Below are 144,179 nucleotides of genomic sequence, written 5' to 3'. Positions count from 1 at the left end.
TGTAAACATTTTTTCCCATGAGTTATTTAAGTATCAGAACACACTTATGTAACAAAGCCTTTTTCTCCATGGAGCTCAGAATGCTTTTATAAATATTGACTCATGCATAACGTCTTGCCTCCCAGTGAGGTAGGTGTCTTGTAAATATTATGATAATCTGTATTGGATAGGTCCAATGAAATGATTTGGCTAACAGGCCTTTATCCAAGTAATCAATTCAATTTAAGCCAAACTGACTGTATTCAATTGGGGAAAACACTTCACTAATTTGGGCCTTAGTTTGTGTGTGTGTGTGTGTGTGTGTGTGTGTGTGTGTGTGTGTGTGTGTGTGTGTAAAATGGGGAAGGAATGAATTTAATGTTCTATAATGTTATCTCCAACTCAAAAGTTATATAATTTAATTCATTCTTATTGAGTAGATACTAGCTTTATTCTAGACCTGTGGAGATAATAAGAAAAGCATTTATTCATTATCAGGAAGTTTACTGAGAATATCTTGCATGCACCAGGAGATCATCATACACTTCAACAGCAATATTATATGAGGATCAATTCTGATGGAAGTGGCTACTTTCAACAATGAGAGGATCCAAATCAGTTCCAATTGATCAGTGATGAACAGAACCAGCTACACCCAGCAAAAGAACACTGGGAAATAAGTGTGGACCACAACATAACATTTGCACTTTTTCTGTTATTGTTTGCTTGCATTTTTGTTTTTTTCTTCTCAGGTTATATTTACCTTCTTTCTAAATCCAATTTTTTTTTGTGCAACAAGATAATTATATAAATATGTATACATCTATTGTATTTAACATATACTTTAACATGTTTAACATTTATAGGACTGCCTGCCATTTAGGAGAGGAGGTGGAGGGAAGGAGGGGAAAAGTTGAAACAGAAGTTTTTGCAAGGGTCAATGTTGAAAAATTACCCATGCATATGTTTTGTCAATAAAAAGCTATAATAAAAAAGAGAGAGAATATCTTGCATGCATATAGCACTTTAATGTTTGCAAGATATTTTGTAAATATCTCATTTAATCCTCACAAAGACCTTGTGAAATAAATGTTCTTCTTATCTCCATTTTATAGATAAGAAAACTAAGGCACAAAGAGGCTAAGTGATTTGCCCTATGTTACATAGTTGATAAGTTTCTAGGACAGAATCTGAACTCAAATTTTTGGATTCCAAGTCCAAAATTCTAACTACGTCACCTGGGTCCAAATAACAAATGGTCTGGGTGATACAATTTACCAAGAGGTCTATGTGAGCTGGAATAGTCAAAGAAGGTTTTGTGGCAGAGGTAGGTCTTAATTTCAACAGATGGTCAGGATTTGTCTAGGCAGGGATGAAGGAGAACGTATTCCAAATTGGGAGAGAAAGTGATATTTAATGTATGCAAGTGGCAAGGATGTGGTATTTTATCTTTATTCATAGGATTTGCATACATGCATTATCCATCCACTTATACATGCACTCCCAGTATCTCTCTTGAGCTCCACCCAATGCCTATCTGATATTTTATATAGGACTTCCAAGTATTGTCTCAAACCCAAGAAGTCCTAAACAAAACTCATTAACTTTTCCTCTATACCAGGCATGGGGAACATTTTATTTATTTATTTATTTTGCCAAAAGCCATTGGGGGGCCAGACAAAATTATCAGCCTATGGAACTGAAGAAGTGGGAGGTTGTTGTACCCTCATCATTGTATATGCTTGCCTTAGCAAATGATGTTTCCCATCCCTGCTGTAGAACATCTATCAAACTTTCTTATTTCTTTTGAGGCCATCAACATTTTTCATGTCTGCCAGATTCATATCTCAGCATTACATTAATTCTTCACTCACCTTTACCCCAGGGTAAAAAACTGGTTGAAAAATAAATGTTCCCACAACACACTTGTAAATTTAATCTGCATTACTAACATTTTTCCTTATTTCCTTAAGTCTAGACAGCCAACAAAACATTAAATAAAGGCCTGATTTATAGCCTTTCCTGATTTCTGAGATGTAAATGCACATACTAAATATTTAATAATTGGTTCTTCCAGTCTGAGCTGGTTCCAGCATACCCCTACCTTGAGCCTACCCATACAAATCCAATTGCCAAATCTTGCTCTTCCTACCTCACTTGAGATTTTCTTTTCAAGCAAGACTTAATTCATCTACTCCCCCTGAATTAGTAAGATTAGATTTTTTTTTTTGCAATAGTCTTTTAATTGGCCTCTGGTCCTTGAGGCTCTTCCTTTTCTACTCCAACCTCTACATAGAGACCAAAGTGATTTCCCTAAACACAAATCCAATCTTATCACTTTTCTATTCTATAAACTTAAATGACTCCCTGTTGCCTCTACGATAAAAATCTGAAGTCCTCTGTTTAACTTTAAAAACCTTTTACAACCAGGCCCCAGTGTATCTTTAGTCTTCATTTTTCATTATTCCCTTTCCCTCCTTTTGTATCCAGCCAAAATGGATTTTTCTTTCTTCTCCCACACTCATTCTCCCAACCTTTGTACCTTTGTATGGTCTTTCCTCCACACTCCCTCTTTACTTTTTTTCTTCATAGAAACTCTCAAATCCTTTAAAATGTAATTCAAACTACCTTTTTTTACACAAAGTTTTTCATCTTCCCAAACTCTTAGCAATCATCCCTCCCTAATTATCTTATATTTAGATTTATTTATATAAGTATATTTGTATACTTTTCATTTCTTCTATATATGCTGACATATGTGAACACTGGTTCCTCTGAATAAGATTATATATATATATATATATATATATATATATATATATATATATATATATATATATATATATATATATATATAATCTATAAGAATAATAGATAAGCTTCTTGAGAGTAAGAAATGAAATAATCTTTTTTTTTGGTCTTTGTAACTCTATTGCCTAGTGCAGTACCTGGCTATAGTAAGTGCTTAATAAATGCTTGTTGGTAGATTGGTTGATTTATTTTTGATTATGGGAATAATGAAAAGTAGAGGGAGGAATGGAAAATAAAATAAAAAATGTAAAGTGTTTCCAAATGGAGTTAGTAGGATTTTATGGAGATTTTCTAAGGTACAAAAAGAAGAGAAGATTAAGAACCATAATGGTTCTTCAGTGGGGGAGGGACCTTTGATCTCTTTTGAGCCTCTACAAATAGGAGTATAGAAGTATAGTGTAATAGTAAGAGAGCAGGGTTACATGTTAAATGTCTTTGTAACTCTTCAGTTCAACAAGCCTATTTTGCTAAGTTAGTCAGTCAATAAGCCTTCTTTAAGTATTAACTATATATTAAGCATTTGTAGCACTGAATTTGTGCTAGTCCCTGACAAAAATGTCTTTACCCTCAATGAACTTATATTCTAATGAAGGATATATATACACAAATAAATTTACATATGTATACTCACACACACATACATATATATATGTAAATTTACTTATATACACAGAAGTGTGTTATACACTTATAATAAATAAATACAAATAATGGCATCTGTGAAAAAAAAAAAAGATAACAATTAGTGATATGAAGAAAAGTCTCTTGTAGGAGGTATTTGAGTTAAGCCTTGAAAGGAGTCAGGACTTTTTTAAGAGTCAAAGAAAGTCTCTGAAAAAGCAAGGAAGGGCAGCTAGTTGATAACAGTGGGTAGCATCCAATCTGGAGTTAGAAGGACCAATGAATTCAAATCTGGCTTCAGACACTTAGTTGTTGTATGATCCTGGGCAAGTCTCATTTGCCCCTCCCCAAAAAGAAAAAGGCATAGAGACAAGGAGATGTAGGGAAATGTGGGAAAGAGATAGAGAACAAACTGGCTAAAACATAGAGTATGTTCTGGAAAAGGGGAGTAATATGATAGGATCATATCCTTATATATTTAAACCAATTATGATTGGAGTTGGAGTAGTAGACCATTAAGTTAACCCCCACCTTTAGTGTGTGGGTTCAGCCACTTTTTTCCAACTGCTGGAAGTGGGGGAAGGGATGGTTCTCTTAGTGAATGCCTTTATTTTGCCTCTCACTGAGGAGCAGACCAGCTTTCAAAAAGATGATTGAGTGGGATGTAATTAAAATTGCCTGAAGTATTGCCTCTTATTCAATGAACTTTTCCCCACTAACAAAGATGTAAAACTCTAGCTCTTTTTTCCAATTGTGCTTCAGCTTGAAGGCAGGGGACGTACATACATACATACATATACACACACATACATATTAGAAAGAGCTATGCTTTGCTTCAAATATTCATTAATAAAAACCTTAAGATTCTCTCACATTTTGATCTCACTTCCATCCAGGATAAACTTTTGAAATCTTGGCCCTTACACACACACACACACACACACACACACACACACACACACACACATACACACACGCGTGCGTGTATGTATGCGTGTGTGTGTGTATATAGATAGATAGATACATATATACATATATAATATGTACACAATTTAAAAAACAGTTATGACTAATCATAATTTTATATAGAGTGAGGCAACATTAAAGTAGTAATTGGAAATTATGAATAGACTTAAAAAGTAGAGATATTCTGCTAAGGGGCAAGAGTGGGATGGAGAATTAAAGTTTGTCATCATCCTTTTTCCCAGGAGAAATTGTTTAGTAAAGCTTCAGTCTATTCCAGGCACACCTTTTATCAAAGGCCTAACTGAGAGAGACAGCTGATGAAACCAAGCAGCACCCATCCAACTTCCCTTTCCTCACTAAGCTAAAAGGACTTTCTTTACCCTTGTGCCCATCTTTCAGTTGAAATTCAAACTCCTAGGCTGCAGGCCTCTTCAGTTCTCTGAAACTGAGTTCCCCGAGTCTCTCTCTGCTTAATTGAAAAAAAAAATCTTGCCAGTTCAAAATTCCTACCACTTGCAGTTCTCAGAGCTTGAGATGCTTTTCAGTGTCTCGTAAGATGGAAGGAAATAATTCTCCATTTCCAAAGGAACCAGTATCCAAGCTCTGAAAGATTCCTTTCTCTGCCTGCAAAGCAATGTCCCCAAAAACCTACTACAATACTACTAGGAAAATGAACTTAACACTAACCTTCATGCCATGATCAAGTTATAGAATGTAGTTAGTAACAAGGAAAGGACTTTAGAAATTCAGCACTCTTCATTTTATACACCAGTAAGTTGAAGCCAGAGAAATAAGGTGATAAATAAAATCATATAACAAGTTGGCAGAAGCTGAAATTAAACTTTGTAGACTTCAAAGTTAACGTATTTTTTATTTTGAGTACACCACATTTTCCATCTTTACCAGAAGCTATGATGTGCAGTGTGACTGGCTATAGTGAGGTACAGATTCATTTGTTCACATGGCCTGGATCTACTCATGAATTTATATTATTGTCATTTATGGATTTTTTTAAGCAAAGAAATTAATTTATCCACATTGATGTATATTTTTGCCTCAGTCTACTAGTGCAAAAGTATAAAATATTTATTGAAATTAGATAAAATTTAATACAACTTATTACATATTTAAAAAGGATTAGTCCTTGTGGGAAAACAAGAATATTAATGCACTGCTGATGGAATTGTGAAGTGTTCCAGCTATTCTGAAGAGCAATTTGGAAATTTTCCCAAAAAGCTATTAAATTGTGCATACCCTTTAATCCAAAAATACCAATACTAGGTTTATATTCTAAAAAAATCAAAGGAAAAGGAAAAGAACCCATATGTACAAAATATAATATTTCTTTCTGTAGTGGCAAAAATTGGAAACTAAGGGAATATTTATCAGTTAGGGTACACTTGAAGAAGTTACGGTATATGAATATGATGGAATACTATTGTAATATAAGAATTGATTAAGGAGATGGCTTTAGAAAAACCTGAGGCTTTTCATACCAGTTTTTCATACCAGTCTCACCCTTGTATGAATTGATACAGAATGAAGTGTGCAGAAGTAGGAGAACTATTTATAGAAAAATAGTAATATTTTAAGATAAACAAGTTTGAAAAACTTGAGCACATTGATCAACACAATCATCAACCACAGTTCCATAATATTCAAGATGAAACATGCTACTCACCTCCTGACTGATGAATTCAGAGTACAGATTGAAGTGTGTCTGTGTGTGAACATAGCTATTGCAGGGATTTGTTTTGCCTGACTATGCACATTTGTAGCATGGATTTTGTTTTTCTAGCTTTCTCATCTGGGGGGGAGGAGAAGAGATGAGAAGGTAGACATGAAAATAAAATAAAATTTAACTTAAAAAATAATCAGTTCTAACTTGTTTCCTGTAAAGGAAGGATGCATCTAATAAGAAGACACATCTAATTCTTCAATACTTTTTCAGAGATTTTAGAATAGATAAGAATAATTTGTCTTATCAGTTTATGTTTTACATCTAATTTCCCAACTCAGATCTTATAAAATTAAAATATGCTTGTATCAAGGTTGAGAAAAAGATGGGGGAACATGAAGAAATACTCATAATAGACAATAACTTCACTTTAATAGGTGATTGAACCACACTATCAATTATAAAAGGTGATTGAACAACTCTATCAGATATTTATTCTCCTGAGTTTTTCTGTGCCTGCTAACTCAATTTCTCAAAAGCCAAAACTTCGAGGAAGATTTATATAAATTGATGAAAGTGAAGAAAGCATTACGTATAGTAGCAAAACTATGTAACTAGAAACAGCATCAAAGCACAATTAAGATTGCTATGTATTTTCCTCCATCTTATTTGCCCTGCCTCATTTTCCCTCTTTTTTCCTCTCCTTACACCTTATCCCTCCTTAAAAGGGTTTTGCTTCTGACCACTATTTTTCTCAATTCATCTTCTTTTCTATTAGTTCTCCCTTCTTTCATCCCTCTCCTCTCCTGCAGGGCAGGGTAAGATAGATTTCTGTACCCAAATGAGGGTATATGTATTCCCTCTCTGAACAATTCCAATGAGAGTAAGGTTATAGCAATGTCTGACCATCATTACCATCTTCCCTTCCCCTGTAAAAGCCCTTTTGTATCTATTTTATGTGATATAATTTATCCCAATCTAACTTTCCCTTTTCCCTTCTCCCAGTGCATTACTTTTTCTTACCGCTTAATTTTTTTAATATTATCTCATCGTAATCACCTCACACCAGCATGCTCCATCAATGTGAACTCCTTTTAACTGCCTTAGTAATTATAGGAGTTACAAGTATCTTCCCATGTAGGAATATAAACAGTTTAACCTCATTGAATTTCTTCTGTTAACTTTTTTGTGCTTTTCTTGAGGTTTGTATCTAAAAATCTAAAATTTTCTTTTCAATTCTAGTGTTTTCACCAAGAATATTTGGAAAGCATCAATTTCATTAAATATCTAGTTTTTTTCTCCCTGAAGGATTATACTCAGTTTCACTAGATAAGTATTGCTTGATTTAGCTTTTTTGCCCTTTAGCATATCATATTCTAAGCCTTTTAATCCTTTAATGTAGAAGCTGCTATATCCTTTGTTATCCTGACTGTAGCTCCACTGTACTTGAATTGTTTCTTTCTAGTTATTTGCACTATTTTCTCCTTGACAGAGCTCTGGAATTTGACTATAATATTTCTGAGAATTTTCATTTGGGGAACCTTTTTAGGAGGTTATTTGTAAATTCTTTCAATTTCTTGAATTTTTTTTTTAAAAGGCTTTTAGGTAGTCCTCATAGTAATTTCTTATAGTTAGGGTTTTTTTATTTGTTGTTTACTTATTTTTCCAACATATTTCTAGACTTTTAACTTTATGTTAAAGTTGGGTTCTTCTGGAGTTGAAGGAGCACTGTCCCAAGCTTCAGGTTTTTTGTACTACTGTTTTCAAAACTACTTCTGAATTTCTAAAAATTTTCATTGCTTCCAAGGTAGTATGATCTAAGGAGTGTGTAAGGAGATAGATCACTGTTATTCAGGCCTGTTCTCTAGTCTTTATGCGGCCACAAATGCTTTTTTCTGCCCTGGAACTGTGGACAGGCTCCTGATCCTAGCTCTGATCCCTTACAAGCCTGTGACCTAATTATATTCACCGTTAGGAACGTGTTTCTTATAATTTTCTTCTGACCAGTTCTCTAACCTCCTTTACTATCTGTGAGCTGTGTGGTCAAGAAGTTGCCTTCAAGACCTATGCTGGCTTGCTGGGTGCCACCTGTGCTGGTACCATTCTCACCACATTGAAATAGACCTTTTCTGTTGTCCTTATAAATTGTCTTGAGCTGGAAAATTGTTTCAGCACATTATTATATAAAATACATGTGTGTATGGTATGCAATATGTAATTATTACATATCTTTATATTTCCATGTAATATATATGTAGATCTATCTTTACAGGTAATATGTGCACATACATGATATCTCAATATCTTAATATGTATTATATACACATAAATATATATGTAAACTTATACATTTTCTAAACCAAACTGTTCATATTAGAGATTTTTTTGCATCATTTACAATTTTCCTTTCCCTCCCCCATTCTGCTATCTCTATGGGAATTCTAATTTTATTTTATTTTTGTTAAGTTCAAAATTTTAGCAATTGAAATTTATTTTTAAAAATCAGTAAAAATAATACTAGCTATTGGGACCATTATTATGAAATTTGTGATTAGATTGTGAGCTTCTTGAGAGCAGAGACTGTTTGCTCATAGCAAACTCTTATTAAATTCATATTGACTGACTAATTTTGACAGGATAGAAAGAACACTGAGCTTGGAACCAAAAAACATATGTTTGAGTTCTAGCTGTTATATTTATTAGTTGCATGACTACAGGCATGTCCAGTGGTATGCTAGTAAATATTTCCTAACCAGCTCTCAGAAAATCATGATACACATTTTAGTTTAATCTCCATTATTAATATTTTCTCCATCACTTTTTTAGGTCTAGTCAACAAAGCAATAAATCAAGACTTGTTTTATAACATTTGTCAATTTCTCAATGTGTAAATGCTGATATTGAAAATTTAATGACTGGCTCTCAGAATTCAAAGAGTTCTGACTGCACACCCCCGCATGTCACCTAACCAGTCTGGTCCTCAGTTTTTTTATGTGTAAAGCAAAAATCATTATACTTGTACTATTTCACATGGCAACTGAATGGAAAAAATTTTTATTAACATGAATATATTGTATAAATGTGAATCATTTTCTTTATGTGTTTTATATACTTGCTGTGAGAAAAGTATTTTGTAAAACTGAAAGCATTATAGAAATAGAAGATATTATTAATTCCTTCTTCCTCATCTTAATAGCAATGATTTTGTAACTCAGGGCAATTTAGGCACAAAAAAAAGATTTTTCTTTTTTATGCATACATAGAGTCGATCTGGCATCAATCCAAAATGAAAAACAATATATACGATTGGGTGTATGCTGAGAAAAAAAGAGAAGAATTTTGGTTATGCTCTTTACATATTTCTAAGAGTACTGGTTGTTCTGAGTAACTCAGGAACTAATTATAGGTTGGGAAAGCAGGGGAGAAAGGAAGGGGCAGCATTAAGTTTATCTTTCAGCCAAAGTTTAGATTTATTACTTTTCTTTCTTAGTTGACTTCAGTCTCTTTCCTATGTAGAAGGCATTGTCCATAACTAATTAATAAGGTAATGCTTCCAGTAATTATACATATGAAAGGCAGCAAGGGGTACTGAATAGAAGGCTAGCTGTAGAGTTAAAAATACCTGGCTTCAAGGCTTACCTCTGACATATATCAAGCTATAACTATGAACAAATCCATTAACTTCTCAGAGTCTCCAAACAACTAAGATTCTAAGGTGTGGATGATTTTCCTTTTTTCAATGATAGAGGAATTTTCCACTCTAGAAGTCTACTGACTCCTTGAAATCATAGGTCCTGCCCTATCCCCCCCTCCCCCAGTCCTTCTTCTCCCCTTGTAATCATTGTTAAAATAGCACAAAGAACAAATCAGGGAAAGGTCCCTGGCATGGTTCCTTGAAATGCACAGGAGTGATCTGTCTAGCCAGAAACTTGCTATAGAACTGGAAGTGATCGTATGGATACATTTTAATGCATTCCCCTCTCTAAAGTAAGGGAAAAAAGGAAATAAGCATTTATCCAGCACCTATTTTGTTCCAGGCACTGTGCTGAGCACTTTACAAATATTATCTCTTTTGACCTTGATAATAAACTTTAGAGGTAGGTGCTATTACACCATTTTACAGATGAGGACACTGAGATGGATAGAATGATTTGCCCAAGATCACATAGCTAGTAAGTATCTAAGGTAAGATTTAATTGAACTCAGATCTTCCTAACTCCAGGCCTAGTAGAAGATGTCTCTGATAATCTAACACTATTTTTGAAGAAGGAAAATGAAATTGAGGCAACAACATATTAAATAAAAGTCAGGTAGCAACACGTTTTTGACAAGATAGAATGTGCAGAGCTATTGATTTCACATTCTAGGGAAGCAAATATAAAGTCTAAAACACTAGAATTATTGAGAAATGCCCACCACATGTGGCAATCTCCAAAGGGACCTGGCTGCTACTTATATTAGGATTCCATACATAGCACAGAATAATCCTCACTTGGTTTATTCTTCCAAAGGAATTAATCACCATTTTAAAGTCAAGTTTAGAGCTCCATTCATTGCTTTTCACAGCCTATTTCTGGGTCACAAAGTAAAGGATGTTTTCTTTTAATAAGAATATGATATTGGATTAGGATTTAGGATTTCATCAGGACAAGGAAACGGTAGTCTCTTAGTCATATATAGAACATTATATATCTCATGATATTGGGCCATTGGACAAAGCTGTCATAGATAGTTAAGTGCTACCATTTTTCTACCCAATATGTGTAATTTCAAAAACCATACAGTCTCTTAAGCAATTACCTGATTTTTTCTGTAGGATTCCAACTCTTCAAATTAAGGCATTTATATGGCAGTTACTTATAGTACTTAGGATTTAGAACTGTAAGAGATCTTTGATCCCATAACCCAATTTCTAGGAAAATAAATGCATTAACCCTTTCAGTCTGTCATAATCTCTTCTAGCTTCTTCTCTTTGATTCTAAAGACTTCCAGCTCTTAAAATAATTTTGTGCAATTTATAACTTTCAAATAGAGATGTAAGATTTTTAAATCTATAAAACAAAATAAATTAGTGGAAAAAAAAGAAATATATAAATAACTTTTTCTTTTAAAAAATTCTTTACATATTCACAGTCACTTTAGTTAAACAGCATGTAAACACCATGTATAATATGTGTTTGGATCATAGGATTATTTATCTAAAGCAGTAAGGGTCCCTAGAAATCATTTGGTCCCCTTAGAAATCATCTCAATTTTACAGATGAAGAAATTGAGGTCCAGTTAGACTAAGTGTCTTGCCCATGACACTAATTGGCAAAGTCAGGACTCTTTCCACTATGCCATATTGTTTTATGTATAACATTAGATCCAATTTATTTATGAATGTGAAAAATTAGGGGAAAAAGCTTGGAAAAATTTATAAAAATCATCTTTTGGAAAAGGTTATGTTTTGTTTTTCTTTTTCTAATTAAAACAGAAGAAATTCCTCTCTCAAGGTTGTTTTGGTTATTCCGGGGCCACTATTTTATTTTATTTCATTTATTTGTATATTTAAAAATACTTTATTAATGTATTTTGGTTTTTATATGATCATTTCCTAATAATCTCCCCTTTCCATAATTATAGTAACAACAGAACAATAAAGCAAAACTGATATAATTGTAATAGAATGGTAACATTCCATAACTGTAGTCATCACCTTTCTATGGAAAAGAAAGAGTTGTGTTTCAGTTTTAGCTGTCTGGAACCAAAAATGATTATTGCCTGATTTGAACTCTTTGTGGTTTGAGTGGTACAGCACTACATTTACAAATTAGGCAGCTAGGTAGCCTATTAGATAACTGCTAGCATTAGCGTTAATATGACCTTAGACTCTAACTTTGCTGTGGGACCTGGGACAAATCATTTAACACTTTCTAAACACCATGAAGAAAAGCAAAAGTCACACCTGATAATTTTTGTATATTGGCACAGTCTCTTTGAGGTTTATAGATTCTTCCACTGACTTTGGATTAGAATTTGAAGTCTTTGAAGCTTCCTAAATTCTAGGGCCATATTGAATGGATTAACTTTTCCTCTGACTATGTGCAAAAGTGGCTGCTACTACTTCTAAAAGAAGTTTAATATAATGGAGCACGGAGCTGAGAGTTTGGAAATCTGTATTTGAGTTTAAATCTGTCATTATCTAGTTGTTATGGAAACCGAGGCTCTGTGAGGTTATTTGTAAAATAAAGCTTTTTGGCCTGGATACTCTCTAAGGTCTCTTCAACTCTAACAGTTTATGAAACTATAAACCCTGAGAAGCTGGAGTTTAGAGTTAGAGTTAGAGGCCTGATTAGAAGCAGAGGTTTTTTTAATGCAGTTTTTATACAGTTTATACAGTTTCTTATACATTTGTTTATGGTTTTAAATAATTATACAGTTTTAAATAGTTTTATACAGTTGATTATCCTTTCCTATTTTGCTATGATATTTTTGATTTTCTTGCCAAACAAATTATCTATCATTGTGAGGAAATAGTTCATAGGATCCGTACTCTAGAAAGCTGAATGTATCTACAGCAATGCTTTTAATTTCCATTAAAATAACTGAGTTGGGGGCTCATAGCAGCACCTGTAGTTTCTTTCAAACCCATTTCTGAAAGGCTTTTTGTGCATCAAGGATAGGAGTCTCTAAGTTTTACAGCATAACTTTTGGTAAAATCATTTGTAAGAACTCAATAAGGAACAAGAGGCATATCTAATGATGTCATCAGCATAAATATCAAGATATTTTACAGATAACTTTGTTGGTTCTCAGTGTTACTTGTCCTTTAGCAAGAAGCCAGAGAACAACTCATACAATTTCTTGGGTAAGCAGACTCATGCCCAGCTCCATGGAATGTGCTTCAGTCTATCTCCAAATGCACTTAATTTTAGCCATCTTATGAATAAAACAGTCTCTACAACGAGTTTTTAATAAGAACTGTGCTAGGTTATTGAGAATTTTTAAAAGTAGTGTCATCCAATTCCAAAAAACTTGTGATGGAAAGTGCCATCTGCATTCAGAGAGAGAACTATGGAGACTGAATGTAGATTAAAACATAATATTTTCACCTTTTTTTTGTTTTTTGTTTGTTTGCTTATTTTTTCTGTGTCATTTTTTCTCCTTGATTTGATTTTTCTTGTGCAACATGCACATATGGAAATATGTTTAGAAGAATTGCACATGTTTAATACGTATCAAATTGCTTACTGTCTTGGGGAGGGAGACAGGAGAGAGAGGGAGAACAATTTGGAACAAAAGGTTTTGCAGAGGTGAATGTTGAAAACTATCTTTGCATGTATTTGGAAAAACAAAATATCATTAATTGAAAAACAAACAAACTAGAGAGTCTTTCAAAGTTTTTTGTTTTTTTTTCTTTATGATGTTATTCTAGAAATAATTCTGTTCTTCTGGTTCTGCTTACTTCACTTAGCATCTATATATACTTCTTCCTAGGATTCTCTGAAACCATCCATTTTATGACTTTTATATTGTAATAATATTCCATTATTTTCATCTATTTTATTTAGGTATTTCCCAATAGATGGACACCCTCTCATTTTACATTTGTTTCTACTACAAAATGAACTTTCATAAATATTTTTGAACATCTGAATTTTTTCCTTCTTTAAAGATTTTTTTTTAAAGGATAGCTCACTTAAATCTACTTGAGACCCTTAGGGAAGTCAGCTCAGGTCAGACTCTGGAGCCTTCTTTGACTTAGGAACATAACACCAGTTGGATGCTGATGTGAGCATGAGCTATTCCTCCGGTATGCAGCAAGCTGGTACACTGATCCAAAATATGCTGCAAAAGCTTTGGCTCTCCTCCTGAATGTCATATAGTTAATTCTCAATTATTTACAAAAAGACTATCTATTTCCTGGATTATCTACTACGATCTTTTCATTCCAGGTCATCTTCAAGTCATCTTTCTTCTACTATGAAATTTCCTTCTGGATTTCTTCCTTTGACCTTAAGGATTTGTGTTCAGAGAATTAAAATTCAAACAGCTTCACACAAACATTGCTAGGAGAAAGGATGAAAACATTTATGAAGTGCCTACTATGTAATAGGCATTGTGCTAAGTGCTTTATAAATATATCTTATTTGATCCTTGAGAGTAAAGGCCATTTAATTTTCATGTTTATATGCCCAATATTTAGCATGGTTCCTCACACATAGTAGGCATTTAGTAAATATTTATTGAAAAGAATCAAATTGGACTCTACACTTAGCCTTTCTGTGGCTTTGTGTGATGGAAATTGTCATCCTAACATAAAGGTGATGTTGGCAAAATGGTCATTTCTATTATATAATAAAGACCAGAAAGAAAGAACCACCTGAATTCTATTAATAGATAAGGATTCTTACCAAACCATTCTCCAATTGATAAATGGTCAAAGGATATGAACAGACAATTCTCAGATGATGAAATTGAAATTATATCCACTCATATGAAAGAGTGTTCCAAATCACTACTGATCAGAGAAATGCAAATTAAGACAACTCTGAGATACCACTACACACCTGTCAGATTGGCTAAGATGACAGGAACAAATAATGATGAATGTTGGAGGGGATGTGGGAAAACTGGGACACTAATACATTGCTGGTGGAGTTGTGAAAGAATCCAACCATTCTGGAGAGCAATTTGGAACTATGCCCAAAAAGTTATCAAACTGTGCATACCCTTTGACCCAGCATTGCTGCTATTGGGCTTATATCCCAAAGAAATACTAAAGAGCGGAAAGGGACCTGTATGTGCCAAAATGTTTGTGGCAGCCCTTTTTGTAGTGGCTAGAAACTGGAAGGTGAATGGATGTCCATCAGTTGGAGAATAGTTGGGTAAATTATGGTATATGAAGGTTATGGAATATTATTGCTCTGTAAGAAATGACCAGCAGGAGGAATACAGAGAGGCTTGGAGAGACTTAAATCAACTGATGCTGAGTGAAATGAGCAGAACCAGAAGATCACTATACACTTCAACAACAATACTGTATGAGGATGTATTCTGATGGAAGTGGAATTCTTCAACATAAAGAAGATCCAACTCACTTCCAGTTGATCAATGATAGACAGAAATAACTACACCCATAGAAGGAACACTGGGAAGTGAATGTAAATTGTTAGCACTACTGTTTGTCTGCCCAGGTTACTTGTACCTTCGGAATCTAATACTTAATGTGCAACAAGAAAATGGTATTTACACACATATATTGTATCTAGGTTATATTGTAACACATGCAAAATGTATGGGATTGCCTGTCATCGGGGGGAGGGAGTAGAGGGGGGGATAATTTGGAAAAATGAATACAAGGGATAATATTATAAAAAAAACTCTAATAAAAAAATAAAATAACTGCAGTGAAAAAAAATAGATAAGGATTCTTAATATTTATTTTTGGCTCCCCTTTTGCCCAAGGAACTGATTACAGCTGAGATGGAAAAGCTCCTAGACAGGAAAAAAATAATCAATGTGTTCTGATCCAAGCACCAACAGGGACTTATCCTAAGACAGTCTTTCCAATAATTTTGAAATATGTGGAGAATACAAATCTTTCAAGTGGTGAGAGGTGAGCAATAAAGATGTGATGAATCTTTTCTATGAATGAGAAAGAGGGAATAAAGTCAAGCAGCAACCTCTCATAACCTCAGCCAATCAACTACTTTACTCTGGCTTCACTGATGGTTAACTTTCAGGGAAGATCCAGCTGTGGCAAAAAAGAAGAGAAAATAGTGTAATTGGATTTGTAGTATTTCTCTCTTTAAGCCTCCTTTCCATTTCTTTTTAAAGTTTTTATCTAGCTTTTTGTTGTGATAAAATGTTCTGTAAAATAAACCAGATCCTTTAAGATGCTCAATCTGTTTGCCTTTGTCTCTGTCTCTCAGTCCCTTTCCCTTTCTGTATCTGTCTTTTTCTTTGTCTATCTTTCTGGCTCTGGCTCTTTCTCTCGGAGTCCTTTCAGGAGATTAAAAAACTGTAGTAGAATGAATATTTACATTCACCCTCAGGGTGCACAGAGAGAAAGGAACTCACTTTCCAAAGCACTGGGTGGGGTTCTCTAGTCTGAGGATTAAAAAAAAAAGAACCACAGAGATCTCTGAATCCTACTTATTTAGCTCCCCCAAAGTAGAGAAGTTCAGGCAAATCTGAATCTAAACAATGAATGAATGAAGCATTGGTGTGGGTGGATGAGGGAGCAGGATGTAGAAGCTTTTTCTCTAGGCCTTTCTGAGGTCAATTACTTTAAGCAAATCTTTTGACCATTGTTTCATTTCCTGGGCAGGTTCACTGAAAGCCCTTTCCAGAAGGGCTGAATGAAGGCATTAGCTGGGGAAAAGTGGAGCCATGAAGGGAAGAACTAGAAAAGAGTAGCTCCACTCATAGAAGGATGGGGGCCATCCAAAATATAGTAGTTAGCTTTCTGCTCAACCAAACAAGTTCAACTCCAGCCACTGTTAGACTTGTATGAAAGGAAAAGCAAAATTATTCAGTCAAAATTTTTGGCTTACATCTTTTTCTCCAAGCAGTTTTTTAAAGTCCTGACCTTCCTGCCTGAGAGAGGTCATGCTAATTCCTTTTTCTTGGAGTTGGTCATTCTTTTTGGATTTTACCTCTAGGTAATTATAATAGTTTGCAGTTTCTAATACGTTGAAAGTCTGTATATTAAAATCTCAGATATCTAGAGGCTTCAAAGGTAAAAGGGATGGGTAAAAAAGTAAAAATTGGATGAGTCAGTGGGGTCAAACTCAGAAATAAGGGCCACCCATCAGGATCCCTACAACAGCATAGTGACTTAGAAAACCACATATCAACACCATTTATATTCTAATTCATTTTAAAAATGTTGTTAATTATTTCCCAATTACATTTTAATCTGGTCCCAATGTGTTTGATTCCTCAGGTCCTAAAGTTATTCCTACAAGTCCTGAAAATTTTGGTTTAAAACATTGAACTATTTCCCAAATTTATTAGAAGAAGTATGGAGGAATAGATTGACAATAGACAGTTAAGCTTAGAATTAAGAAGACTGAGTTTCATTTCCAAGTTCTAATACAGTGTAACTTCAATACATTAATTTCCAGGTGCTTCAGGAAACTTGCTAGGATTTATTAAGTCAGAATTGTAATCTGAGGCTCTTGGAGTGAGTTTTTAGGCCAAGAGTTCCCTATGATGAATATATTCAGCATACACTTCCCTTCCTTCTGAAACAGTATATATAGGATATAATTTCACCTTTTCTTATTATTTCAGGGTCTTTATGAACATCAATTCTTGTAATAGACCAGAAATATAGATGCAACTATAGATAATGATGTTGTGGTATGTAGAACTGAATAGTTACTGATCCCAGAAAATACTTTGGAGTTTGTTTTCTTTTAAAAGTTTCCTGTTGTATCATTATGAAGACAATTTTGGTATATATATAAATTACTTCTTTGCTCATTACCATTATCCCAGTGATGCAGCCTATAGATCAAGGTATTACTCAGAGTGAAACATCTCTATAGGGCAATTTTGTGAGAAAGCCAATCAAAAAAGAAAACTGAGAAAGTTAGAACCATATGGTACTTGAAATCTCATTTTAATAACTGTTAAATATCAAATATTTAGGAGAAGTTGAAGCATATTCTAATTTAGTGATAAAGAAAAATCTATAAGCCTTCCTCCAAAGTACCTTAACCCAAATTCAAGAAATAGTAAAAGTAGAAATATTACAAACATATTTCTTTCTCAGAGTAAGCACTAAAGTGGTTTAGCAGTAGAATAGTTTTCCTATACTCAGGAAAACCTAAGGCTTGAAGTGATTTCTCACTGAAAGTCCAAGTAGATGAAAAAAAGTCGGAAAGGAGGTGGGAAGTGAAGAAAGTGAAAGGCAACAATTGGTGATAGAAAGAAGACGGCCCGGGATTCTGAGGACTGGGTTAGAATACTAAATCTGTCACTTTCTATATGCATGACCTGGGGCAAGTCACTTAACATTAAATCAGGAACTATTTTTGCCTTTCTTTCTATCCTTGTCATTTAAGTGGTACCTGATCTAGTAAGTGCTTAGTAAAATCCTTATTACTAGACTTCTTATTAATCTCCTTGAATTTTATCTCCTTCATCTGTAAAAATTAGGAGATTTAGAGTTTAGAGGTCCCTTCATTCTCAAAAACTATAGTCCTATTCAATTACTGTTAAGTGATAGTTAAATATGTGACATCTTAGAAAGCTGGCATGATGACTTGTTTCCATCTCTAAAGGGCCTAATACTATTTAGTATTATATTAGTAGGGGCCTGAAACATTGGCACATGCAAGAACAGTCCTAATTCTGCTTAAGCTCATAAGGCATTTGAATTGCAGGCACCTGCTAGAGTAGGCGTTGGCAAGGACCATAAAAATAGACTGGTTTCATCTTCACTATAAAACTATTCACTGACTATATCTCAAATGTCTGACACACTCATTCAGTTTGAAACATCCCAGATCAGGTGAATAAGCCTTAATCAACTGCAATACTCAGAAAAATCTTTTTCCTTTTTAATAATGATTAGATTAGAAATAACATCATTTTTAGGCATCTAAGAAAACTCATAAAGAGCATGAGTTGAAGCTCCAGCTGGTAGAGTCATAATAAGGAAATGTTCCATGATTTGAGGTGACTCAGAATCTGAAAAAAAAAAAAAAAATAGATTAGCTGGCCTATCTGAGCTGTGATATCACAGTGGTAGTGGAATGGATTTCTTACTGAGTATGTTATAATACTTAGAAATGTTTGTTGCTTGAATGAGTAAATCCAATTGAATCTAGTTTAAATTCAACACATTTATTAAGTGCCTACTATATGCAAAGTGCTAGGTGCTAGTGATACAGTGGTGAAAATACACCCCTCTCTCCCTTACCCTCATGGAATATATTACATTCTACTGGAGGTGGAAGAGATAAGATATACACACACATATTATTATACCACAAAGGAAGGGGTGATGGAGCAAAAGAAAAAAGAACATCAGACAAAGTGTTCTAGGAATATTTGAGAAGGGAGAAAACATTATTGTCTTATAAAATCAAGATTTACTAAATAAAGAAGTTGACATCTGAGTTGAATTTTGAAGGGAAATGAGGATTCTGAAAGGCAAAAAGAGAAGGAAGGTGTTCCAGACATGAGGAAGGGGGATAACTTACACAAATGTACAGAGATAAGAGATGTTATATCAAGTTAAGGGATTAGTTAGTGGTCCAATGCTGGTTGAGTAGTAATATCAAATATGAATAGAAATGTAGATTGTCTCAACTACTAAGAATGTCAAGTGAAGGAATTTGTATTTTATGCTAGAGGTAATAGAGTATCTTTGAAGGTTTTTCACCAGAACAGTAACATAGTATTCCTAAGGCATGGATATAACTATTTCGGTAGCTATAAAAAGGATGTATTCAAGAGAAAAGAGACAGATAAACTGATTAGTAGGATATTATAATAATCCAGGTAAATAGTGATGATACCTTTATTAGAGTGATGCCCATGTGATTGGAAAAGGGGATGTACATGTGATTGGAAAAGGGAAATATTGGAGAGGTAAAAATTGACAGGATTTGTCAGCTAAATGGATAGGAAAGATGAGAGAATAGGAAGAAACAAAGCTGAGTAAGATTTTGAAACTTGGTGACTAAGGGGAGGATAATGCTAGAAAAAGTTTGAAAGATTGAGGGAGGGGCAGTTTTTTGGAACTTTTAATTAAGGGTTCTATTTTATATGCATATCCTTTGATCCTGCAGGGTTATCCCAAAGAGATTTTAAAGGAGGGAAAGGGACCCACATATGCAAAAATGTTTGTGGCATTCCTTTTTCTAGTAGCAAGAAACTGGAATCTCAGTGGATGCCCATCAGTTGGAGAATGGCTGAATAAATTATGGTATATGAATGCTATGGAATATTATTGTTCTATAAGAAACAATCATCAGGATGATTTCAGAGAGGCTTGGAAAGACTTAGATGAGCCTGATGCTAAGTAAAATGAGAAGAACCAGGAATCATTGTACATGGCAACAAATTATATGAGAGATTATACAGATTACACGAAGATTATATGATGATCAATTTTGATGGATGTGGCTCTTTTCAACAAGGAGATAATTCAGGCCAGTTCCAATGATTTTATAAAGAAAGCCATCTACACCCAAAGAGAGGATTGTGGAAACTGAGTGTGGATTACAACATAGCATTTTCACTCTTTTAGTTGTTTAATTACATTTTTTCTCATTTTTTTCCTTTTTGATTTGATTTTTCTTGTTCAGCATATATATTTTTTGTGTATGCATATATTGGATTTTAAATATATTTTTAACATGTTTAACATATATTGGATTACTTATCATCTGGGGAGAGAGGATGGGAAAAAAGGGAGGAAAATTGGAACACAAAGTTTTGCAAGGATTAATGTTGAAACATTATTCATGCATATGTTTTAAAAATAAAAAGCTTTGATAAAAATTAAAAATTAAAAAAAGAGTTCCATTTTAGAAATGTTAAGTTTAAGATATATTTAGAGTATCTCTATGTAGAAATCATAAGACTATAACTATGATACTTGGGTTTTCTTGCCTTTGTTTTCTATTAAATAAATGCAGTGTTTGATTTTGATTTTGCCTTATCATTTAGTAAATGTTTTATTTTTAGTTAATGGCATCAAAATATTTATAAAAGCACATTTATGACAGCAAAGAACTAGAAAGAGTTGAGTAATACCCATTGAGTAATAGTTTAACAATTTATGGTTCATGAGTATAAAGGAATATTACTCTGCTATAAGAAATGACTGATGTGATAAATATAGAGAAGCAAGGAAAGACTAATAAGAGCCAAAGTAAAATAAAGTAAACAGTCAAGAAAATAATATACACAATCACTCCAACAATTTAAGTAGAAAAATTAACACTCATAAAACAGCAACAACAAAAAAAAAAAAAAAGAAAAAAGAAAAAGAAAGGAAGAATGGTTCAAAATTACAAAGGACACCTTAGAAGGGATGAGAAAAATACCTTCTTCCTACTCTTTTGTAGATATGGAACATTGCATTTGTTGTCAGATTTTTTTCTCCCAATGCATTGATAGCTTTTACTGATTTTCTTCTCTTCTTTCTGTTTTTCCATATAAAAATATTTTTAATAGTGAATAGTTCATTAGGAAAGGGAAGAGGGAAAAGAAAGAAAAGGAAATTAGGAGATATAAAAGAACAAGTGATATTAAAATGCATTTTAAAAAAAGAATTAATGTTATCATTATAACTGTATTTGTGTTGTTGGGAAAATTAAATGCTTATTTCATTAAGCACTTGCCATGACCACACATTGTGCTAGGTGCTTTATAAATATCATCTCATTAAGGACTTGGTATCTGAAATATTAAACAATTATCGTTTATATAGCCAATAACTATTCTCCAGCAGATAAGTGGACAAAGGTTATGTGTAACGTGCTCTCCTGGCAGTTACAATTACTAGTCTGTCCTAGACCCCCCAGAGTACCTTTGACCACTGTCCTTTGCAGTGTGAGCTCTACCCGGCTCGCCTCCTCTGAGGCCTTCTAAGGTCTCTGGCCACAATCTCTTGAATCTATAGCTTAGTAACCGGTAGCGCACTCAAGAACAACCACATGTAATCTTAAAAGCCTTTATTATACCTACTCACATAATGCCCTGACTGATGCCCTGACTTGTTGGTTCCCGAGTGAACACCTGGTCAGAAGACCCATGTGTTCACTACCAAAATCCTTACCTCTTTCGGCTACCCATCTTGGCTTGGCCACCCAGCTAGGGAGCCAGGGTGAACAGCAGGAGGTTAAAGAGGGCGGTTGCTGCCTGCAGTGGGCTTATATAGGGCCTGTGAGGTCACACACACAGCCAATCAGCGAGAGAGTCACCCATTACAAAAGTATCTCAATATGGCCAGGATCCCGCCCAAGGGCAGTCCTAATATCCACAGAAATTACTTCTGGGACTCAATCCCGATGCACTGTGTCCGCCCATTTAAAGGGCCCTTACAGTTATGAACAAATACTTTGCAAAAGAAGAATTGCAAAGTGTTGACAATTATATGAAAAAATGGTCCAAATAACTATTAATAAAAAATATAAATCAAAATGACCTAAAATGTTAATAATTTTGGAGGAATTGTGGGAAGATAGGTACAATGATGGATTACAATAATTGATACGTCATTTTGGAAAGCTCTTTGGAATTATTCAAATAAAGTGACTAAAATGTCAAAAAAAATATCTCATTTGACCCTTTTAACAACACTGAGAGGCTATTGCCTCTATTTCATATTTGAAGAAACAGAGGTTAAGGATTACATGTTCCCTAAGACATAGAATGAAATTGAGTTGAGGCCTTATGACATCCCTTCCTCCTTCCCTGCTGAGAACTCCAAACCTGCCAACTTGGGTTCAGGTTCTGTTGATTAAATCAGTTCAGAGAGCAAGAATGAGGCATCTGCCACACCCATATGACAGATATGATTTACTGGTCTTGCTAAAAAAAATTCCATTGGTAAGAGAGCTATCTATACCCAGAGAGAGGACTATGGGATCAAAGTGTGGATCACAACATAGAATTTTTCACTCTTTTTGTTGTTTGCTTGCATTTTATTTCTCATTTTTTATCTGATGTTTATTGTGCAGCAAGATAATTGTATAAATGTGTATGCATATATTGTATTTAACATATATATTTTTTTACCATGTTTAACATATATTGGATTATTTGCTACCTAGGGGAGAGGGTAGAAGGAAGGGGGGAAATTGGAATACAAGGTTTTGCAAGGATTAATTTTGAAAAATTATCCATGCATATCTTTTGAAGATTAAAAACCTTTAATAAAAATAAAATTTAAAAAATTCATTAGCACCAGCATATAGCACTATCAAATTAAGAGATTTCCTTCCCCATTCTTATTATTTTCTGGGTAGCAGGAAGGTCATGCCAAGAATACCTACTTCACAGATGTGAAGAACAAATGGGATAGTAAAAGACATTGTAGAAATCATAAAGTGCTGTGTAAATACCAATTACCACTACTGCAACTCTTCAGTTAACCTCGACCTTTTTTGGCACAGGTGTTTTAAGCAGAAATAGGACATCATTTTAATTTTTAGCTATTCTTCCCTAATCATCTTTTTTCTAATGTTATGATTATTATCAACAGGAAACAACTCTTTTTTCAACCTTTGCAATTTTTTTTTTTTTTTTTTGCATTTTGTTTTTAGATCATTGTAATTTTAAATATCTCCCTTCCCCACCCCTGCTCTGAGAGTCATAAAGATTGCCTCGGCCCTCAGGGAGCAGATGAATAAGGAAAATAAGTTTCAATCAACTATGTACTTCTATGTGTAATGGGTTGGAAAACAACCTTTACAATTGACACCAGAAGTTGGGGGATGGGTAGAAGGAACTCAGAGAGATTTCTTGCCTAAGGTGGACTTTGAGCTGAATCTTAAGGAAGCCAACAGTAAATAGGCAGAAGTGAGAAGGGAAGAGTATAACAGGCATGGGGGACATACAGTATCATGGATATATGTAGTCAATTTAAAGATTTCCTTTTCCCACTCCTATCATTTTTTGGGTGTCAGGCAGATTATACCAAGAGCCCCTACCTCACAGATGTGAAGAACAGATGAGATAACATATGGAAAACATTTTATAAATCTTAAAGTAAATGTCAATTACTACTGCTGCAGTTTTATGTTATATATGTATGTATGTACTTTTTTTTTTTTTTTTTTTTTTTTAAAGAAAAGGTAGAAAGGGACCAGGTTTAAAGGACTTTAAAAGCCAAACAGAAGAGTTTATATTTGATTTTAGAGGAGTTAGGAGACAAGTGGATTTATTGAGTCTGTGGTAGTGGGATAATTTGGTTAAACATGCACTTTGGCAGCTGAGTAGAAAGTACCCTGGAGAGGGGAGATACTTGACCAAAAAGGCTACTTAAGGTGTCTAGACAAGAGGTAATGAAGGAATGAATCAGGGCAGAAGTCACGTGATGAATAAGAGTGATATCTAAGGAATATCAGATAAGTAGAATGGAAAAGACTTAGCTATATAGGGAAACTAAGGAATCTAAGTTGACATTGAAGATGTGAGCTTGGATCATTAGGAGGTCAGCAAAAACAAAAAACAACAACAACAAAAAAAAAAAAACAGAGAAGGGGGGGGGGAAAGAAGGATCAGGGAGGAAAGATATTGAATTCAAATTTTGGCTGTTGAGGGAACATCCAATTAGAGATGACCTATAGGCAGTTGGTGATTGAGATCAGAGGTCAGATAAGAGATAAGATTTGGGTATGTCTGAGATATTGTAGCTTTAGCTTTATAACCAGAGAAAATATTCACTTGTCTAGAGATAGCCACAGAGCTGAGAACTATCATTAATATTTCACAAAGAGGCTCTACTTTACTCCTTCAGCAAGCCTACAAAGAAGTTGTCCTTCCTATCTGGAAGCATCAATTTGGCAGTAGCTTGTGCATGAATATTTTTCTGCTCTGGATATGAAGGCCTTCGCTGCCTTTCTAGTTCCCAATAAAGACTATATGGTCCCAAATTTGTGTGCATGTTTCTCCAGTTGAAATCCTCCATGGATTTTACCACAGTCTACTTCCAGCTGTTGTTGTCTGTGCCTAGAAGCTCCCTTTGATGTTGGCAGCTTTAAGTGGTCAGCTTCTCCATAGTTTTCAGTTTGCAATGCTTTGCTGCTCTCCTTATTGCTCTCTGCTGCTCCCCACTGGTAGATTCCTGGTATTTCTCTTTGCAGGATTCTCCTATGGAGAATTGCATTTTCTCAGCCATTAAGAAATTAAGTGATGGTAGGATTAAGAGTCGAAAGAAACCTTAGAGATCATCTAGTTCCACCTCCTCATTTTATAGATGAGGAAACAGTGCCCCAGAGAAGTAATACTGCTTGCTCAAGGTCACAAAGCTAATAAGCCAGGTTGTTAAGCATAGCCAGTGTACTCAAGTGCCTCCGTGAAAACAGGGCAGCAGCAAGATAATCTGGGGCCCTGTATTTAACCTAGCAAAACTATGTTAAATTTACCATGGTAAGAGAAAAATAAGGGAGGTCTAGGAATATAAGGGCAAGGAATGAAACAGTTCTCAAGGAATAGCAGAAGGAATAGATTGGTAATTTTGGAATAGCAAAAGAGGTAAAGGTTTGGTATCATAGAGTCAATCATTCTATTTACAGGAATTTATTAAATGTCTACAATAATAATAGCTGCCATTTGTACAAAGTTTTAAGGTTTGGAAAGAAATACATCTCCTCTCCCCCTTTTCATTTTCCCAGCAAATTGGCAAAGATTACAAGGGATGGTAATAATAAATGTTGGAGGGGTTACAGAAAAGCCCTTCACAACCATTCTGGAAAGCTTTTTGGAATTAGACAATTATATACATACATATGTGTCTGTGTATATATACACACACACATATATATGTGTATATATAAAATAAAAAATATAAGGATGCAGAGATCCTGTGCCAGATATGTACCCCAAAGGAAGTCACGGACAAAAAAAAAAGCCTTCACATCCATAAAAATATCTATAACAGCACTTTTTTGATAACAGAAATGAAGACAAAGTAGATTGCCATTGCTTGGGAAATGATTAGACAAATTATATTATATAATGAAATATTACTGTGGCATAGCAAATGATCAATATGATAAATTCATAGAAGCATGGAAAGACTTATTTGATGCAAAGAAGTGAAGGAAGCAGAACCGTGTTCAATCATGCCTACTCTTTGTGACCCCATTTGGGGTTTCCTTGGCAAAGATATTAGAGTGATTTATCATTCATTCTTCAGCAACTTTTAGAGATGAAGAAGCTGAGGCAAATAGGGTTAAGTGACTTGCCAGGGTGACACAGCAAATAAATATCTGTGGTTAGATTTATTTTATTTTATTTTATATTTAATTTTTTATTGTAGTTTTTTATTTACAAGATATATGCATGGGTAATTTTTCAGCCTTGACAGTTGCAATACCTTTTATTCCAATTTCCCCCCTCCTTCCCCTCCTCCCCAGATGGCAGGTAGACCAATACATGTTAAATATGTTAAAGTACATGTTAAATACAATATATATATATATATATATTTATATATATATATATACACATATATATATATATATATATACATATACATATAGTTATTTTGCTGCACAAAAAAAAAATCAGACTTTGAAATAGTGTACAATTAACCTGTGAAGGAAATCAAAAATGCAGGCGGACAAAAATAGAGGGATTGGGAATTCTATGTAGTAGTTCATACTCATTTCCCATAGTTCTTTCTCTGGGTGTAGCTGGTTCTGTTTATTACAGATCAATTGGAACTGATTTGGATCTTCTCATTGTTGAAGAGGGCCATGTCCATCAGAATTTTTTTTTTTTTTTTTTTAATTTTTTTTTTATTTTATTTTTTATTTATTTATTTATTTTTTTTAATTTATTTTTATTTTATTTTATAATTATAACATTTTTTGACAGTACATATGCATGGGTAATTTTTTTATAACATTATCCCTTGCACTTACTTCTATTCAGATTTTTTCCCTTCCTCCCCCAAACCCCTCCCCCAGATGGCAAGCAGTCTTATATATGTTAAATATATTACAGTATAATTTAGATACAATATATGTGTGTAGAACCGAATTTTTTGTTGCACAGGAAGAATTGGATTCAGAAGGTAAAAATAACAGTTTACATTCATTTCCCATTGTTCCTTTTCTGGATGTAGCTGGTTCTTTCCATCATTAATCAATTGGAATTGGATTAGCTCTTCTCTATGTTGAAGAAATCCACTTCCATCAGCATACATCCTCGTACAGTATCATTGTTGAAGTGTATAATGATCTTCTGGTTCTGCTCGTTTCACTCACCATCAGTTGATGTAAGTCTCTCCAAGCCTCTCTATATTTCTCCTGTTGGTCATTTCTTATAGAACAATAATATTCCATAACATTCATATACCATAGTTTACCCAACCATTCTCCAATTGATGGACATCCATTCATCTTCCAGCTTCTAGCCACTATGAAAAGGGCTGCCACAAACATTTTGGCACATACAGGACCCTTTCCCTTCTCTAGTAGTTCCTTGGGGTATAAGCCCAGTAGTAGTATGGCTGGGTCAAAGGGTATGCACATTTTGATAACTTTTTGGGCATAATTCCAGATTGCTCTCCAGAATGGTTGGATTCTTTCACAACTCCACCAACAATGCATCAGTGTCCCAGTTTTCCCACAGCCCCTCCAACATTCATCGTTATTTGTTCCTGTCATCTTAGCCAATCTGACAGGTGTGTAATGATACCTCAGAGTTGTCTTAATTTGCATTTCTCTGATCAATGGTGATTTGGAACACTCTTTCATATGAGTGGAAATAGTTTTAATTTCATCATCTGAAAATTGTCTGTTCATATCCTTTGACCATTTATCAATTGGAGAATGGCTTGATTTCTTATAGATTAAAGTCAATTCTCTGTATATTTTGGAGATGAGGCCTTTATCAGAACCTTTAACTGTAAAAATTTTTTCCCAATTTGTTACTTCCCTTCTAATCTTGTTTGCATTAGTTTTGTTTGTGCAGAAACTTTTTAATTTGGTGTAATCAAAATGTTCTATTTTGTGATCAATAATGGTCTCTAGTTCTCCCTTGGACACAAACTCCTTCCTCCTCCACAAGTCTGAGAGGTGAACCATCCCATGTTCCTCCAATTTATTTATGATTTCGTTCTTTATGCCTAAATCTTGGACCCATTTTGATCTAATCTTAGTATGTGGTGTTAAATGTGGGTCCATGCCTAGTTTCTGCCATACTAATTTCCAGTTTTCCCAGCAGTTTTTGTCAAATAATGAATTTTTATCCCAAAATTTGGGATCTTTGGGTTTGTCAAAGATTAGATTGCTATTTTTATTCACTATCTTGTCCTGTGAACCTAACCTATGCCACTGATCAACTAGTCTATTTCTTAGCCAATACCAAATGGTTTTGGTGACTGTTGCTTTATAATATAGCTTTAAATCAGGTACACTTAGACCACCTTCCTCTGACTTTTTTTTCATTAGTTCCCTTGCAATTCTCGACCTTTTATTCTTCCATATGAATTTTGTTGTTATTTTTTCTAGGTCATTAAAATAGTTTCTTGGGAGTCTGATTGGTATAGCACTAAATAAATAGATTAGTTTGGGGAGTATTGTCATCTTTATTATATTCGCTCGGCCTATCCAAGAACATTGAATGTCTTTCCAATTATTTAAATCTGACTTTATTTTTGTGGCAAGTGTTTTGTAATTTTGCTCATATAATTCCTGACTCTCCTTTGGTAGATATATTCCCAAATATTTGATACTATCGCATGTCCATCAGAATTGATCATCATATAGTATTGTTGAAGTATATAATGATCTCCTGGTCCTGCTTATTTCACTCAACATCAGTTCATGTAAAAGACATCAGGTTTTTTTTTTAAATAATCTTGCTGGTCATTTCTTACCGAATAGTAATATTCCATAACATTCATATGCCACAATTTATTCCGCCATTCTCCAATTGAGGAGCATCCACTCAGTTTCCAGTTTCTGGCCACTACAAAGAGGGCTACCACAAACATTTTTGCACATACAGATTCCTTTCCCTTCTTTTGTGGTTAGATTTAAACTCAGGAAAATGATCTTCTAAGTCCAGGCCCAGTGCTCTACCCCACTAGTTTCCCATTACATCTTGACTACAAAAATGTAAGTGTAAAGAAAACCATAAACAACTGAAAAATTAATTTCGTGAGATTGTAATGAACAAACTTAGTACCAAACAAGATATATGAGAAGATACTTCTCCCCACTTCTTTGCAGTTATGGGTAGAGAGTGGGAAGGAAGTAATCTATAAGAATAGAAAGTTGTATGTAACATTAATTTTTTTCAATGGATTTATTTGTTTTGCTATTTTTTTTTCTCTTTTACTTTTTCTTTAAAAAAATATTTGTTATAAAGGGTGACTTTTTGGAATGGGAAGAAAATATTTAGATACAAAAAAAATCAATAAATCAATTTTAAAGTAGAAAAGATATTTTCTCTTTTGCCTTGCAAGTTTTCAATTGCAGTTTATTCACTAATCTTTAATCCATATTCCACACAGCTTCCAAGCTAATTTTCCTAAAACACAACTCTGACCATGTTACTCCCCTGTTCAAAAAAGTTTAAGACTCCCTCTAGGATAAAAAGTAAACTCTTCAATTTGTATTTATTACAAAATAGTTTCCAAACCACCTTCCTAGGCTTATTTCATATTACTTCCTTTCACAAATCTGGTTTTAGGCAGACTAGAGACAATAAGCATCTAATAAGTATTTCCTCTATTCCAGGCACTGTGCTAAACCCTGGGAATACAAATGCAAGATGGGGGAACGAATTAGGGAAGAACCATGTTGTATGGTGCAGAGGACCATCCTGGTGAAGTTTAGAAGGTCAGAAATACACTGAGGAGGAGGAATAAAGCATGTCCTGCCTGGGCTTCTCCCTAAAATGGAGGCTGCAGAAGGAATTCACCAGTGGTAGCCAGCATGAAAAAGGAGGCTGCTGAGTCATGGTGCAAAGTCTAAGAAGGAGAGGCTGGCCTAGATCCATATACAAAAAAGGAAATCAGGAAAAGAAGTTCCCACCAAAGGATTATATAGTTGCTTTTCCCTAAAATTAGCACTCTGTCTTCAATCTCTTTCCCTTTGTTGGTATTATTCTTCTTGCATAGAATGGATATCTTCTTCATCTCCATCAATTTGACTTCCTAAGCATGAGTTGAATCAAGCCTGATGTTAAATTTTTAATACAAATAGTTATATCTAGGAAATCGCTACAAATCAGAGTTGATATAGTTGTTTGTCTAAGCTAAAGCAAGTGATGGAGAAATTGTTAATAATGCAGATAAAATATAAAAGTGAGTCCTGAATTTTTTTTTTGAAGTTTTTGTTAAAATTTTCCAACACATTCCTGCCTTGCTTCCTTCAAGAATCGGTTCCTGCCATCTCCTATAGAAGTCTTTCTTGATTTCTTTAGTAATTTATATTTACTTAGTCCATAAATTATCATGCATATATTTATCTGTTTACATGTTATATCTCCCTAGTATCATATCAGCTTTTTGGGGACAGATAATTGGTTCCCCTTTGCCCCCCTACCCTTTTCTTTGTATTTTCATTGCTAAGACAAGTATCGTGAAGTTTCTTTGCATTAGAGCTACAATTACTTTGGAGTAAGGACCTTTCCCAGGAAATTTCTTTTTACCAAAGAAAAACAGCAACTTTTCCTGTCTAGTCCTAGAGATCTTTGAGGGTTGCTTAGGGTGTTGGAAGGGTGACTTGCCCAGTTGTCACCTGTTTAATCATTACTATTTTTAGAGATTTAAAAAATTTGTTAATGTATTGATTGGTTTTGCTGAAAATTTTTTTCTTCTTCCTCTTTTTTTATTTAAGAAAATTCTTTGAGAAAGGGATGACTCTTTGGAATGGGAATGGAATGATGAAGATAGGGGTTATCTAGGCAAGGTAAAAAAAAAAAACAAAAAACCCAGATTGAAGTAGTACTTTCTGATTCCAAGGCCAGCTTTGTCCTTAGGCCTCTTTACCTGACATCTTGAGGTTTCTTAATAATTACCCATATAATCATTAAATATATCAATTGCAAATCAATAGCTTACATAATATGGAATTAATTATGTAATCTATTAATAAATATAAATAATATTTTTCATAGAATTATTTGGACATTAAATGTGTGCATATTTATATATGTTGTTGTGTGTATATATATGAATATACATGAATTAGATGACTATATATAATGTAATATATTAACATATAAGTAAACATTACATTATATACATTATATTTATCTATATTATATATAGATGAATGAGATAGATGCTTAATAACTACTTGTTGAATTGGATTGGATTTATACCTATTTGGGAGCCCAAAGATCTTTCGCTTTTTACAGTTTTCTTGATATAACACTTGTTTCATTAAATTCTCTCACAAAGATTATAGATACTGTTATTCTATTTCTAAGAGCCAAATGTAATGTTGTACAAAAGGAGGTCTACCAGCCCAGCCGATGGGGAGTTACAGTTACAAAACATCTTGCTCTGAGGTCAAACTGTGTATATATGTGTGTTAGTAAGATTTTTTTTTTGCACCAGAGTTGTACTTTGAATTAAAGAAGTTTCCAAGAAAATTTCTTTTGCTAATGTAAATCAGTCTCTTCTTGCAAATTGATGACTTCCTTATTTAGTGCTTAAGTTCAAAATATGATTTTTTTAAGAGGGGAAAAAAGAAAGACAACTTCTACCTGATAATAGGACCTCAAAATGTTGGAAAAAGGTCAACCCGTCTTTCCCTAATGTAATGGTGGCCCAGAACTGTTACTTGGGGGAAAAAAGATAATAGCGCTAGAAAAATTAAAAAGCCTTTTTATCTTTATTGGAGAGAAGCTGAAGAAGACTGGGAAAAAGAAGATAGAAAGATTTGTTTTTTGATCAAGCTCTTTTCATTTTTATCTCGTGAAAAGATTATTTGGAAAGAGACTTTATTTGAGAGAAATGATATGAATGATATAGGTCTTTTCACAAGTCATCTGAAAAGTCATCTGCTATTAGCAGTATATTAGTAATATATTTCTCATAGCCAAAACATTAGTAATTATTATCTATTTATTTTTACTTATTTCATTCATTAATGCATTATATATTTAAAGATTTAAAGCATAGAATATATTAACAATAGCATATTATCATATTTTAATAATTTAATTAATTATATAATCATAAAAATAAGTAATTGCTTAGGGAAAGGAGGTTTCTCTAGATTATTAAATGAATAATATTTAATAAACTGGTAGGGGGCTTAAGCTAATTAATGGAGAGGTTGCAATTTTGTTAATTAGAAAGAAAATAAATAGCATTGGATTTATGTAGAGCTCTAGATGATAAAAATTAAATGTAGAAATGAGTACCCTAGTGCACTGAGGGAAGGTCACCTACAAATGAGTGATAATATTCTCTTATAACCTGCTTTTTTATACTCTGGAGGTATTTGAATTAGTCTTTCTTTCCAGAATCCCTTCTCATCTTTCCAAAGGTTTACATGGGAAATATAGGGTCTTCTGGTCAGCAATCCTGTTACTAATATGTGGTTAGATACCAAAAGAAAACTCTTTTCCACATGAGAGTCATGAGTTATTTCAGAAGAAATGAGTCACATACACATAGTTGAACTAGATAAGCCTCTTTACAAGGACATGAAATTGTTGTTAAGGATTATACTGACACCATTGTAAAGCTGGGAGCAAACATAGAGGTTGCATCCACTACCCACCTCATTTTAAAGATGAGAAAACAGGTCCTGAATAGTGAGGTGACTGCTCCAGATCACATGATTGGTCAATGGCACCATTGAAACCATAATCTAGATGTAAATCAGAGCATTTTAGCAATTGGAAGGACTTCAGAGACCTAACTCTGCCTAAGTAGGAATCTTCTCTATAACACACAAAAGCATCTGTCCAGACTTTGATTAAAGTTCTCAGGTAAGGAATAATAGATTATTTCAGGAGATACTGATTTAATTTTTGGAGAGTTCTAATTATTGTGAAGCTTTCCCTAGGCCCCCCAGTTGTCCATGGTCAATTTGTCCTTAAAATAAATTGTATTTATTTATGAAATAGTGACCACCCTCACTTTCATGGTCTGAAGGTTAAGTATGTTTCATTTTGCCATCTCCAAAGGGTCCCTCAGCACCCTTAAGGAGGTCTGAAGATGACTAGGCCCTCTGCCATTAGCTCCTGGCAAACCACTCCAGCATCTTTGCCTTGAAAATCCCATGGAAAAAGTTGATGGGGTTACATAGAATCAGATATGAGTAAACAAACAACAGTGAGAACAAACATACAAATATCCTCTTGACACTTGAAAGCCTCCTAGCTGCCTATATCTTTTCTCATTTATTCCATAAACACACTCTGAAGTTATTATTAATATTCTCATTTTACAAAGAACTGAAGTTCAGAGGGTTAAATGTCTTACCCATGGTCATGTGGCTATTGTCAAAATTAGAATTTGAAACCAAATCTTCATGATTCCAGAGCTAGTTTTACATACACATGTGTGTATATCTACTATATTTACATATATTGTATATTTATATCCTATATCTACATATATAATATCCAAATTATATATTTAACATATCTATCTATCTACCATATCATGCTACTTCCTGAAAACATAAATACAGCCATCTGTTATGATTCTTACAAGGAACTAAGACAGTGGAATTGATAGAGACAATAATTATCTAATTTAGCATGATTTAGTATGATTGATCTGATCCTAGAAGGAGATGTTATGGGCCAGAACTTGAAACAAGGTACTAAGTAGAATGAGGAGACAATGGTTAAATCTAATTTAGCATTGATTTAATTCTACAACAAATGATGGTTTCCTAGTGATGTAACGATTGGAGTATACTCAGTGCACAGCATATAAGCAGGAAGTTCTCAAGGTCAGACACAGAAACTCTCGGAGGCGGAGTCAGATTCATTCCATTTTCCACCTTTATGCTGGCTGGTGGCTTTGGATTCAGAGACAGCTAGAAGCAGAAGCAGGAAGAGACAAAGGACTGGCACTCAGAGCTGAATATGATATTTCACACAGATCTGACCAAGGCAGAATACAACAGTGCTCTAGTTTTCCTTCATCTTAGACAATATGACTCTCTTATTATAGCAAAAATTATATCACTATCCAGTAATCATTTTATGACACAGCACTGCCTTCCGTTAAGAAGGAAAAAGATAACTATTGTAAAAAATGTCTGGCAATTGTAAATGAATAGGGAATAAGCAAAGGGAAATGAAAAAGATACTTCAAAGATGCAAAGATATATTGTCATTATTAAAGAAAATGCTTGATATGTCATTTTCAGTGCTACTAGACTTTGAGGGAATAAAATTCACAGAAACTTAGATTCTCAGAGATAGAAGTGACTATATCAGCTGGGTAAATCAAAGCATACATTAAAGGGAATCCCTTCTGCAACATACTCTTCAAATAATCATTCAACCCCTGGTTTTGAAGACTTGTAGTGAAGAGACACCCACTGCATCCTATTTTGGACTAGTTTTGGTTGTTAAGATGAGAAAATAATAGTTAATTTGCTAGTCAAGAAATTGGGGTTTTAAATGTCTAACTTATAAGCAATCATCAAGAAGCAACCATCAAGGGATGGAGAACCAACGTTAGAATCAGGAAGATTAGGATTCAAGAGCTGACACAAACTGGCCATATAAAACTGAGTTATTTAATATCTCAGTATCCCCACACAACTCTCTTAAAACAAAGTTGCAGCACAATTGCTGATCTGTATTGGTAATGATAATAGAAGTCAGCATTTATATATCATAAGTTTGCAAAGTATTGATTTGGATTGAGCTCACATCCTCCTGACGTCCTCCTGACTCCAAATGAAATATTCTCAGCTACTGCTGTTCCATCTTGCTGTAAGAAAAAGTTTCTCTATCAGGTGTTTCCTACACCAATGAAATCAGAGATCCATTTTTAAAAAACGACCAACACCATTAAATCTTAAACACTAGTCCCTCCATTGGGTTAAGACACTTAAAACCCTAAAATACAAATATGTCACCTGGGAAAGATTAAGCCATTAATACTATTTTTAAAACTAATTTAGGGGGCAGCTAATTGGTATAGTGGATAGAGCAACAGTCCTGAAGTCAGAAGAACCTGAGTTCAAATTTGGCTTCAGACAAGCCCTAGCTGTTTGACGGCATGTCACTTAACCCCAATTGCCTCAGCAAAAAACAAACAAAAAAAAGCCCACAACAAAAAACTCACAACCCCACCCCGAACTCTCCCCCAATTTAGCAGATGAACATAGGTAATCTAGTGTAATAACTTAATGCAAAGTGATTTTTTTTTTTTAATGAGGCTGGGGTTAAGTGACTTGCCTAAGGTCACACAGCTAGGAAGTGTTAAGTGTCTGAGACCACATTTGAACTCGGGTCCTCCTGAATTCAGGGCTGGTGCTCTATCCACTGCACCACCTAGTTGCCCCCAATGCAAAGCGATTTTGAAGTTAGAAAGTTTGGGTTCAAATATTGACTGATTTAATTGAGTCTCGATTTCATCATCTATTTAAAAAAAAAAAAAAAAGCATGCTAGAACTTATATCTCAGAGTAGATTCCTTACACAATAGATAAGGACCAGAACTTGTGATTTCATTGGCATATGTGGAATACTTAGTGAGAGGAGATGTACTAAAACAGATCAACACCTGCTCTACAACATAGATTCTTGAAGGAATTGCCTTGGGCATTGAGAAATTAAGGGATTATGTCACTGTGGAATTTAAATCCCCAGCTTCCATACTCTGAGGCCGATTTTCTATCCCATACTAAAAATACTCTATTTACTCTACTCTACATAAGCATTCTTCCATTAACCATTAAATTTAGAGGACCAAGACTATTTCCTATCAATACTTGTTGAGTTGAAGTGTGTAAACAAAGTCAGTTACAAAGCACTATATTTAATGCTCTGAAGGAATTTTTGGTGTAGAGAAGAAAAGGAAAACTATGAAAAATAGAAAGCTGCTGGGAAAGATAGGCCTTGGCTAAGACTTCAGAGAAGGCATCAGTTCCTAGTGGAGTCTTAAGATCCTTCTTTGTGTGCTTGGGTGGCAGAATGAATTGAGAGGATTGTAAAGAAGAGAAAAGGGTAGTGGAACTATAAGGGAAAAAACCTTCTGCTCCTAAAATAATTGTGAATGGAAAGAAGGACAACTGCAGAGAGAGTTAGAGGTATAGTGGTATTTGAATTATTTGGGACAATAGTAATTTTAATGTAGTTTCACTTTGTGACAGCAGTAATCAGACCTGTGTGCTTCTGCTGAAGCTTGGTTGTCTCAGACCGCCTAACCTTGATTAGATGAAATTAAAGAGAGTGACATGAACAAATTAATGGACTAGACTTTTTTTCTCTCATCCCTATAATCTCTCAGTTATCCCCAAAATAGAAATTATGCACCAAGATAAAGCAATTTTAGATGTCTTCATAGTCTAGAATAACCAAAATTAAAAAAAAAAAAAACTTAACAAGAATTGATGTTTACTGACCCCATCCCCTCTTTCCACACTACTGGTAGCAAGGTTACACTAGTAGACCCAAAGATACAATACAGGCTTATACCAAAGCCCATTCTTGCACCTAATTTCCAACCTACTCTCCTTGCAGATATTGATTCTAAACTGTGGAGATTTTCTTGCCTTCAAAAACCAACTTAATCAGAGTCCTTCAGAAGCAAAAGCCTGACAGGGGCAGCAATTTCAAAATACCAGCAGTGCAAAGTTCTGAACTGCTGGTGTCAGGAGTAAATAAACTCTAAATTGTTCAAGCTGGACCAGAGAACTGAGAAGTAGAGGGAAGAGTGGGATAGGTTACCAGGACAGAACCTCACATATGTAGGGTATTGTGCAGTAGTTTACTCAGAGGGAGAATTTAGCATCCAGCTAGGACCAGTTCTGATTATCCAAATGTCAGTTGGGTCAGAGATCTGGTTGATGAATCATTAATTGCTCAGAATGAGAGGAAACTGAGATATTTTTCGATTTATCTACTAAGTAATCCACAGAGGGGTGGAAGTCAGGAAGTGAGTGATAAGGAAAATAAGGAGGGATGGGGTGCAAGTTGGGGTAGAAGACTGAAAGTACCAAAGATTTTAAGAAGAAAATTCTTGTACATAGAGAAATCAATAAGAAAAATAACATTAACAGAAAGAAATATAGTCTCCAGATCTAGTAAATGAGTTCAGATATCTGCGAATACTGCATAATAAACAAAAATGATTCAACAATTAAAGAGATAGAGTCCCTGTGTAATTTGAAGAGAATATGAAACCACAGCAGAATATATCTGAGTGGTTTAAAAGAAAAATAATTATGAAAGCAGAATTTATGTTCTACACAACAAAAATAATGAACAGAAAACATTGAATCTGCCATGACAATTCTCATCAAAGGAAGAAAGGAGAGAACAATTAGGAATGCAAAGGACAACTTAAAAGAAAAGAAGCAGAAAGCAAGAACTTTAACCAGCGATAAGGTCAATATACAAGCAAAATAACTTAAAGATAAGCTGCACAGAGATGACCTATAGACTAGAAGAATACCATAGGACAAGAAAGAAAAAACCTCTCAACATCATAATAAATGAAATAATAGAAGAGAACCACTCAGAATGTAGTAAACATAGAAAATTAAATTCCAGTGGAAAGAATTTACAGATAACTTCCAGAAAAAAAAAAATCGAAGGCTGCAAATTTCAATGCATATAGTGGTTAAATTTAACAATTCATCTCAGAAACAATTAGTTTTTTAAGCTATCAGGAGAAAAATCTTCAAATATGAAGAAAAACATTAAAATAATGCAAGATTGTTTCCATATCCATTAGAAAAAGAAGGGAATGGAATAATGTCTTCTCCAGAGCAATGGAGCTGTGGATGAAATCCATGGTGAACTGTAAATCTGAGCTTAATCTTATCAGACAAAATATAGACGTTCAATAATAAAGAAGAGTTTGAAACAGTTTTAGAAAAAAAACCAGAACTGAAGAGATTATTTGCTTCTCAAATACTCTAAATAGAAATGAAAGAGGAGTAAATAAGTAAGTGCAGCAGGTAAGTAGAGTAGCAACAATAGAGTAACAACAGAGAGATCAATAACAGACTTCTTACCAAATGGACACAAGGAGATAGAGACAAAATCTGATAGAAGTAAGAGTAAAGAGGTGCTCCAGGAGCCTTATGGATAGAATCTGGTGAAATCCTGTTAACAGGTGAAGGCTATTTTGTGGGACTAACTTACAATATGGAAGAGTACATAAATAGGGAGAGTGAAGCAAGGGGATAATAAGAGTAAGAGAAACATTGGAGTCAAATCAAAGGTTGTGATGAGATGACCTCTGTGGTCACAGAAAGAGAAAAGCCTATTGGAAAGAGGGTAAGAAGGAGGAGAAGGGAAAAATTTGAAAAAGGGTGGAAGAAAGGAGATCTTACTTTGGAGATGGATGAAGGTTCCACTGATGAATGAAGAGACTTTAATGAAGAGAGGTAAATTCAGGGGTATTTTGTCCTTGAAAAGTCTACTTCTGGGAAGGAAAAAGTTGGAACCCTTGGGGGCAAATGACACTCAGAGAAGTGGGAGAGCTTGGACACCGAGAGGAAATTCTCAGGCAAATCTACAAAATAAAGGTCAGTAAGAGAGCTGATATGGAGATTTGCTGGAGGGAGGGCCTAACCATGGGGCAGTGTCTCCTTTGATACCTGCAATAACTGACATTGTTCTAGAAGTAACAAACAATGGAAAAAGGGAATCTGTAGGACAAGTCCTACCAGACAGTGGCAGAAAACATTTAGAAAGGAATCTGGAAAGGATACCCTGGAAGCCCTAATTACTTGAAGAATACAGAGAAAAAAGACAGGCTAAATAGTTATGAGTCATGAATCAGTGAATGAAGGTCTAAAGTAAACAGAAGAGAGGAATAATAATAAAGAGAATGAGAGAAATCCTTTTTTTGGAAAGGGGTACACAAAAAAAGAAATTTTAAAATGAAGGGGCAGGACTAGCTGAAAGGAAGGAAAGAAAAAGAGAATCTATTTGACTGAGAAAAAAGAAGAGGAAAAATATATAACTAGGTAATGCAAGTAAGAAAAAGGAACTAATAAACAGTACTCTAAGAAGAAAAAGGTATCAAAAGAGAAGTGGGAACAGGACTACTTTAAAAAAAGATTAAAATAAAGTAACTGAAGGAACATCACACTGAGAAATAGGAGGAACTTGCAAACTGAAAATTTCCTGCACAGACAACATTTATACATTTAGGATAAGAAGAGAAATGGTTGAATGGGAAAAATATTTGTAGCAAATTTTTCTGATAAAGATTTAGTATCCCAGATACAAACAAATAATAAATTTGCATAAGATTAATAGACTTTCTTCAGTAGCTAAGTGGTCAAAAGAATATGAATAAATAGTTCTCAAAATATAAGTATTCACAGCCAAATGGAAAAAATGCTTCAAATAATTAAGAAAAACTAAAATTAAAGAAATCCTGAGGTTTCTCCTCATGCCCTATAAATTGGCAAAAATGACAAAAATTAGCCACAGTTAAGATTGGAGTGACTAGGAAAGATAGGCACAGCAATACATTGCTGATGGAGCTGGGAAATGGCACAACCATTTTGGAAAGCAAAATTATGCAAACAAAGTGACCAAAATGTTCATGCCATTTTAACCAGAAATTCCATTACTGAGCTAATTCCAAGGAAGCCAATGTTGGAGGAGGGGAGAGGGAGAAGTCTCTATATATTAAAAAAATATTTATTAAAGCATTTTTTGAAATGCCAAAGAATTTGAAACAAAGTAAATGCATACAATTTGGAGATTGGCTAAATAAATTGTAGTACATGAATGTAATGGGATATTTCTGTTATGTAAGAAATTATATATAGAATGAATACAGAGAAACATGAATTTATGCAGCAAAGCCAAGAAAACAAGATGTTCAATAATTACAACTTACATGAAAAGAACAAACAGAAATCAAAAAATTGAAAGTAAATGTAACAATTTATAAAAATCAAGTGGGACTAAAATGAAGAGATATGAGAAGACATTCCTAACCTATCACTTTGTGGAAGCAGGTCCACAGATGTTAGTTACACTGTACATGTTTTTGGACTTTTTCAATGTATCGGTTAATTTAATTTTTTTTCCTTTCCAAAAACTTCTATTTATCATATGGAATGGGAAGCAGAGAGAGAAAGTGATATATAAAATGTGGTAAGCACAAATATTAAGAAAAATTTAAAAATAAACTTTAACCATTGCTAGTAAATTGTAAATTGATGTGTTTGGTGTCATGACATTTCAGTTTCATTGACTTTTTATTGTCTCTTTAATTCTATGACTTTAAAAATGATTATTACTTCAAGGAAATATGCAGCAGTTGCTGCTCTTAAAGAACATCCTTCAATGACTATTAGATTGCAGTAACTGTGGGTGTGAGGTGGACAAGCACTTCAATGATAATCCAAGTTTACAATTAAACAGGATCATCTCTACTTGATCACAAAAGTAGCTTTGAAAACCAACACCAAGAACTGACAAGAATTGTGTTGACTCAACACAGCCTCCTCAGACAACTCTCAAAGTTGCTACTGATTCCTCTATGTCTACAATGTGGTGTTAGCTTCTTGAAGTAAGAAGTTAAGAAATAAGATGACCTTTTTAAAAAAAGCCTACTAGTAATTGTTATGGGGGAGGGGAATGCTTGTAATGGACAAAGCACTGCAAAGATAGGATTACTGAAGATTAGAAAAAGGTAATTTTTTGCCAATGAAATTCACTTTTTCTTTCAGGCTATACCAGAAACTGCTGCCAGAATGAGTCTGTGTTAGCTTACAAGTTTTGAAGCTTACAAGACTGTAAAACAAACACCCCTAAAATGTTTTGGGATTTTAAAACTTTTAGTAGGGCTGAAAATCTTATTCCTATTGAGGGACTGGATGAACTTGGATAAACATTTAGAAGCAGAATTTTCCAGATATGTGCCCAAATAGGAATTGAATATTTTGATAAAGTGTTACATCTTGTCACATGTCACAAAAGGTAAAGAAACTTATCCTAGAGATAAACATAAAATGCACCAGTACTTTGGGTATAAACATGAACAGTTGTCTGAATCAATCAAAAGGCATTTATTAAGTGCTTATTACATGTCAGACACCATACTAAAAGCTAGGAATGTAAAAGCAAAAATGAAAATAGTTCCTGGCCTTTAGAAGAGTTTTGCATAATTTTATGCAAATTAAAATAATTTTGAGGTACCACATTACACCTATTAGATTGACTAAGATGACAGAAAAAGATAATGGTAAATGTTGGAGGGAATGTGAGAAGACTAGGACACTCATGCATTGTTAGTTGTGAACTGATCCAGCCATTCTGGAGAGCTTTTTGGAACTATTCTCTAAGGGCTATAAAAATGTACATACCCTTTGATTCAGTAGTGCCACTATTGGATCTATATCTCAAAGGGATCATATATGTGGGAAAAGAACCACATGTGTAAAAATACTTGTAGACGCTCTTTTTGTGGTGACAAGAAATTGGAAATTGAGCGAAGCCAGTCAATTAGGGAATGACTGAATAAATTATGATACATGAATGTAATAAAATATTATTGTTCTATAAGAAATGATAGGCAGACTAATTTCAGAAAAGCCTAGAAAGATTGATTTGAGTGAAGTGAGCAAAAGTAAAAGAACATTGTACATAGTAACTGTAAGATTATGTGATGATCAACTGATGGACTTAGCGACTGAATGCAGATTCAAAGCACACTATTTTAATCTTTTTTTTTTTTTTGGTTTGCTTTTTTTTCCTCATAATTTTTCCCATTTGTTCTGATTTTTCTTTCACAACATGACAAATAAGGAAATATGTTTAAAATGATTGTACATGTATAACCTATATCATATTACTTACTCTTTTGGGGAAGGGGGTGATGAGGGAGGGAAGGAGAAAAAATTGGAACTCAAAATCTTACAAAAATGAATGTTGAAAATTATCTTTACATGTAATTGAAAAAATAAAATATTATTGAGAAAAAAGAATTTACATGTTAATGGGAGAAAAACAAGTACATATCTAAGTATATATCTAACTATATATAGTTAGATATAGACAGTTATATATAACTATATATATATATACATATATATATAAGTAGATAACAGTAATCTTAGAAGGGTCTAACTTAATAAGTGGAATTTTTTAAAAGTTGGATGGATGCTTTGACAAATAGTTTGCCATCATTGGAGGTTTTCAAACATGATCTTGATCAGATAGCTAGGAAGAAGCCATTGAGAGAGATTGAGGCACTGTGCTAAGTACTGATGCTACAAATATAAGCAAATGAGACAGATTTTTTGCCTTCAAGGATTTTACAATTTAATGAGGAAAATAAACATAAAAAGGAGATCTGTAAAACTAGGTTATGGTGGTATGTGATTGGAACAGTTCAGAGATCATGATTAGGTAATGAGGTAAAAGCCTGATTGCCTCCAAGACAATCTAACAGAGTCCAATGTTTCTTTGGAGAGGAGATGGGCATGGTGACCAGAGTGGAGGTGGGATGATTTGGAAGCCTGAACGTAAGAGAAATCTGGGTGAGAACAAGATAAAGTGAGAGTTAGCATGTAGTTGTATAGAGTTTCTTCATTGGTATGATTAGATGATTTTTAAGATCTTTTTCAAGTGACGTTTCCAGGAGTTTATGGATTTATCATGTTGTAAGGGAAGACTAGTTGAAACTTTCCAAAGCAAGATGTCTGTCATATGCTGTTATAATGAATGACTGATTCCTCAGGAAAGAAAAATGGCAAGACATGTAAGCTGCAATGGATTCATATCTTTTCCAGGTAGGTTGATGACCAGGGCAGAGTTGTAAATAACTAAGGGGACATTTGTATGAAACGGTGATGATAATGAAGGGTCCTTAAATGGTGACTGCAAAAAAGTTTATCAAATAGTCATAAAGAGTCAGGATGGAAACACATTCAGTTTTGGGGTAGCTTATTGGACTTGAAGGGAATACCCTTTTTCAGACCCTGAGCAAGTCATATATAAATCTTTCTCATTTTCATTTTATTTACCCTTCAAGTAAAGGGGGAGAACTCAATGGGTATTAAGATCCCTTTTAGCTCTAAATCTATTGTCCTGTGGTTGTAGTTTTGCCTAAGACATTCCTTTGGTGGGCTGAAGGTCATGTTTTGTAACTTGTTTTTTAGTTTATCTATAAGAGTAAAAAATCTCATAATAAACTCACTATAATATTTATTCATTTCATTTTTCCTTTTAACTTTTACTTCCTTTTAACCTATTATTCCCTTATGCTCCATTTAAAGCACAAAAATCTAGTTTGATCTAGTTCTCTCTACCACTTATCTGTGTGATAGGAAATACTTGAAGGAAGGATGAAAAACCAATAAGAACTTCAAATAATACAAACATCCTAAGCCATCTGAATGGATTACAGATATGTATAATGAAAAGTTTAAATAGGAATTTTGCCATGCTGTCTGATAACTCTTTGTGATTTGTCTTTCAAAGCCCTAATAAGAGTTATTCCTTCAATAAGACAGCTCATCAACAGATCTGAATTTTAATCCCAGTTCTATAAAGCCTAGAACTCATTCCAAGTGCCTAATTTGTTAGCTTCTAAAATTACAAATTTTTGTGGTATATGAATGTTATGGAATATTATTGTTCTGTAAGAAATGACCAGCAGAATGATTTCAGAGAAGCATGGAGAGACTTACATGAACTGATGCTAAGTGAAATGAGCAGAACCAGGAGATCATTACATACTTTAACGACAATACTTTATGATTATCAATTCTGATGGATGTGGCTCTTTTCAATAATGAGATGATTCAAATCAGTTCCAATTGTTCAGTAATAAAGAGAATCAGCTATATCCCGTGAAAGAACTATGGGAAATGAGTGTGGACCAGAACATAGCATTTAGACTCTTTCTGTTATTGTCTGCTTGCATTTTTGTTTTCCTTCTCAGGCTATTTTTACCTTCTTTCTAAATCCAGTTTTTCTTGTGCAGCAAGATAACTGTATAAATATGTATACATATATTGTATTTAACATATACTTTAACATATTTAACATGTATTGGACTACCTGCCATTTAGGGAAGGGGGTGAGAGGAAGGAGGGGAAAAGTTGGAACAGAAGGTTTTGTGAGGGTCAGTCTTGAAAAACTACCCATGCATATGTTTTGTAAATAAAAAACTATAACAATAAATAAAATTATAAATTTTATCATCTTTGTGTGAGATGTTTAGAGGAACACACTAAATAGAAATTAATAATATTTAGCATTTATATCAGTTTAAGGTTGCAAAATATTTTACATAAGTTAACTCATTTGATCTTCACAACTAACATGTGAGGTGGTTGCTATTATCACCTCCCTTTTTTATAATAAAATTAATAAAATATAATAAATAAATAAATATATATATATAATAAAATATAATAAATAAAAGATAATAAAATAAGGAGAAAGAAAAGTTAAGTATCTGAAACAGGATTTATACTCTGGTCTTCCAGACTCTAGGTTCAATACTCTTTTCACAATACACTTAAATTCCAGTCATTCTTTTCCAATTGCCAGAATGTAATAAGGAGACTTTTAGTAAGAAAAGCAAGCATTAATATTCATATCATGTAGGCAATTTCTTCAAAATTCCATTGTTGGCTTGAAAATTCAGTGTATGGGAATTTTTTGATTTAATGTAAAATACCTGGGAAAGAGAATGGTCCTTATCAATAAATGGATTTAGTCCCCCTTTTTTAGTCACTTTGCAAAACCTTTCACCAAAGCAAAAGAGATTTTTTATTAAGTCATTCACATGACTTTGCACTTCTGGTCAGATGGAAAGAACATTCTTTCCAACAGTTATTGAGTTCTGTATTTTGGTGTGTCCAGAAGAAGGAAGTGAAACAATACACAAGAATCTCAGATAGTACAAATGAAAAAGGACAAATATATAAATCAAACTGCATGCCAATTTGCAAGAGCTAAAGCATTAAATGTCTGAATCATTCTGCTAAAGTTTCAGAAAACTTTGTTTTAGGACATTATATTTGGAGGATTTCTGGGAGGAGTAAAGAATTGGTTTTGATGCTTTTCTCTCAAACTATGACATTTTTCTTCCAACTAATAAAGCAGCTGTCTGACTTTTATCACATGCACCAAGAAGCAGCAAAATTTATAACTATGTATTTGCAAATGGAAAGTTCTCTAAGGTCAATTGCATTTCATGGTTCTTGGTAAACTTTGATATGGACAAATAGAGTACCTGGCAATCCTGTAGGTACACTGTGGAACATTATGGATGTTATTTGGTATTCCTGGTTTGTTTTCCCTATCTGACATTTGGCTTGTAGGTTGTAATAGTCAGAACCAGGAGTTATTGCACTGTTTTTTTCTGCAGGCTTTTCTAAAACTTGTCCAAAAATTGTAGCCTTTGTTCTAATATAACTAGCCCCAGGAAACTAAGAAGACTTAAAACCTCTTTCAAAAATTGTTAGGTTAAATACTATATGATGATCAATTCTGATGGACATGGCCCTCTTCAACAATGAGATGAACCAAATCAGTTCTAATAGAGCAGTAATGAACTGAACCAACTACACCCAGAGAAAGAACTGTGGGAGATGACTATGAACCACTACATAGAATTCCCAATCCCTCTAATTTTGTCTGCCTGCATTTTGGATTTCCTTCACAGACTAATTGTGCACTATTTCAAAGTCCAATTCTTTTTGTACAGCAAAACAACTGTTTGGACATGTGTGTATGTATGTGTGTGTATGTATATGTGTATATATATATATATATATATATATATATATATATATATATATATAGTATTTAACTTATACTTTAACATATTTAACATGTATTGGTCAACCTGCCATCTGGGGGAAGGGGTGGGGGTAAGGAGGAGAAAAGTTGGAACAAAAGGTTTTGCAATTGTCAATGCTGAAAAATCATCCATGCATATATCTTGTAAATAAAAATCTATAATTAAAAAAAAGATAAAAAAGTTGTTAGGTTATCTAAGGTATGAATGACAGTTTTGGAGATGAAATGACATGATATGGAAAATAAATGCCTATACTTCAAGGAGGTCAAAGAAAGATCCAATATATTTAAAAATCTTCTTAGTAGCAGTTTTGTATATGTGATAATATAGAACTGAAACAAAATGGGGATCTATCTTTTGGAGAATGATTAAACAAATTGTGGTCTAGGAATGAAATAACATTATTTCACCATAAGAATGTGGGGCATATAGGAAAACATGGGAAGATTTATATGAAATCACAATAAGAGTGAAAGAGAACTAGCAAAATTATATGCTTATAATTATAGTAATGTAATGAAAATAACAATAAAACAAAGTCTAGTACTATTATTTTTAATGACTATTCTTAAGGAAATAGACCTCCCTCATTTGTTGGAGAGGTAAAAGACAGTGATCATAGAATATTGTTTGCATTGTCATGCACAATTGCTACATCAGTTGGTTTTGATTATCTGGTTTTTGTTTTGTCACTGTTGAGGTAGAAGTAGAACTGGAGAAAGAATATTTTTGGAAATGACTGCAATGTAAAAACAAAATGAATCAATACTATTATTTTTAGAAAGTGGTTAACCAATATGAATATGGTAGTATAGTTTTCAAGACAGGCAGATCAGTTATGAAATTCTTTCTTAAATGTTACATGACTGTGAGGGAATGCTTAGAGGCATTAGGAGTGTCATTGTCCCCAGTGGGGTCTCTGTCCTTTTGTACTAGTTGCAGTTATGATTTTAATATTGGACTCCTGAAGCCCAGTCTGGTCAGAGTGGTATAATGGGTAGAGTGCTAGATCTGTACTCTAGGAACACCTGGTTTTTCCCAAAACTTATTAGTTGTGAGATTTTCACTTAATCTTTTTAAGCTTCAGTTTTGTTATTTATAAGTTAAAGACAATAATATCACTAGTATATTCCATATTATATTGTCATGAGGCTCAAATTGGATGCTGAATATAAGGCATTTTTCAAGCTGTAAAGTAAAATATAAATATCAGCTATTAGTATTTTTATTAACCAGTTTGGAAAACCCATTCAGAAAGGCTTTGTGCTATGCTTAGAAACTTGACTATGTACTATAAAAGCAATGTGTCCTTAATAGTAAATAGTTAAGAGTTTACTTAGTTCTATCCCCATGACCATCTATATCTGGGATGAAAACATTGCTACTTTCTCATTTACATCCTTGGCTTCTTAGTCTGTGAAACAAATTGCCCACTACTGTGTTCTAGGTCTTAAGTAGAAAGAAAAAGGAGTGAGTAAGCAGTGTCCACTGCATATGACAACCTCATGGGATACAGGTCTTTTTATAATATAAGGGATTCTAGTGACTCATTTGACTAATCTAGTAATGTGTACTTCAAAGTAATATTGCTAGGTCTCTAAGATGGCCTTAACAGATGCCCTCTACTCTACAGCAGTATAGTTTCTATTAACATCAGCTAAGGATAATAGTACATCCCCTGTGGGTAGAGTTTCAGACCTAAGCCCTTTTCTCCTCCTGGAAGGTTTTTGCATAGTCACATAGTCTCTAAGTGAAACCACTATTGATCTCAATATTATAGAACAGAGCTTTCTCTCTCTCTCCCCTATACCTCTATCTATGATAGCTATGAAGAGGATAGTGTTTTTTATGTCAAATATGCCCTTGAGCTATGGAACAGCAGGATCTTTAAGGAGTTGTTTTAGATTCATGGTGAATATAATTATTATACTCTTTAAACAACAAAGGGAAAAGGAACACTTAAGTTATCTCTGAAATTCAACATTAAACATTATAACATAACCATGGATGTCTAGGAAACAAGAGTAGCTGTCAAGCATGATGTGTGTAGATGATGAGAAATGGAACTCTTCCTTTTAAGCCAAGATGTTTAGTTCCTTATAAGTACAGTGACGTGGCCATGAGTGGCAGCAAGGTCTTTCATTCAACAGGTATTTGTTGACTAATTATGTACAAGACACTGTGAAGAATACAAAGAATAAGGTTCAATTTAATAAATGTTCATGGATTGTTTGTGGAAGGTACTGTTCTTAACACTGAGAAAATTACAAAGGACAAGTAAGATACAGTTCCCACACTTGAGCTTACAATATAGTACAGGAAGCTGTACAAATAAAACAAAATAGTATTTGAAAAGTGATAGAAGGGAGGCATAAATTGTTATAGGAGGTAGATGCAGGAAATAACTCTTCTGGCCCAAGTCATCAAAGAAGCTTTACAGATAGCAAGACATTCCATCTATATCTTAAGGAATGAGTAGGTTTTCAGTGGAAATAGAAGGAATAGGAATCTTTGGTAGAGGAAATGGCTAAAGCATGTTTACAAAATTTGGAAAGACTAAGATAAAGTATAAGGTAAACCCTTATCCTCAAGAGCTTATAAACTGATTGGAGAAATAAACTACCCAAACAAGTGCAATACAAAGCTGGTATGAGTGCCATATAAACAGCCCAAATATGAGCCAGAAGTAGGAAAACATTATTTGGTTAGTGTGATCATAGAAGTTTACAAGGATTTCAGTTAGATAGTAAAGGATTTACATGATTGGAGATGGAAGAAGAAGAAATCACAGGCCAAAGATAAGAATAATAAGGGGAGATTTCATTAGGAAAGGCCCAGAAGCAGCAAAATTGAAGATGTGTTTAGGAGATGGGAATTAGAAAAGAACAACTGTGACACAGAACATACAAGTGGGAAAGCTAGAAGTTTAAGATTGTAAAGGTTTTTTGGTATCCACATTGGTACTAGCCTTAGTGTGGACAAATGATTGGCTTTGTCCCTACTGCAATGCAGAATAGCTGACATCAAGTAATCCACAGACTCAGTCAAAGGAGTAGCAAGGATTACAGACATGTGCCATCATGACCACCAAGGTCCTGAAGAAATTACAAAGACAAGTAAGATATAGTTCTCACACTTGAGCTTATAATATAGTATAAGAAGCTGTACAAATAAAACAAAATGGTATTTTAAAAATGCTAGAATTGATATACAAATTGTTATAGGAGGTAGATAGATGTAGGAAATAACTCTTTTGACCCTAGTCATCAAGAAAGCTTTACAGATACCAAGTCGTTAGAAAAGTAGGTTGCAGATAATCTATGAAAGTGTCTTGAATGTCAATCTTTATGGTTTAGATTTTATCCTTTAGGTAGTGAGAAGCTGCTAAAAATTCTACTCCCTCACTTTACATATAAAGATATTGAGATACATGATTTGCCCAGGGTCATAATTTGAGCATAGGTCTTCCTGTCTCAAAGTCTAATCCCCCTAAACATTACATAGTGCTGTCTCTCTAGAAATGCTTGTGATAGCAATAAGATAAGATAAAGAAATTAAAGGTATAAATTATTGGCAAAGTACAAAAAAAATATCTCTTTGTTGATTACAGAGGATGGTTTACTTAGAGAAGAATCACAAAAAAAAAAAAAAAACTACACATAATTCAGAAAAATAGATTCGAAAATAAACCACAAAAATTGTCCACAATTTTATATAGCAATAACAAAATCTGGGAGAAAATAAAAAAGAAAATACAGAATAGCAACAAAATTCATAAACTATTTAATAATATAGACTTCCACAGCACAGAAGGCTGTTATATCAGTGGTTGTCTGGATGCAGTTGCTCCAGCAAACTTTTGCTTCCAGTGCTGGAATGCTGGCTGTTGTGACCTAAACTGATCCCAGCTTGGACCCCAGGTATTGGATATAGGATTTTATGACAGGATCATGTATTTGGTTCTTGGGTTAAAGTACCCTGCTAGTAGCATACGAGGGTGGAGAGCGATGATGAGTGAGCTCAGGGTGGGTATTAGTTCATTTTAAAAAATCTTTTGAATTCCACTTGTCTTAGATAAGAGTTATATACACTAGTATCATTGCTGCTTGCAATAGGGTAACACTTCCTGGAAGGAACCAGATTAACATGTAATTAAAAAGTATTTTACAAAGTAAATAAAAATCCAATTTGCTTTTTAGTCACTTTTCAGTTGGGTCCAACTTTTTCTGACTTCTTTTTAACTTTTCCTGGCAAAGATCCTGAAGTGGTTTGCCATTTTCTTCTCCAGCTCATTTTATAAAAGAGGAATTGAGGCAAACAGGTAAGATTATTTGCCTAGGGTCATACAACTAGCAAGTATTTAAGGTTAGATTTGAACTCAAGTCTTCCTGACTCCAGGCCCTGCCTTATATCTACTATTCCACTTACCTGTCCCCTTAAACATGTACAATAGAACATAGATGATGTTAATATGTCCAATAACGTTAATGTGTATAAGTTAAAGACAATCTCGGATAAAGAAATTGAAACTATTTCTAGTCATATGAAAAGATGCTCCAAATCATTAATAATCAGAGAAATGCAAATTAAGACAACTCTGAGATACCACTACACACCTGTCAGATTGGCTAGAATGACAGGGAAAGGTAATGCAGAATGTTGGAGGGGATGTGGGAAAACAGGGACACTGATACATTGTTGGTGGAACTGCGAATACATCCAGCCATTCTGGAGAGCAATTTGGAACTATGCTCAAAAAGTTATCAAACTATGCATACCCTTTGATCCAGCAGCATTGCTACTGTTGTATCCCAAAGAGATCTTAAAAAAGGGAAAGGGACCTGTATGTGCAAGAATGTTTTGGCAGCCCTCTTTGTGGTGGCCAGAAACTGGAAACTACGTGGATGGCCATCAATTGGAGAATGGCTGAATAAATTGTGGTATATGAATATTATGGAATATTATTGTTCTGTAAGAAATGACAAACAGGATGATTTCAGAATGGCCTGGAGAGACTTACATGAAGTGATGCTGAGTGAAATGAGCAGGACCAGAAGATCATTATATACTTCAACAACAATACCGTATGATGATCAATTCTGATGGATGTGCCCCTCTCCAACAATGAGATGAACCAAATCAATTCCAATAGAGCAGTATTGAACTGAACCAGCTACACCCAGCGAAAGAACTCTGGAAGATGACTATGAACCACTACATCGAATTTCCAATCCCTTTAATTTTGTCCACCTGCATTTTGGATTTCCTTCACAGGCTAAATGTACACTATTTCAAAGTCCTATTCTTTTTGTTCAGCAAAACAACTGTTTGGTCATGTATACATATATTGTATTTAATTTATACTCTAACATATTTAACATGTATTGGTCGACCTGCCATCTGGGGGAAGGGGAAAAATTGGAACAAATGGTTTGGCAATTGTCAATGTTGTAAAATCACCCATGCAAATTATCTGGTAAATAAAAATTATTTAAAAAATGTGTATAAGTTAATATAGAACCCACAGGAGTCCTTACCTATAATTTAAGTTAGTATAGTCCCTCTCTTTTCTATTTGAGTTTGATACTCCTGTCCTAGATCATGAAGACTATTATAGTTGATTTATTTTTGACACATAATTTCTGTTTTGGAGAAATTTGAGATATTATATGGATCAAAGAAAATGTCTAATCTTCCATATTAGCATGTGTATGACCCCAATGACTGGCTTGATTATTAAAAGCCATACGTTATCAAAAAAATTAGAAGAGAATTAATCAGAATGTCAGCATTATGATTAGGAGCCATAGGCTTTCACAAAGCATGGACTGGGTGGGTCAACACATCTAACCCATGCTTATGCACAGTTATGTCAAGGAAAAAGTCTTTAACCATATAAGGAAGAGAGAAGATCAGAAATGAAAAAAAATGGATAATTTTGATGATGTGAAATTCAAGTTTCAGTTCTAACAAAATCTATACAACTAGGATAAGAAAGGAAATTGGGGGAAAATTTTTGTATCAGATATTTTTGAAGAGTGGCCTGATGGCCAATATATAGAAGAACCTACAATATCAATTCTGAAGTTTCATCTCATAATCAGCAAGATGGTGAAGATGACAAATTGTCATTAGTCTAATTAATGTCTGAGGGACTTTTGAAACACAGACTTGCTAAAACAAACAAACCAACAAAAAATTGTTCCTTGCTTTGTGGATCAGTCTAACCATTTTGGAAAGGAATTTGGAATTGTGTTTAAAAAAGTAACTAAAAGTTACTAAAATAAAAAGTTATTAAAAGTAACTAACCAGAGATTATACTGATAGGTGTATTCTCTAAGGAAGAATAAAATAGAAAAATCAAATGTACACCAAAATACTCATATTGGTAGCAAAACATTGAGAATAGATACCTGTTAGGAATGGTTAAGGAAATTCCTACATGAATGTAGTGGAATATTACTGCATCATAATCAGTAATAAATACAAAGAATTCAAAGTCACATAGGAAGACAAACTGATACAGAGTAAAGTAAGCAGAAGGAGGAAAATGATATATTCAATGATTGCAACAATGTAAATGGGGAAAAAATTACCAAAAAACTCACTTTTAACTAAATTTGTCCCTGTAGAAGAAATATTCTTTGCAAAAGTGAGAAACTATGGGCATGGAAAATAGCATAAATGGTCAAACTCAGTTTGTATCCTGGTTAATTTTTTATGAACTGCCTTCCTTCTTTTCTTCTATACTTTACTACAAAAAAATGACTCAATTGATAGTCATGGTTTTTTGAAAGGAAAATAATGTCTCAACAAAAAGGCTATTCTGGCAATAAGATACAGGATGAATTGGAGTAGAATGATACTGAAGGGGAAGAGAATCAAGAAACTACTGTATTTATTTCTAACATAGAAAACTGACAAAAATGATAAAATATGGGAATAGTTAATATTGGAGAGGACTGTGGTAAAGACAGCTGTTAACATACTAGTGGTGAAGCTATGGACTAGCATAATCATTCTGGAAGCAATTAAGAATTAGGTAAAGGAACAAAGTATTGTATTCTTTAATCAGTAATTCTACTTTGGCAAATAGCTCAGGTAGGTCACTTATAAAAAGAAACCTCCATATACATCTACCTACCATAGTTGTTGTATTAAAGGACATACTTGTAAAGCGCTTAGCACAGTGCCTGGAACATAGTAGGTGCTTAATGAATGCTTATTTTCTTCCCTCCTTCACAATTCTCTATTCAAGTAAAACTGGTCTGCTAACTGTTTTCTGTAAATAACATTCCATCTCTTGCCGTCATACTTTGATACAGTGGTTCCACATTTTTGGAATATACTCTTTCTTTATCTCTACTTTGTAGAATTCCAACTTCCTTCAAAACATAGGTCAGGTGGCACTTCCTTAATAAGACTTTTCCTCATCCTCCCTGTTTTTAGTGTTCACTTCTTGAAATTATCCAGTGTATTTACTTTTGTAATTCTCTAGAACAAGCCCCCAAACCTGAAAAAAATTTTAGAAAGAAATTTATTTCATCACTAGCAAGGGAGAACCAGTAAATCAGGAAGAGAAACTCTCTCCTACAGGCCCTGAAAGGTTTACATTTTATAGGATTTAGATAAGAGTACTGGCACATGAACCACACATGGTTAAAATTTTTTGCAGAGAGAGAAACTTGAAAGCAAAGTTGATTGAGATAAACATCGGTAGGTATAAACATTCAATAAATTGGGTGATGCAAAGAGGGTCCAAAACATAAGTTTGGATAGACTCAAAACAAGACCTGGGTGAGGAGAACCCAAAAACATAAGTGTTTTTGGAGAATCCAGAACTTGGAGTCAAAATTCCTTGTAGTCTTTTTCATCATTCTTGGAGAGTTCCTGGGGTCAAGGTGACATTCTGGCTTTAAACAATTGCTAGTCACATAGATTTAAATGGTATAATAATTCATTTTTTCCCACCATGTAATAAAACATTTCCCATAATTTGCACAAACTTTGAATTCATTTATGTAACATTTGATTACTTTTAATTTTATAGCTGTTTTTATTTCCTATTAAAATGTGAATCCTTGAAGGCAAGTTTATTTTTTTCTTTTATTTATGATGCCTTTTAATTGGTTGCTCCTTTCCAGTTATGAAAAACAATTTATCATTTGGAGGTTTTTTGTAAGCTTTTCATCATCACACAATTCTCAAGCAGGAAACAGTCAGAGGATATCTCTATGTATTCTGAAGAAAGGAGAAAAAATGGTCCCTCAAACCCATATTTCTATAAAAATATTTACCCACCCTCCAGGTGTATTAGAATGAGGCAGAGAAGTCACCAAAACCATTTGGTATTGGCTAAGAAATAGACCGGTCGATCAGTGGAACAGATTAGATACAAAGGACAAAAAAGGGTACATCTATAGCAATCTAGTCTTTGACAAACCCAAAGATACCAACATTAGGGATAAAAATTCATTATTTGGAAAAAACTGTTGGGAAAACTGGAAATTAGTATGGCAGAAATTAGATATGGATCCACACAACACCATATACCAAGATAAGATCAAAATGGGTCCATGACTTAGGCATAAAGAATGAGATAATAAATAGATTAGAGGAACATAGGATAGTTTACCTCTCAGACCTGTGGAGGAGGAAGGAATTTATGACCAGAGGAGAACTAGAGATCATTATTGATCACAAAATAGAAGATTTTGATTACATCAAACTAAAAAGTTTCTGTACAAACAATACTAATGCAAACAAGATTAGAAGGGAAGTAACAAATTGGGAAAATATTTTTACAAGTAAAGGTTCTGATAAAGGTCTCATTTCCAAAATATATAGAGAATTGATCCTAATTTATAAGAAATCAAACCATTCTCCAATTGATAAATGGTCAAAGGATATGAACAGATAATTCTCAGATAATGAAATTGAAACTATATCCACTCATATGAAAGAGTGTTCCAAATCACTACTGATCAGAGAAATGCAAATTAAGACAACTCTGAGATACCACTACACACCTGTCAGATTGGCGAAGATGACAGGAACAAATAATGATGAATGTTGGAGGGGATGTGGGAAAACTGGGACACTGATACATTGTTGGTAGAGTTGTTAAAGAATCCAACCATTCTGGAGAGCAATTTGGAACTATGCCCAAAAAAGTTATCAAACTGTGCATACCCTTTGACCCAGCATTGCTGTTATTGGGCTTATATCCCAAAGAAATACTAAAGAGCGGAAAGGGACCTGTATGTGCCAAAATGTTTGTGGCAGCCCTTTTTGTAGTGGCTAGAAACTGGAAGGTGAATGGATGTCCATCAATTGGAGAATGGTTGGGTAAATTATGGTATATGAATGTTATGGAATATTATTGCTCTGTAAGAAATGACCAGTAAGAGGAATACAGAGAGACTTGGAGAGACTTACATCAACTGATGCTGAGTGAAATGAATAGAACCAGAAGATCGCTGTACACTTCAATGTTGTATGAAGATGTATTCTGATGGAAGTGGATATCTTCAACATAAAGAAAATCCAATTCACTTCCAGTTGATCAATGATGGACAGAAATAACTACACCCCGAGAAGGAACACTGGGAAGTGAATGTAAATTGTTAGCACTACTGTCTATCTACCCAGGTTACTTATACCTTCGGAATCTAATATTTAATGTGCAACAAGAAAATGGTATTTACACACACACATATTGTATCTAGGTTATATTGTAACACATATAAAATGTATGGGATTGCCTGTCATCAAGGGGAGGGAGTAGAGGGAGGGAGGGGATAATTTGGAAAAATGAATACAAGGGATAATATTATTTAAAAAATTACTCATGCATATATACTGTGAAAAAAATTATATATATATAAAAAAAGAATGAGGCAGAGAATAATATTGAGCATGCCCAGAAGACTGAGCCCTTGTTGGACAGTCCTTTCATTAAAAACATATATAGCAAATGCTTAGCAAATTTGTTAAATTCAAATGAATTTTTTTAAATTAGAGGAATAATATTGTGTCCTGCTTTCTAGAACCCCCAAAGTGAGGTGATTAAAGTATTGAGTCCTACTTTCTAGAGCTCCCACACCAGGGTGATTAAACTATACTTTCCTAGTGGAGAAGTGATGAGTCAGGACTCCTGAGGATAGTGGAAAAATGGAGTCCATTTATTTCAAGGATTTTACCCTTTATATAATGTAACAAAAACACTGTGCACATAGGAACCACATAAACAACTTGCTATTGTAGGTAGTTTGCCATCTGGTATCACTCTTCCACCTGATATTACTCTGGCTCAATCACAACACAGATTGTCTCCGCCCCCTGACTTCTCAGGAAGGCCACGAGCCCTTAGGGAAGATGGGGAGCTGAACCAGACATTGTTAGCAGGTGTCTTCTGAGCTGAAAGGTCTTATACTTTACCCAGAGTTTCCCCACTGACTGTGACCCTCTATAGAATAAGGACAGGAATTTAATAATTTAATAAGGACAGGGAACATTAAGTATACTAGTTTGATTCTATGAAGTAATAAGTGGGAGTAAGACAGATGAAACAGAGCAATGAAAATTAAGATGTCATAGTCAACAAGGAGTACAAGTGGTAAAAGGATGAAGTTATTTAGGGAGGCTAGGAAGTCATTATTTCCCCTCCTCCTCTTCAGTTTACTTGGTAAATAAATGTGGTTATGTTCTAGTAAGGATAGATGAGTAATTATCTAGATTAGTCCAGAGAAGAGAGGAAGGAAAAAAAGATAATGAAAAATAATTATAGCTACTATTAATAATAAAGAACAAAAGCACCTAGATATGTACCCAAAGATGCTTAAAGCTAACTCTTTGCCAGAGACAGGTCATGCATTATAACAATATATTTTGATGAATGTACACTGTAAGCAACACTCTTCTGAGTATTAATATCAAATGAGCCACATGTTCATCAGGTAGAAGATATGTGAGAGGCAACTCAGAGCTGGTGAGGGTGGAAGAGGAGGGAGGGAGTTCTGGATTCTTCAGGGCTTTTCAGGCTCTGTAGTTACTTCAGGAACTTCTGGTTTCCAGCTTTAAGAGAGAAGTTGAATGAGTCAATACCACTTCAAGTTGTTGAGGGGAGAATAGAATTCTGGGAAGAAGCCAACATGACAGTAGTTGACAGTTTCCAGTATTTCTCTGCTGCAGCTTACTTCATTAGAGACTTCAGAGAATTTTGCCTTCTATGAGATCTGTGATTCTCTCTGTCTTGGTTGGGCTGAGTTACCTTGCTCTCAGTGGGAGAACTCCTTCACTTTGTATTGTCTGATATATATTCTCATATGTATATTCTCTAATTTCAGTTTCCCTATCATTTTAGATAAATGAATTTCTTTGTTACCTCCTCTGTGTTTTCATTTTGGAATTGGTATTAGTAGATAGGAAGTGAAATCTTGGATATAAAGCTTGGGATCCTCCTGTCCTCCAATTAATGAATGATGATCAGATATTTATCTTGAAACTGAAAATCACATCCCTTAGAATAATATATAAGGGAGAAGATAGATACAATTCTAGCCTGGTATTTCCTCTTTTTGAAAAGAGCACAGTGGCTAAGCTTCTTGACCCAACCTCCTGATTCTCCTGTTAGTAATAATTCCAGTCTTCCTTGGAGGAAGAAGAGGAGAGACTACAGATTCTATTCTACTTACCTTAAAACTATACAATAATACTCCCATGCTACATGCATAGGACAGTCTTTACTACATACAAAATAAATATAAAACTGTCAGGGAGGATGTCAATAACTAAGGATATCATTTGTTTAGGAAATGGCATTTGTGTTGAGCCTTGAATGATAGTATGGATTCTGATTGGTGACCATTTCAAGAATAGGAAACATTCTACACAAATGAGGGACAGCCTATATAAAAATACAGAGGTGAGAGGGAGAGTATGGATGTTGGACAGTGAGAGTTATAGAGACATATGAGAGTAGTTGAAGGTCCTTCTTAGGGAGAATGTTTTGGAAGCAGGGCTTGGGGTGGGAGATGAGGAGTGTTCATGATAGATGTCTTCAGAAGGATTATATCTGCTACATGATAAAGGAATTACACTAATTCTCTGTTCCCCGAAGGCAGATATTTTAGCAATGAAGGGGAAATGAGTTTAAGAAAAGCAAAAGGGACTTTATAAAAGTTAGAGGCAACCTATGTAAAATATTTTGCATAAGTCTAAGATTCTAAGTTACGAAGAAGGTATAATTTGCATTAGTGAAGGAATGTCCTTATGAAGGGCTCCTTATACCAATCAGGAATAACATAAAAAAAAATGTGCAAAGCCCTTGGGACACAAAGATAATTAAAATAGTACTTGACTTCAAGTAGCTTGTATTTTTAAAGGGAGAGGTATATACACATATGTGTGTAAGAGGAGATTCGTCACTGAGCCCAGTCCTTAATACTGTGTATAAAAAGCTTGTCACTGAGGCAATTCCTCTTATAAAAGAGACTGGGGACCCTGCTTCTAGTAGAGTTATTATAATATGTATTAGAAATACCACAGAGACTTTTTGGAGTATGCATAGATCTTTTGTGACTAATCTGCTAACATTCTGAGAAGTTAGCTTTTTGATCGCCTAATTTAAAAGACACTAATCAAACAAAACCTTTTGATTTTTTTCCTGCTTGATAGTGTTTGAGTTAAAGAAACAATGCTATAAGTGGAGAGGCCTGAGTGCCTTTGCATTGAGGTAGATATATGGCCCAGCATTAACTCTTCAAAGCAACCTTTGGAACTTTGGGTATGCTGGTAAATATTCCACTAACTTGGAATGAGAGGACAATGACTGCATGCAGAATATACTTTTAAATTATTATCTGTATTATGAATATTTTCTCCATCATTGTTTTTTAAGTATAGACAATCAAGAAAACAACAAATCCCTGATTTGTAGCTTTTGCCAATTTCCAAAATGCTTATACTAAAAATTTAACAACTGGCTCTCTTCATCTGCAGGTATGACAGCACATCTCTATTGGGGCACAGGCCAGTGGTAACTGAGACAAGGACTTATCTAGCAGCAATGCTGCATTAAGTCTTGAACTTGGTGGGACAAATGCTATGTAAAAACTGTCTTAAAATCAAGTCCATTTTCACCCCAAAAGACTGAAATGATATAGGGGAGACTGTCTCCCTTGCGGTATTAAGGGACATTTTTGCACTTCTGTTCTTGCAATATCTTTGAAGTAAATATTCTTTTGTAAAAGCTAATTGATGTTGTTTGAATGGAATGTTTAAATGGGACACTGGTTGCCAACTGGAATAGAAGGCTGAACCCATGGTTTACCAAAGATACCCAAACTCCTCAGGGAGACTCCCTAGAATACAGAGGAGTAGATGGAGCTGGGCTGGCTCTGGATGAGGAAGGCCAGAGAACACTTGTTACAGGTAGAACCTCATCTGGGATAAAAATGTGCATTTTCAGACATTTTGAAGATATTCTCTACCCAAATTTTTCATTATAATATATCCTAGTTTGCTATCCACAAGAATTAGCAATCCCCCCCCTCCATTTTAGGCTGTAGTCATTTTAGGGGTACAGGTTTCCCTTACAAGTCAGCTACTTGAAATGATATTTCTAGACTTTTTTGTTTGGTTGACTTGATCTTAAATGTGTATATACTGGTATTTGTTGTATTATTGAATCCCACATTAGTAGTGAAACTGTGGCAAATATGAGGAGTATATAACTTGGATTACTCAAAATGATGGTATATAGTTGAGAAATGTTTCTTCTATGTTTAAAGAGAGCTAAATTATTTATTGTGAGATCCTTACAATTTTATAATTAGGTTTGCCTACTCAGCTTCACTCTAGTTATCAATTCTTTGTGCTTAATTCCTTTTTCTTGTTTGCTATTTTTTTCTGAACCTACTTGACCTGTTATTAAGTTTGGAATTCTAGTAGGAGTGCCTTTTTAGTGACAGAGAATCATAGGGAGAAATTTGGGGTGTTTTTTGAAAAGTTCCTGAACCTCTTAAGGGGATTTTTATCATCATAGGGAAAGAAATTTCAAATTTCAGTTCAATCCTGCATAGAAAAAGACACTCAGTAAATTTTGTCCAGAGGCCAGATGGAGGGTTCTCTGTGTTGAGAGAATCATGGAAGAATTTTTGCCCGTGGCAGTTGGTTTCTTGCCAAAGGGGGAGGGGCTGACTTCTAGTCAACCCCTAGGTCCCTAATCACAGTGTTCACACTTGCTCTGGAATTTTTGTTGGGCTTATCTTTCTTTTCTGAAATGAAAAGCTTTTCTTTTCTGTTGGAATTAATGGCTATAAGAACTCTATGAATGTGGATTCAGAGCAGGGGGTGCATTAATGGAAAAAGGAATGTCTCAAACCTCCCCCCACCCAGGACTCCAGGGGCAAGCACTAAGACAAAAGATTTATCTTTGTCATCTGAGAGTAAGACCTGAGTCCTAAATCCTGAGAGCTCCACATGGTCTGAGCAGCTGTATAAAAATTCTAAGATAAAAAGCTGATTTTATCTTTTTTTCTCTTCTTTTGTTGATTGAGGAAGGCTGTTTTGAGCAACAAGAAAGGCACTTATTGAGTACTAAATAAGCTACAACTTTTCATAAGTTTTGTGTAACATTCTTTGTTGAATCTGCATAACCCTGTATTTGGGGACAGTTGTAATTTTTATCTGTTTTGAGACTCTTGTAAGGCACTGGGAGAGCAGTGCCATATCACCTTTCGCTGAAAGGACAATGCTTATGCTTTCTAGGGAATCCCAGGATTATTCTTAACTGGGGACAATGACAATATGTTCAAAATATATCCGGCTGATTTGATTAAAACAGCAAAATATTCAAACAAGGGGCAGAGTGAAAAAGCTGGCTACTAAGCCTTGTCTCTGTGAGCATGTAGTGTGCCACCAAAGCAGCTGTGCAGAAAGAAGCCAGAGTCTCCTTCCTAGGGTGTATTGAAAACATAATGGAAGTTTCTTCAAGAGTCACCCAATCCCTCAGGACTGTCCCTAGAATGCTAGGGGGAGATGTAGAACAGCCCAGAGATGATTAATTTTATAAGTATATAGAAAATATAATACAATTTAACTGGGGGACGGGTAGAGAAGCGACATTTTAGCAGGAGGTGGGGCAGAAACAGCTTCACAAGGAGTAAAATTTGAGCTAAACCTTGAAACTAGAGATTTTTTGATGTGGAAGTGGGGAACTGTAAAGTAAAAATAATTACTCTTTTTTTAAAAAGGAATCGCCCATTCTAAGTCATGATCGGTTACACCACATCATTGAAAACAGAAACATTTACTAAAAGTCTGCAGTGTAACACACTGGGATTATTTCAAGACTGCTGCGCATACTTTTACAGTGAGGCTCCAGTCCCACCCTGACTAGAATGAGTGAATTCTCTTAAGAGGCCTTTATCAAATGTGCATTAACTAGTTCACATATAAAGTATTACTCCCAAATAGCACAAACCCACAAATTCGAATACTTGCCACTTCAGGGGATTCGTTATTTATATCCCTTGGGTCCTAGCTGTATAAAGTAAGAATTTATAATACGTAAGTAAAAAAGGGTCGGAGGGGGCTCGGCCAATGCAACCAAGCCAAGTGTGGGTCAATTCAATAAGCATGTTTAAATTGTCTACTATGTGTCAGGCACTGCTCCTGTGTGTTCAATGTGTATATTTGTGGTATTAATATACCGTGGAGCAAAATACACATTGTTGCGGAGGGGATGGATTGACTGGCTACTAATTTAAATCCAACCTCGTTTTAAGGTACTAACACAGCTCTTGGCATCTGGCAGGCAGTTAATGGTTGCTGACTAAATACCTAAGTATAATAAAGATAAGCAACATGATGGTATGGATAGTGGGATTGAGAACCCAGGGACTTCATACTGCCATTCACAACTAATCCTGTGACTAAGCCCTGAGCTCCGTGCCTCAGTTTCTCCATCGGTTAAAAAAAAAAAAAAAAAGCCTTTGGGCCAGACGATCTCTCCACGCAGAACGCCCTCGCTGCCTCCCAATGGGAGCACGAGCTCAGGTGTGGGCAGAGAAGGGGAAGAGCGCGCTGCTTCGCCTCCGCAGGTACCAGGGCTCCTGCAGGGCGGTCAGCTACGCCACTGGGCAGGCGCAAGCCCCGACGCCACGCTCGTTCCCGAGGGGCTCTGGGAAGACCGGTGCACAGCCAGGACTTGGGCCGGAAGGGGAGCAAGAACAGAAGGGAGCAGAAAAGTCACTCTTACTGTGGCCCTCTGGGTGAACGAGACGTACACAGAATTGACAGGCAGAGTTAGACTCCGCCGCTCTTCCTTTCTCTTTAGTCCCTTAGCCCCGCCCCGTCTCCCCTTCCTCAACTTTTTCCTCGCTCCCTCGCTCCCTCCCACCCATTCCCGCCCCCTCGCGGTCCACCAAACCCCGCCCCTCGCTCCACCGCAGGCGCGGCTCTGTGAAGCGCGCGGGCGGGGCGGTGGCGTCGGCGGGCGCGGAGGGGTCAGCTGACTTGCTCGGATTTGGCACGTGACTCGCGTCGGTCGGTGCTAGGGCTGAGGGAGCCCGAGAGCTAGGAGATGGAGAGCTGAGCTGCCAAAGTCTTCCCGGGTCTCCCGCCTCCGCCGTCTCTTTTTTTCTTGCCAGCGCCTCCGGTGAGTGACTGGAACCCTGGCAGACGAGAGGGGCCGGAGTGGGGTCGTGGGAGAGCGGGTCGGGGAGGCTTTTCTTGGGCTGTCGGGCCGGGACGATGCAGCGGCGACACTGGTCACTCTGCTCTTCCTCGCTCGCAGGAGCAACCGCCCGGGGCCGTGTGTCGTCTCTTGTCTGCTTGCCCCGGCTGCATCTTGCGAGCGGGCGTGTTTCAGACCTGGAGCCGATCTTCCCGTTTCTGTCATCCGCCGCTTGCGTGTGTCCAAGACGGGCCGGGGGTCGGGGGAGACTGGAAGGCAGGCCTTGGATCCGGTCCCCGGGGCCCTGGGCCCTTCACTGCGCATTCGGGGGGAGGGCAGAGGTCACTGGGTCCTCGGGCGCCTAATTTGCCCGGGATTACAAGGTCATGGTTCGGTCACTGCAGACTCCAAGCCCCTCATTTTGTGGGGAGTGCGGGCGGGCTCCCGGGGCTGCCCTGGGTAACTGGAAGTCAGAGGCACAGAACGCCCATCCGGGGCTCCTTCGTTGGACCAAGGCCGGGCCATTTTGTTCCGTAACATCTCTTCGTGCTTCCTCCAAAATGTTTCTCCAATCAGTCTCGTCCATGTCCTTGCTTTTTCTTTACTTCTTTCCCTGAACCTGGAATCTTCTGCACCTGTACCCTTTCACGGCCGCTTTCTTCAGGATTCAGCTCAAATCCCACTTTCTGTAGCAAGTCTTTTTCAGTGTCCTTCCCTCCCCCCTTTCCTCTGTGATTACGTTCCTTTACATTACACGTTATCTTATTCCGACGGTTTTCTTTTTATGGCGCTTTTCCTATTAAGATGCAATTCCTTAAAGATGCCGGGAGGAGCGGTTTGCTTTTCTTTGTACCCCGGCCCTTGGGACCTAGTGAATGCTTAATAAATGACTGTCCATGGACAGGTTGAGATCCTTTTTACTTATGCTCAGAGTGGGGGAGTAGAGTAACATTTTAACTCTCTCCCTGACTCCAGCCTTTCTGGTGGAAGGACACTGGCGGAATGATTCTTGTCAAGCTCTAATCTTTATTCAGAAAGCATCTGTTAAGTAATGGGCCAGTTGCTGATGATAAAAACAAAATAAAACAAAATCTCCCTGACCTCAGGAGGCTTATATATTTTTGCTGAAAAAAATCTAGTAGCTCTCAGTTGTTTATCAAATAAAGTCCAGATGATAATTTGGAGGCAACTAGGTGATGCAGTAAATAAAGAGGACTTTGGGCTTGGAGTCAGGAAGGTCTCAATTCAAATCCAGCCTCAGAAGCTATAGCTGTGTGATCCTAGGCAAGTTACTTCTGTTTGCCTTAGTTTCCTCAACTGTAAAATGGATCCCCATTTTACAATTTTACAAATTACAATTAAGAATAGTTCCTATCTCAGAGAACTATTGTGAGAATCAAATGAGTTAATATTTGTTAAGTGCTTACGAGACACAGGATTTGGCACATAGACGGCCATAAAAATTTGTGTTCCCTTCTCTTCCCCTAATTAAAGGCATCCAACAATCTGACCTGAATCAGCTTTATCTTTCATTACCTCCATTCACGTAATCTATGTTCTTCTTAGATTAACATAGTAAACTATTTTCTGATCCCGTGTCCAAGTCAGATTTTTCATGTGTTTAAGGGCCTACTAAGTACAGGTTAACTGTGTTCATATACTGTAACTACAAAGATGGAAATTAAAAATAATTCCTTATAAGGTTTAAATAGAACAGAAAGAATGATGAATTTGGAATTAGAAGGATGATTTGGAGTTAGAGGACTGGTTTTAATCCTGATGGTGTAACTGGGTAGTTTAGAATCTTTTCCAACTCTAAATCCTAGTGCTACAAAATGTGACTAAATGGCTTCTTTTGGAGATATTCTGTGTTAAAAGCTCCTGAACCTAGAGAACAAATTCTATTGTCTTTTGTTTCAATTTAAGTCAACTGGTATTTTGCTTCCAGCTTTGCCTGAAGCCCAGTCCTATGCTTGACCTTTTACCGAGCAAATTACCTTTTATGGATCTTGGTTCTTAAATGTCTTGATTTGAGAAGCTGTGAGCTTGTGTCCTGTGTTGGCTTGTAAAGGGGAGAGAATTTTAGGCTGAATTTTCATTTAGGGGTATAGGAAAATAGTGATCTTAGTGACTTTAGCTCTCTTTTTAATTCATTCAGGTAGCCCTTAAATTCTGAGGATGGTGGGTTTCCAGAGGTTCATGGTAAAAATGTTAAGAGAGGGAGAATTAGTTGAAAGACACTTCTTCAAAGGTTTGCTTTGCAAGTCTTAACTTAATGTTTTGTTTTGTTTTTATCATAGGGATTATTTTAAAAGTTGTGGAAATAATTAAAGGGCCAGAAAATAAGTTTTTCCAGGCATCTGATAAAAATAATACTTCTTGTGGTCAGAGTTGTTATGAGAGAATGATAATTATCCAGAACATTTTTCCTTCCTGAGTGTTGATAGAGAGGCAGGAAAGAAAATAGGAAAAAAAAAATTATTGATACAGATACTGGGTTTCTAGACATTTCATATGCTTTTCACATCTGTTATTTCATTTGTATAGAATTACAAATTTCCATGTGCTGATGCAATTTAGTTTATAGATGGGAAAATTGTTTTATTTAAGGATGGGATTAGAATTTATAACTCTTCCCACTGTCCCTTATTGTCCACATTGTCTCCTATGAAGAGCAGGGGTTCTTAACTGTGTGTGTGTGTGTGTGTGTGTGTGTGTGTGTGTGTGTGTGTGACTGTGAGTGTGAGAGAGAGAGAGAGGAATCCCTTTGGCAGTCTAATGAACCTTAGGAATCTTTTCTCAAAATAATGTTTGTAGCCTACTTCTTAATTCAAGGAAATGCTAAATTTCATTTAGAGGTTAGTGAAAATAAAGATGTAATTTTTTTTTTTTTCCTCCATCTAAATTCATGGACTCCCTCAAAAGTCTTATTTGGAACTTTGAAGGTTTATGGACCTAAGGTTGAAAATCCTTGCTGTACAATACACTGTTGTATTGTGTGTGTTTTCATCAGTATTGTGCATTCATCTGCACTAAGACCCAAATAATCTTTGTCTTATGGGAAATAGCATAGTAGAAGAAAAAAAAATCCATGAAATTTATAGTTAGGAGACATGGTTTTGAGTTCTATTTCTTCTTTGTATTCTGGGACTTTGGACAAACTAGTTCTCTGAGCATCAGTTTCTTTATTTAAAAAAAAAATTCGTACAATAATACTTGTACTGTGTATCTCTCCATAGAGGATAGTGTTTTCTATATTTTTTAGCAGCGCTATGTACATGTTGTGTGGGTATAAAATTTGATTCTGGGCTTCAAAAGGAGGCAAGTGAACATCTTTAGCTGGATAGCACTTTGGAGTTGGCAAAAGACTGCATTAAAAGACATCTTTTCTAGGCATAGCTAAAGTGAATCCAATATCTGGGACATCTGGAGCAAGTGCTAAAAAACAAGATGATATAGGAAAATAGCTGTTCACCACAGACCTTAGGCATGTAGGGTATCTGAGATTATAGTGAGGAGTGGGTTTAAGGTTGTGTATCAAAGATATTTTTCTCTAGGTATATCTTGCACAATCTAGATAAAATCAACAGCAAAAATAATAAGAATCTAACTAATATTGCTATAAATTCTGTGTGAGATAGATGGTTAGTGTAATACTGTACTTCCAAACACTGAGTGGAAAACTGACTTTTGTGAATTTTACAGAATATTGGGAATATATATATATTTATTTTTAGTAATGCCTTTTGAAATCCTGCAGCTAAATATTAGATTTTTATTAATATGCAATATAATGCTAGCTCTATTTAGATTTAGAATTTTTCCCTTGTCTTTTTATAGACTTGAGTAAGCATCAGCAAACATTTTTAGGCTAAACCCTGGCCATTGTAAAACTTGTTCATCATTAGTGTTTTCAAGATTTCCAAGAAATATGTATTATTTATTATATTGTAGGCAAGCTAGTAATGACTTTCAGCAGGACTAATTTGAAATTTCTGATTGGCAAAAGTGAACTGGGAACTGAAAATTCCAAGTTTTGCTTTATAAAATTAAACATACTTTTTAAAAATTGGGCTTCTCCTTTAGAGAATCCTTTGAGTATTATTTGTTCTATCAGTATGATTAGCTGTTGAAACTAATCCTTGTATCTCTGTTTAAAATAAGATAAGATGTGAAGGGCATTGGAAATAAAAATGTTAGAAAGGTAAAAACAATGCTCTGTCTTCAGATATATTTATGTCTCACAAGTGATTTGAAAAATACAGACTTGTATATATGCAAATATACTTCTTCAGATGGTACAGCTGGCAATTAAGAGCGATTTTTTTGCCATGGGTTTTGTAAAAAAAGAAAAAAAAAGTTTGACTTTGCAGGATTTGAAACCCTGTTCAGGTTCTCAATTTTGTATCTATTTTTTAAAAATATGAATTCATAAAATCTTTTATTAAAGAATCTTTGATCACATATTGCAATGATTGGCAAATATAATTAATTTCTGAAACAGGAGCGCCCCTCAATATAAATCAGATTGATTTGTAGAATTTTAGACTTAACCAAGTGATAAAGTAGGGAATAAATTCATTTTTCATAAGCTTAAAATTTTTTTAAATTTAGTCATTTTTGTTTTTACATAATCCTTATTTCCAAGTAGGTCCTTTTCCTTTTTTCTACTCAAAGAGCCATCTGTTATAACAGAATAAAAAGAAAGAAGAAGAAAAAAAAGCAGTTCAGCCGAACTAAGTAGGATATCAACTAAGCTTTTAACTTGGAAGAATTTTGATCCAGAATATCCTGTGATGATGATAGCACTTACTAGCAAAGAGTGTTTTTGCAGTGCTATTCTACTAGACATTATAAATTCCCAAAGATAAAAGGAAAAGGGAGTAGTAATCAAAGAGCAGCAGATATAGGTTAAGAGACTTTCTAGGCAAGGGAAAAGTTAGATCTAGGAATATTCATTGGCAGAGGGGAAATCCAGAATTTAGCATAGTGCTGACTGTAGGAAAGGAAAGAAAATTAGGCTGCTGGATTAATTTAAACTGTGCACTTCAATGAAAATTCTCATTTAAAACAAAATGTTAGGAATTTTTTTCCTTTGTAAGAGCACATGTACCTTCCTTTTCATAATGGAAGCCAAAGCAGAATTATGTTTCAGAGATTCACATTAGAACTACTCTGGGGAGAAAGGAGGTTGAAAATATATGAGTAAATAAAGTATACTTGCCAAGGATGGAATACAGTTTTTTAAATATTAAATACAGTTAGCTGTTAAGAAATGAAAATCAGTAAGTCTTTAATAAACTTAGATAACATTTAAAATATTTCCTTTGGAATCAAGAGAAATGCATAAGATGCATTTGTAAAATGAATATATTTTGATGTGTAACATGAAAATTTTCATAATGTAAATTCCTGAAATTTTTACTTGACAGTGTATATAAAGTTATTATCTGAGTCATCAGAAGTGTAAAAACAAATTTATGAGCAAGAATTAAAAGATTAAGAGATTTCTTGTTCAGGGTATCATTTAAAAAGAATCAAATAAAAAAAAACATATTTGATCTTCATTACATTTACATGTTTTGTAGCAATCACTCTAGTAGCATGTCTTCTGCATGCTTTAGTTATGATAAATGATTCATAATATGCTATACTGTTACAATTATACCTTGTGCCACAACTAGAAAGCAGTGTGTTATTATTCATTTGCATTTTGAGGTCATTCAGCTTCTACTTCATTTTGAATTGTTTTGATAAGATTTTAATAATCTGTTTGCTAAATTGGTTATTAGAAAAACCAAAAGGAAGTTATTTGTACACAGCCAATTTTTAAAAACTGTAGACATTATCTTCACCATACCTTTCCTGCTCCAGTTTTTTAAGCTGAAAATTAACTTGCATTTCAGAGTGAAAAGCATCAAAATAAGTGATATTTTGGATTACTGGTTTCAGGAAGGATTACTTGAAACCTTTGTGGATGTTCTAGGGAAGGGGTCAGTAAACTAAAGATGTATAAGATATTTTTTTGTATAACTTTTGAATAAAAATATTTTTTACATCTTAAGATAGTTATGTAATTATGCAAAAACATTTTAAAACAAAATTTTAGATTTTAAAATGTAAAAATCATTCTTAGTTCATGGGTCATACAAAGACCAGTGGAGAGTCAGAGTTTTGCTGTTCAACAGTCTCTTTCCTTGAAATTACTTTGTATTTACATATACTCACATATGTATATATTGTTTCCCCTTAGTATGTAAACTCTTTGAGGAGACAGGAGTTATTTCAATTTTTTTTTTTTCAATTTTTTTTTTTTTTTTTTTTTTTTTAGACCCAGGTCAATGTCTGGCATTTGGTAAGCATTTAATAAATACTCTGGTAGAGATGTTAAACAATTATAAATGCATATAATAATTAGCTTTATAAGGTGTTTTATGCACATCCGTGAAAAATAGCATAGAGAAAGTGGAGAAAACACTGAATTTGGAAGTAGAGAAGGTTTAGATTTCAGTCTTGTCTCTGATATTCTGTGTGCCCTTAGGTAAACCATTTAATTTCTCTGAACTTCAGTTTTCTTATGTCTGAAACGGGAATAATATATAAGAACTATTCCCACAGCAGTTGTTATAAAAATCAAATGCAATGTGTATCAGGTACTTTGTAAACATTAAAATACCATGCAAATATGAGCCATTGTTATTCTCTTTTGAATCTCAACAGTTCTATTTGGTAGGTAGTGCAGATATTTTTATCCTTATTTTATAGAAGGCTCAGAGAGAGTGATGTATTCAAGGTCATACAGTGGCTGCAGTGGGACCCAAATTCAGCTAACCAGGTAACTAACAGTGCTATTTTTACCATATCATATTGCTGTTTGCAATACTTAGAAGAATGTGTTAGCTTTTAGCATTTAACTAGTGAAATGGGGCACTGTACTCCTTTTCAGTTAACTTATTAATTCTTAGAGAGGAAAAAAAAACAGTTTTTTGGGATTCTCATATGTGAAACCTGGAAAGCCACTTGGGAGCACTTCCTTTGATTTTAATAATCTTATGTTTGTGATCAGAGGGAAATAGAGGAGTTGGGAAAGTTCTAAAGGCATTTTGGCTAAGGAGTCACTAATGAAGAATGAGTAATATTAATCAAGGAAAGCTTTTTGGAGGAGTGATACATGAGTTAATTTTTTAAAATAGAAGGGAGCTTTTTTCTTACTTATGAGAGTAACTAAGTAAAATATTAGTTATAGGAGAGACTGGAGATCCATGACTATCACTATAAGGAAATATTGACTAAAACAGTTTAGAAAGGAAGTTACAAAGTAAACAGACCTGAGCAAGAGATTGAATAATAGAGGCAATAGGAATTGATAGGTTTATTTTGTTCTGCTCTAGGCCCCTCATTATATAGATTTGAAAACAGGGGCTCAGGGAAATGACATAACTTGTTCTAAGACACACAGATGATAAAGTTAAGATTTGTATCCATATCTTCTAACTGAAGAGGCCTCTTCCTACTGTAACATTCAGCCTCTCAGCCAGAAGAAAGCAAAACTTATAATCATGACTGACATTTATATAGCATTCACAAAATTGCATAAGATGTCTCATTCAATCCTTCCAATAGCCCTCTTGAGAATACATGCATTCTTTCCATTTTATAGATGAGGAAACTGAAGTTTAGAATACTTGTGATTGAGTGTGATTGCATGCTAAAAGGCTTGCAAGCTTTCAAAGGAATTAGGCTTGTGGAGCAATGCACGTATGTGGTTTCTAACTTCCACTCCTACAATTCCTCTTTTGGAAAGAAATAGTTAATATCTATGAGAAAGAACAGCAATTATCTGAGTAAATAAAGCATATTTGTTTGAGATTGAATAGAATCTTTTGGCCTCCAAACTAATTTTGGCAGACTGCTTTCATAAATTCACCTGACATTCTTGTTTGGCATCTGTGATTTACTGTTCTGTTTTCCCAGAAATCTTGTAGTTACAGTGTGTTCATTTCCTGGGAAAAGCAAAATTATTAATCTTCACCTCATAGTTTCTTTATTCTATCTTTTATCTTACCAGAATTGGTTAATTTGCTAGCTGATGAAAGTAAAACTATTTTTGAGGATTTACAAACATATGTGGAAGACATGAAAATGAAGGAATGGCTAAGTTTGGGAAAACACTTCACTCAGCATCAGTTCATATGTGTGTGTGTGTATGTGTGTATATATATATGTATTTATATATATATGTGTGTGTGTGTGTGTATATATATATATATATATATATATATATATATATATATTTTAGCTTTCTATTTTCAAAATAATATGCATAGTTTTCAGCATTCACCCTTATAAAATCTTGTTTCAAATATTTTCTGCCCCCTTTCCCCCGCCTCCTCCCTTAGATGGCAAGTAATCCAATATATGTTAAATATGTGCAATTCTTTTATACATTTTTTCCCACAATTATCATGCTGCACAAGAAAAATCAGATCAAAATGGAAAAAGAAAGAGAAAGAAAACAAAAAGCAAGTAAATGACAACAAAAAAGATGAAAATACTATGTTGTGATCCCCATTAAGTTTCTATAGTCCTATTTCTGGATGCAGAAATAGCTTTCTCCATCACATCTATTGGAATTGGCTTGAATCACCTCACTGTAGAAAAGATCATGTCCTTCACAGTTGATCATCACATAATCTTGTTCCTGCATACAACGTTCTTTTGGTTCGCCTTACTTCACTTAGCATCAGTTCATGTAAAACACTTTAGGCCTTTCTGAAATCATCCTGCTGATCATTTCTTAATAATGTTCCATAACATTAATATACCATGACTTGTTCAGCCATTTCCCAACTGATGGGTATCCACTCAGTTTCCAGTTCCTTGCCATTACAAAAAATCCTGGAGATAATTGTAGTCCATTGAGCTGATTGAATTGTGTGTATGTGGGAAAGGGAGGTGATGTTCAGAACTGCACTTATTAAGAAGGTCAATTTTACAATTAAGTAGAGAATGGACTGGATTGGGGGAGGAGGGAGGAGACACTAATTGGGGAGGCCAAACAGAAGACTATTGCAATAGTCCAGATCTGAGATGATAATGATTTTGACCCATGATGGCAGTATCAGAGGAGATAAGTGGTAAATACTTTGTTGTTTTTCCTTCGCTTTTGAAGAAGACCATGACATTGGCAAGATAGTGCCATAACGTGCAAGTGAATTGGGTTTAAGCGAGGGAGGGCTGTGTAAAGTCATCAGCCTCTTTTTTTTTTTTCCCCCCCCTTGAGAACCATCTGAGTCCAGTGGCAAGATATAGATTAGGACAACTGGAGATGACCTGGATGCCGGGTGTATAGGAGAGATGTTCCAAAAGTAGACTAAACCATACTTTGCAACAGATTGGATATTAAGGGTAAGAGTATGTGGAATTGAGGATGATCCCCAATTTGCAGGCCTGGGTGACTAGAAAGATGGTAGTACTGTTGACAATAGAGAGGAATTTAGAAGAGCGTTTGAGAGGAAAGATATTGAGTTTCATTTTGGGCTTGTTGAGTTTAAAATGTCAGTGGGACAATTAGTTCCAGATATCTCTTAGACAGTTGGAGATGTGAGATTGGAGGTTAGAGAGTTTAGGATTGGATGAATAGACTTGAATATCATCTGCCTGGATATTATGATTGAATCCATGGGAGCTGACAAAATTACCAAATTAAATAGTATAATGGAGGGGAAAAAGAAGACTTTGGATTAGTTAGTATGATCTAATTGAAGATGTAGCAAAGGATACTAAGAAGGAACAAGAGAAAGACCAGGAGAGAGCAATGTTATGAAAACCTAGTGAGAAAATAATGTCAAGGAGGAGAGTATGATCATGGAGAAGAAGTGATTGACAGAAAAATTTGAAAACTTACCTTTTCTAAGCAGATATCACTTTTTGATCTTAATTCCCAATACTTTAATAATCTGTAGGCAGACATTCTCTGATCTGAAATCCAAACCTAATCTCTTGTCTAACTCACCAACTGCCTTTTGGACATTTCAAATTGACTGTTCCATAGACATCTCAAACTTGGCATTTTCAAAACACAATTGATCTATTTTTTTTCCCCCTCAAGCCCTCCCTTCTTTACTGCTTTTCTTCTCTTGAGGTGCTTAATCCCTTTCAAACTTTCTTGTCTCTTCCAAAGACCTTGCTTAAGCAATAATCTCTCTTTTCTTATATATCTTCCCTGTCTTCTTTTAGTCTGTTTATGAATATGTTCAGATTTATTACATCCATTTAAAAAAAAAAAACAACAAACTTTAAAAGGATCGTAGGTCTTGAATTGGCCTGAAGGCCACTTAATGCAATTCCTTAATTTTTAATGGTGAGGGAAACAGATCCAGGAAGCTTAGGTGATTTGAGTATGGTAACACAAATAATCACCAAAATTGCTATAAATATTTTTTGTGCATATAAGTCCTTTTCCTTTTTGTTTTTTATTTCATTTGTGATACCAATGTAGTAGTGATATTGCTAGATCAAAGAGTATTCATGATTTGTAGCCCTTTGCCCATGGTTCCAAATTGCTTTATATAATGATTAAATCAGTTCATAACTACACTTACAGTGCTTTTGTGTCTCATTTCCTTCAGATTCCCTCCAACATTTGTCATTTTCCTTTTCTGCTTTATTAGCCAATCTACCAATCTAATGAGTATGAGAAAGTATCTCAGTTGTTTTAAATACGCATTTCTTTAATCCACACCGAGAGCATTTTTTTCATATTGCAATAGATGGCTGATTACTTCATCTGAAAACAGTTGACATCTTTTATTAATGAGAGAATGGCTCTTATTTTTTTTTATAAATTTGACTCATTTCTCTATATTTTTGAAAAGTGAGGCTTTTATTAGAGAACTTGTTTCAGCTTTTTCCTATCACCCTGCCTACCTTGTTTTATATCCTCCTCCTACTACTTTCCTGTAGGGTAAGATAGTTTTCTATATCCAATTGATGAGAAAAATTCTGATGAGAATAAGATTCGAACCAATTCTCATGAGAATAAGATTCACTCCCTCTCTTTTACCTTCCCCCTCTTTCCCTCTACTATAAAAGCTTTTCATTGCCTCTTTTTATGTGAGATAACCCCACTCTACCATCTCTCTTTGCATTCCTCTTTTATCCCTTAATTTTATTTTTTAAATAAACTTTCACATTCAATTCACACCTATGCCTTCTATATGTTCTTATTCTAACTATCCTAAAATAAGAAAGTTCTTATCTTCCCATGTAGAAATGTAAACAGTTTAACCTTACTACGTCCCTTAAGATTTATCTTTCATGATTACCTTTTTATCCTGCTCTTGAGTCTTGTATTTGAAAATAAGCTTTTATTCAACTCTGATCTTTTGTTTGAGAATGTTTGAGCATCTTCTATTTCATTTAATATCCATTTTTCCCTCTGAAGGATTATACTAACTTTTCCTGAATACATGATTCTTCATTGTAATACTAGCTGCTTTGCTCTCCTGAATATCATATTCCAAGCCCTCAGGTCCTTTAATGTGGAAGCTGCTAAATCTTTTGTTATTCTGACTATGGCTTCACTATACTTGAATTTTTTTTTCTGGTTCCTTGCAATATTTTCTTCTTGACCTGAGAGCTCTGGAATTTAGCTACAATATTCCTGCAAGTTTTCATTTTGGGATTTCTTTCAGGAGGTTTTTGGTGAATTCTTTTCAATTTCTATTTTACTCTCTGATACTAGAACATCAAAGCAGTTTTCTTTGATAATTTCTTGAAAAATGATGTCTAGGCTCGTGGCTTTTAGGTAGTCTAATAATGTTCAAATTATCTTTTCTGTATCTATTTTCCAAGTCAGTTGTTTTTCTAATGAGATAGTTCACATTATCTTTTTCTATTTGTTTGGTTTTGTTTTATTGCTTCTTTTTTTTTTGATTTATCATAAAGTCCTTAGCACACATTTGCTCAATTCTAATTTTTAAGGAATTATTCTTTTAAGTGAGCTTTTGTATCTCTTTTTTCATTCAACTTTCGTTGAACTTTTTATGGAGTGTTTGTCTTCAAGTCAATTTTTGTGCCTCTTTCCATTTGACCAATACTGCTTTTTAAGTTGATATTCTTATGGCTCTTTGTACTTCCTTTACCATTTGGCTTAGTCTGTTTTTTAAGGTGTTATTTTCTTCAGTGGTATGAGAGTGTGTGTATATATACGTGTCTCTTGTTGATTTGTTTTTCATGATTTTCTTGTATCACTCATTTCTCTTCCCAATGTTTCTTCTACCTCTCTTGTTTTCAGAATCCTTTTTGAGCTCATTTGTGGCCTGAGACCAATTCATATTTTCTTGGAAGCTTTAGTTGTAAGAGCTGTAAGAGTTGTTTTCTTCTCAATGTGTGTTTTGATCTTCCTTGTCTATCTGTGGTAAGAATTTTTTCCCCTGCTGTTTGCTCGTTTTTCCTGCCTATTAAATGACTTTCAACTCTTTGTTAAAGTAGGATTCTACTCCCACGGTGGAGGATGCGCTGTCCCAGGCTTCAGTTGTTTTGTGCAGCTGTTTTTAGAGATCCTTCTAGGAATTAAGTTTTCATTTCTTCCAAAGTGGTATCATCTAAGGAGAGATGTTTACCACTCTCCTGACCTGTGCTTTGATCTATGAGTCACCCCAAGTCCTCTTTTCTGCCCTGCAACTATGAGGAGGATCCCTGCTCCACTATGGTTGCAAGCTCTGGTGTGCTAGTGTCCCTCCTCATCTGGGACTGTGACCCTGGTTTAAGTATGGGCAAAGACTGGTTGTTCTACCACCATATTGTCTGTGAGCTGAGAGCTTTGGAAAGTCACCACTGCTGCTCCTGATTCAGTGACTTCCAAGGCCTACTCCTGGGTGCTTGTGGCCAAGGCTGTGCTGGTGTGGTCTGCATTGTACTATTCTCTCTTCTCACCCAAATGTGACAGATCTCTCTTGCCAGCCTTCTCAGTTGTCTTTGGAGTATGTGGGTTGAGAAGTCTGGAAACCTCAATCACTCTAAAAGCCTATTGCTACTGCCAGGGCTCTTGTGCTGACTGTACTTCATTCTTATACTATTATAACTCACCATTCTTCCTGGCCTTCTAAGTTGTCTTGGGTTGGAAAATTGTTTCATTTCATCTTTATGTGGATTCTGCTGTTTTAGAATTTATTTAGAGTCATCTTAAAAAGATATTTGGGGGAGAGTCCAGGCAAATCCCTGCCTTCACTCTATCATCTTAGCTCTCCTCAGCAAATAGCTTTTAGGTCTTCCTTCCTCCTTTCTTTTCCCTCTCTCTCTTTCCTTCTCCCTTGCTCTCTTTCCTTCTCCCCTCTCTTTTCCCTCCCCTTTCCTTGAAACATCTTCCTTGGTGTTATTCCCTGATATCCCTTCATTATGAGGTTCAGTCAGCAGAAAAATGGAAGATTTATATTTATAATAAGTGATTTATTTTGGTTCACATACCTCCAACTAGCAATTACGGAAAGCAGGCTTGCAACTTGCAGTTTAACTAATATTCTTTGCTTCTTCAAGAAAACTGTAGCACTCATTTTTTTGGATTTCCTAGTTATATAAGAAAATAAACATTTTATTTTTCAGGGGCATAGAGGAATCCTCAAAATTATTGTGGTTTGGACCAATGTGGCAGGTATTCCAAAATAATTTGGAAGCTTAAATAATTTGTAAGTCAAAAGGCAAATTTTGTTATAATTGCGATGCTAACTAAAATGAGCTAAATTCCAAGAGAGGAAGATGGCAAAGAACAGAGCTCAAACAAATTAATAGGGATTGAAAAATCTAATTTAGACTTCTGGCCAAGATGGCAGTGTGGAGGCAGACAGCTGCTTGAGCTCCGCGTTTTCTCTCAGGACTTACTTCATGAGAAACCTTGGAATTAATGCTTGACTGGAAAAGAAACCCACAAATAATCACCAACAAAAGACATTCCCCAGAGAAGGGCTGTGTTTGCTGGGGGGGGAGGGGGAGGGTCGAACAGACTGGGTGCAGACTGAGGGCAGGCAGGTAGAGCGAGACAGGCAGCTCACACAGCTTAGAACAGAGGGGGGAGGGGTGCGATCTCTTCCCTTTCTGCCAAAAGACTTTTACCCTGTTGATGTTCCAATTTGGCAGCAAACCAGGAGCAACAGAGAGGGTATAAACACTGGAGGTGAAGAATAAATCCCCTTAAAAGCTAGCGTCTCCTCTCTCGGGACCAGCCACCTCTACCCCCACCTGAAGTGACTCGGGGTGTTCTTAGAGCCTCAGAGTGCAGATGCAGCGCAGCCATCGCTGTCCTGTTAGTGCCTCACTGCTGTCTCTTGCAGTCTGTAGAGGAAGCCCAGTAACAGAATCCAGTCCTATTCCTCCCTCCCCCTCCCAAACAGACCAGTTGTTTCTCTTGTCAATTTGTTTTCTTCGATTTCCACTCTGATAAAATGAACAAAAAATTTAAAAGGGCTCTAACCATTGACAGCTTCTGTATGGAGAGAGATCAGACTTCAAACACTGAGAAGACTAAAAGCAGATTGTCACCAGAGGAATCCTCTAAGGGGGATATGATCTGCTCCTCAATACATAAGACTCTTATAGAGGAAATCAAAAAGGCTCTCAAAAGAGAGTTAGAAGAGAAATGGGAAAAGGAAAGGGAAGCTTGACAAGAGAGTCTGGAGAAGTCATCCCACTCATTTAAAGATAGAGAGGATAAAGAAGTCAAATCATTGAAAAACAAAATTAGTGAATTAGAAAAGGTAAACAACTTCAAGGAAAACAGGATTAGTGAGCTGGAAAAAGAAAACAGTTCTCTAAAAAATAAAATGGATGAAATGGAAAAAATTCTATAGAAGAAAAAAACTCACTTAAAAACTCAGGACAATTATAAAAAGATATAAAAAAGTGAGTGAAGAAAATACATCATTAAAATTAGACTCGAACAAGTAGAAATGAATGACTCAAGGAGAAACCAAGAAGTAGTTAAGCAAAACCAGAAAAACAAAACAATTGAAAAAAATGTCAAGTACCTTATTGGAAATACAACAGACCTGGAAAACAGATCCAGGAGAGACAATTTTAGAATAATCGGACTCCCTGAAAAATGTGAGGAAAAAAAGAGCCTGGACACTATTTTCCAGGAAATTATCAGAGAACTGCCCAGACGTTTTGGAAACAGAGGGTAAAATAGAGATTGAAAAAATTCATTGATCACCTACTGAAAGGGATCCTAAAATCAAAACGCCAAGAAATATAGTGGCCAAATTCAAGAACCATCAGATGAAGGAAAAAATATTGGAAGCTGCTAGAAAAAAGCAGTTCAAATATGGAGGAGCCACAATAAAGATAACCCAGGATCTAGCAGCGTCCACATTAAAAGAACGAGGGGCCTGGAATATGATATTCCGAAAGGCTAAGGAACTTGGTATGCAGCCAAGAATAACTTACCCAGCAAAAATGAACATCGTTTTCCAGGGAAGAAGATGGACATTTAACGAAATAAAATGAATTCCATCTATTCTTGATGAAAAAACCAGATCTACACAAAATGTTTGATCTTCAAATACAGAACTCGAGATTTCTAAAAAGGTAAAAAAAATCTTGAGAACTATATTTCTGCCATAAAGATATGTAAAGAACACATGTATAATTTGTTCGAGAAACTAGAGGTGGAAAGGAAATTATATCATAGAAAAGGGTAAAGTGGTGGTACTACATCTCATGAAGAGGCAAAGGTAACTTATTATATCTGAGAGAAAGAAAGGAGGGGGATGAACATAGTGTGTATCAATAGACATATTCGATTTATGGTGAAACTTCTTCCATTTCATTGAAAAGTGAGAGAGAAGGAGTAAGCTAAGGGGAAGGGAATACAGAAATTGTGAGAAAAAGGGGTAAAATAGGAAGAGGAATTTTAAGGTGGAGGGATACTAAAAAGGGAGGGCTGTGAAAAGCAAGTGGTGTTCACAAGTTTAATACTGGGTGGGGGGGGTTAAGAGGGAAGGAAAGGAGAAAAGCATAAGTAGGGGTTAACAAGATGGCAAGCAATATAGAATTAGTCATTCTAACCATAAATGTGAATGGGGTAAATTCCCTCATAAAGAGGAAGCAGTTAGCAGACTGGATTAAAAACAAGAATCCTACTATATGTTGTTTAAGGAAACACACCTGAAACAGGGTGATACATTCAAAATAAAAGTAAAAGGGTGGAGCAGAATCTACTATGTTTCAGGTGAAGCCAAAAAAGCAGGGGTAGCCATCCTCATCTCAGATCAAGCAAAAACAAAAATTGATGTAATTAAAAGAGATAAAGAAGGGCATTATATCCTGCTAAAGGGTAGCATCAATAATGAAGCAGTATCAATATTAAACATATATGCACCAAGTGGTGCAGCATCTAAATTCTTAAAAGAGAAATTAAGAGAACTGCAAGAAGAAATAAGACAGCAAAACTATAATAGTGGGAGATCTCAAACCTTGCACTCTCAGAATTAGATAAATCAAACCACAAAATAAATAAGAAAGAAGTCAAAGAGGTAAATAGAATACTAGAAAAGTTTGATATGATAGATCTTTTGTGAAAGCTAAATGGAGACAGAAAGGAATATGCTTTCTTCTCAGCAGTTCATGGAACCTATACAAAAATTGATCATATACTAGGACATAAAAACCTCAAAATCAAATGCAGTAAGGCAGAAATAGTAAATGCATCCTTTTCAGACCACAATGCAATTAAAATTACATTTAATAAAAAGCCAGGGGAAAATAGACCAAAAAATAATTGGAAACTAAATAATCTTATACTAAAGAATGATTGGGTAAAACAGCAAATCATAGACATAATTAATAACTACACCCAAGAAAATGACAATAATGAGACATCATACTAAAATGTGTGGGATACAGCCAAAGCAGTAATAAGGGGAAGTTTTATATCTCTAGAGGCCTACTTGCATAAAATAGAGAAAGAGAGGGTCAACGAATTGGGCTTACAACTAAAATTGCTAGAAAAGAACAAATTAAAAACCCCCAAACAAACACAAAACTTGAATTCTAAAAATAAAAGGTGAGATTAATAAAATTGAAAGTAAAGAAAACCGATTGAATTAATTAATAAAACTTAAGAGTTGGTTCTATGAAAAAACCAACAAAATAGACAAACCTTTACTAAACCTGATTAAAAAAAGGAAAGAGAAAAAGCAAATTGTTAGTCTTGAAAATGAAAAGGGAGAACTCACCACTAATGAAGAGGAAATTAGGAGCTACTTTGCTCAACTTTATGCCAATAAATTCGATAATTTAAATGAAGTGGAAGAATACCTTCAAAAATATAGCTTGCCCAGATTAACAGAGGAAGAAGTAAATAGTCTAAATAGGCCCATTTCAGAAAAAGAAATAGAACAAGCTATTAACCAACTCCCTAAGAAAAAATTCCCAGAACCAAATGGATTTACATGTGAATTCTACTAAACATTTAAAGAACAACTAATTACAATGCTATATAAACTATTTGAAAAAATAGGGATTGAAGGAGTCCTACCAAATTCCTTTTATGACACAGACATGGTACTGATACCTAAACCAGGTAGGCTGAAAACTGAGAAAGAAAATTATAGACCAATCTCCCTAATGAACATTGATGCTAAAATCTTAAATAAAATATTAGCAAAAAGACTACAGAAAATCATCCCCAGGATAATACACTATGACTAAGTGGGATTTATACCAGGAATGCAGGGCTAGTTCAATATTAGGAAAAGCCATATGCTCATCTCAATAGATGCAGAAAAAGCATTTGGTACATCCATTCCTACTAAAAACATTTGAGAGTATAGGAATACATCGACTATTCCTTAAAATAATAAGGAGCATATATTTAAAACCATCAGTAAACATCATATGTAATGGCGATAAACTGGAACCTTTCCCAGTAAGATCAGGAGTGAAACAAGGTTGCCCACTATCACCATTACTAGTCAACATTATACTAGAAACTCTAGCCTCAGCAATAAGAGCCAAGAAAGAGATTGAAGGAATTAGAATAGGTAATGAGGAAATCAAACTATCACTCTTTGCAGAGGACATGATGGTATACTTAGAGAACCCCAAAGACTCTGCTAAAAAGCTATTAGAAATAATTCAGAATTTTAGCAAAGTGGCAGGATACAAAATAAATCCACATAAATCCTCAGCATTTTTATATATCACCAACAAAATGCAACAGCAAGAGATACAAAGAGAAATTCCATTCCAAACAAATGTTGAGAGTATAAAGTATTTGGGAATCCATCTACCAAAGAAAAGTCAGGAACTATATGAGAAAAATTACAAAACACTTGCCACAAAAATAAAGTCAGATTTAAATAATTGGAAAGACATTCAGTGCTCTTGGATAGGCCGAGCGAATATAATAAAGATGACAGTACTCCCCAAACTAATCTATTTATTTAGTGCTATACCAATCAGACTCCCAAGAAACTATTTTAATGACCTAGAAAAAATAACAAAATTCATATGGAAGAATAAAAGGTTGAGAATTGCAAGGGAACTAATGAAAAAAAAACTCAGAGGAAGGTGGTCTAAGTGTACCTGATCTAAAGCTATATTATATAGCAGCAGTCACCAAAACCATTTGGTATTGGCTAAGAAATAGACCGGTAGATCAGTGGAACAGATTAGATACAAAGGACAAAAAAGGGTACATCTACAGCAATCTAATCTTTGACAAACCCAAAGATACCAACATTAGGGATAAAAATTCATTATTTGGAAAAAACTGTTGGGAAAACTGGAAATTAGTATGGCAGAAATTAGATATGGATCCACACAACACCATATACCAAGATAAGATCAAAATGGGTCCATGATTTAGGCATAAAGAATGAGATAATAAATAGATTAGAGAAACAGAAAATAGTCTACCTCTCAGACCTGTGGAGGAGGAAGGAATTTATGACCAGAGGAGAACTAGAGATCATTATTGATCACAAAATAGAAGATTTTGATTACATCAAACTAAAAAGTTTCTGTACAAACAATACTAATGCAAACAAGATTAGAAGGGAAGTAACAAATTGGGAAAATATTTTTTAAATTAAAGGTTCTGACAAAGGTCTCATTTCCAAAATATATAGAGAATTGATCCTAATTTATAAGAAATCAAACCATTCTCCAATTGATAAATGGTCAAAGGATATGAACAGACAATTCTCAGATGATGACATTGAAACTATATCCACTCATATGAAAGAGTGTTCCAAATCACTACTGATCAGAGAAATGCAAATTAAGACAACTCTGAGATACTACTACACACCTGTCAGATTGGCTAAGATGACAGGAAAAGATAATGATGAATGTTGGAGGGGATGTGGGAAAACTGGGACACTGATACATTGTTGGTAGAGTTGTTAAAAAATCCAGCCATTCTGGAGAGCAATTTGGAACTATGCCCAAAAAAGTTATCATACTGTGCATACTCTTTGACCCAGCATTGCTGTTATTGGGCTTATATCCCAAAGAAACACTAAAGAGCGGAAAGGGACCTGTATGTGCCAAAATGTTTGTGGCAGCCCTTTTTGTAGTGGCTAGAAACTGGAAGATGAATGGATGTCCATCAATTGGAGAATGGTTGGGTAAATTATGGTATATGCATGTTATGGAATATTATTGTTCTGTAAGAAATGACCAGCAAGAGGAATACAGAGAGACTTGGAGAGACTTACATCAACTGATGCTGAGTGAAATGAATAGAACCAGAAGATCGCTGTACACTTCAATGTTGTATGAAGATGTATTCTGATGGAAGTGGATATCTTCAACATAAAGAAGATCCAACTCACTTCCAGTTGATCAATGATGAACAGAAATAACTACACCCAGAGAAAGAACACTGGGAAGTGAATGTAAATTGTTAGCACTACTGTCTATCTATCCAGGTTACTTATACCTTTGGAATCTAATACTTAATGTGCAACAAGAAAATGGTATTTACACACATATATTGTATCTGGGTTATATTGTAACATATGTAAAATGTATGGGATTGCCTGTCATCGGGGGGAGGGAGTGAAGGGAGGGAGGGGATAATTTGGAAAAATGAATACAAGGGATAATATTATAAAAAAAATTATTCATGTATATATACTGTGGAAAAAAATTCTAAATAAAAAAAAAAGCTATTAGAAATAATTCAGAACTTTAGCAAAGTTGCAGGATACAAAATAAATCCACATAAATCCTCAGCATTTTTATACATTACCAACACAATCCAACAGCAAGAGACACAAAGAGAAATTCCATTCAAAATAACGGTCGATAATATCAAATATTTGGGAATATATCTACCAAAGAAAAGTCAGGAATTATATGAGCAAAATTACAAAACTTTTGCCACAAAAATAAAGTCAGATTTAAATAATTGGAAAGACATTAAGTGCTCTTGGATAGGCCAACCAAATATAATTAAGATGACAATATTCCCCAAACTAATCTATTTATTTAGTACTATACCAATCAGACTCCCAAGAAACTATTTTAATGACCTAGAAAAAATAACAACAGAATTCATTTGGAATAACAAAAGGTCGAGAATTTCAAGGGAAGTAATGAAAAAAAAATCAAATGAAGGTGGTCTAGCTGTACCTGATCTAGAACTATATTATAAAGCAGCAGTCACCAAAACCATTTGCTATTGGCTAAGAAATAGACCAGTCGATCAGTGGGGTAGGTTAGGTTCACAGGGCAAGATAGTGAATAAAAATAGCAATCTAGTGTTTGACAAACCCAGAGATCCCAACTTTTGGGATAAAAATTCATCATTTGACAAAAACTGCTGGGAAAACTGAAAATTAGTATGGCAGCAACTAGGCATGGACCCACATTTAACACTACATCCTAAGATAAGATCAAAATGGATCCAAGATTTAGGCATAAAGAACGAGCTCTTAAATAAATTAGAGGAACATAGGATAATTTACCTCTCAGACCTGTGGAGAAGGAAGGAATTTATGACTAGAGAAGAACTAGAGATCATTATTGATCACAAAATAGAAGATTTTGATTACATCAAACTAAAAAGTTTCTGTTCAAACAATACTAATGCAAACAAGATTAGAAGGGAAGTAACAAATTGGGAAAATATTTTTAAAATTAAAGGTTCTGACAAAGGTCTCATTTCCAAAATATATAGAGAATTGATCCTAATTTATAAGAAATCAAACCATTCTCCAGTTGATAAATGGTCAAAGGATATGAACAGACAATTTTCAGATGATGAAATTCAAACTATTTCCACTCATATGAAAGAGTGTTGCAAATCACTTCTGATCAGAGAAATGCATATTAAGACAACTCTGAGATACCAGTACACACCTGTCAGATTGGCTAAGATGACAGAAACAAATAATAATGAATGTTAGAGGGGATGTGGAAAAACTGGGACACTGATGCATTGTTGGTGGAGTTGTGAAAGAATCCAACCATTCTGGAGAGCAATCTGGAATTATTCCCAAAAAGTTATCAAACTGTGCATACCCTTTGATCCAGCAGTGCTACTACTGGGCTTATATCCCAAGGAAATACTAAAGAAGGGAAAGGGACCTGTTTGTGTCAAAATGTTTGTGGAAGCCTTTTTTGTAGTGGCTAGAAACTGGAAAATGAATGGATGCCCATCAATTGGAGAATGGTTGGGTAAACTATGGTATATGCATGTTATGGAATATTATTGTTCTGTAAGAAATGACCAACAGGAGGAATACAGAGAGGCTTGGAGAGACATCAGTTGATGCTGAGTGAAACGAGCAGAACTAGGAAATCATTATATACTTCAACAATGATACTGTATGAGGATGTATTCTGATAGAAGTGGATGTCTTCAACATAGAGAAGAGCTAATCCAATTCCAATTGATCAGTGATGGACAGAATCAGTTATACCCAGAAAAGGAAGACTGGGAAATGAGTGTAAACTGTTAGCATTTTTTGTTTTTCTCCTCAGATTGTTTTTACCTTCCGAATACAATTCTTCCTTTGCAACAACAACAACAACAAAATTCGGTTCTGCACATACATATTGTACCTAGGATATACTATAAGATATTTAATATATATGGATAGGGGAGGGAGTGGAGGGAAGGAGGGGAAAAATTCGGAACAGAAGGGGAGTACAAGGGATAATGTTGTAAAAAATTACCTATGCATATGTACTGTCAAAAAAAAGTTATAATTTTAAAAGTAATTTTAAAAAAAGTAAAAAAAAAAAAAAGAAAGAAAAATCTAATTTATACGTTCTTTGTATAGAACAAAGAACAAACATGTAAATGACATTATAGAATTGAGGGTCAACATGATTGGTTGGAAGTATGGTAATGGGGGTTAGCAATTCCCCCCCTCCCCTTTTTTTTTTCCATGAAACTAAGAAGTGCTTGTTGTATAAATCCGGGTGTGAGGGAAAAAAAATTATAATTATAAAATAAAAAAAAAATAATTAAAAAAAAAAAAAGAAAAAAATAAATCCGGGTGTGAGATTGCAGCTTAGACTTTTGGATGACAAGCCAGATATCCTTGAAGAATAGCTTATTGGAATAAAGATATGAAGCCCAACTTCCTTTCTTTCACATACTTTCTCAAGGTTGTGCCACATCATTCCTAGTAGTTAAATTCCTAAGGTGAGATAGTTTGAGAACAGGGCTACATCATTCCCAAGGTTAGGTGACCTGGGGGGTTTCTTGAAAAGAATTGGAATGTCTACAACTATTGAGTTTCTACTATAACAGAAATATATACTTATCTGATTAAGTCATGTCTTGTATAAGTCTGCTAAACATCCTCCTTAGTCTTTTGTTCCCTCCCCCCCCCAAAAAAAAGAAAAGAATTAACTTTTCCAAAACTGATCCCTTCCCTTCCCTTCCTCCCCCTTCCCCTCTCTTCCCAACCCCACTTCCACTTCTGTTCGGTGACAAGAGACATTTCTACAGTCGCTGACTGGGACAAATAGCTTCCATTTTGTGCATTTTTGACATTTTAGTTCTTTTTTGTATAAATCTGAAAATCACAGATTTAAGAAATGTCACTACCAACTGGATAATAAGCCTTAGAATCACAGAAGCTGGGAAGTATATTAGAGATTATTTATTCCAATCAGCATGTACTTCCTTTACAGCATTTCTGACAAAACAGTCACCTCTCCTCTTTTTGAAGCCCGACTTTAATTGGTAGGCAGATCACCCGGCTCAATACTTCTTCCCAGACAAAGCCTTAATGGCTCAGTACTACCATGGGTTTTGCGTCCTGGGGTCTGCTGTTCATTCTACATTGTCCAGTTTGTGCCCTTTTCCATTCAGCACTTCCTGTGCCTGAAGTCTTAATTTGGTTTTACTTCTCTCTCTTTTGTATGGAACTGACATTCTCCCTTATGGGAGAAACTTATTTCCTAGCACGTTTTTCTGGGACCAATGAACATATGAGGGTACATTAGGATATTGTTGCTGATATATGAGTTCAGTGAAATACATTGACTAAATTTAATATTTTCCAAGTGAAAAACTGAAGTCTGTTTATCTTAGTGTTTCCAGCACTGTTAGTGAAACTGTTCTGGACCAAAAGTCAAGGAATTCTTTCTGCTTTTAGAACTAAATAAGTGACCTTGGATAAGTTACTTTTTAAATCTGAGCTTATTTCCTCATCTATAGGTTGAAAGTATTAGAGTAATTGGCTTTTGAGGCCTTTTCTAGCTCTCTTGGTCTATGATTCTAATATCCCAAATCTGTAGACTATTACTAGATTACTAGTATGAATACTTTATTCTAACATAATTTTATGTGTTGCTCTCATATAGGAAATTTTGCTGTTTTATAAATTTGGTACCCCAAGTATTTTCATCTTTTTTTTAATCTTATACTTAATCTGTATTCTTTTTTTAAAAATCCCTTTCCTGGGGAATTAATTTAATCAGCATTTATTATTTGGAGACATTGACATTTTGTATGTATTCAGACTGTAAAATTGTTATATTAAGAATCTGATATAATTTGGAAGTAAATTATATGTAACTGTGTCCTTTTTTATTTCAGTATTAATATTATTTTTGGAAAAATTCTTTGATAAGAATGAGTGAGTTCTGGCTTATATCAGCTCCTGGGGAGAAAACCTGCCAACAAACATGGGAGAAACTACACGCAGCAACAACCAAAAGTAATAATCTCTCTGTTAATTCAAAGTTCAACATTCCTGACTTAAAGGTAATTGAATGAATGCATGCATGCATGCATGAACTAAATGCATTAATTTAAAATCTCTTTTAAAAAGTTAATTTTGAGCCAGATATAGGGGATTCAAACAGAAAAGACACATCCTACGATCATGGAGCTAATATTCTAATGGAGGAGGGAGAGGGAAGAGGTAACAGCTTATGCGGTATCAGCTTCAGAACAGATGGAGAGGCCCATAAGATGGAGTACACAGGTAGTAAGGTTTAATATTCCTCAATATGCAATGCCAAGTGCTTCATTTTCTGAAATATCCAGTATAGACATTTCAGTATTTTATTTCCTCATTATTAGCAAATCAGGAAAAGGCTAATAGTATTCAGTAGAGCTTTTCATAGAGAAAATATAGTTGCATTTTGGGGAATTAAAGCATACACCAGAATTTAATTCTCTGTTCAAACAGTTCTTGAAAGAATTTTCCTACTTTTTGGGGACATTATTAATATATATTTTACTTTTTAAAAAACACATTTCAATGGTGTTTAAGTAGGCATCATTGCTGCAAAATAACTGAAGCATTCTGAACTTATTTTTCTACTTGACATTTCATACTCTGACTTAAGTTCAGTTTTATATATAGTTGTCTGGGATCTAATTTCTCTGCTACAACTAATGTGCTTATGGATATGTGTTATAGTGTGCACATATATATAATTACTTATAACTACTATTCCTAGGAAGAAACCAGAAAGATATAGCTTTTGAAATCAAGCAGTATTTTTATTATTAACATCTTTCTTTAAAATTGAAGTGTAGAAGGATGAGATACTAGTGAAAACATTTGATTTATTTATAATTCTTTGATGTTTTGAAGTGAAAAATTGCATAGAATCATAGACTTAGAGTTAGCAGGCTCTCCAAGGCCCTTTAATTTATTCCCTAATTTAACATGTGAGGCAGTGAGGTCCATGGAAATTAAGTGATTTCTGTTGGATAACACGGGTTGTAAGCAACAAAGTTAAGACTTGAACCCAGCTCCTTTAAATTTAAATCTAGCAAACTTTTCACTGTCCATGATGCTCTTTCAAATTGCTGAGGAATACTTTCGAATATCATAGTACATTTAAAAATAGAACAACTTAAATAAATATGTTTTTGTTTTATGAAATAGAATATGTTTTGCTAAAATTGTGTTTTAGGACTTCATCTGTGTAATTATACCTTAATATTAAGTGGTAAAAACTGTTGTTAAATTGTAGCTAAATACAAAATTTCAGTTTTTCAAACATTGCTATAATTTGAGGTTCCAAATTTTTGTGCAATTTTATGATATCCACTGCTGATGTTTTTCATACATCTATGTTTTTCAATATTGCTCTCGGGAGACAATAATTAAGTGACTTTCAACAACAAACACTCCCCCATCTCCCATCTTCCCCTCCCCCCTACAGCGTAAGTGAGACAACTTTGATGAGAAGTAGAGGTCCTGGGATACAGATTCCATTTATCGTTTTGAAGTAATGTTTGCAGTATGCATTTAAGAAGAATGTAAAATGGTTTGACAGAGAATTGTCAGCTAAAATACAATGAACATGAGCAAGACTTTGGAATTGCTGTGAATCAGATATTTTCTAGTAAAGCAGTTTAGCTATAGATAGCTAGGAAACAACAAGCATTTAGTTAAATATTTACATGAATGAATGTTCAGGCACTGTGCTAAACCCTGGAGTTACAACAAAAAGGGTGACTATAGTTCCTGCCCTCAAGGATCTCTCATTCTAATGAGGGAGGCAACATTTACATGAGCAGAGATGTCCAAAGTAAGTCAGTTAGCATTTATGAAATACCAACTGTGTACCAGGCGCCACTGTGCCAAGTTCCAGAGCTGCAAAAGGCAATCGTTTCTGTCAGGCAGCTCAGTCTATCAAGGGAGGCAACATTCACATGACTCTGTACCCATAAGATATATACATGATTAATAAGAGATAATCAAAAAAAGAAAGTCATTGGCCTAAGAGACAAGGCATGAGCATTAAGGAGGATTGAGAAAACAGCCTTATACAAATTAGAAATTTAAATGAGATTTGACTGGAGACATGAAGCAAAGGAGAGAAGTGAGAGAGCTACTCAAGAAGGTCAGGTAATGAAGTACATCAATCCAGAAGAAGGAGCCAAGATCAAAGGAGTTAGTGTTGTAGGGTATCCCCAGTACTTAGCACAGTTCCTGTCACATAATAATTGCTGGATGTATATTTGTTGATTGGTTAATAGAAGTAGAATGAGACTCAAAATACTGCTTTTTTGTCTTTGTCTTTTAGGTTGGCACACTGGATGTTTTAGTGGGATTATCAGATGAATTGGCCAAACTGGATTCATTTGTGGAGGGGTATTTTTTTTTTTTTTTTAATATTATGGAATAGTGCTTATTTACAACTTTTAGCCATTTAAGTTTAACAGTAGTTAATGCTCATCTAGATCATTTTGGAAAATGGTTATTTTTTTAATGCTCAAATTAAAACAAAAGGCTTTATTTCACATGCATTTCTTTTAATTCTGAACTTCAGAATTATACTGCAACTTTAGGTAAACTAGGAATTATATAATAGTCTATTAACCTTACACACCTATTCTTTTATGAATTAACAGAAGAATTGTCTACAACTGCTGTGATTTTTGTCTTTCAGGATTAGCTATTCTTACAAGATATTGGGGGGGGGGAGTTAGTTTGATAGGCATTATTTAAAAATTCACATTATATACTGGTCTTAAACATAGTTATAGCCGCCAGTCAAGCAGCTTTTGTTTCCTAAGACAATGGCTAATCCTGTCATTCTGTTAACTTTCTGTGGTTATCCCTTTTTGAATGAGTAGAGTTAATGGGGTATCTTTTTCCAACTGCCATGACTTCTTCATCTAAAGAAAATATTCCCTTGTGGCACTAGGCTTCAAAAGATTTATCAACTAAGGCTCTTAATGATAAAATAAATAGTCCAGTAGCATATCTTATTCTTAAAGGCAAAAAAAAAAAAAAAAAAAAATCACCTAACAGGCCAGGTAGTAATGAAAATAACATTGATTTTTCCACTGATTTTCAGTTCTTACACTAATATCTTAAGAGCTATAAAATCTGAGGGATATTAATTCCTTTACCTGATTTATAGATCGTCTAGAGCAGGGCTTCTTAAAGTTTTTCCACTCACAACCCTGTTTTGCTTGAGAAATTCTTATGTGACTCCAGGAAAAAAATAGGTATACAAATCAGACATTTACAGATAATAAATCATTATTTTGCTACCCATTCAGTTAAGAGACTTCATATGGGGTCGCAAACCACAGTTTAAGGAGCTGGGCTCTAGATTAAGTACCATGCCTTACATAACTTTGCATGACACAGAACCTAAGAAGCAGTTTCTTATACCTGAATTCAATTCAGCTCACATTAAGTGATCAATAAAGTATTTCTGGAATTAATGGCTCACTTAATAACTTTTCTTCATTCTTCATGTTTAAAAACATTTCTTATTTTATTTTTAATTTATGGAATACAACATGCATTTCCAAAACATAGTAAAATGAAAAAAAGATGATTGCACATGAAATTTTGAATTTATTTTATACAACTTAATTTCCTTTAAAATCTATCATGAATTTGTTTTTAGGTTGTTTTTTTTTTTTTTTTTTTTTTTTTTAGCAATTGGAGTCAAGTGACTTGCTATACAGGGTTACACAATCAGGAAGTGTTAAGTATCTGAGGCTAGATTTGAACTTAGGGCTTGACTTCAGGGCTGGTGCTCTATCTACTACACCAATTAGCTGCCCCACTTTTTTCACTTTTAATCTATCATATCTTGCTGAAGCTATTTCCAGTGTATGCCTGGATTCATTCTTCATCTTAGTTCTTGTGATTATGTACTTTATTCAGTCTTGTGATCATTTAATATATGCAATGTTGATCTGTTTTATGGAGTTACAGAATTTTAGAGAAAGAAGAAATCTCAGAGATCACCTACTCCAACTTTTTTATTTATAGATAAGAGGAAATATCCTAAATTCATTTAAATTTTGCTTTATGATTCTTATTGACCATTGGTCTCAGTAGCTTTTGATGGATTAATCATTCAAAGAGGTTACGTAATTTATTGAAGACAGAACCAGAATTGGAAGTTTCTTCTGCTCAACAGTTCAGTATTCTTTCTACGAAATATATCTCTCCTATTAATTTCTACCTTCTTTACTTTTCAACTAATATCAGACATTGTTGCTAAAGTCAATTTTATTGACTTTATTGTTCAATTTTATGTACTTTTTTTTTTTTTTTGCTGAGGCAATTGGGGGTTAAGTGACTTGCCCAGGGTCACACAGCCAGGAAGTGTTAAGTGTCTGAGATCAGATTTGAACTCGGGTCCTCCTGACTTCAGGGATGGTGCTGTATCCATTGTACTACCTATCTACTTCATCTTTATGTATTCTTACAACTTTAGTTGAGGATTGCATTAGATCCAGCAATTTAATATTAAGAAAAATCAAAGCAAAAATCTTATGGTCCATAGAGTTTGTAGAAGGTAAGAACTAGATTACATATTATGTTGTCCATTATGGGCATTGCCATATTAAAAGAAGACATAATTATTCATGATTATATATTTTTATTATACAAGTTTATCATTTTAGGTCTTATTTATTTGTACTATCTCTATTTCTCTAAAATAATTTTTGCCTTATTTGTTTTTTCCTCACCAAGAGTTGTTAAGAAAGTGGCTCAATATATGGCTGATGTGCTAGAAGATAGCAGAGATAAAGTACAAGAAAATCTGTTGGCCAATGGAGGTAAGCCAAGTATTTTACACAGTCTTACTATTTCATAAATTAGATATGATTCATTACACTTAAAAAGTAAATGACAAAGTTAGCATGTAACATTTTGTACATACACCTTTGTGATGGGGCAGAATTGATTGTGAAAAGAATTTGGATGAATGGGCTCAATTATACACTTTGAAATATCGCAGAAAATGTTCTATATGAGTACTTTGCTTTTTTCCACAGTTCTATTTACTTACAACTTATTTAAAAGTAAAACTCAAATTGTGTTTGAAAGAGCAGAAAGACCTCTCACATGTTAAAAGTTACAGTAAGTCATCTGAGTCTACTGTAACTTTTAATTCAAAAAATGCAATACTACCTGTGTCTAAAAGTGTAAAAACCTTTCTTAGTCTGAGAGGACTTGCTTGCCACACTTTTAAGTTATACCAGGGAATCAGTTATATAACATAGGTAGACCATATTTGTCTCCATTGTATTTTAATATGTTAAACTCTTTTTTTTGGCTAGCAATAAGCCAGATTTACTCATTGAGCTGGAGTTTGCTGACCCCTGTGCCAGGTCATGGTGATACAAAAATGAAATATATCCTGCCCTCAGGATTTTGCAGTATAATAGGTGTTCTAATGCATTAAGATAAGGAATTATACTTAAAATCTGATATTCTCTAACTTTGTTCTTCATTGGTTGGATATTTAATGTATTAACAGATACTTTGACTAACTTGTCAGCTACTCTTAGGGATAGATGCATTTGTTAACAGAGAGGAAGTGAATAGATTTGGGAGGTGTATGGGGCAGGATGAATAACTCTGAAAGCTTATGGGAGTGGAATAGAGTGGACTGTCTACAGCTATTCTGGTTGATTAAGATAATTTGGTAGAAAGGCCACTTGTTAATCAGAGCCTATTTTTTAAAGATTATGTGATCAAGTATCTTGCTTACGATTCTACTTCATCTGTCTAGGGCTTATCCTAAAAAAGACTCATCATCAGATTAAAAAGGTTTTTTTGGGTTATTAATAAATAATTAATAGGGCCTTACGTAAATTGTAGAGGGCATATAATTAGTTTGTTCAAGGTTGGCATTCTGATTCCTACTTTTTTTTAAGTGTAGCCCTTAAACTTATATAGTAATTTATGCTAATGAACTTATGGTTTATGTTATAAGGCCCCTTTTCTCATTAAGATAATAAATATTAAGCTTAAAATTTCATTGTTGAATCTTTAGTAACTAAATTTAACTTATTCCTATATTTCAGTTGATTTGATTACATATATAACAAGGTTCCAATGGGATATGGCCAAATATCCAATCAAGCAGTCCTTGAAAAATATTTCTGAAATAATTGCCAAGGTAAGATCAGAGTTAAGATAGGACTTTAAAATTTTTTTTTTATTAGATAAATGACTAATTTTGATTCCATTTTGCAAAATTAATTTGCTCAGGCCACTGATTGAACTACTAAATAACATTACTTCATCACTTGAAAGTACATAAAAATATACTTTTCTTGTGTTTATTCAGGATATGTGATGTGTTCATTAAATATAATTTTTATTTTTATTGTAAATTAGTCAAATCATAAGAAAAAATGTTTAAAATACATGAACCTTTAAAGACTCCTGAAATTGTCTGAAGAACAAATGATTTCCCCAGAAATTTCAATGAGCAAGGTAGTTAAGTGCCAGTTCATTGTTTATCAAGTTGTAATGACCTGAACATTTTGACTTCAGTTAGGACCTAAAGTGCCTTATTATAATTGCCCTTCCTCCAATTAAATTCTGTTGTATGGGATACTGTTCAATTAAATGTTAATGAAAACAGAAATCAAGAAGAATTTTAACTCAAGGTCCTTTTTAGTATTTTAGTAAAAATGAACAGTTTGATGTTGTCTCTAAAATCTAGTTTCTTAAACTGTGGGCTGTGACTTTATATGGGCTCTTGTAACTGAATGTGGAGATTGTGAAATTATGATTTATTATCAGTAAACATTTGATTTGCAGGTCATATAAAAATTTTTGGTGAAAAGAGTTCATGAGTGGAAAAAGTTTAACTCCTGCTCTAAAATAGGTTGCTTACATGTTAATAATAGTAGCTAGCATTTCTTTAGTGCCTTTAGATTTGTCAGTACTTCATTGTAATTTATTTGATCTCACAACAACTCTGTGAAGCAGGTGCTGTTATTTTTTCCCATTGGGAAAGTTGAGGCTGGAAGGAGCTAAGTGTGCTTTCGAGACCCATATAGTTTCTGAAGCAGCTATTGAAATCAAGTTTTCTAATTCCAAGTTTGACATACTGTGACACACATTTATTTTTGTTGGATGTATATGATAAGCATTTTTCCAGTGCTGGTTTTTCAAATTATTGAAATGAAAGAATGGAATAAAACTGAATTTAAAATTTTTCATTTAAAAATGAAATTTTCATTAAATCGGAGGTAGAGGTGGAGCCGGTTTAGAGTAAGAATTTTTCTTTACACGAGACCACACTTGGCTTGAGGAAGCACTTTATAATACTGAAAGTAGATTCTTTCCTCTATAGTCAACTCTTTTTCTGTGTGAATTGTCTACTTTGTGAAATATTCATGTCAAAGTTGTCTCTGCCAAGCTGGCTTCTCCTTATCTTCTGTTTTGTCTCCCTTTTAACAAATTCCTGACTCCTGTTGCTATATATCTGGGTATGAAACAGATTTTATTGTCAGCTTGAGAAACAGTTAATTCAGGAGGTAAATAAATAAGCCATGCCAGAGAAAAATCTATAGAATGAATTTGAAAATGAAATAGAAAATGGAATGGGAGGGATTTTTTTTTTTTAATGGGCCAAATTTCTCTTTGGTTATCATACTATAGTATTTTCTTAAGATGGGAAAATTTGTTTAATTGAAAAAATAAAAAAGAAATAGTAATAACAAGGAGAATAATACTTTATGAAGCAAATTTTGGTAGACTTGAACCAACTTTTGGGATTAGGATCAGTTTTATCTTAGTGCTTTTGAAGCATTAAATCTATTTACAACTTATAGTGGTATTGAACATTTTTCTTTTTCTTACATAGAAAGTCATAGAGACATATCCTTTCTATGAATGCTGAACCCAGTGGGTCATTGGAAGCAAAAGCATAACCTTTCTGTGTTGGAGCCAAGACATTTAGGCATTTCAGAAGCCAGCAGTTACTGACAAAAAGAAAAAAGATGACTCACAATTCACTTAGTCTTAATAACTTGTCATAATTGACAGGTTTATGTCTGATAAGGATAGAATGATTCTAATATTGCCTACCTCATTTTACAGATAGGAAAGTGAGACATATAGATATGTAATTTATTTTATAATGTATCTCTTACTGACTAGTTTTGAAAATGCGGTTCTATTGTTTGATTCCCCCCCCCCCCCCCCCTTCTATCTGGTTTAAGTGACTAAAGCACATTTAGTCCTTTGCTAAAATTGTATTATGGAATGATGTCACATGATCAGTGAGTCAGATCTTTGGTGGTCAGATGAATTGTCTGCTTATGTTATTTTTCCTCCCATGATTTTGGATTCGGTCTGGGACAAATTTATCATTTCTGTGACATTTGGAAATGGCACTTAACTATATATCCTCAATTTCATTGAGCCTATGTTCTAACATAATTTGATGCAGTACTAATATAGAATTATGACCGAATTTTTCTAATAATTTATTTTGGAAACATGTAGCCTTTTACTAATTTTCAGTTAACTAATGTTCAAAATATCATGAAATAAAATGTGTTTTTTGTTGATGGAATAAAAGCATCACAGTATTTTGGTTTAATAGGAAATGGAATGTCTGGCTTCAAATTCTTTAATGGTATGTAAGTGTAGAAATAAGAAATTTGCTGATATAATTTCAACTTTTTTTTTTTTTTTTTTTTTTGCTTTTTTCTTTTTGAAAGGGAGTAAATCAAATTGATAATGACTTGAAAGCCCGAGCATCTGCATATAATAATCTGAAAGGCAGTCTTCAGAATTTGGAAAGAAAAAATGCGTAAGCCTCCCTATTCTTTATTTGAATATAAACAGTTGGTGGAGTATTATAGAGAGTTTTGAAATAGACATGGTCACTCGCTAGTAAGCTCAGTTTTCATATTTCCGTGAGCAAAATGGCCTTATTTTAACTAATATAGAAAACTCATTAAGAAAATTTTATAGAATTCAGAAAAGCTAAAAGATATGAGAATAAGATTTATGGTGCTTGTTTAATAAATAATATCATTAAAGTCAGGAATGCAAAGATTTTATAGGCAAACTTTGTGCAGTTATTCTGAAATCTTAATGTCCCTACTGAATTTTAATAAATAACATATTTTAAATATATAAAGCATATTATTTGCTGCTTAAATGACTTCTGCAGAATGATTTCTTGTAAAATGAGAAATTGCTGGATGCAGTATTTCATGTCAATAATACTTGTCACTTTCAATCAGTTCAGGCATTTTGAGCTTCAATGGGCTAAGGAGGTCTGTCTCTGCCTTAAGTTCAGCATTGACATGGTGATCCCCCAAGAAAAGGGGGTCACCAGGTTGCCTTTTTTTGGTGGTGTTCAATCATTTCAGTCAAGTCTGATTCTTTGGAACCCTCTTTTAGAGTTTTCTTGGCAAAGATATTGGAATGGTTTGTCATTTCCTTCTCTAGCTCATTTTACAGATGAGGAAACTGAGGTAAACAGGGTAAAGTTATTTGTCCAGTGTCAATTATAAGTTTCTGAGACCAGATTTCAACTCAGGAAGATAAGTTTTCCTAATTTCAAATCCCGTGCTCTATCTACTTCACCATGTAGCTGTTCACCAGGTTTCCTAAGGGAGGACAAATTAGCCTTGATTAGAAATGAAATCCATCAAAACTCCATGCTGATGGAAGGAGATAAGCTTTCTAGTAGCTCATGTGTTTTCAGACCCAATCTTTAAAAAAAAAATAATAAAGTAAGAAATTTTTACAAATGAAGATTTTTGCAGTGAAATAAGTTTGTATTTTTAACCTTTGTTTATTTGTGTGTGCTATGTAATTATTATCTTTGAGACTTGGTAGACTTAAGTTACATGAATAAGTATAGCAAATAATGTGGTTAATATTAAGATAAGGAAAGCTCAGGAAATCTTTTATAGTGAAAAGCCATAACTGAAAGATGTGAATTCAAGAATAATTTGAAAAGGGACATGATTGTTTATTACATTGAAAGGCTAAGATACAATAGTAGATATTATTAGATTTACTTTAGAGCAAGTATTCCTAGCTTGGGATTTGTAAACTTGTAAAAAATATTACATGGTGGTGCAATGGACAGGACATCTGCTCTAGCTTCATATACTTAATACTTAACTATCTGGCTGATGCTGGGCATGTCACTTAACCCCAATTACCTTACCAAAGGAAAAAAAAAAGGGAAAAATGACAATAACTGCAATTAAGTATACTTGGTTTCTGCTGTAGTACTATATATACATTTTATTTTATGCATTTAGAAACCTTATTCTGAGAAGTCCATAGGCTTTACAGACCACCTAAAGGTCTGTGAACCTTTACTTTAGAAGGAGAAAAATGTTGTAAATATTTGCTTTGGGTATGTATTATATGATTTGGTGGAATGAAGTATTGTAAAAATAAATTGAAGTTACTGATGTTTTAATTTGAAGCACCTTGTCAATCAAGAAAGAGAATACCTTGTATTAACATAGAGGAAAGGGTAAAATAATGAAGGATAAAATTGAGGAATGTTGAATAAGAAAAGTTTCAGTCTTGGTTGTCACTAAGTGTTCTTTATTAAAATAGTATTTATGACATTCATAGAATGATATTATTATCCATAATATCAGTAAATGATATAAACAATGTTCTTTTCTGATTTCTGTTCATTTTATATGTTCATGTTTCCAAATTTAATGGGTCATTTCTTCTTCCCTCCCTTTTTCCATCTTCCCTTTCTTCTACAGCGGAAGTTTATTAACGAGAAGCCTTGCAGAAATTGTAAAGAAAGATGACTTTGTTCTTGATTCAGAGTATCTCATCACGTTGTTGGTGGTAGTTCCAAAGTATGTGCTCATAATTCTTAAAATGCAAGAAAAAAAATTCCATTTTTTCCTGTATTTTAGTTTGAAATTGTTGGATTGCTTAGTCTCTGAAACTAAATTTAAAATTTTTGATTCTTCCATATTATCCACTACAGGAGGATTTATGATGGAAACACCAGTTATAAATTGAAATAGTCTATTTATATACATAACTTTAAATGTATATTTTTAGAATTATTGAAGAATTTGTTTAGATTTTTAAATTCTCATCACATTTTCAAGGAAAGTAATTTTATTGTTTTCTAAGAAATCTTGAAATTAGGCTGTTTTGGGAATCTAAAATTAAGGTCTTAAGAAGTTTCCTTTCAGCCTGTGATACCTGTTAAACTAATGTTTAGTTGAAGTCTAAATGATCCTGCCTTCAACACTTAGTTGTTTTCTCAAGAAAAGCTGTATTTTATCCTATGGTCTTCCAAAAATGAGATCCTTAGTGTTCAGAAGAAGGGACTGCCAAGTAGTAAGTTTCCTGTCTTTCTGCCTCATATTATATCTAGTGAGGGGGAACTTCCCAGCAATACAGCTGATTGAGAAGGAATGTAGAGTGATGGTAACCTCAATGAGCTCACTTGCCCTTTCTGCTGCTTGGATTGGAAGTAGTTTTATTTTTATTCAGGGAAATTAGCTACAGAATTCAGCATCAATTTATGGAAATAAAATTTTGATTTTTTTGAAATTGGAAGATCAGACTTGTTAATTTTTTTTTTTTTTAATCAGAGCCACACTAGTGCTAGTTAAGGTCTTATATATGTTTATCTGCATATGTATCATATGTGTATAATAGAGTTAAAGGTGGTATCTGTGATTTCATCTGAAAAGGTGCCCTCTAATGTGGGTAAATACCTTCTCTGTAATTGAGAGCCCAAGAGAGTTTCCCAGACAACTGAGAAGTTCAGTGACTTGTCCATGGTCTCACAGCCAGGATGTGATGGGACTTGAACCCAGGTGTTTCTGCTGTGAGGTCATGGCTATCCAGAGTGCCATACTGCTTCTTATATATGGTGTGTAATGTATAAAAATAACTATGTTTTATGGCAAAAGCATTTGTACCTTAATTTTGCTTTATAAATAAATGATTTGTTTAGCTGAATTATTAAATCATTCAATTTTGCCATTAAACATGTTTGAAGGCTAGGAGACATGTTTGGCTTTTTGATAGATAGCTTGTTAGAGTCTTTAATTAAAAACAGACTTCAAAGGCACCTTGCTTGGAAATTTAGTTTATACTTATAACTCTCTTGAGGGTCAGAAATACAGTCAGTCTCTATGACCTATGGAGAAAATTGAACAATATTCTATGGGGTTAAGTCTTTTTTTCCACTTAATCTATGTAACTTTGATGTTCCTTGCTTTAAATAGCTATAGTTTTTTCTAGTCCTCCAAAAGACAATTGAAAGAAAATGATATTATAGACATATAGTTACTTTACTTTAAATGAAGCACAGTTAGAAATAAGATTAATAATCAAAAAATATACTTTCCATCATATTTTATAAACTTAGATTTATGATCTGCTTTTGAAACATGAAATAAAGGAGTGCAGTCTCATCCTATAGGCTTTTGAAGTTCACTTTTGCTAGAAAAGTTGAAGACTTTAATTAGTAAAGTAGGTTTTGGATATTGGGGAACACAAATGTTCTTTAAATCTCTGAGAATCTTTTAGACATTCATAATTAGTTACTTTATAGATTTATTTTAAAATAAAAATTTTTACTCTTTTCCCAACACTTGTTGCATGCTTTTTTTTTTTTTTTTTTTTTTTTTTTTTAATAGGTTAAACCATAATGACTGGGTTAAACAATATGAAACACTGGCTGAGATGGTAGTTCCAAGGTCTAGCAAGTAAGTTCTTATTGCATTGCTTTTTAAGGATTCTTGATTTTGTGAGTATAATTATAATCTAGCTCTCAGCTGATGGATTTAGAGAAATATGAAAAGACTTGGATTTATGAAGGAAGATACTATCCACCTTCAAATACTATTCACAACAGAGTACAACTGGAAATAAACATAGTACTATTTTATATATACCTATATGAATGTATATGTATATATGATTGTAGATATTTATGTATAGGTATATATATATGAATGAAAGAGTGTGTGGGTATAGGTATGGGTGTGTGGGTATGTTGGTGTTGTTGTTTCTTCCAATATTTTCTCCTTAACCTGGGAGTTTTGAAACTTGGATATGACATTTCTGTAAGAAATGTCCTCCTGGGGAAAAATTATATTGAATTTTTTCTGTTTCAACTTTGCCTTATTTTAAAATTTCAGGGTAGTTTTCCTTGATAATTTTTTGTAATATTGTATGAAGAATCTTTTTTTTTTAAATCATAATTTTCAGGCAGCCTTGACTATTCTCATATTATTTCTCCTCAGTCTGTTCTCCAGATCAGATGAGATGTTTCTATTTTTTCATTCTTTTGATATTGTTTCATTATTTCTTTATATCTTAGAATGTTATTAGCTTCCCTTTGTCCAATTCTAGTTTTCAGGTTTTTGGTTCCCTATTTTAAGTTGGTTGACTTCTTTTCATTGTATTCTTGATTCTTGGATTGTTTTCATTTTTTTATCCTGATTGTTTCTCAATCTCTCTAATTTGATTTTAAAATCCTTTTTAAATTCTTAGAAATCTTTAGTACCATTTGACATTTCTCATTGAAAAAAGGAGAGACTTTTTTTTTTTTTAAACTCCATTATCTTCTTTTGAATATGAACTGTGATCTCTCTCCCTGTAGTAGCCATCTGTGGTTGGGTTTTACATAATAAAATGACTTGGACTAAATTACCTCCACTGTTCCTTTCACTTCTATTTCCAAAAGCTAAGCCTTATAAACAAAAGGGGCAGCACAGTAAAAACAAATGTGATTTCTCTGTTGTAAGCTGGAGTCCTGAGCTCATAACTGAAATTCATTGTCTTAGCTGATTTTTTTTCTCCTTTTAGAGTTCTTTCAGAGGACCAAGATAGTTACCTGTGCAATGTTACCTTGTTTAGAAAGGCAGTGGATGACTTCAGACACAAAGCCAGAGAGAACAAGTAAGAACATTTCTTTCAGTACTATTTAATCTGTTACAGTATTTCTGCACATCATGGATTGTTCTTTTCTTTTTCCAATTTCAGATTCATTGTCCGTGATTTTCAGTATAATGAAGAAGAAATGAAAGCAGACAAAGAGGAGATGACCAGACTCTCTACTGATAAGAAAAAGCAGTTTGTATGTGAATTTTATGATTAAGCATGAGGAAAACTTATATTATGATGTTATGATTTGACCTAAAGAGAAACCAAAACTTATTTTTTTTTGGCTTAAGATGTTCTTTGTGCATTTTTTTTAGCATATGATTTACTGAAAAGATTAACCAAAATGAAGTATATTTAGACATTTAGTATAGAATAGAGGAAAAAAATAGTAAATTTGAAGGTCAAGCAAGATAGGCTTAGATCCTACCTTGATATATTGCATGCCACTGTGGAGAAGTCAATTAACATTTTCTCATTTGTAAAATGAGAGTAATACATTTGGACTTGCCTCACAGAATAGTTTATGAGGAACAATGAGATAATGAATTTTAAACCATTTTGTAAATCTTAAAATAGTGCTGTATTTACTTAAAAAAAATATTCTCATTTTTTCAGTGGGGTTCAACTAGAATTTGGGTACAACTCTCTTGCTTTTACTTTTTATATTTAATGTTTTATTATGTATTGTCATAAAATGGAGAAAATAACTGTAGTAATAAGCAAGTTAGGAAGAAAAGAAGAATTGGTAGGAAAGACAGTGAATTCAGTTTTATACATGCTAAGTTTAAGTCTTTAAGATATCCAGTTTGAGATTTCCAGTAAGCTGTTGGAGATGTGTAACTGGAGGTCAAGAAAGATATTAGGATTGAATAAATAGGTGAGTATCTTCTGTGTAGAGATGATGTTTGAACCCATGAGATCTGGCAAGATCACCAAGTAAAAAGTGTGGAGGAAGATAGGACAGAGCTTTAGGACAGACACTATCCAAGGATAGTGATTGCAGCCTGGCTCAAGATCTAGCAGTGGAAGACTGAGAAAGGAGTGTTCAAACAGGTAGGAAGAAATCTAAGAGAGAGCAGTATCATGAAAACTGAGAGGGAAGAGAAACTCAAGGAGAAAGGGGTGTTTTAAAGTGATGGAGGCTGCAGAGGGGTCAAGTCAGTAAGGATTTATTAAGCACCCTACTGCATTCTAGGTGCTGTGCCAAGTTCTGGAAACACAAATAAAGCAGAAAAAAAGACAATTCATGTTCTCAAAGATCTTATATTCTACTAGAAATAACACACAATAAATGAAGGACTTCAGAATTGGAACTGGGAGAAGAATGAAGACGTGGATAACCTTAAAACAAAGGTTTTGGGTGGAGTTGTTGGATTAAAAGAGGCAGCAAGAGTGGAGTGTGCTTCCAGTGTGGGAAAGCTGTAGGATTATAGAGAAAGAATTTCCATGTTGACCCTAGAAGTAATCAGGAAGGATGACAATTGAGAAAAGGTACTAAAGTTGGTGATTAAGAGATTATTAGTAACTTTAAAAAGAACACTTTTAATTGAATGATGAGATTAGAAGCCAGACTGTAGAGAATTGAGAGTAAGAGGAAAGTGGAGGTACCAGTTATGTAGTTGGCATCCTCATTGTATTTATTCATGAAAGGAAAGAGATCTTAGCCAGTAATCAGCAGAGATTGGATGGAGATTTTTTTTTAAAGATGAAGAAAGCATTAGCTTATTTGTAAGTAGCAGAGAAACAGCCAGTAGATAGGGAAACATTAAAGATTAGTGAGGAATGATAAGAGGAGCAATCTGTTGGACAAATTGAAATGGAATAAGATCTCTTGGGTATGTACAAGTGTTTGCCCATTTGCATAGAGAATGGATGGGTATTGGATGGGTGAAGGAGGAGATAATGGAAGTCATCCTAGTGATGTGAAATGAGTAAGGGAATAAAATGATGCTCCTATTAAATGGTCTTATTTTAAATTTTTTCAATAAAATATGAGGGAAGATTCTCTGCTGATGGGAGTGATGGGAGTGGAGGCCGTAGGAAGTTTGAGGTGTGCAAAAGCTGCTGTGGTGACTAGAGAGTTGTGACTAGATTGCTTTGCTGCAGCGAGAGTCTAGTTGAGATGTTTGTATCATAAAATTTGTAGTGTCAATACATAAATAGAAGCAAAGATTGTAAACAGTTTTCCATGTAGATATAGTAGTTATAAATGTTGAATGGTTACAGAAGACATTTGACAGAATAGCAGTCTGATACTCAGTAAAGGTATGTAGGAAGAGATGAAAATACAATTAATATTCTTTAATCTTTCCTCTCAACATTAAATGCTCCAAAATTTTCTAGGGACCACATCCTTACATCCCTCATAACTCTTTTTCCTCTTTCCTTTTCCTTTTCACAAAGGCATACTTGGCATACATATCAAATAAAACTTTTCCAGGTGAGACTTAGCTTTATTAGTTAATGGTACTATAGCTCAACACATACAGAAGCCACCGCCAGGAACCCCAGTGGAAAGCTGGTAATTTAGATCTTCCTTGAATCTGATTGGACATGAGTTCACACTGAGTAAATGGAGAACTTCTGCTTTAATTTGTTCTTTCAGCAGAGTGATTGAAATTAGAGCTAGTTCTACCTCCTAAATGGTGGAAAATAAAGAAGTGTTGACAGCCTGTGCCCTGATCATTAAGCTTCCAAATTCTGTACAGGGCCAGATTGATGATATCCTTTCTGATAAAGTAGTGCCTCTGGGTATAGTTATTGGCAGCATCTTCCATGTTCAAGGTGGTGATAGGTTTCAGCATGAAATTCATTAATGGCAGTTGGTTCCTGATCTGCTGACATGGTCCTGGGGACATGCTTGTCAGTGCGCATTTCACTGAAGGGTTTGAAGGAAGTGCCCTGGTCTGTCCAAAGCAGTCAGAGATGCATTCATGCATTATGAAGGGACACTAGGGTTTGCTGGGTTAAGAAGCAGCTTGGCAACATTATTGCATAATAAATGGTGAAAAGGATAGTTTCAGCCAGGCATGGGTGGCACACACCTGTAATCCTAGCTCCTGGTGAAGCTGAGGCTGGCAGATCAGTAGGCTGGGCCAACCAGGTGTTTAGCCAGGCTATAGAATGGTGAGCCCTAAAGAGGGGGGTACACACTAGGTTTCCTGAGGAACTAACTGGATTAGTTTGGAAATTTGAACAGGTCAGAATTCATGTGCCAATACCATAGTAGTATTAGGTCCATGAGTAGACCCTCTATTTCCAGCCTGAGTGACATGAGAAAGCCCAACTTTTTTAAAGGGTAGTTTTAGACAACTCTAGAAAGATTTGTTTAAATTAATGCAGAGCGAAGTGAGCAGAACTAGAACAATTTATATGGTATGTTCCAAAAGTCTTAGTAAAGCTTTAAGCAATTTGAGTTTCAGCTGATTAAAGCTGCACTAAGACTGGCACATTCTGCATAGATCAACTTTGCAAAGAAGCACAGTTTTGAGAGAGTTAAGAAAAACCCTGATCTATGGACTGGCCAACTACAATTCTAGAGGATAGAAGACATAATAGTTACTCCCTGACAGAGAAGTGACAGATTTGAGCAGAATGAGATGACATTTTGGAGCATGATAAAGATACAAATTTCTTGTGCTTGCTTATGCTTATTTATTACAAAGATCGTTTTTTTTTTTTCCATTGGGGAGAATTTGGGAAAGGGAGGTGTTGGCGAGAGGGAAGCTAATGATAAGAGTTGCCCAAAAAAAGGGCCATTGAAGCAATTTTTAAAATTCACAAAAGGGACCAGAAAGAAGTTCAGAAAGAAATAGATGAGTAAGAAAGCTTTGTAACATGTTCAGTAGAGAAGAGTGACGGATAATGAAGAAAGAGAGAAGAGGGGCTCTTGGTAGTTGGCTATACTTTTTCCATTGACAGGTGAGAGAAGGTACTCAGTTTGGCAAGATAGGAGAAGGGGCTATCATGGGAAACTTGAAAGGTTTGGAATAGTTATCTTTGTGACTGGGATAGTAAATTGATTAGAGGGATATAATAGCAAATGAGACTGAAACAATCATTGGTGGTGGACCTCATCACCACAGTTGTGTAATTTTTCTCTGGCTCTATTCAGTATCACATGCATAGAAGCCAAAGCAGGAAATGGGGGGAATAATCCATGGTTGAGGCTGATTTGGGCATGACCCATGATAGAATAAAGAGAAAAGGGCCTAACTGAAGTGTAAAGAGCCTTAGTGTGACTGAGTGAACTATTTACCAAGTGCAGAAGGTGATAATTATTAGTGTACACTTAAAATGTTTTAAAGTCTGCAAAGCATTTTCCTAATATTAATTAAATAAATATATTACTTGTGTTTGGTTCGACTATTAGGTAGATTATTTAAAGTGTATCTCAAAATATCTCTTAATCAGAATTTATAATATATTATGATAATTATGGTTTTATTACCTGAATTTACATGAAAAAATTTTATATTTTCATTTCATCTAGAAAGGGACTTTAGATATCTACTTTCTCCCATTAATTTTTCAGATGAAGACCTCATTTTATTTGTCTTCTTCAAACTTACACAATTAGCTCCTTCCCACTATTCCAAAGAACTTGTATGTAACGTGAATTCATTTTTTAAATGTATTAGGGAAGCTCAATATTTAGAGGAACCATAAAGTTTTTCTTTTCCAATTTTAACAAATATCTCATATTACCTACCTACTTAGTACACTTTGATTTTTGTCCTTTGGGTCTTAAGGTATGACACCTGTACTCAATATCATATTTAGATGTTAATTCAATAAGCATTTATTAAATACCTGATATTATCAAACATTATAGTAGGTATGCAAAGAAACAAATACAAAAGACATGATTCCTATCCTCAAGACTTAGTTACCTTTTATATAATTGTAATATAAATTACATAATGGGGACAGCTAGGTGGTGCAGTGTATAAAGCACCAGCCTTGAAGTTAGGAGGACCTGAGTTCAAATCTGGCCTCTGTCACTTAATATTTATTAATTGTGTGACCCTGAGCAAGTCAGTTAACCCCAATTGCCTCAGCAAAAAAAAAAAAATACATAGTAACATTAACAAAGTAAAAAGTGCTGTGAAAGTTTAGTGGAATAAAAATATTAAATTATAATCCTTTCTCATTATGAATCAATTTCCATATGTTAATGTCTATTTTCAAGTTATAGAGTGGTGGCTAACATTTTAGTCTTTGCTTTAGATCAGAATGTCAGATAGTGATAATACTTTTACAAATCTTGCTAAATAGGAAATTTGCAAGTTATTGTGGATTCTAGATAAGTAATCTTTATTTTATAAATGTTTGGTCTTATTATTGTTTTCAAAAGCAAATGACTGGTTGTTCTTTCTTTCTATAGGGACCACTAGTTCGGTGGCTGAAAGTGAATTTCAGTGAAGCTTTTATAGCATGGATTCATGTGAAAGCATTAAGAGTTTTTGTTGAGTCTGTTTTAAGGTAAAATATCTTAGTTATTTTTACTGAGTCTAGCTCATGCTTTGGAATTGTAAAGTTGGGGGAAGGCAGATATAGCACTGTGTAAATAAGCGTTTGAGGAGACTTAAATATTATATAATGGATTTGGATATGTCAAAAGTCATGATGGAATTGAAATATACCTCAAAGAAAAAGTCTCATACTCTAATATAGTTCCTGATACAATGGAGATATTCATTCTCTGACACCCTACTAGATAGGAGCCTAAATGTACTTGATTATTTGTTTCTCTTGTGATCTTTCATTTCGAAAGGTCAAAAAGGTGTTTCATTTTTGTGGAATAAAAGACTTAAGTTCTAAATATTTTTTAAGATAAAACTAAACCATAATATACTAAATGTTTGCTGATTCTGAGGAAAATAGACAATGAAATCACAGTCCATTTTCTTGTGCTACATGTTTGTGATGTAAGTACAAGTAAATCAAAGACTTAATCATTTCATATTACTTCAGTGACAATAGTTTTTCTATACCTCAGGCTTGAGGCCTGTATTAGTGTTGCTAATATTAGAAGCATTTTAATTGATTTATTGCCTGAGTGCTCTCACTCTTCTTATTTGTAATTATTCAAAACATCATAATAGATGCAATCTCATGATCATTGTCAAAAAAGTATTTATTAAACAGCAGCTAAGTGTCCAAAATGGTTAAAATTTTGGAGCTGGAGTCAGGAGCAATAAATCCAAGTCTGGACTCAGAAATTTATAATCTCTGGTGACCCTGGCCAAGTCATCAAAAGAACCAAATCAAACCTTCAGTTTTCTCATCTGTAAAGTGAGGATAATAGTAGCACACCTACCTTCCAAAGTTGTTTTTGAGGATAAAATAAAATATTTATTAAAAACATTAAACAAATACTAAATTTCCAAGAAAGCACACAGTTTATTTAAAACATTGAATTATGCTTTAAGTAATATGAAGATAAGCTTCATCTTCAAGAGAGAGAATGTGATTTCTAAAGGGCAATGAGAGCCAAATTCAGTATATTCATAAGCATTTGTTGCTTATTTGAAAATGCCTGTTTTAATGAAATATATTTATTCACTCTCAGAGGTAAAGATGCATTGGGGTCCGAGGGCCTGCATTTTCTTAATGGTATTAGCTGTTTGTAAAATTTATCTTTTTTTTTTTTTTCCCCTCCAATAATTCAGATACGGATTACCAGTGAACTTCCAGGCAATGCTACTTCAACCTAATAGGAAAACCATGAAGAAACTGAGAGAAGTATTGTATGATTTATACAAACATCTGGACAGTAGTGCAGCAGCTATTATTGATGTAAGTATATTTATGTCTATCATATTAAGAATGCGTTTTCTCGAAATCATTGCATGATTCTCAAATAAATTCAACATGGATCTTAAAGAATGATTGAAAAATAGTAGAAAATGTAGCCAGTCCTTTAAGAGCCCTTAATTGGTTCTCTTACTGAAATTATACATATGTGCAATTTAATTTTGTTCATTGTTATAAATTTAAAGTTCCTTGAAGTTAATATTAAGCTTTGTTTTTTAAACTCCTTTAAAATTATTTTGTCCTGAGCCAATAGTACAATAAAATAATTATTTTGGTCTTCTTATAAATTTAATGCATTGTACATCTAGGCGTCATAGAACTTCAGAGTCCACTTAAAAGTTAGCCTTCTTTAGGTCTGTGTGTTAAAGTCATGCAGACATTATATTCTGAAACTTCTTTTTTATTTTTATTTTTTATTACTGTCTTAAATTATTCTACATTAAACTGTTTTTTTGTGTGTGTGGTTTTTTTTTTTTTTTTTTTTTTTTTACAATTAAGTTCCCTTGCCTGCCTTAGGACACATTGTTCCCTGGGCCTTAAAACCACTCCTACATTTCTATTTCTTCGAATCTTTAGTTTCCTTCAGAACTCATTCAGTTATCAACCTCCTATAGGAAAGCTTTTTCTGATCTCCCTCATGTTGTCTTCTCAAATTATCTTGTTTTACTTAGCTGTTTAGTTGTATCATCCGATAACATCAGTATTTCTCAGGATCACACAATTAGTAAATATCTAAAGGAAAGGATTCTTAAAAAGGTTTTCTGATTCTAAAAATTATACATTTGATATCTTGCCTTTCAAATGGATGTTTTATACAAACAGTAGTTTCTCATTTTCTGAAGTGTTAGAGAACCTTCAAGGATGCTTGTAAATTTAAATAATATTATCTGACTCTAGTACACATTTGAGTAAAGCATCTTTCTTGAAAAAGTGTCTTTGTGTTATAAAAAAGTTTAAATGTCAGATAAAAGACATTTTCCTGAGATTTCCACTTGAAGTAAAAGTTTGGGTTTCTTTTGACTATCTCAAAAGAAAGAATTCAGAACTTGCAGTCCTTGAACTACACTCTGAGGTTTAATGTTTGTTGCTAAATTGATGTTTAGTCAAAAATCGCACAAAGCCTAAAGTAACCTGGAATAGTATTTTACTTTTTTTAAAATAATATTTTTGAGCACTAGCTCTGAAGTCAGGAAGATTTGAGTTCAAATATGGCCTCAGACATTTAACACTTCCTGAGTGATCCTGGGCAAGTCACTTAACCCCAATTGCCTCAGCAAAAATCAAAACAAAAAAAGGAAAAAAAAAAGAATGTTTTCACTTTATGTTTTCTCAATTACATGTAAAAACAATTTTAAACATTCACATTTTTAATATTTTTTAGTTCTAAGTTTTCTCCCTCTCCTTGAAAAAGCAAGCATTTTAATATAAGATTATACATGTGAAATCATGCAAAACATTTACATATTAGCCATGTTGTAAAAGAGAACACAGACAAAAAAACAAACAAAAAAATAAAGTTAAAAAAAAGAATGTAATTAGAGTCCATCAGCTTTCTCTGCAATTGGATATATTTTTCATCATTAAGTCCTTCAGAATTATCTTGTATCATTATATTGATCAGAGTAATTAAGTTGTTTACAGTTAATCAATGATACAATATTGCAGTTACTGTCTACAGTGATGTCCTGACTCTGCTCTTTTCACTTTGTATCAATTCATATAAACTTCCCATATTTTTCTAAAACTGTCCTGCTCATAATTTCTTATAAAAGTGTATTCCATCACAGTCATATACTACAACTTGTTCAGCCATTCCTCAATTGATGGACATCCCTACAATTTTTAATTCTGTGCCTCTAGAGTTGCTGTAATATTTTTATACATGTAGGACCTTTTCCTTTTTCTTTTTTTTAAAGAGTATTTTAAAATTTCCCCCAATTACATGTAAAAACAATTTTCAGCATTTGTTTTTAAAACGTGAGTTCCAAATTCTTTCCTTTCTTCCCTATCCCCTAATGAGAAGGCAAGCAGTTTAATATAGGTTATATATGTGTAGTCACTTAAAACATTTTTATATTAGTCATGTTGTAAAAGAAAACATAACCAAAATAAAAACCCAAGAAAATTAAAGAAAGTTAAAATGCTTTGATCTATTTTCATACTCTCTATCATTTCTTTCTCTGAGGATGATTAGCATTTTTCATCATAAGTCCTTCAGAGGTGCTACAGATCATTGTGTATTGGCGACTATCTTAAAAATATTGCTCTTATTGTGTGCAGTGTTCTTCTGATTGTATTCATTTCACTTTGCCCTCAATTCATACAAGTCTTTGCAAGTTTTTCTGAGCATCTAGTTCATCAATTCTTTTAGCACAATAATGTTCCATTGAAATCATATACTACATCTTGTTTAGCCATTCCCCAAAGATAGGCATCCTCTCACTTTCTAATTCTTTGCCGTCAGAAAAGAGCTATAAATATTTTTTGCACGTATAGATCCTTTTTTGTTGTTGTTGTTGGTGTTTTGTTTTGTTTTCTATCTGTTTTGGGATACAAACCCAATAATGCTATTGGTAAGTCAAAGGGTATGAAGGATTTTATAGGCCTCTATGCATTGTTCCAAATTGCCGTACATAGTGATTGAATCAGTTCCAAACTACACCAGCAGTTAATTTGTGTCTCAGTTTTCCCACACCCCCTCAATATTTATCACGTTAATTTTTGGTCCTATTAGCCAATTTAGCCAATTTAATGGTGGTGAGATAGTGCCTCAGAATTGTTTTAATTTGCATTTCTCTATTCAGGAGTGTTTTTTGTTTTTGTTTTTTTTGTTTGTTTGTTTTTTTTTTTTTTGTTTTTGAGGCTGGGGTTAAGTGACTTGCCCAGGGTCACACAGCTAGGAAGTATTAAGTGTCTGAGACCAGATTTGAACTCAGGTCCTCCTGAATTCAAGGCTGGTGCTCTATCCACTGCGCCACCTCACTGCCCCTATTCAGTAGTGTTTTAAAACATTTTTTTCATGTGGCTATAGGTAATTTTGATTAGTTCATCTGAAAACTGTTTATATATTTATTAATTGGGGAATGTCTCTTATTTTGGATAAATTTAACTCATTTCTATATTGAAGAAATGAGGCCTTTATCAGAGAAGTTTGCTATAAAATTGTTCCCCAATGTTCTACTTTCCTTCTAATCTTGACTGCATTGGTTTTGTTTGTATAAAACTTTTGAATTTAATATAATTAAAATGATCAATTTTACATCCTGTAATGTTGTCTGTCTTTGGTTATACATTCTTCTCTTTTCTATAGGTCTGACAGATGTAGTATTCCATGTGCCCTTAATTTGCTTTATGTTATCACCCTTTATTTCTAAGTCATGTGCCCATTTTGATCTTAACTTGATATATAGTGTGAGATGTTCGTCAGTACTTAGTTTCTGCCAAATTGCTTTTCATTTTTTCCAGCAATTTTTGTCAGGTAGTCAAATTTTTTCCCCAAATGATTGGTTCTTTGGCTTTATCAAAAACTAAATTATTATGAACATTTACTACTGGGTATTGTGGATCTAATCTATTCCACTGATCTACCACTCTATTTTCTTAGCCAGTACCAGATTATTTTTTGATTATTACTTTTTCTCCCCCAGTTATATGTAAAACAACATTTTTGGGGGGGTTATGCATATACATTCATTTTTTTTAACTCAAAAATTTTTTTCTTTTCTTTTAAATTATAGCTTTTTATTTACCAGATATATATGGCTTTTCAGCATTGACAGTTGCAAAACCTTTTGTTCCAGTTTTTTCCCTTCTTCCCTCCACCCCCTCCCCCAGATGGCAGGTAGACCAATACATGTTAAATATGTTAAAGTATATTTAAATACAATATATGTATACATGTTCATACATTTATTTTGCTGCACAAAAAGAATTGGACTTTGAAATAGTTGTACATTCGTTTTTATATATTTCCATATGATTCATGTTGGGAGAGAGAAATCAGAAAAAAGGGGAAAATGATTTGGGAAAAAAACAGAAGAGAAAAGTGAACATAGCATGTGCTGATTTATATTCAATCTCTATAGCTCTATCTCTAGATGTAGATGATGTTTTCCATCCAAAGTTTATTGGGACTAACTTGGATCATTGAACCACTGAGACGAACTAATTCTATCATAGTTGATCATTGCACAGTTTTGCTGTTGCTATGTATAATGTTTTCCTGGTCTGCTTGCTTCATTCAGCATCAGTTCATGTAAATCTTTACAAGTCTTTATAAAATCAACCTATTCATCATTTTTTATAGAACAGTAATAATTCCATTACTTTCATATACCATAATTTATTCAGCCATTCCTCAATTGATGATTATCACTTTCTAATACAAGTTGAGATATAGTTTTGCTAGGCTGTCCTCCCTCATATTTTTTTTAAAAATTGATTTCCTTTGATAGTCTTGATATTTTTGATATTTTCTTCATTTTTGAAAAATTTTAATGATTTGAACTTAAATACAAAAAAAGATCAAAAAAAGAAAACATTTCTTTTATTTTTTTCTCTTCCTTCCCTCCATACTCTGTCCTAGAGAAGGCTACCTTTAGATACTATCCTTTAGATACTATCCATACTATGTACCTTCTTTCATAGGTCCTTTGTAGTTTAGTATTTATAATATTCAAAATGAATTAATCATTCATAGTTGTTCTTGGGACAATTCCTATTACTATGTACAATATTCTCTTAATTCTGCTCATTTCACTCTTCATTATTTCATGCAAGTCTTAAATCAGCCCAGTTTTTTGTTATTTATAGTACAGTGGATCTTTTGTTTTTCAAGATGAATTTTATTTTTTATAACTCTCTAAAGTGATTTTTTGGATAGTTTTATATGGCACTAAATGTATAGCTTAGGTAGAATTATAATTTTTATTATATAGTCTTGAACTATCCATGAACAATTAATATTTCTCAAATTGTTTAAATCTGACTATATTTGTATGAAAAGTGTTTTGTAATTGTTATATTGTTCCCGAATTTGCCTTGGCAGGTAGACTCCCAAGCATTTTGCATTGAGTGCAAGTTATTTTAACTGGAATTTATCTTTCTATCTGTTCCCATATTGTTGACAATGTATAGAAATGCTTGTGATTTATGTGGATTTATTTTATATTCTGCAACTTTGCTGAAGATTTTAATTGATTCTGCTAGTTTTTAATTGATTGTCTGGGATTCTCTAAGTATACCATCATATCATCTGCCAAGAGTGATAGTTTTGTGTCCTCATTGCCTTTTTTTTTTTTTTTCTCATTGCCTATTTTAAAACTTGGAATTTCTTTTTCTTTTCATTGTCATAACTAGCTTTTAAAATATAGGAATAGTATTTTTCTTTGAATAAAACTGTTACTAGTCCCTAAAGATAGAAATTAAGAACCCACTTCTCCAAAGATTTTTCCCAAAAGTAGCCTATCCTTGATTTCCACAGAAGTTGTACACTGATAAAAGAGTACTTTTATAGTATCATCTCTATAGTAAGTAGTATAATAATATAATTATATTACTTTTCAAACAGATCCTGATTGTTGATTAAGATCTAGTTAACAAATAAAATTATGATTACTATTAATAACAAGTTTACTCTGTAAGATTCACTTTGTCTATTTAAAGCTCTCAGAAGGAAATGAAGTCTTTAAGGAGGAGAGTGATTTTACTTTATAAAATTGCCCCAAATATGCCATTTAAGTTTCTTATGCTACTTAATCATTTCAGCAATGAATATCTTATGTCATTTATAGTGGGTAAAGTTTTTATTAATATATCACAGTTCTGAACCAGAAGCTTCATTTGATTGTCATATTGAGAAAGTAGATAGTTATCTTCAAAATTCATTTTGCTACTAGAATGTTAAAATTGAAAGTAAAAATTCTTTTTAAAGAAATTGTAGAGAATATTTGTTCTATTTCTAATTTTAAAAGTGTTAACTCAAATTTTTTTTTTAATTTTTCAATAGGCTCCCATGGATATTCCAGGCTTAAATCTCACTCAACAGGAATATTATCCCTATGTGTACTACAAGATTGATTGCAATCTATTGGAATTCAAGTAAAAATGGTCCCCAATACTGACAATCTATCCTAGTGTTGGTGTATATGAACAGAATTGAGGTTGAAGTATGCCTATACTTTTAATTCTCTATTAATCCAGTGCTTGCTTCTTATTCCCATTCCTTAGGTGAATTTTCCTATAGTGGTCCATCTCTTGGTATTTTCTTTTCAAAGAAGAGTATATGTATTGTTGCTTTTTATTGATCAGGTCTGTAAATGTGTACTGAAAAAAATCAGAGTTTATTTATAAACAGATTAGTATATTTAAAAAAAAAGGTTTTCTTCATTGATGTAGTGGTATGCATTCAATAAACTTGTTACTGTTGTTCACAAACACCTTGTTTATTGAGGAAAAATATAAACATTTGTACCATTTTGTTCCTTGTATGTAGCTATAATTGTTAAATGGTTATTGAATTGTGATGTAAAAAAAGTGACAATATTCAGGTATGTGTTTTCTGAATATTTCCAACAACAATCTGTGAGCACTGTCAACACCCACAGGCGAGAATAAAATTACCTGTGCAAAGGTGTGTGGTGGTTTGCATAACTTCTCTAAACGTTGGTGGAAGTGTTCCCTAGCTAAGATCATTGCTGACTAGCTGCTGCTATATCATTTTGAGGTATTTGTTACATGCTGTAAGGGGGCAAGTTGTCTTCTATTCAAGTTGGTTTTTATTTTCCACAGGTTATCTTATTGTGCCAAATTTGCTTCATATAATACACAGTGTGATGTTGGAGTTCATTTTTCAAAACATGGATATTTATTCCAGATATAAATTTTGGTATTCTTAAATGATTGAGAACTAGGTCTAATTTTGAATAAAGTCCAGCAAAACTATATATTTCCAGTCAATTGAGTTATTTTCAAGTTATTAAAAAGCCTTTGCAGCCTTTTATTAGTTTTATTAGTTACAAAGGGATCCCTTCCATTTTTTTTTTCAAAAACCTGATGACTATATTAAACTAGTATATAGCAGTAAGAAAAAAACCTGACAGCACTCAGAAGAAACTCTTTCCCCCCCCCCCCCTTTTTTGAGGCTGGGGTTAAGTGACTTGCCCAAGGTCATACAGCTAGGAAGTGTTAAGTGTCTGAGATCAGATTTGAACTCGGGTCCTCCTGAATTCAAGACTGGTGGTCTATCCACTGTGCCACCTAGCTGCCCCCCAGAAGAAACTCTTAAAAGATTTAATAATGGACTTTTTGTAAAGGAAAATCCCTTCAAACTTAAACATTGAAAAGATGATTTTCTTTGGGAGGAAATATGAGGTGGTTTTTAGTCCCACTGTAGCTCATCATTTTAGCCTCTTATTACTAGTGAGATACTAGCTTTTCACCTGTTTTTTTCCCCTGTGGTTTTATGTTTTACTTATTTTATTTAACCACTAGCACTTTCCATCATTTTTTGTCTTTACCACTGTGACCTATTTATTTTTAATGAAGTTCATTACAAGATCATTCAAAGAGCAACAGAAATAATAACCCTACAAACTTCTCATGGAAACCATTGTTTTGAATATTTCATTAGGCTGGTTTGATGTTGAAAAATTCAGCAAATGAGTTTTGAGAACCTGCTGCATACAAAGACCACTTAAATACCTGATTGGGTGTCATGTATACATGTTATATAATCTAACAAGGGCTGATTACAACACTCCCATCCTCTTCTTCCACAACTTCCACATCTTGGGGGGTGTGCAGGCTAAGCAGCAGCTCCAGCCGGCCACAAAGGTGACCACCAGCTGCCATTTTTATTAGGTCCCTGTCTTTTATGTGTTGCTCCAAAGTTTTTGAAAATCGGGCCTTTAAAATAGGCCATTTACTTCATAAGCTTTGTATGATTTTGCATAGCAATGTTTTGGGGAACTCTCATTTTAGGGCAGAGCAGATTACCTCTTTTTTTTTTCTGATTATTTATGTAGGAAGGGTCTGGCAATGAGCTGTTAAAATAGAGAAATATGCTGTCAGTTCTGATCCTCATACCTTTTGGTTTTTTCAGCATTTCTGAAAATTTTCCCAGCTACTACCATATAAGGTTTTTGAAGGCTTGCAAAGTGTTTTTCTCACAATCATCTTGTGATTCAGTATGAGGATTCAGATATCCCCATTTTATAGAAAAGGAAACAGAAGAATTTCAGAGGGGTCAAATGACTTTCATAGAGTAATATAATCAGTTTTAGTATTTGAGCAGAATGGGAAGCCACCTGACAGTGGTTTTTTCCATTACATATTCTGTCTTCTCTCTCTTCGCCCTCCCCCATCCCAGGTAAGTGCATAACAAATATTTTAATGACAAAAGTAATTCTGAGTTTAATATTTTCCCCATATCAGTTTGTTTTTTGCATCTTTTTGCTTTCAACATTTATTTGAACATTCTTTAGATTTCTCAAAACAATGCTAAATTGATTAGAATTTTTGTATTTTCTAATATAAAAAATGACATTCAGGTTTGAATCTAAGCTGTTACTTTGATACTGATAATAATAAGCTTGTGACCTTAACGAGTAGCTTAAATTCTCTAAACATGGGAACAATCTCTGTACCTCAAGGATAGTTGTAAGAATCACATCAATCAATGAATCAATAAAGTACCTACTATGTGCCAGGCATTATGCTAAGTAAGAACAGTCCTTAAAGAGACCTAATGGGTAAGACAGCAAATATGTACAAAGTATGTATAAGATAAATAGGAAGACATTAGAATTAGAGGATGTGTAGAAGACTTTTTTTTAGCTGGGACTTAAAGCTGGTAGGTATAAAGGAGGAGGGGGAGCATTTTAGGCCTGGGAGGCAACCAGAGTCACTACATGGTGTATGTGGTGGGGGGAGGGGTGTAAGAAGTCTTAAAGGTGGGAGGGCCTAGGTAATGAAGAACTGAGTACCCAAAAGAGCATTTTGATCCTGGTAGTGAAAGGAAGCCATTAAGATTTGTTGACCTGGAGCTGAAGGGGTAGGAGCTGGGCTTTTGGACAATCAGTGACTGATTGGGTTGCAGGAGGGGGAGACTCTGGGCAAGCAAGCCCCACCCAGCTGGGTACTGCAGGAATCCAGGGCATGAGGTGATGGTCGGTCAGCATCAGCATTGGGAGTGTCGGGGTGGGGGTGGGGCGTATTCTAGAGATGTGCAAAGCATATGACAACATAAGGATGGTGTTCATCGATGTGAAATGTTAAAAAAAAAAATCTGTGAGCTCCCATGTTAAAATATTTTTGACCACAAGAGGGTGCTCCAGTTCCATTAAAAACATACATACTAGTTACTTGAAGGAGATTGCTTTTATCTAGTGATATTGGTTTTAAAATGTAAAACCAACTGGAAGAGAATATGTTTATTATGTTTAAACTTTGGGCATTTTGTTACAAAGAGATATTAAAGGGAACCTCTCAGGGAAAGTGCATTGCACATCTTCAGTATTTAAGAAACTAATAAGGGCCCATACTCTTCACTTGGGCCAAGGATCATTGAGTTTCCTCAGCTGTAGAATGCCAGGCCTGATGAACCTCACACTTCCTTCTGGCTCTGACTTAAGAACTAGTGCTCTATCCACTGTGCCACCTAGCTGCCCCCAAGGAAAGAAGATTTGAAACCTCTTTGGAGAAAAATGAAACTGAAAAGAGATGATGAAGAAAACACCAAAAAAAAAATAGGTTCTTCTCTCTCAATTCCATTTTATTAGGTACCCTTGACAAAAATGACAGCTAAAGTCTTAAAAGTTTTGCTATAAATTACCCTGTACCATTTTTCTCTAGGCCTAAATCTGAAGCATCTACCTGTGAAGGACTAAAATTAATGAGTTGAGTTTGGTGACCAACGGAACTCCCCAGGCCTATACTTTTTCTGCTGAGTCCCATTCCTGTCATCCATTAAGCAGCTGTGGCATCTGTGTTACAGCAAATAATTTGCCCTTGATAATATTGTGTAATAAACCTGATATTAAGACTATACTGGCCTTTAATTGAAGGCTCCTTGAGATGTTTTCATTACATGACATTGCTCAAATGTGATAGGTTTTAAAAAGAAACTTTTGGTGGGCTCACCCAAAAAGTGTTTTACTAGTCTGTTTGACATTGTTTGCAGCCAAACATGTATATATGTAAAATACATATTAGTTCATTTTATCCTTTCTATATTCATCCTATCATACTTGATAAACACAAATATTAGCAGATTTCAGATATATTCATGTTTTCTTGAGCAGATATACTTATGAATATTCAGTCAGATTTCATTAAGAAATATTTATGTTCTCCACATGATTTCCCTGGGTCTGGCCAGGTGTATTTTAGATCCGGGACATCCTGAGTTACATGACCAAAACTGTTTGAATTGGTACATCAAGATGAATTATATGATAATCCTTTAGTTCCATTACCCTGTCTTTTGGAGAAAATTTTGTTTCCGCTTTTACTATTCTCTATTGTTATCTGATTTCTTTTCTCCTTCCCTATTATCCCCCCACCTTCTATTACTCCATATTAATAGATGAGGAATGTTTTATAGTTCTACCTTGTTAGAACTTCCCCTCAGGAAACATTGAGGCATCAATTTCCATATAGTTAGTAGAATCACTAAAGTAAATTCCAATCCAGGAACAGATTGCTGCAACTCAAATGTCAGTCTCAATTTAGCTTGTTAGGGTTGCATTTAAGATATTTGGAATAAATTTCAGGATAAGTAAATTGTGGCCCTTTCTCCAGAATTGATTTGAGAGAGAAAAATTCTATTTTAAAGAAGCAGTCAGGGTACTTGTACATGAATTGACAGGCTAAGAACAGTGTGAATACCAGAGTATTTTGGAATGGGGCCTGGGTGATTATGTAGTTAGATTTGAGATCAGTGTAAATTTTTCCATAGCTATAACATCTCAGATTCCATTTGCCTGCTTGTCCCTAAGCCAGCATTTCTCTTCCAAAATAAATTATTTTGGAAGGTTCTTATCTTAGTAACCAGACATGGCATTTGGCTCAATTTCTCCTGAATGGGGAAATTAACTTTTAAGCCATCATATACATATATAATAAATGATTTCTATTTAGCTAAACTCCCCAAACTAATCAGACTTTCACAGTATAGCAGCAAGAAACAGAATAGCACTTACTGAACTCAGAGAAGGAGTTTTCTATTTCCTATATTCCTTTCCTTACTTCCTTTCTTAAATATCAGATGGTAATTTTTCTCATGCTAATCCTTTTTTAAAAAACTTTTTATATCTTAAGTTTCAGTGTCCCCTTTCAACAAAATTGCCATTTTTTTGTAAAAGTGATCATTTGAAGGAAAACTGCCTGCCAGAAACTTCCCGTTAACAAAATCTGATCCAGGTGGTCATGTTTCTTAGAGGCAATTAAGTGGTTGTAGTAGATAGAGTACCAGACCTGGAGTCAGGAAGATGTATCTTCCTGAGTTCAGATCTGGCCTGGTAGACTTTAAAAGCAAGTGCTCCATAGAAAAGAGAATACTTTATAAAAGATTCTCCTTTTGTCGTCTCCTACATTAATCCCTCCAGAGAGATTTATTGCCTTTTGACAAACCTGAAAAATCCTTCATCTCCATGACAAATGTATTTAACCCTCATTCCTTTGTTCTCTAGGAAAAAGTCTCATTCTTTCCCTCAGTAGTACCTTGTCTCAACTGACTCTCATTAGTTGTCAACAATGGGAGAGGGAGAAGGGGTTTTGTGCGTTCAGGGAGAATTGAATTCGCTATTACAGGCAACTGCTTTAGATTTGGCCTTCACCTCTACCAATAACTTTATCTCATTTTGTCCTCAGCTAGTCTGGCAAAGTAGATGAGTTAGCAATTGGACAAAGGAGGAAAACAGACCCAGAGAATCAGTAACAAAAAGTGGAATACAATGGAAAAACTTGGAGCTAGAAACAGTGTCTCCCATTCCTGTATTCCCAGCTAACAGAGAGATTGAGGCTGGCATATTTTTTAAGCTCCAGAGTTCTAAGACTGGTATTATTATGGTGAGACCTTGGGAATGGAGAGGGAGTAGAAGACAGGATAAGGGAAGGGGATGACAGATAATTTGCCTAAGGAGGAGCAAACTTAGCCTAGTCCCTTTTGTTAATAGTGAGATTGGCCCACTGGATGAATATCTCCCACAAAGTGAAAAAAGATCCAGTGTTTTTCTTTTCTTTTTTCTTTTCCTTTTTTAAAAGCAGGAAACTGCTTTAATCAACTGTATATAGTCTTGAACACATTATTTCATGTTTGTGATTGGTGGACTAATTGAGGATTTAGCATCAGAAAAGGACATAGAGGTCTCCTCATTTTAGGCTGAAGTCCAGAGCAGTTTTAAGTGAATTGCTTAAAACTTTAGAAGACAAAGTTTGAACCCAGTGTAGACCTCTTCCTCCTGTTCCACTTCTCTTCTAGTACCAATGCTAATGTTTTCAGTCATGGTATAATACAGGTATAACATAACCCTGACCAATACTATTTTGTAATGAAACTGAACCTCACTGTAACTTGCAGAGTCTTGCTCTAATATATTTTTTTGTGGGACCAATTAAAAGACATTAGGTAATGGTGTCAACTTCAAGTAGAAAGGATCTCTGTTAGCAAAATGTTGACTTAGAAAACCACAAATAAGTTCTGTGTTATATTTTTATTTTGCTAAACATTTCCCATTCTCATTTTAATCTGGTTTGGGATGCCCAAGACCTGCAAGTTTTGATATCTCTATAGCAATGTTTGGAATAGGGTGAAGCAGATATGGGAACCACAGATATTTGTTTATGTCCTTCTACCTCTTCCCCTTGAGCAGCATTATAGCAAATATAGACATGGCAAGAATTAGGGTATAACAAAGAATATGGAAACCAGCAGTGCAGCTGCCATGTTCTAGTTGCTCCTGCTTCCTTTAGCAAGCAATAAGACTGAAACTGTAACATAAAAATGGAACACAATTTGCCCCATGATTTTGGAGAGAATAATTACAATTATTTGTCTTTAGGATAGGATGTATACTTCTAGAGTAGCATCCTATATGAAAGTTGGAGTATCAGTTGTGTGCCTGGAAACTTTACAAATGAGTAACTTTTCAATTGATAGCTAGTTGTTTAGATGCATTTCAGTGACCTTAACCAGAAAATTTCAGAATCCTAGGGTAGAAAATGACCTTCTTAAATACTATCTAGTGTAACTAGAGCCTGAACAAAACCTTCCATGTTAGCTTAGTCTGCAAGTAGATATACAGCCTTTGCTTGCTAGACCTTCTCTGATCTGTACTAAATGATAACTCAGATCCTATTGGAACCTGTAGATCACCATAGATTACCACTATATCACCATTACTACTTCCTCTTCACAAGCTTTAACTCTTCCCATTAGGAATAACTTTATTAAATATATACAAACATATATATATATATATATAATATAAATAAAATTTTTATTATTTAGTTATGAGTATTCATAACTATGCTTTGTGGCACAGTTAGAATTATTCTCCTTTTTATATCCTGTTCTTTGTTTTATATAGGACCTTCTGGTTATATTTATTTTATTTTTAAGGAATATTTGGTACTCCCAGGTGAACTGGAAAACAGAGACATTCTTTGAATCTCTTTAGCTTCCTAGAATTTTGCCATAAAAATAAACATTATGCACTCTATGCAGATATTGAGTGCTTATTCAAGCCAATGGTACTTGCCCAATGACCCAATGACATCATGGATACAAAATAGCTCAACATAGGAAAGACTGGTCAAAAGACATGAGGAAATATTAACTTGTTTACTGCATTTGTGACATGCTTTTTAGAGTCTTAAATTTGGCTCAGATGAGTTAAGTCATACCATACATTCAATACATGAACAAATTATGTGATACCTTTTGATTTCTCTTGAATTTTGATATATCTTATAAATGAGCTATAGCTGTATCTTGTAGAGGAATAAAGCCCTTGAATTTTGTGAAAGTTTCTTAGATCCCAAGCATGGCCATAGTAATAGGCACAATAAATTTACAAAAGCCTTCTTTGGAATGAGCCAGATTCCTCCCACTTCTCTTGCCTTCTCAACCAATTTCACTACTTAGAAACCAACTTTTTGATTCAGAGTCAAAGATCTGAAGGAATTCTAATCCATAGTCATAAGATTTCTGGATACCTCTGCTAATTATAGAGAACATTCTTCAAAAATGGATTGAAGATGTCCTTTAATAAAGTAATAATTAAAGTATATACATTTTTACACAAGTCTTTATTCTCTTCTGATTTAATATGTACACACAAATCATTTATTTGGGGAAAGCATTTGCTGTTAAGAGATATGAGCAAATGGGAGCTTGATACATTTTGCTTTTCATTTGCCTTTTTGAATTAAAAATTTGTCATGTACTGCAAAATTCGGTTTTTCTATTTTCTGAAGACAAGATCCTCAGTCCTTTATTGTTCTTGCTGGTTGCTTTTAATGAATCATTCTCTAGAAGAACTAATGTTTTAAAGAAGAAATGTTCTAAAAGAACATTTGTACATTACTTCATGCTCATACATATATTTTTATTTGATAATTATAATCCTTTGAGATGATCAGTGGAAATATATCTACTTTATAAAGAAACAAGTTGATTGACTATGTATTGACCACAGTCACATGGTTAATTAGTAAAATAATTAAAACCAGTCTAGCTCCCAAGTTCAGTGCTCTCTTCATTGCCTTAAAAATCCAATCTAACTTAGAGAGAGGTTCCCAAAATATTTGGCAAGATTGACCATTTAATAATCCATTTTGGGTGTCATATAGGCATCTTAAACTCAGCATGTCCAAAACAAAACTCATTCTCATTCTCCCCTAAACCTCAAGTTCCTGCCTATTATTTGGAACCTTTTGAGTAGTAACAAAAGCATATCAATTACACAGTGATCTACCTACCCATCTTTTATCATTAAATGAGCAACATTGATAACAAATATAAAAATTCTATATACAACCAATCAAATATTGAAGAGAAATGAAATTATTAGGCACAAGTTTTGTGAGCGGTGTGTAAAAACCTGACACAACACAGTCTGTCCACATATATTAGTTCTGTTCTCTACCACTAGCATTCTAAGGGATTTGCCATGGGAGTAGACACTTCATGGTATGCTCATTTCCTTTGTGAAGATATAATGTACAATCATTTTCTTACTGTTAGATTTTTTTCAGCTATTCTGTCTTTGGAATTCTGCTAGCATACCCTTTATAAAGTTGCCTCATCTGATTTTGTTTTGAAATAACACCTAACTCCACCTAAATAGATCTTCATTGACATTTCCAATCCTTCTATCTCACATTGTTATCCTAGATAATCACCCCTTGTTTTGATTAGCTTAGTTATACACTGTCCTCCACTCTAGACTCTCTTGGACATTGCTCTACTTTTATTCATACTCTGTCCTTTCAGTACCCATTCCCCACCTCCCTGATTGTATTTATCAGATGTTGGAGAAAGTTATATACAATGTTGTTTAGATTCAGTAAGGTTTCACATTATCTGATTCATTCCCTCACTAGTGTCTGATGAAATTTATATTGGTCTTTGAATAACTATTTCTTTTTTTTAATTAAAACTTTTTATTTACAAAACATATGCATGGATAATTTTTCAACATTGTGTTCCAAATTTTTCCCTCTCTTCCCCTCCCCTAGATAGCAAGCAATCCAATATATGTTTGAAAAATATGTTAAATCCATTATATGTGTGCATATTTATACAATTATGCTGCACAAGAAAAATCAGTTCAGAAAGGGAAAAAATTAAAAAGACAAAATGCAAGCAAACAACAACAAAAAGAGTGAAAATGTCATGTTGTGATCCACTGAGTAACTATTTCTAACCTTCCATTGACTATTCTTTCCCCTATTGCCTATACCTCCTGTCTCAGCAGGGCCTTTCTTCTTATTTTACAAAGAAATTAGGCCATCTAGTATGAACCATCTCTTTTCCTTCACTCCCTGCTTCAGAGCCAGACGGTTTTTCACTTATCCGTGAAATGGAGAGGGCCCTTCTTGCCAAGACCAACTTTTCTAATTATCCCCTATATCCTATTTTATCCTGATTTCTTCAGAAATTTGCCCTATTAGTGATTCCATCCCTGATTGTCAAATTCTTCCCTATGTCAATCCTTTTTACTCACTATCTATGAATATACTCACCTGCTCCATTCTTTGAAAATTCTCACTTGACTCTGATATTCCTTCAAGCTTCAAGCTTCAAGGTTTGCAACCTGGGTGTTGTCTTTAACTACTTCACTAGCTTTCAAACAATCACTTCTCCACTATAATATCCACACTGTTGCCAAGGTCTGTCAATTTTACCTTTACAACATATCTTGAATATTTCCCTTTCTTTCCTCTGATATTGCCACCGTCTGGTTCAGCCCCTCATCACACCATTTCTGGAATATTAAGATAGCCTGATTCATCTTACTGCCACAGGTCTTTTCCCTATTCTAATCCATCTTCCATTCAGTCATGGTTTCTAAAGTTCAGGTTTGACCATGTCATTCCCATATTCAATAAACTCCACTGACTCCCTGTAGACTCCAGGATCAAATAAAAACCCTCTGTTTAATGTTCAAAGTTCTTTAAAACCTAGCCCCCTTCACCCTCTGCTTTTCGAGGCTTCTTACATCTCCCAGAGACTCCCTTTCTCTTTTCCCTTCCCCATGTACAGGGACATGCCACTCCTTGCAGTTCCATTAACAAGACACTTCCAGACACTTCCATCTCTTGATTCCAGGCATTTTACTTTGGTTGTTCTCCCATGTCTGGATCATTCTTCCTCATCCTCTTTATCTTCTGACTTCCCTGGCTTCCTTCAAATCTTAACTAAATTCCCACCAAGGAAGCCTTTTTCACTCTTAATTCTAATGCCTTCTTTATCTGATTATTTTCTATTTATCCTGTGCAAAGCATGTTGCCTGTTGTTTCCTCCACTTGACTGAGCTCTTAAGGGCAGGGACTGACTTCCTTTTACCTTTCTTTGTATTCCTAGAGCTTAGCACAATGCCTGGCACATTGTTGTTGTGTCCAACTCTTTATGAAATGCATGGGATTTTCTTGGCAAAGACACTAGAGTGGCTCACCATTTTTCTTCTCCAATGAATTAAGGAAAACAGATTAAGTGATTCCTCCATGATTATTGAATATTTGAAGCCAGATTTTAACTCTGCTTTTCTTGATTCCAAGCTTAGCACTCTGTCTACTGAGCTATCTAGCTGCCTTATGCTTGGCAAATAGTAGGCACTTAGTAAACTTATTATCACTTTACATGTTCCTAACTCATTCTTCCCCTCTCCCCAAAACAGTGCCACATCCATTGTATATTTTTCTACATCCTTATCACCTGTTTTGCTATCTGGACTCTGATCCCATGTCTATGAAACTACTCTTTCCAAGATTATCAATGATCTTTCAACTGCTAAAGCCTTTTCTCAGGCCTCATCTTTGACATTTCTTCAACTATTTAATCCCCTTTTGTCTCTTCCTTATTTCTTGATCTCCTATTATATTACTACTCAACCTTTTTTGTGGGAATGGAACCCATCTCTTGATCATGACTGCCCTTCTTAAATCAATTTCAGGAACTTCCTGTTATCTCTAGGAATATAATAAAAATATAAAATCCTTTGTTCAGTTTCACAGATCTGTTCCCAATCTATAATTTTAGCCTTATTGGTCAATACTCTCCTATGACCTTATCCAGCTAAAGTGCTATCATATGTCCTAGAAATGCAATCCTTTCTTCTACTTCACAGAACTGGTATCTTTTAAGATGCAATTGAAGTACTATCTTCTGCATGAAGCTTTTCTTCCTCACACTTCCACAACTGCTAGTGATCTCCCTCCCAAATTACTTCCCAAACTCAGCTGCCATAGATTCAAGTATCAGTTCTATATAGTGATTTCTAAAATCTATTCTCTTTCCTAAATACCCATAGAGCAATGGGAACTACCCCTGAAATATTTTCTGGATGTCATGTGTATGGCAAGATCTTAAACTTAGCATGTCCAAAATAAAACTCATTTCCCCCATACCTCACCTTTCAGCCAAATCCTCCCATTTCTTTTGAGGGCATCACCATCTTCATAGTTATCTAAGTTCATATCTTTTGCTTCATTTTTGATACAACCTGTGACTTATATGGTATTAGGGAAAGAATGCTGAATCTGAAGTCAGTCAGCCTGGGTTTAAATTCTGCCTTCTTAAAACACAGTGACTACATCACACTTCTAAGCAGAAAACCACCTTAGTCACCTCATGTCTCTGATCTCTATTTTCAACTTTATTCCATACTATTCTTAGCTGGAAAGGACCACTATCTGTTCCCTAAACTATAATTAATAATAATAATATTAAGACAGCATTTTTATAGCACCTATAATAGCCAGGAACTGGGCTAAGTGCTTTACAAATATTATTTCATTTTACACAAGCACCTGGGATTTAGTTGCTCTTGTTATTCCCATTTTACAGATGGAAAAATCGAGGTAAATAGAGTTTAATTGACTTTCCTAGAATCCTACAACTAGTAAATGTCTGTGGCTGCATTTGAATGCAGGTCTTCCTGACTCTAGGTTAAGGTCTCTATCCACTGTAACTTAACTGCCTCTGACCTTATCTCCTACATCCATGCACTCCCCTTTCATCTCTGCCTCTTAAAATCCTTGTATGTCTTCAAGGCTCAACTCATGCCTTTTCCTGTGTGAAACCTTCCTTAACACTTATTTCTTTTCCTACTCCCATCCCCTATTATCAGAATTCTCTCCCTCTTCAACTTCCTTTATACTATATTTGTTTGCAGATTTGTTTGTGTATAGCATTGGAACTGGAGTCAGAAAAATCTGAGTTCAAAACCAGTATCAGACACTAACTCTTTGACAAGTCATTTAACTTCTGTCTGTCATGGTTTCCATATCAGTAATATGGGGATGATAATAATAGCACCCACTCACTGAGTTGTAATAGTATCAAATGAAGTAATATTTATAAAATAGTACAATGCCTGTCACACAGTAGGTAGTAATGCCTGTCACACAGTAGGTAGTATATAAATGCTTATTCCATTCTTCTCTACATGTATCACTTTCCTCTTTTCTTACTCCCTCTATCACTCAAAATGGATGTAATGCTCCTTGAAGCCTCTGGGACTATTTATTTTTTTAATTTGTACCTCATCACCTAAAATGTTTTCTTGTAATCTATCAATCAAGCTATATTTATAAAGTATCTATTATTTGTAATCTAGATGAAGAACTTTGGAATTGATTGTGAGATGTTATGAGCAAAGGACTTCCCAGAATGGTGCCCACATCAAAGAAGGTATTGTGCTCTGAGTAAAACAGAAGTGTATTAGCTCAAAAGAAATATGAGATGAGCAAATTTAGAGACATCTTTCACTCCAATTTTCATGTGAACAATTTGTGCTCAACCTGTGTTATAACCTTCTGAGCTTATACTGATCTGGTCAGCCACAGTCAGACACATTGTACCTTAACCCCAACACAGCAATGTCATTTTGGTCCTTTTTGAGCATGAAGGACAACAACCAACCATTTGTGAGGCATTGTGCTAGGTTCTGGGGACACAAAGACAAAACTTACTCTCAAGAAGTTTACTCTCTCTTGAGACAACACATATACAAATAACCATAGATAAGATAAATATAAGTGAAGAGGTAAAAGAGGCACCAGGAATGATAATAGGAAATAAATTTGGGAGAGCAATAGATTGTAAAAGAATATTATATGAAGATAGTATAATAGGGATTCAGTACATAGTATAAAGAAATTGTACCATAGGCATCCATCAGAAAGAGTTGCTATTTTATTTATGTGAAAATAGCTTCACTGGTTCAAGCAGATACAACACAGAAGGCAGTCTTACTGAATGAGCAATCTGGTTTGGGGAAATATAGTCTTTTATAGTTCAGAGGAGATGGAGGGGGTGAGGGACAGGATCTAAGAAGTAAGGGGAAGAACTAGGAAAGAGTTTGGTAGCTCAAAGGGTGAGATCAAGGAGGAGCCAGATGGAATTCACCTGGCCGACCTAGTCCCAGGCCTATTTAAAATATGTAATCAAAATAGCAAAGGCTGTTTAAAGATGCTAGCTAGATAGCTAGCTATTTCAGAGGCTGGAGTTCTAGACAACGGCTATACAAACAAGACAGTTAGGGACTTAATTACAGCTAATAATAGCTGGATAGGCTCCTTCCTGATAAGGCAAGAAAATAAATAAGAGTCCACATCTTAAGGATTTTTTCTTTCTCACTTTTCCCCAGGGGGAAGGTGAGGCCCTAGTCACTGAGAAGGATCAGCAAAATCTTCCTGTGGAAGGTGATACTTGAACTGTCATAAACAAAACAAGAGGAAGAGATGGGAGGAGAATGTATCACATCAATGGGGACAGGCAGTGCAAAGGTTCAGAAATGGGAAATGGAGGAATAGAGAGATTATAAGTTTTAACTAGACAATGAAGGAAGAGAAGTAAGAAATAAGGTAGATGGAAAGGTAGTTTAGTGCCAAGTCATGAAGGATTTTAAAAGCCAAACAGAGGAGTTTATATTTGATTCTAGAGGCACTGACAGAGAAGACACTGGGATTTAATGACTAAGGTCAGGGTCTGACCTCATCAGAATTGTATTCTAGGAAAATCATTTCAACAGATGTGCAAAGGAAGAGGTTAAGAAACTTGAAGCAAAGAGTTCAATTTGGAGGCTATTGAAGTAGTCCAGCTGAAGGGTGATGATGCTTGAATGATGGTGGTGGCTATGTGGGATGAGAGAAAGGAACATGCCAGAAATATGGTGGAGGAGGAAATGGTAAGACTGGACATTAATAAAATGTGTGGGGTAAAGCAGAATGAGAAACTAAGAGTAAAGCTGAAGTTGAAAAGCTGGGTGACCAGAAGCATGGTGACAAAAATTGTGACAATTTGACATTGACAAGAAGAAGAGGCTTGGGGAGACAGATAATGGTACCATTTTGGACTTGTTGAGTTTGAAGTATCTAGGAGACATCAATTTGAAACATACAATAATCTACTGGAGCTCTGGACAGAGTAGGACTAGGTATAGAGATGTGGGAGTCATCTACATAGAGATGATGATTAAACCCATGGAACTTATGAAGTCATCAGGTAACAAATATGGAGAAGAGAATAGAAGATGACCCAAGACACATAGCTAATTGGATATCATTACTGATTTATTATAACCAAATCCCCACCATTAAGTGGCAAAGTACTGTTACAATGTTCATCAATAAACCTGCCTCACATATCACTGTTCTCTTGGAGTTTTCTCCCCTGTAACTTTGTTTCACCTAACTTGGTATTCCCCCCCACACACCTGAAATTTATTTCTTTTTCATACTTGGCTTAGTGAATTTTTTGAGTAGAAACTCTTTCCTCTTCCTTTCTGTGTCAACTTTTGAACCATGAAAAAGCAGGGAATGAGAAGCGTGCAGATAGTTTCTTATTTACTTTCACAATAAATTTACCTCAAGAACAAGAAACTAGAATCAATTGAGGGGAATATAGGACTTTGCCTATTTTTCAGGTCTTGCATGTTGCTTTCCCAGAATCATTCAAAATAGATCACATAAGAGTTTTCTTGGGATTCTTAAATAGGATCATTTTTATTACTTTAATTAAGGAACTAGGCAGAGACTAAATGGCTTGTCAAAGATTTCTCTTAATTCTGATTTACAAGGTAGAGAATGTTAAAGAAACAAATATGGAGTTGGTATTTCAAATGTGGCAGTAAAGCTGTCAAGAAGGTAATAGTATATGATCTTTATTGTCCAAATGTATAGCTACACTCATTCACAGAAATCTATTAATTGTATTAATATTATTAATCATATAGAGAATCGTGCTTTTGGCATACAAACACTGATCTTTTCTTTCTTGTTATGTTTTACTCCTTCCTGATGCAAAGGTGATGCTTAGATTTCTGAAGTAGCACTTTTAAATCATATGCTCATGTCCCCCCAAAAATTAATGAGCCTTCCCTAAGACCAGATCATAACTTAATCTGGGACATTACAAAGAAAATTATCTCCACTCAGTTGAACTAGCTTGAATAGGAACCTACATTAATTCTACATCTCTTCCTTATGCTTATTCTTCTTCCTTTCTAAAGAAGGGCAAAAACTCTTTTTTTGTAGGGCATTATTTTTCTTGATGTCAAAAATCCTGTTTGCTGATTGCTTGACTAAAGTGTGCATTCATTTTCATTGGCAGCACTCATTGCCTAGTATAACTACTTTACTACCTTTGTAATATGACAAGTATTGAACATAACTGAATGTCATCACAAGACCCACAAGTTCAAATATATGCAAGTATAAGTTTCCTTGTAGGATCTAGATATTTTGAAATAACATTGTATTGTTTTCCCAGTTACATGTAAAAATAATTTAAAAATTCATTTTAAAAAATTTAAGTCCCAATTTTTCTCCATGTCTCACCTTCTTTTCCCCTTCCCAAGGTGGCAAACAGTTTAATGTAGATTATAGATATGCATCATGCAAAACATATTTCCATATTAGTCTTATTGTGAAAGAAGATGCAGACCTCCCCCCTCCAAAAAAACCATAAAAAAATAAAGAAGGTAAAAAAATAGTATGCTTCAATCTGCATTCAGACTCCATCAGTTCTTTCTCTGAATGTGGATAGCAACTTTTTATCATATGTCCTTCTGTATAGGCCTAGTTATTTTGAAAAAGAATCAGCTATCAGTCACCAAAAAGTTCTAGAATAGAGACAAAAACAAAACCAAATTCTGTTTAAATGTATTAAATTAAATGTATCAAAGAAACATAAATGGGATTTGAAAAGTTCTATCAAGGAAAATGTTTGATAGGTCACTCAGATCAATCTTATTTTACAGATGAAGAAAGCAAGGACTAGCCAGGTAATGATTTGTTTATGGTTAAATAGCTAATATGTATCAGAGTCAGGATTGGAACCTGACTTTGAACTCAGTGCTTTTCCCATAATATAAATTAAATAATTTTTCTTGCTTATTTGGGGACTGTTTAAGCAATGAGAACAGAACAAAATTAACCTCTATAAAGTACAATTGTGAAGGCCATAGAGAGAGTACTTTACATGATGTTCAAAGGTATAGAGGAAAAGATGTATTCTCTCCTGAAGCATCACAGTTGGTTGTACAGGACATAAATGCACAAAATTACCAAAGAATAATATTAAGACCTAACTTGTCAACAGGTAAGAGAGCAGAGAGATGGTGCAATAGATGGAGCACTGGACCTGGCATCAAGAGAGCTTATCTTCCTGAATTGAAATCTGGTCTCAAACACTTATTAGCTTTGTGATCCTAAACACATCACTTAATTTTATTAGTCTCAGTTTCTTCATCTGTGTGATGTTTAAAAAGGTTCAAGAGACATAATTTCTGGATAATTTAATTATTTTATTAATACAAGAATGTTTGTTAATAGAATGATGGTCATTTGGCTATCTCTCTCTTAGACCAAAGACAAGAATAATGATGGGTTCATGCTTAAATACCCATTGAAAGAAGAGTGTTCCTAAGGATAATAATCAACTCTGATTGATTAACAATTCATTAATGACGGAATGAATATTACAATGAGGGGCTGGACCTGAACTTTGTGTCATTTACTTCTTCTTCTTCAGCTCCCCCTCTCTCCCCCCACCCCAGGGCAACTGGGGATAAGTGACTTGCCCTGGGTCACACAGCTAGGCAGTGTTAAGTGTCTGAGATCAAATTTGAACTCAGGTCCTCCTGACTTTAGGGCTGGTGCTCTATCCACTTTGACACTTACCTGCCCCATGTTATTTACTTCTTAAGTTAGCCTCAGCCATCGGCAATTCATTCAAATAATTTTTAGCCATTAAGTCTGAGTAAAGTACAATGGTTTCTCCGACTAGGTGAGGTGTAAATAAAGTCCAAACCCATCAGTAATGTCCTGTAAGAGAATGATCTTTAAAGACCTCATTTCTAAAATATATAGAGAGAATTGACTCAAATTTATAAGAATTCAAGTCATTCTCCAATTGATAAATGGTCAAAGGATATGAAAAAGACAAATTTCAGAAGAAGAAATTAAAACTATTTCTAATCATATGAAAAGGTGCTCTAAATCACTATTGATCAGAGAAATGCAAATTAAGACAACTCTGAGATATCATTACACACCTGTCAGATTGGCTAAGATGACAGGAAAAGACAATGATAAATGTTGGAGGGGATGTAGGAAAACTGGGACACATACATTATTGGTGGAATTGTGAACAATCCAGCCATTCTGGAGAGCAATTTAGAACTATGTTCAAAAAGTTATCAAACTGTGCATACCCTTTGACCCAGTAGGGCTACTATTGAGTCTATATCCCAAAGAGATCTTAAAGGAAGGAAAGGAACTCACATGTGCAAAAATGTTTGTGGCAGCCCTTTTTGTAGTGGCAAGAAACTGGAAACTGAGTGGATGCCCATCAGTTGGAGAATGGCCAAATAAGTTATGGTATATGAATGTTATGGAATATTATTGTTCTATAATATAAGATCAGGAAGATGATTTTAGAGAGGCCTGGAGGGACTTACATGAACTGATGCCAAGTGAAATGAGCAGAACCAGGAGATCATTGTACATGGCAACATCAATGTTACATGACGATCATTTCTGATGAATATGACTTTCCAGCTATGAGATGATTGATGCCAGTTCCAATGATATTGTGATAAAGAGAGCCATCTATAACCAGAGAGGGGACTGTGGGGAAATGAATGTAGATTACAAGATAACATTCTTACTCTCTTGTTGTTGTTTGCTTGTATTTTGTTTTCTTACTCATTTACTTTCTTTTTTTATTTGACTTTTCTTGTGCAGCGAGAGAATTGTATAAATATGTTTGTACATATTGGATTTAATATATATTTTAACATGCTTAACATAGAACAAATTGCTTACCGTCTGGGACGAAAAGGAGGAAAAAATCTGAAACACAAGGCTATGTAAGGGTTAATGTTGAAAAATTATCCATGCATTCATTGTGAAAATAAAAAGCTTAAAAAAAGAGAATGATCTTTTAAAATCAGGACTTTAGGAAAAGGGAACAATTCTGATTCTCACCAAATTATTATTAATAATCATCATTTCTCCCATCATAAAATGAACTGGAAAAGGAAATGGCAAACCACTTTAGTACCTTTGCCAAGAGAACCCTAAATATGCTTATGAAGAATTGGACATGACTTTTTTATTATAGCTTTTTATTTACAAAACATATGCATGGATAATTTTTTCAACATACCCTTACAAATTGACCTTCTGTTTCAAATTTCCTCTTCCTTACCTCCACCCCCTCCCCTAAATGGCAGGTAGTCCAATACATGTTAAGTATGGTAAAATATATGTTAAATCCACTATATGTATACATATTTATACAGTTATCTTGCTGCATAAGAAAAAATTGGATCTAGAAAGGAAAAAACTGAGAAGAAAAACAAAAATGCAAGCAAACAATAACAGAAAGAGTAAAAATGCTATGTTGTGATCTACACTCAGTTCCCATACTCCTCTCTCTGGGTATGGATGGGTCTCTTCATCACTGAATAATTAAAATTGGTTTGAATCAACTCATTGTTGAAGAAAGCCACATCCATCAGAATTGATCATTGTATAGTCTTCTTATTTCCGTGTATAATGATCTCCTGGTTCTGCTCATTTCACTTAGCATCAGTTCATGTAAATCTCTCCAGGCCTCTCTGAAATCATCCTGCTGGTCATTTCTTACAGAACAATAATATTCCATAACATTCATAGACCATAACATATTCAGTCATTCTCCAACTGATGGACATCCACTCAGTTTCCAGTTTCTTGGCTCTACGAAAAGGGCTACCACAAATATTTTTGCACTCAACATTCATTTTCAAAACATATTGTGTTCCAATTTTTTTTCCTTCTTCCCTAGGTTAAACATGTATAATCAGTTTAAACATATTTCTATACTTGTCATATTGTGCAAGAAAAAAGGGAAAACCAAAAGGGGAAAAAATGTAATGTCCAGGCTAGCTTTTTAATGTCTGGGCTAACTCTCTGGAGGGTCTCAGGATCAGTCAGAGTCAGGATCAATAAAAGTTTTTGATCATTAGGGAGAGAAGAGAAAAAGTCAAGCAAGCTGCCATGAGACTTGCTGAGATAAATGCTGGACTCTGGTGTCTGAAGCCTGAAATCTTTCTCCTCCTCATCCTTGGGCAGAGCAACTCTGACCCTCTCCCTCAGCCCTCCAATTCTTGCTTATGATAATTTATAGCCACCACATATACAGCAAACACCAGTAGTGAGGAGAGCCTTCATATCACCATATGTATATAGAACCATTATCTCATTTTGAATAGGTAATTAACCATAAGTGCTCTGCAGTTTCAGATTCAAGTATATATTTTCAGAGTTTCAGCCCTCTACAAAAAATTCACAAGAAAAAAAAAAGCAAGTAAACAAACAAAAGGTGAAAATAGTATGCTTCAATCCACATTCAGTTTCCATAGCTCTTTCTCTAGATGTGGATAGCATCCCAAGTCTATTGGACCTGTCTTGTATCATCTAAGAATTAGCTTTTAAAGTTTCATTTGATACAAGATATAAGACTTATAGATCTATATATCTGACTTTTCTGAGCTCTGATATCACTTCCATAGACATCTCACACTCAACATGTACAAAACAGAATTCAATATCTTTCTGCCCCAATCTATTCCTCTTAGGAACTTTCCCATTTCTGTCACTATGCCATCATTCTTCCATCTTTGGAATCTCAGCATTATCCTTGATACCTGACTCTTCCCCACTCTACATATGCAATCATTCGACATATCTTATCTTTTCTATCTTCAGAAAATATATATCTCACATGTGATACCTCCTTATACCTTATATGACCACCATAACCTTTATAACATCTCCCTTGGCCAATTTCAATAGCCTTGTAAATTAGTCTCCTTTTATCAGTTCTCTTCCCATTCCAATCTATGAAATACTAAAGTGATTTTTCTAAAGAACAGATTCAATCATGCCACTAATTAACTCAAGGATGAAATATTCTCAACATTTTGGCTTTTAAACCCTTCACAACCTGGCCCCAATCTACCTGTCTGATATGTTTATATACTACTCCCTTTTCTGTACTCCATAGTTTAGCCTAATTGGCCTTCTTACTCTATTTCACATATAACCCTTTTCTTCCCCTCTCTTTACTTTGGCTATCCCTTATTCCTCCAATAGACTTCCTCTTTGTCTTTACTTCTTAGAATTCCTTGCTTCTTTCAAGATAGATCAAATACCACCTTCTATATGATATTTTTTCCTTATCCTTTCAATTGCTTGTGCCCCCCCCTACATGTTATCTTATATCCATACTGAATATATTTACTTAATTCCCTATTTTTCTTGATAGAATATAAGCTCCTTGAGAATAGAGACTTTTTTTATTCATTCCCTAGCACACAGCAAATCTGGCATACAGAAAGTTCTTAAAAAATGCTTATTGATTGATTGAATAAGGAACCATCAGAGATATTTGAAGAAGGATGTGATATAATAAAAATGGTGTTTGAAATCTTATTCCAACAGGATTGTAAAGGATGATTTGAAATAAGAAAGACTATAGACATAAGAAAGACTATAGGTTAGGGATGGAGCCAAAATGTGAGAGAGCAGATATGACTTTCTATGACCTCTTCTGACCTCTCAAACCAACAGTAGATTAGACCTCTAAACTGGTTTTGGAATCAAAGAACCCACAAATATTTCGAGTACAACACATTTCCAGAAGATACCTTGGAAGAACTTCAAAAGAGGTCTATTTTGGACAGGCAGGGAGACAGTCTGCCGAGCCCAGACCACGGCACAGGGAGACTGGGACAAGGGGCTGGGGTGGGGAGTCAGAGTATTGTGGCTTCCACACACCTAGGAATCTTTTGTGAGCCTCTTAGGCTATTCTGTCCTGGTTGCAAGCAGGTGGTTTGGCAGATTTGCTACAAAAGGCAAATTGTAAACCATTGAGTCCTGAAAGAATGAAGGACCTAGCTATGATTACCCTGCACCAGAAGTCAATCAGCATAACTGTCCCAGGGCAAACTAAAGCAGCTGTGGCTCCTTTTCATTAGGAGCAGACCAAAAGCCTTTAAAAAATGAGCAAAAAACCAAAAAGCTGTCTTACCACAGACAGCTTTTATGTAGAGAGAGTAGAACAGACTTCAAATCCTGATGTTCCAAAAGCAAATGAACTCCATATGAAGTCCCAAAGGGAGATATGAGCTGGTCCTCATTTCATAAGACTTTCTTAGAAGATTGCATAAAGGATCTTAAAAGAGAGTAGAAAAATGGGGAAAGAAAAAGATCTTTGCAAGAAGGGATGGGAAAAGCATATAACTCCCTACAAAATAGATTTGATGAAACGAGGAAAGCATATAACACCTTACAAAATAGATATGAAAAAGATACCAATTAATTGAAAAACAAAATTTGTGAAATGGAAAAAAATGCAGTGAACAAAATAATTCAATTGGCCAAATACAAAAGGAGCTTAAAAAGGTAACTGGAGAAAATAATATGCTAAAAATTAGAATTGAACAAATGGAAGTGAATGACTCAATAAGACTTTAAGAATCAGTCAAAAAATGTAAAAATAAAAGAAAATATGAAAAACCTCCTAGGAAAAACAACTGATATAGAAAATAGATCCAGGAGAGACAATCTAAGGATTGTTGGACTTCCTGAAAACCATGATGAAAAAAAGAATTTAGACATTATCTTACAGGAAATCATAACTGAAAACTGTCCTGATCTCTTGGAATCAGAAGGTAAAAGAGCCACTGAAAGAATTCACGGATCATCTCCTGAAAGAGACCCCAAAATGAAAACCCCAAGGAATATCATTGATAAATTTCAGGACTATTGCACCAAAGAAAAGATATTGCAAGCAGCCAGAAAAAAAAACCAATTTGAGGAGCCACAATTAGGATTACCCAGGACCTAGCAGCTTCTACCTTAAAGGATCGAAGGGCCTGGAATCTGATATTCTGATAAGCAAAAGAACTTGGATTACAGCTAAAAATAAGTTATCTAGCTAAAATGAGCATTATGTTTCAGGAAGAAGATAGACATTCAATGATATAGGTGAATTTCACCTATTTCTAATGAAAAGACCAGAAATGAACAAAAAATCCACATGTGCAAAAATGTTTTGGCAAACCTTTTTGTAGTGGCAAGAAACTGGAAACTGAGTGGATGCCCATCAGTTGGAGAATGGCCAAATAAGTTATGGTATATGAATGTTATGGAATATTATTGTTCTATAATATATGATCAGGAAGATGATTTTAGAGAGGCCTGGAGGGACTTACATGAACTGATGCCAAGTGAAATGAGCAGAACCAGGAGATCATTGTACATGGCAACATCAATGTTACATGACAATCATTTCTGATGAATGTGACTTTCCAGCTATGAGATGATTGATGCCAGTTCCAATGATCTTGTGATAAAGAGAGCCATCTACAACCAGAGAGGGGACTGTGGGGAAATGAATGTAGATCACAACATAACATTCTTACTCTCTTTGTTGTTGTTTGCTTGTATTTTGTTTTCTTACTCATTTACTTTCTTTTTTTTATTTGACTTTTCTTGTGCAGCGAGAGAATTGTATAAATATGTTTGTACATATTGGATTTAACATATATTTTAACATGTTTAATGCATAATGGATTGCTTACCATCTAGGGGAGAGAGTGGGGAAAAGGAGGAAAAAATCTGAAACACAAGGCTATGCAAGGGTCAATGTTGAAAAATTATCCATGCATATGTTTTGAAAATAAAAAGCCTTAAATTAAAAAATTAATAAAAAAGAAAGACTAAAGGCAGAGAGACCAGTTATTAAGTGAAGAGCAAAACATAGCTATAATGGGGTGACATGTACATATGCATATGTACATATATGCAAATATATGTTCACACACATGCATGTACACATTCACAAACACACACTGACAAAACATTGATAAATATATTCTTCCTCAAAGCTATGTATGCAGCCAAGTGAATTTATGATATAGTTGAAAGCATCCTGGATTTGGAATCAGAAAACCTTGGTTCAATCATCAAAATTGTTACCACAAGCTATATCATAATGGATAGTTTACAATTTCTCTGAATCACTGTTTCCTCATCTGTAAAATGGGTCTAAAAATATCTATAGTACTTATAAAGTGAGTAATAAGAAATTTCTGTTATCTATAATGTACTTTTATAGTTTTGTTATATTTTGTAGTTTTATGATAATTCTTATTATCAACTCTTTTTGATGTTTCTTAAAACTCAGAAAGAAATCATAAGACTAATCTTTGCATCATTTTCTTTATTGGATTATAAAATTATAGAGTCAGAACTGGAAGAAACCATCAAATTCAACTTCCTCATTTCACAAATGAGGACACAGAGCCCCAAGGAGATGAAAAGGCTTACCAAAGTCACATAGATAATACGGGTCAGAAGCTATATTTTTACCTAGTTCTTTTGATAGAAATAGGGCTCACTTCATTTGCCTCACACCACTATGTGAGGCATTCTACCGGGCCCCCTCATTTTATAAATAAGGCAATTGAGCCTCCAAAAAGTTGTGATTTGTTGGTCACACAAGTAGCAATACCAAACACAACCAGTATTTGAACTTGGTCATATGATTCCAAATTCTTTCCTCAGCACCATGCCTACGTGATACTTAGTTGGTATAATAGACAGAACTCTGGGCCTTCCTGAAGACAGGAACATTTGAGTTCAAATCCAGCTGTAGACACTTCTTAATTGTGTGATCCTAAGGTAAATTACACAGTCTGTCTCAGTTTCCCCATTTGCAAAATGGGGATAATAATAGCACCTACTTCCCAGGGTTGTTGTGAGGATCAAATAAGATAATATTTGTAAAGTACTTTGCAAATGTTAGAATGCTACATAAGTACTAACCGTTATGATGATGATGATGATGACGATATTTCTTTGGTGATTCACTTTCTCTTCTTTGGTCTCAAAAAGAACCTCTTAAGAACATGTGTTCTTTCTCCTTTAAACTATGAAGCATGGATAAAAATAGCAGAAGTGTGTTTTAGTGTCCAAATAGTTGTAATTATGTCATGAGCTGCCACTAATTATATTTAGTCTCTCAACAATTCACAAGTACATCATATAGGTGGTGGTAGTGGGGAAGTGGATTTTTTTTAAAGATAATGTTTTCTTTTGGCCTTAGGATGTTAAGAGAATATAGGATAACAGCAGGCTCTTCTTTGTGGCTTTTAAACAGCAAATTTCTCAGCAAGATATTCCAGTCCCTTGGGATATCTTGCCAAAGGCTGACGATCATGCCATCTGCTTTTGTTTATCTTCACGGAGTCAGCCATTGGCAGAAACTCTTCTAAGTTTTCATAGATTTCAGGAATGGCCATCTCCTCTCTGTTCTACCCTACATTTGAACTGAGGATGGTAACATATCCTGAGTGGCCTCTCTGCCCATCTAAGTTGGACTAGAACTCCCAAGACTGATCCTTAAATTAACTTGTTTGTTTTTAAGAGTAGGATGTCAGGCCATGAGTCTGGCAGCTGTTGGGAGGTTCTTCCATTTCATCAGATCTCTCACTTATACACACATAATAACCATTTGCCATACAGATTAGGTAAGTGTCAATACTTGAAGTGCTGAGCATGTAGCAAAGAATAATGGCCAGTGAACAAGTGACTGTCATCACTCCTCACATTTAGGTGCTGCTTTTACAGTGTCTGACAGACTTTTTTCCCCAATTGTCTTGTGAGGTAGTTAGAGTCCTAACTCATTCCCATTTCACAGATAAGGTAAATAATGCTCAAATTAAAGGATTTATGTTTCCTTTAGTCATAAGACTAGTGAGCAGTAGAAGTGAAATTTAAGTCAGATCTCAGAACAATTAAGTAAATTCATGTTTTTATTTTTAATAGTATTCACATAAGATACTTATTAAAGGGGCAGCTAGTAGGCGCAGTGAATAGAGCACCAGCCCTGAATTCAGAAGGACCCGAGTTCAAATTTGGTCTCAGACACTTAACACTTCCTAGCTGTGTGACCCTGGGCAAGTCACTTAACTCCAGCCTCAGGGGGAAAAAAAAAGATACTTATTAAAATAGAAATATAATTTATTTTCAATTGTCTAGGCCCTAAGAGTGCAGACATTTTTGTTGATCTCTCTGTCTCTCTGTCTCTTTCTCTATCTCCTTGTCTCTGTTTTATCACTGTTTTCCTAGAGAGCCATCCCATATACAAAAAGAGAATTTTTTTTAGAGAAAAAGGGAAATCTGTCTTTCTCTCTCTCTCTCTCTCTCTCTCTCTCTCTCTCTCTCTCTCTCTCTCTCTCTCTCTCTCTCTCTCTCTTCCAAAGGGGTCTAGGTTATGAAGGGCTTTAAATGCCAAATAGGTTTTTATATTTGATTCTGGAGGTGAGTGATAGGGAATCACTGACTGAAATTTATGGAATGGAGAGAGACCTGAGATAGGCAGATCCATTAGCACTATTTTGCAATATTCCAGACATGAGGTGATATGGGTCAGAAAAGAGAAGGTAAGTGTATTTGAAAAATGTTGCAAAGGTAAAATAAACAGGTGTTGACCACAGTTTGGATATGGGGTGGTGATGGTGGTTGATCGTGAGATATCTAGGATGATTCCCAGCTTATAAGCCTGAAGGACTAGGAGGTTAGTGTTGCTATCTATAGTAATAGAAAAAGTGAGTGGATGGGGAAGGATTTAGGGGGAAAGAAAATAAGATCAGTTTTGAACATATTGAATTTAATATGTCTATTTAAAGATGTGTGAAAGGTTTTGGAGATAATGAGATTGGAGTTCAGCAGAGAGTTTTGGGCAGAAGTAGATTTGAGAAGTAGTAGGATATGAAATTCATGGGAGCTGATGAGATCACCAAAGGAAGTAATATAGATGTAGAAGAGAAGGTGGCACAGGACAGAACCTTGTGGGATACCTATGGTTAGAAGGCATGCCATGGATGAGACTTTAGCTAAAGAGACTGAAATGGAGTGGTCATATAGGGAGGAACAGAACTGATAGAGAATGATATCTTGAAAGCCCAGATAGAAGAGTATGAATGAGGAGGGGGTGATTCACACGTCAAAAATACAGAGAAGTCAAGGAGAATGACTATTGAGAATAGCCCTTTCTTGATTTTTCTTCCTTGGCTTCTGTGAACACACATTTTCCTGAATAAGAGCTCTCTTTCTGAATCCTTTTACTCCCCCCCCCCATTTCCTCTCCCTCTTAGGCATTCCTCTAATCCTTTTTGCTGCTCCCTTTTCATGCTTTTCTTGGACAATCTCCTCTATTTTTCAACTATTATATTAATACAGATAATATGCAAATTCCTATTTCTGACCAGAGCCAAGTAGGACTTTCTCATCTGTCACTTCCACTGGCATTTCAAATTCACATCCATCTCCCTTCTCATTCAACCTTCCTTTGTCAGATTAGTCTGATTAATGGAAAGATCCTAATATGTCCCCCCACTGTTCAAAATCTTTAATAGCTCACTATCAACTAATAGATAAAGTTTATACTTGCTAGGCTGAAATTCAAGGTTCTCCACAATCTAGTACCAACTTACCTTTCAAACCTTATATTACAATATTCTTTCTCATATGTTCTTTGTTTTGGACAATTTATATTCAACATTTCCATTAGTCTTTTACACAAAATAGGCACTTATATATCTATTGAATATGCATAAAAAGCTATATTAGGAACTTGACATTAAATCCTTATTTAAAGCATGGGTTCCCCTTTTCCACATTTTTCCTTCAAATGATAATCCAGTCTCTACTTGAATACTTCCAAGGATGGGGAACTCACTACCTGAAGAGATAGTCCCTTTACTAGCTCTGTGACTCTGGGCAAATCACTGAATCACAACTGCCTTGTAAAAAAAGGGGGATAGTTAGGTGGCATAGTGGATAGAGCACCAGCCCCTGCAGTCAGCAGAATCTGAGTTCAAATTTGACCTCAGACATTTGACACTTAATATTAGCTGTGTGATCACTAGACAATTCATTTAATCCTGATTGTCTCACCAAAACAACAATAACAACAATTAAATAAATAGTTCATAGACTTTTTAGATATCACTGACAATTAGGAGAGATTATTTGTATTACTTTTAGATATTCTTTCTGGGGCCAAGCAAAATTAACCTAATTCCTTTTCCAGGATAACAGTCCTTTTATATTACTTTCCACTGCCATTGTCTTCTCTGATACATACACCTCCTCCGTGCCTTCAGCTGATCTTCATTTGGCATGAACTAAAGGGTCTTTTTGCATGCTCTACTTCTCTCCTTTCTCCCACTCAAATAGCTAAAATTTACATAATGCTTTTAGTTTTGCAAAATGCTTTATAGATATTATTTCTTTTGATCCTCACATCATTTGATCTTCATTAAAATATACTATTCTTATTCCCATTTTACAGACAGAGAAGCTGAGGCTGAGATATTAAGTTTCTTGCCCAGGTGATAGAGCTTGTTTATGAAGAAGGGTTTGAACTTATGTCTTCTTTTTTGTATATTTCTTGCTTCCATATCATATGATCTTCATTTAAATGATTTTCATTTATTTATAAAATGTGTCTAGAATTGAACATATCCACTCTTCTAACTGTGGTCTGACTAATGAAAAATACTTTTGGACTGCTATTAGTGCCTAGTTCTGGACACTTTCTTAATGTAGCTTAATATTGCTTTAATGTTTTTGGCCAGCCAAATTACACTTTTGACTCATCTTGAGTTTCCACTTCATTAAGCACCCCAGATCTTTTTAGATGCTTTCTAACTATGCTATTCTTATCTTGTACTAAAAAAGCTGATTTAAAAAAAAAATCCAAGTATAGATTCCTTTATTTTATAGGTCATAGCTCTCTAAAAGGCAAGGTAAGGCAATAGGGAAAAAATATTGGATTTGGAATTCGAGTTTGGTTTTGCATCCTAACTCTATCACTTACTACTTATATCATCTTGGATAAGTCTTAGTGACTTTCTTAGGCTAAAGTTTCCTCAACAGCAAAATGGAGAGGAGAATGGTACCTATTTCACAGGTTCTTATGTGTCTTATGTTATATGCCAAGTCCTCTACTTACTACGTGAATCATTTAAACCAGAGGTGTTATTTTTGTGGTCTGGGTGGATTACTTCTACTTGAACCAGATTAAGATGTCATTCCTATCTCATTTTAAGGTACTGATATATTAATTAAGGGTAGTTCAGTGGCATACCGTATAGAATGCCATCCCTGGAATAAGGAAGATTCATCTTTCTGAGCTCAACTCTGGCCTCAGACACTTACTAGCTTTATGATCCTGAGCAAATCACTTAACTCTGTTTGCTTCAGTTTCCCATCTATAAAATGATCTGGAGAGGGAAATGGCAAATGGCACCAGTGTTTTTGCTAAGCAAATTCCAAAAAATTCCAAAGAATTGGGTATAATTGAAACTTTTAAGCAGCAAAAATTAATAAAAAGGGAAATATATAAATATATAGTTCCCCAAGTCAATAATCTGTAGAACTCCACATGTATGGGTTTGTGTCTACTATTTCCATTTGAGTTTGATATCACTGACCTAGATGACATCAGAGATCTCATTCATTTCTAGGCCCTAATGATTTTAATCCTTACCCTGCCTATCTCATAGTATTGTCTCATGTATCAAATGAAATAAGAGCTGTGAAAGCATTTTGCAAATTTTAAAATTCCATATATGCATAAAAGAGACAATGAGAATCCAGGTACCAGAAACAGTCCAAATGATGCACAAGGTCTATGCTGACTCAGTGTAAAAGGGTCAAGATGAGAGAATAGACATTCTGCTGAGAGGCATGCTTTTGAGACTGATGCAAAATCCCATTCAGTGACGTTGCAGTGACTCAGCTCAGTAGGTAGGAGTGATTTTCTATAATAACAGTATCATCTATTTTCTTCCTCCTGCAGTGTCACACATCACAAAACACAGACCCTGCACTGCACCTACTGAGTCAGACCCTGTGGAGGAAACAAATGAACCAAACTTCCCAACATTTGCAGTCACTTTTTTGCTTTTCTGATCCAATGTGATGAAAATCCTCCAATAGAAGATTCATTGAAAAGTCTCATTCTTGCTGTCCCCATTCCCTACCCCTGAAAATCATTTGCAGGAAAGGGATGATGCTCTAGGCTTCTTTGGCAAGTTTAGTTTAGTTTTTAAAGAAGACAAAGTTAAGTGAGAAGGCTAAAATGACCACAATGGAACTAAGTCATTAAAGTTACAAAGAGATTGTTATAAAACCATAAAAATTGTCAATGATGGGGGGAGAAAAAGTAATTGAGTTGAGTCAGGCATTGTTAGTATAACCCATCTTTGGACTACATTAACATCTAACTGATTTCCTGATCCTCCTTAGAGAGAACATCTCCAATTTATCCTGTATATACCTTGTTTGTGCCTAATTATTTGCATGTTGTTTCCCTCATTAGACTATGAATTCCATGAAGACAGGGACTGTTTTAACCTTTCTTTGTGTCAACATAATACCTGATGCATGGGAAATATGTAACACTTAGACACATTTGGACTTAATTTAGGATTTATTCAGGAAACTTTTAGGTGTCTAGAAGGTATATTTCACCATTCCATGGGCTGGCCAG

General features: G+C 34.5%; 1 protein-coding gene and 1 long non-coding RNA gene across 3 annotated transcripts; one reads left to right on the top strand and one right to left on the bottom strand.

Annotated features, from left to right (window-relative positions):
• Positions 1-18,591: 18,591 nt before the first annotated feature.
• LOC141542958 (uncharacterized) lies at positions 18,592-22,020 on the bottom strand. The gene is made up of 3 exons (XR_012482284.1): positions 21,846-22,020; positions 21,112-21,210; positions 18,592-18,742 (listed from the first exon to the last, which is right to left on the bottom strand). It is a non-coding gene; the product is annotated as an uncharacterized LOC141542958 (long non-coding RNA).
• A 39,888-nt stretch (positions 22,021-61,908) lies between these two features.
• Positions 61,909-114,276, top strand: ATP6V1C1 (ATPase H+ transporting V1 subunit C1). 2 transcript variants are annotated; one of them, XM_074267687.1, is made up of 13 exons: positions 61,909-62,363; positions 86,446-86,613; positions 88,899-88,966; positions 91,322-91,407; positions 92,662-92,756; positions 95,320-95,411; positions 97,354-97,452; positions 99,262-99,330; positions 100,436-100,528; positions 100,613-100,706; positions 105,900-105,997; positions 107,188-107,314; positions 113,340-114,276. In XM_074267687.1, the coding sequence occupies exons 2-13, from the start codon at positions 86,482-86,484 to the stop codon at positions 113,433-113,435; spliced, it is 1,149 nt and encodes a 382-aa protein (XP_074123788.1). In that variant the 5' UTR covers positions 61,909-62,363; positions 86,446-86,481; the 3' UTR covers positions 113,436-114,276. The 2 variants fall into 2 exon arrangements, with proteins under 2 accessions (XP_074123788.1, XP_074123797.1); XM_074267696.1 differs by lacking the exons at positions 61,909-62,363; positions 86,446-86,613 and having other exon boundaries at positions 88,899-88,999; positions 91,239-91,407.
• The last annotated feature ends 29,903 nt before the right edge of the window (positions 114,277-144,179 follow it).

Source organism: Sminthopsis crassicaudata, chromosome 1 (genome assembly GCF_048593235.1).
Source record: "Sminthopsis crassicaudata isolate SCR6 chromosome 1, ASM4859323v1, whole genome shotgun sequence".
Lineage (NCBI taxonomy): Eukaryota > Metazoa > Chordata > Mammalia > Dasyuromorphia > Dasyuridae > Sminthopsis > Sminthopsis crassicaudata.
The sequence above is the reverse complement of the archived record's forward strand: the minus strand, read 5'-3'. Positions and strand labels throughout refer to the sequence as shown.

What these genes read in the sequence shown, in the direction of transcription:
- ATP6V1C1 (XM_074267687.1), top strand. Translation starts at nt 86,482, where the DNA reads ATGAGTGAGTTCTGGCTTATATCAGCTCCTGGGGAGAAAACCTGCCAA. An exon ending in TCAACATTCCTGACTTAAAG is followed by an intron (nt 86,614 to 88,898) that starts GTAATTGAATGA and finishes TTTGTCTTTTAG; the next exon opens with GTTGGCACACTGGATGTTTT. An exon ending in AATTTGGAAAGAAAAAATGC is followed by an intron (nt 95,412 to 97,353) that starts GTAAGCCTCCCT and finishes TTTCTTCTACAG; the next exon opens with CGGAAGTTTATTAACGAGAA.